Genomic DNA, 139,953 nt, shown 5'->3' with positions numbered 1-139,953 from the left:
TGGTTTGTCTTGTGTGCGCCAGGTGCCATTTTTCTGCTCAGTCACAGCCAGGTGCACGTACTGTCAGTTGTCCTCCGTTTTTGCCATCAGTGAGATAAATGTCAATGTAACAGTGTTTGGGTGAAAGCAGCGAGATAACAGGAACGTTAAAAAGCACGTCTATGTATGGTGGACCCGTGTTTGTTCGTCAGTGTACGCTGTGCTATAGGCCACCTGTGTTTGTGTTTGAGATGCTGGACAACCTTGGCTTCTAATTGAATTGAGTATTTACAAAAAGATGATTGAATTCCACACAGGACTTAACAGATAAAAGAATGTTGGCTGGTGCAGCAAACATGGTGGCAATAGAATAGAAAATGCACTTGTCCATGTGTGGACCGAGCGTGATGCTCAGAAGGTTTGTGTTCAATCACAAATGCCACTGAAATGCTTGTCTGAACGATGCTGTTGCTATGGTAGCATCAGTTTTCAGAATCTCGTGCCAAATCAGCGCTGATTTCCATCACATCATTCGGTGGCAGATATTCTGTAAGACGCTTTCTGTTAGTTCGAATTCTACGGTATTTCAGGCAGAGACCAGTGTTCGAAGCAGCATTTATGAGGCCACTCATTCAGTCTCTTTCCTTTGACACTGTTCGTTCAGTCAGAGCCGCTACGTTTGTCTCATCATTAACGCTTTTGTGTAGACTTGATGTTTGTCAACCTTTAGAACACACATCCGCCTCGGAGGGCATTAGCTGCTGGCTTTCCCATTTCAGCTGACAGGTCCTACCTATGACTAACAAAGGGTGGATATAAGTGCAGTTTTAAAATTGCTAGCCTTTTGTGTAATTCATTTCTGTTAATTGCTTTGAAACATGGGGCTTTTCCATGGAAAGTAGGCAGTGACATTAATTAAAAGTCTTGTTTGTCTGTCTTCAGCATAACCTGTAAATAGCTGTTTTAAAAAGAAAAAGAGAATATCTCTTGGACAAAATGCACTCTTGTTTCTCCAACTCAAAAGTTTTATTTATTTAAACAGAAATTATAAAGATTGGGGAAATGATAGTGTACAACGCTAGAGCCACTGTTGATCATTAATTTTGTCTGTGAGGAACGGCTGTTTGGAGGATTAGCTAACTACACAATGTAACAAGCTGTTTAAAATAGGGGCAGCGTCTAAAACATCAATTAATACCTGATGCAGAACTAGGCTACAAAATGGAGAGTTTTATATCTTAAAAAAAACAAAAACACATGAAGGTTCATTAACCAATAAAAGAAAAAGGAAAAAAGGTTTGAAAATGTGTAGAGTAATAAATTGTAACAATATTTTAAATAAAGTTATATATTGGGAACAAAAGCTGTCTGTCTGAAGTTATTTACTCTCTCCAGGACATAAAATGAACCGTGGACTCTTTCTTTATGTTGGCCGTAATCTGAATTAGCTTGCAGGAGGCTTTTTACCAGCTGTTAAATCATAAAGCAGTTGAGTTGTGGTTATCAATGTATGGATTCTCTTCCTTTTTAGTGGGACCTGGCCAATGTCTTCCTCTAAAGACAAAGTGATAAAGCAAACAGAAGTGCTCATCTGGGACCAATTAACTTCTTGAATGAAAAAAAAAAAAAAAAATGAGTGTACCTAATAAGTTTTTAATGTCTTTAAATTTGAATTGGTCAAAAATGTTACAGCCATGCTGAACAAATTGCTTTTAATTAGTGTTTCTTTTGTGAGCTGCCAAGCAAGTTGATGGCATAGTCTCATTTAATGCACTTCATTCAGTCTCAAGGTTTACTTTAACCGCATTTAGAGAGAAAAGTAATTTGTGCATGTGTGGGAGGCTTTTATGCAAATGTAGTTCATATTGAATTACTGATGATAAATGATAAGTTCAGAGCTAAATTGTTTGTCACAGAATAACTGAGTTAAGGGACTGAAGCTGATTAGACAGGGATTTCAGTTTTTCTCAATGTGTAACTGCAGTTTACAGCATGCTGGAAGAGAAGTGACAAGGAACAGATGTGACAGTTTGCTGGCAGGAAACATTTTCCTTATCCCCATTTCTGTAACTTAAAGGGGTTTGGATGAATTGAAAAGTACAATGTCACTACTTTTTTGGAGCTGAACAAATGACAGAACAGACTAAAGAGACTGCTTGATTAAAATATATCTCATTTACAGTATGAACAGCAGTGCTTTGCTGCACTGCTTGTCTTCATAGTATACTGTCCACTATTTTATTTAAAAATGCACATTCCCAGCCTGAAAACAGCCCCAGGTCTGCAGGAAAGGGAGAAGTGCTGTACAGTACATAACAGGTCCCATGGCAGGGAGCACAGCCGCTAATAAAAGGTCTACATGCACATTATTCTGGCAGAGCAACGGGAACAGTGACATTTTGATGGTCACATGCTGCACAGATCTTTATGCTGATCACTGTGCTCAACAGGAGCTGTTGCAGTCTGTGAGGAGTTAGGTAGGGAAGCTAAGGTGAGGCATTATTCAAACCAAAAATACATTGCCTCTTAATGCACCCAGTGGAACCAAGCCCATAAAATGTGTGCATTGGCACTGCTGGGGTGAAAATACTCATCTCATTAGAGCTGTCTCACGTGGGCACTATATGCTGACTGCAGGCTGCCTCCTTGACTTCACCACCTGTCCTCACTTTCCATTTTTCTTACATCCAACTCAGTGAGAAGGTAGAATTTAAACTCTTCAGTGTTCATACTCATTATCTATCAGGTGTGACTATTGACTTATTGTTACTAATTAGCACATATAATCTTTATACTTATGAAATTAGGTTCTGTAGCCAACATTTAGCAACCATAACCACAGTATTCCTACCTCTAACCCCAAAGACTAGCACTGTCTTTATTGTAAAACTCAACTGATAGATATTATTAAAGGGTTGGTGTCTTGACCAGGGAATGAAGTCACACTCATTCTGTGTGTTGTAATCTGAGCATCTCTATTCTTTGTTTTGATAGGCAGTCCAGCCATGTGTGCTTGTGGCCAGGAAAGAATTTGGTATTTTACGTATTGGGGATGGTCTGAGAGCCGTGTGGAGGCAATCCCAGCCCATTTTTTTAGTATTTCCAGTACAGCCCTTTTAAGTAAAGACTTCAGTAAGCAATGCTTTCATAATCTGCAGGTCAGATTTTGTCAAGACATGTTGTTTAAAACTGGAAATGAGTAAAGCAAAGTACAGTAAATAAGTACATTTACTCAAGTACTGTATTTGAGTACACGTTTGAAATACTTGACCTATACTTGAGTATTTCTACTTAATGCTTCTTTATACTGTCACAGAATAACATTGCACAATTAGTAATTTTCTTTTTGATAATAATAACACATGTTGATACTACTGTTGTACTTTTACTTATGGGCTGGGTTAAAACAGGGCTAAATTTGATTGAAGATGTCTAGGTTTCATATAACCACCATTTTTAACTTGTAATTATGACCTTCGCATTGAAATTTAGCCATTTAAATTAGCTTTTTTTTTTATCTAAATGTTGTTTATACGTCTTTTGACATGATAATTACCAAATTAATAATTGTTTGCATAACCTAAACACTATAAACAGTTTGTAGTGTACTGAGTTAATGAACAGTCCAAATAAAGTGAGAGCAGAGAATTTAGACCTAAGATGGATCAACAGCCAATGGTTGAATACTTTGACATGTAGTGGAGAGGAGGAGAAAGTCAACCCTCTGGTGGAACACCTTTTCTGAACAGTCGACTGATTTTAAATGTCCTCAGACCCGTAGAGTGGCTGCTTACCCAGTGGTCACACCTGAGGGAAAATGTTCACTTAATGTCCACTTGTGTTGAGGCTTTAGTTGAAACAGTGTGGGAGTCTCTCCAACATGCCATTCTTGGTTTTACACAGGAGCAGCTGTGGTGGTCTTAAGCTGTTGGATTTATTCTTTGTCTGTCTTGTCTTGTGTGTTTATCCACCGTGCCAAGCAAATTGCTTTTTTGTGTCTGTTCCTGGTCTGCTTCTCAGAATAGGAGGATGTATCTGAAATCTCAAATAATGTATAACAAAAAAACTTATATAATCATGTAATGTATAATTAAAAGGCATAACAGCTTCAAATTAAGACTCCTAACACCCTTCATGCATAGCCATCCTGGATTATCCTTGTTTGTTTATCATCATTTTAGTAAACCCAATTGAGTTGCACTGAATTGCAACATTCTCCAGAGAGGAGCAAGTAAGGACGAGTTAGTTGTGTAAAATATAAATGTTCCACAAACTTCAGTTGTGTGTCAGGAGATTGAAATGTTATGTTTATAATTACTTAAAAAAGAGAGTTATCATTTTTGTAGTTGCAGCAAATTACAGCACATCTGCAGGTATGCTTCATACACATTTCTGCAGTTTCTGGGGCATACTTCTTTTCTTAAATTTTTTAGTCAAAGGTTTTTTATATGATTTCTTGTAGCTCTATAATGGTGAGGAAAATAACCGGCATCTAAAATAATCAGTGTCTGTATAAGGCTGCATGATGATTTTAACATGATTACTTTTTTTCAGGCAGATTCAGCACATGACATTCAAATCATAAATAACTGCTCTGCCATGATGTTACTTTTTGCACTCATTCTGATTCCATCATTGGAATGAGTTGGAATTCACAGTGCAAGTGACGTTGATAAAACTTCATTGATTTCCCCGTGTTGGAGAGTAAGTAAAATTCCTCAGCAACTAAACTTATGCCTTTGTCAATGCTTGCAGGTTCCTGAGTCAAAATTTGTTTAAAGGAACCTCATGAATGAAGTTATGTAGTAATGTAACTTTCCTTGGTGTGTTGGATGCATTTTATCCTAATATCTTCTTAACAGTCAAGTAATAAATCATTGTAAAGTAGTACTGTAGCCAGTACTGTAGCCACTATAAAGAGCAACCAGTCACTGTTGACTTATTGTTTAAGAGGTCTGTGTTCCTCGGGTCGGACACCTTGTGTCCACTTAACCTTGTGACCGTGGCGGCCCAGGCTGGTTATACGGCGGTCTGTAAAGTGAGTGAATGTGGCTTGGCAGGATTAATCAAGCCTAACGACGCATCTGTAGGTAGGCTCACTGGAAGGAGTGAGCATCAATCACCGTCTGGAGCATCTCTCTCCCTCTTTTTCTCTCTCTCTCTGCTTCTCGTCAGCTGTATCGACCAGCGCTTTGGGACCTTGGTAATTAAAAGGCATTGATCGGCCTCAGCCGCAAGATGTCGGGGAGCTTTCATGCAGCAGAGCACACTGGGACCCTAAGAGAGAACAGGTGTGCATGCACATGGATGTTAGCATTTAAATGTGTGTTTCAACATGAATGAAATTAGTGTGTTGTGCAAATGTTGAATGTAGATTTTGAATTAACGTGTTTTCATCCAATAACCTCGTATAATATCTCTGTCTGTCTTCAGTCTTTTTGGTTACACTTTACTTGAAGGTACCTAAGAGTGACATGACACTGTCATGAACATTATAAACAAGTCATAAATGTTTATGACATAACGCTTTGGTTTTTGTCATGACAAGTTATGGTTAGGGTTAGAGTTAGGGTGTCATGTCACTCTTATGTAGATCCCTTCAAGTAAAGTGCTACTGTCTTTTTTAAGGTTAATTCATAGGCTTCTTTCTGGGTCATTTGTATGCTTTGCAGTGATTGCATATTTTTATCTTACATTTCACCACCCCATTTACACAGTTATAGAGCCATGTGAGGCCTAATGTGCCTCCAGTGAGGTTCAGTTAAATTACCCATCTGGTAAAATAGCTGAGGCCTGGGAGAAAGCTCTAGGTCAGCGTGCTCTTATTGAATCAGAATTGTGGGGAGAAAAAAACAACAACAGCTGATTGATTCTACACATACGCAAACCCTGAGGCTCATCTTTCCCATGGACACACACACACAATCTTCACACACGTTCTCTCTCTTCTTTCATTCCATCTGAGTGAACACAGTAAATCTAAGTGCTGCTAGATTGCTAGCGCTGCACATTTTTCGACCTCAGAGAGAAAGAGACTCAGCCTGTCAAACAGGGGGCCTTGGCTGCGCTGAATAAGGACCAGAACACTACTATAAATACACCCCTGACTCTTTACTCAGTCTGGCACACTGACTGAGTGACACAGTGAGGGCCACACTTATTCCCTATGCTTGATTGACACATAGTTGCATGAAAATATGTCTCTAATTTCTGTTTATTTCTGTAGTATATATTTTCCTTTGTGGTGTGATATACTGCAGTGGCCTTTCATTTGATGTCTGTGACTGAGTTATGCTTGTCTGAGCACCCATCTCCCTGGCCTCTGTCCCTCATAAATTTGATGAATTACCCCATATGCCCCCCTCTTTCCTCCATTAACCCTCCCCTCCTCTTCCTCCCATCTCACCCCCCGCCCCCCGTCTTCTCTCCTTTCTGAACGAGTGATCAATTAAGGCCCTGTCCAGCTCTCACTGTGCGTCAGCACTTTCTCTCCCCCTCTTATCCCCTCTCTCTGTCATTTTTTCTCTTCTTTTTGGGTGTCGGGCCAGCCACTCTCAACACAGAGAGATAGGGAGCAGACCAAAGGTGGTAGAAAAAAGAATCCTTTATTTTCAGGATGAGAAATGCTCTGTACAGATGTGAGTGTTTAGGTGTCACTATGTGCTGGAAGGAGAACATCCTTCTACAAACCTCCCGGCAGGAAGTTTACTTTCCGCCTGCTAGGAGACTTGACTTTAGAGAGAAAGAGAGAGGAGACAGAAGATGAAGAGAGGTATAGAGATAAATTATTTGTACAACTGTCTCTACACTCTATAGCAATTCACAGTGAGATAATACATGTGTATAGCCACTAGAGACAGTGGTCAAGAAGGGTATAGGTCAGGAATGTAGTAAACATATTTTGTCCTATTGGATTTAAAGCAAACATTGATAGATTTCCTATAAGGATCAGGCTGGCAAAATTATATATTTTTCTTATTATCATCAAATCCCAGTAAAATACCAAAACCAACAACACATTAAACAAGTGTTGTCTGTGTAGCCAAAGCCTGATATAGCTTGTTCTTCTGTGCCATAGACCTCCATTGTTTAAAAAAAACACATTTCTGTACTGGGTAAAATGTTCCTTCACCACAATAAAAATTGGCACTTGTGTTTATTTAAAATCAATCCTACAAACGCCGCCCTGCTGGCGTAAATACTCACTGGAGCACCAAATGTGTATTAATCCCGCAACTGAAAATAGTCCCCAACCAATGCACTATTTACTCTTGTTTGACTAATGTTTGATAAAAACTACAGTGCCCAGCTGTTTTAGAAAATGACTTATATGTTTGTCAACTGTTTTTAAGAAGTCTTCATTAGGAACAAATGGGCATGAGTCTGTGTGCCATATGTTTACATCCACACGTTTTTATGCAAATTAAGTGATATTGAATAAAAAATTCCTTATGGAAACAGTACAATTCGATTGAATTCCATGGATATCGACTCAAAGTTTATAGGCTACGTTCGGTCTCATCGGATTTTCTCTTGATTGATATACAGCTTATGCGATAAACGCTGATGGAAATGTTATTTGCCGAATAAATAATGAATTGCGATTACGTTTAAGGTTATTTTATGGTTAAACAGACGCACCTGACCGCGCGCCCAATGCGCACTGTCGGGAGTGCCGACGCAAATGTCCCTTATCATGCAACGATCGTCTACTACAGCCTGTAGGAATACGATTGATAGCCAGCCCTTTCTATTGACAAAATCCCTGCAGCCTTCAGCAGGGGGTCTAATCGGGACGTGAGTCCCGTCTATTACGCCTCTATAGTTACGCAGCGAGATCTCATGCGCCTTATCCAGTCCAGGTAGTTATACCTTTGCATCATCCTCGTTCGTATGGCATTGCACATGGCGTAAACACACAGTGGTCTTGCTGACCCAAACGTTTCGCCTACCCCTCTGTACTCTGCGCATGTAGCCAGTTTGTAGCGCGCAATGGCGATACGATTCTCGGTTGGAACTGGAGGGCCATGGCTTATCTGGGTCAAGGGATGGGCCAGTAAAATTACACAACAGGTCAAATCCGAAAATGCTTCAACCAAACGGTTTCCATGAAGTGTCTCTAAACCACTGTTGTATCTGATGATTTATAACTTTGACTTATGTTTAATTATGCCTACATATATTCAATTTAAATGTATTCCATATTGTACTATGTTATTGAGGTTATGGTGAGAGAGTTGGGGCCCTGTCTATAAGAGAGGATGCAGATGCTGGGTCTGGAACAATGACAGGAAAGGGGTCCTGATAAGTATACGTCCTGGTAAATGTGTATTCTGTCATTCTATGGCGAATAACCAGTTTAGGCACAGTCAACTAATGACCTTGGAGAGGCCTACAGGAAACCTATGTTCAACAGTGTATGGGAACATGTTTGTTACAAGATTATGCTATGAGGTTGATTACATTAGCAGAGGGGCCCCAGGAACACACATACACCCTCCCACTTTAGGTCATACAATGCATAGAATATATACCCTGTGTTAACAGCAGAACGGCAGAACGACTTTTTGGAAGAATTCGGGTTGGTCGTTCTCCAAGCTCTCTGCAGGAGTTTGTAAAATTGATGCTGAATCTTTGCTTGTAATAAACCTTTTTATAATCAAGAACAGTGTCGGCGGATTCCTCTTCATACAGCATCACAGCATTACTATTTAAGACACCACACCACAATCTTCCAGAACTGTTTGGAGCGCTCTCGCACCCACACCACAGGCCGCCTCCGTTGTCGTCGGGCATTGACGTGCATCTGCATCATCATAGCAATGTGTTGATAGTGTCGTTGTTTTCTTATTATAGCTTGATATGTCGCTATCAGCTGGAACATAAGCACTATTACAACTTCTGCAATTAATATACTAATATGTAGGTAGACGGCGCAATCTATTTTGTCTAGCAAAACTTTGTTAGCACGTTTGCTTGAATGTTGTGCGATTCAGTGCGAAAATGAATGGTAACACCATAAAATGTCTCATATTAATTTGATATACCAATTTGACCGCAAAACAGCATGTGACGTCATTACGCACAGGTTTTTATGCGCTTTAAAGCCGTTGGATGGAAACACTTTCACCGGCTTTATTCGCATGAGTTTTTTTTTTACCGAACTTCAGATCATTCGATTGACAAGTGAATGGAAACTTAGCTAGTGTGGGAAAGTATTAAGATACAGAAGAAACGTATTGTAGGATTTGGTTTTTTTCATGGGATTTATTGACATTATAAAAAAAATAGAGTAACTTCTTATCCTTTGAAGGGTTTTTGAGGAATTTCTCCAACTACACTCAAACTGAGGGATAACTTCTTTATGTCTCGGTTTATAGTTTGAATGTATGGTCGAATAGTGAGCTCAGCTTGCTTTGCTTAATTCACGGGTATCTGCCACTCAAATGCAAAGTGTTTAATGCTGAAACATTTGTTTTTACCAGTAGTGTTATGTGTGTGGGCTACAGTATGTAGGCTGGGCACCTATATGTGCATAATGCAGTAAACTGCTGTGTTTTCACAAATACAGATTTTTTTTATAGTTGGAACTATTTTTCCTTACATTCCTACATTTGGTATCAGTGGCTGTGCACAATAACTGTATCCACATGAAAACTAATATTGAAAAGAATGTGACAGTATCTCGGAATCAGTTAAGCAATGAGAGACTCAGCAATTACCTGTGCTGAATTGTACAGGAATTGTACACTTTTTGGTGGATTTCTGTTGATCTAGCCATTTTGAATGACTCATTTTTTTCTTATAACCTTGGGCTGTGTCCAAAATCACTCACTTATTAACTCTTTCACTATTCCCTTTCTAATAGTGCCACTAGTTACATGCCACAGACATTCTACTGTGGGTTAGTGTTAAGGAACTTTATATAGTAAAACGGAAATGATTTTGACCACAGCCAAAGTAAGTACAAAATTGTTAATTGCATATTACAACTTGACAGCCATCCTTGGAAAACATTTGAACCCATTTAAACATCCATGAATTGAGCTAAGCTAGGCTAACCTTGCATTCAACACACATTCACACAGCTAGCAGAAACACAATAAAGTCAAATTCCCTCAAACCCAAACTAATTAAAGACAATTTTTGTTTATTGGTTACCATTTTTGACAAATGCTCTGTAGCTGAAGGCTGTACTTTGAATTTAAACCTTTTAAATCATCACTTTTTTTCAACTGGATCCAAATTCATGAAAATACAGCTCCATTAAAATCTCATCTTTCATTTTAGAAAGATGTGAAAACCCTCATGAAGCTATAAATCCCTAAAGGGATCTGACATAAATTTGATGGGATGTTGCTTCTCCATATAAGTTTGGGGATTTTTAATGATATTTTCCCCCTTCTCCCTTTTTTGTGCCTCTCATGTTCTTTTGAAGACCTGACCTCCCATTTCAGTTATTAAACCTTTAATATGAAATCCGTTGGTCTATTAGGACCTGCCAGATACAGTTAGGTAACTGCTTCATGAGTTATTATTGGCTCAAGCCTCCACTGTGGTGCAGCTACTGGCCATTGTGTCGCTGATGACCAGTTAATTCAGTATCCCGGTCGTGATAAGCACTGCACACTGTGCCCGCTGCTGAGGAGCTTTTGATCTCTGCTGATTGTTGCAGATTGGCAATCGTCTCAAAGAGATAAGACCTTGGACATTTAAAGTGGTTTGCGAGCACAGAGGGTACTTCATCTTTTTAAAGCTTATTAGTCTTAACGATTATCCAAGGTCTTTTAATTTGACGCTCATTAGATGGATGTGATCAAATAATAAATGAGATCCTCTTCTGTTCCTCTCCACTTCCTGATCTGCGGTCCACTTTTGTATATCTGAGCATCAAGCTGCTTACTCCACCTAACTCTGCCAATGTCACAAGGGATAAAGTCTCATCCTTTCACTGCCGCTCTTTGTTGTCTTTAAAAAGTCTCTTTCTCCTTTCCCTGCCCTCTCCTCACATCACTTTAAATGATGTAGTCCGTTCTCAACATGTGGGAGTGAAGGACTGTCTTTTCTCCTCAAGAAAATAAAACAGCCAAATGTCTGTCTTATCTATCTGTGTCTATCTATCTTATATATGTCTCTTTTCCCATCTTACTATCTCAATCTCTTCCTTGCTTTAAGAGCTTTCTTACTTGAGGTTGCATTAGACTGAAAATCTCTTTCTTTTTCTCTTTCTGACTCCCCTAGTTTTGGGAGGAAAGTCTTTGAATTAACCACAAGAATCCATTTCACCTTGTTAAGAATCTGATAAAGCACCCTGCTCACCCTAATCTCATTTTAAATTCACTCTGCGCCCCCTTCCTCATCTGTTTTCTTATATTTCAGTTACAAAACAAAATGTATTGCAAAGAAAACCATTTGTGTTTTTGTTTCTATTTCCAATCACAAATCACAGAGCCTACAGTCCGCTGGAAATTGTGTTTCCTTGGACCCGGTCCTACTCCATCCTTCATCCTATATTTAATTCCCCTCATCCTTTCCTTCACTCTTCTCCTCCTCTTTTTGCCTCTTTGCTTTTAAACGAAGTCCTTTGAAACAGCCTCCACAAAGTTGGGGGCAGACATAAGGATAGAGATGGTGCATATGATGTTGAAAACGCTGAAAGCCACTAGACACAGACGATCGATTACAGCGCCTGCAAATTTCCACTGGTCGGCCATACTCTCGGCCTCGTCCTGCTCCCGGAAACGGTCTGCCATGTAACGCACCTCCTCCAAGATGGCCTGAAGCTGGGGGTCTCCTATCCCCGCAGTTGAGCACCCTCCAAGCCCTCCGGGTCCACCTCCAAAGCCCCCACCACTGGAGACAGTGCTGGGGCAGCCTACAGTATCCATATTGGGGGTAGGAGGTGGTGGGGAGCTGCAGAACTGAGATGGGAGGTGCGGAGGTGGGCTTCCTGCTACCCGTGGAGGCCCTGTGGAGATGTTATTCCTCTGGAGAGGCTCTGAGAGCATTGAAGGGTCCTCCATGCTCTGGTAGCCCATGTAAAGAAGGTTCCCGTTGTTGTTAGCGCTGGACTGGGCGTGGAGGTGAGGATGCCCCGCGTGGAGGGGCCCTGTTTGGAGAGGAGCCAGGTTCTGTGGGTGCAACGGATGGAGGGTGGGGTCCGGAGGGTTTGGGATGCTCCCGCTATGGGAGCCCGAGGAGCAGCGCCGCAAGTGGGGGGCACACGGGGGTCGCTCCGGGTCGTCATTCTCTCCTGGCCGCTTCATACGCAAGAACCATGCTACCCACTGCAGCAAGACGAGCTGCACCTGTAGAGAGAAAAAGAGAGACACTGAGATATGTAAAGATGAGAGTGGAGGATAGGAAGTAGCAGACCGAAAGAGCAATAAAGCATACAAGGAATCAAAAAAGAAAATAATAAGAAAGCTGTCAAGCATTGAAAACCACCTACACATCTTGACCTTCACATAACACCAGTTAAGATGGGTGAATAGCCTCATTTGTCATGGATTGATGTTGGTGCTGTTTCCAACCTTGCATCTTGTTTCAAAATGCAGCTGCACTTGTATAAGTAGAAGAGATCCTCGCCAGGGACACCTAGTTAAAAAGCCTGAGGCAAAGAAGTGTTTTAGCTTTAACTGTATTTTCCAACAGAGAGGATACTAACAAAGATAGCATTCCATTTAAAATTGTGGAGTTATTGAGATTGACTTGCAGATTACAGTGTAATGAGCCTCCAATAATGTCTCAGTAAACTGCAGCATTAAGACAGAGAGATTGACTGCTCGCAAGTTAGTACGACATTAAAGCTTGTTCTATTCTACTCTTGTTCCTCTACTCTTCACTCTTCCACAACATATAAAAACAAAACTCCCTTGGAAAGAGACTACATGTCCCCTGAAAGGGCATATTGGCCTAACAGCATCCAGATGGGTGTTTGGCATCTAATGAGAAGCTAATGTCCAGATGACGGCTCAATTAGTCTCCACCGAGTGTGTTTACTGGCCAGGTAACAGTCCCTGTTGCTGCTGCTGTTGATGTTGTTTTTGTCTGGGCTGCAATTATGAACTGTGCTGGTTCGATACACTCATCTGAACCGCATCCATTAGCTTGTTAATTGGCCGTCGTACTGTCTGAACAGGCCATTCATCAACAGAACGTCCTTCAATATGTCGATATATGCGGCTTCTGCATCTCATGCAACCAAGCTATTTGTACATATATATCGATAAATGTAGACCTGTCCATTTTTAAAATGCCAAACAATGCCATCCTATATTTCATTTGTTAATTAATATTACAGAAAATGTTCTTGTTTGGCAAGACCAGCCGTTCTCTTAAAATGTCTTTATTTTAACTTTTTCCCCATATTTCACATTTTTGATATGTTCACATTCGAACAAAACTTTTGTAAAAGAACTTCATGCATTTTTTAAGAATTAAACAGAAGGCAGAAAAAATAAGAAGGAATGAGTCAAATTGAATCCGCCTACATATCCAGAGCGCTTTGAAACACACTGCTGTTGAAGTCTGTGGCGAGGCATTTGATGAACACGCTCAGGCAAACTGACACTGCCGGATGAGTCATAGCCGAGGAAGTCGGAGAATAAAAAGAGAAAGGAAACTGGCAGAGGAGCACAGGTAGCACTGACAGATGGATGAAATGTTACTAAAAATGGCAGAGCATGATACAAATGATGATGTGAAATAGAGATTATGTAATAATAAGAATGTATAATCTGAAATAGGGAGACCAACCATTTACAGGATTTAACAAGTTGGAAAGCATGATGTATATAACTGATAATGCACTGCAGCTTATGCTGAAGAGTTTGAGCTCAGCCTTACCCATTTTGGCATGTTTCCTCCATTTGGATCATGGTGATGATACTGCAGAACCACCACTGTGGCAATGACTGACATCCCAACGATGATCATTATACTGGCAAAGTACTGACCTGGGCGGAGTAGAGAATGGAACAGTGTTATATTTCAATTTTGAGTAATTTTACACACTTTAATTTTCATACTGGCCTATCGACAGCCGCATTGGCCATAGCAGGTTCTGGTTTGGCACACAGATCAATAAAGTTCTCTTTATTGGGAAAAAAAAACAAAGACAAAAGCTACACGGTTATCATAAAAACACATGTTCGTGTTCAGTTTCTTTCCTGTTTTATTCAAAATGAACACACCTTTGTTAAATATCTTCATGCCAAACTGGGACCTTCTACCCACATTAATGCCTGCTAGTAGCATTGTTTTTGTAAAATCAACAAACAGATTATGACTGCATCAAGGTAGTTATTTTTAATTGAAAGAATTACGCTGAAAGCAGCACTCTGGTGATTATGACTCTACTTTTTTTTTCTAAAGTTTTTAATGACCAGGATTTGTGTCTTCAGGCAAAGATGGCCATTCATCTGTCTCTGGCTGCAATCTTAGCTCACGAAATATAATATTCAGCAGTGTGCCCGCAATCAATTTAGCCAATCAAATTTTAAGGTGAGCAGATGGCTAAAGTTATTTCTTATGGGGTTTTTTTTCTCCAGTACCACTATGTAGTAATATGTTGTAATTGTGTTTGTTTTTCTTTATTTTGTGTAGTTTTTACTCATTCAAAGATGAGAGTCTTGGGACAGAGGGTGTGATATCCTGGACAGATTGTAAAGACCTCTGTGATACCTGGAATTTTTAGCCATGCCAGCAGGCTATCATCAATGAATGACAATGTTGGCCAGTTCAGAATGAAATATCTCAACAGCTATTGGATGAATTGCCATGAAATGTTGTACAGACATTCATGATCCCTAACAGATGAATCCTACTGACTTTAATGATCCCCTGACTTTTTCTGTCAGCAACAATTGCCATTCAAGTCCCCCTCAGGATGAAATTGTAATAACTTTGGTACTTTTCATTTAGAACCATCATCAGGTCAAAGTCTCATCAATTCATCCAGTATTTTGGTTTATGATTTATATTTATGATTTATAAAAGCTACAAAACTAATTACATTACCGATGACATTCAATCCGCCTCAGCTGTACTTTGTGTTTAGGGGTAATTAGCACGTTATCATGCCAACACACAACAACTACCAGAGCTCAACCAGAAGCTAGTTCTTACTGTACACCACTGGAAATTACTACTGACACTCAAATATTAATTGTCACTTTCAGATTGAAGCTTGCAGTATTTCTAATAAGTAAATGTTGATTTCATATTGACAATCATTAATTGTTGTAGCAATGGGTTTTAATTGGATGTCATAAGTCCAGTTACTGTAAACAACTTGCTCATTAAGCACCATGTGAACCACTCGTGAAAACATAAAAACACACAAACACTCTCTGTCACATACCTATAAGAGGGACAGAGTCCGATGTGGCTGGCATGATCTCTGCGACCAGCAACATGAAAACAGTTAGAGACAGCAAGACGGTGATACCTGCAGATAGATAGATAGATAGATAGATAGATAGATAGATAGATAGATAGATAGATGAGTAGAGGTACTTTCTTGGGAGAAACTACATTAATGTGTTTTTGGTATTTTGATAAATGGTCACACTCTGGATGAGATCACATTCGATTTATGTAAATGACCGGCTAATGCTCAAACAGTGAATTACTTTTTGACATTCTGTACCTCTACATCAAAAAGGCATTTTTATTAAATTATCCAAAATCGCCTGTGTGCATGTGAACACACACCTCACGCGCTCCTGCACTGAAACTCATCTCCATCTCCATTTATCCACCTCCACACTATCTGTCTCACTTCTCCAACAGACAGAATTTAAGGAGTGCTTTGTTGGCATAACTGTCCCCATACAGAAGCATTCAATTAAACTCTGATGCCGGGAGATAAAATATGAATCCCCTTAAAGGATATTAAGAAAATTAAAATTCTTGTTTTATGTTACTTTCTTTCTCAGAAACAACACTTATTCTTTTTAAAAGCATGCACCTCTCAGGAGGCCCAGCCACTTGGTCCCTGTGTCTCCTCCATCAAGCGGAGTGACAGAGTATTTTCCTGGAAGGCAGTGTGTAAGCTCTCTCCCCCTAATCAATTCACTAGCCTTAATTACATCAATAGGTTAATTGGCCATGTGTGTAAGGCTTGGCATTATTTTCTGTCAAGAAATGCTGCGTAATGCATCCTGTATTGAGGTTAAAAGCATGCTTTGACAATGCTGCCGTGGCTTCCCTCTGAGTTTCCTCCCACTCAGTCAGGAGTCAAATAGTATTTACGAAAAAGCATAAGCATTTATCTATTTTTTATTGTTAATATTGTTTTGGTGTGTTTGGTGATTGATCTGACTGGTACAAAGCCAGTGCAGTAATGTGATGTCAGAAATACGGCTTATTTTTAGTCAATTAATCAGATTTTCTTTCTCGATTAATTAATTGATTCTTTTTTACTATAAGATGTCAGAAAAAAGTGAGAAATGCCATTTTAATTTCGAAGAGCATACAAAAAACGATTTAACCTTTCAGCCCTTGTCAGAAAGGTCAGATAGTCTAGAGTCTATTTTGGTGTCTGATGAGGTGAACATTATCCATCTTGTGCTCTCAACAGGTTGAAACAGAAATTTAAATGTTTTTGCAGCTGGTGCCACTGCTTCCTCTGTCTCTCTTTTCTAGTCTATTTTAGTGTGATTTGGTTGTCTCCCACCTTTCCCTCCTCATCAGTCCTCCCTCTCTCTTTTGTGCCATCCTGTCTCATTCTTTTCAAATTCTTCTCTGTCTGCGTTTCCTTTTCGCTACCTCCCCACAGCCATCCGTCTCCGTTCTTCCTTGCATTTCTCATCTTTCTATTTCATCCTGTAATCCCTCTCCTCTCTCAGCTCCACCCTCTCTGCCTTTGCCTCTTTCATCCCGCCCCATACTGTTGTCTTCAGCGCAACTGCGTCATTTTTTTGCCTTTATTCTAGCGTTTTCTTGTTGAAAACTTTTCTACTTGTTTCTTGTTTTTCTTTTCTTGTTGTGAATGCTCAGTTTTACACAGTCATGCTGTATATACCTTTACATTCGCACCTTGGAGCATGAGAGCACCCAAGTTGAGAAAGAGATTTGATTTGGTCATGGACACTTTATTGGTAGGTTGGATGTTGAGGGAACGTAGATTTTCTAGCTGGTCGTTGATGTAAATCTATCAACATTAAACACGCTGCACATCTCTTCTCCTGTACATCATATTTTATTCCCCTCACCAAACTTCTGTCTAAGGTTGTTTTCATGTTTACAGAATACCATATTTCTAATTGGATACAGAAAATTGTGTTGCGTGAATGCATATCCATCCTTACTCATAAAACATTTGCAAAGTAGATTTTTGGAAAAGTTTGATCTTGCATTGTTTATGTCCATGTTTACTAGCTTGCAGTCTTTTCTGCCTTTGTTGGCACTTTACCGCCACATGTAGATCAGTGTGGAATAGTGTGGTACCATTGGCAGGAATGTGTATCGCATCACTTACGTGTTGTACAAATTTGTTTGGTGCATCCTCGTGCTTATACATGAGAGCAAACAAAACAGGGACCAATTTTTTAAAATGCATAGTGCTGCTATTGGTCAAAAACTCCACAGGGTACCTTTAAGATTAAATATATGGAGCGTGGAAACAACCTCAGACACCACCATAATGACGGCAAGATAGATGAAAACAATGCGCAACATGTTTGTAATTGTGATGGACTCACATTGAAGTTCACACAGATCTGCACCTCGTCGTTTGCGCGTTCCCCAAATTTAAAACCGAGATGTAAAACTAACAAGCCCTCTATTCCCATATCTTGTGTCCTTTTGCCCCATTACAACTGACTTTTGTCTATGTATTTCCTCAATCATTGCTCTTTTTGATCCACTCACCCAGTGAGATCTTCTCCCCAGAGTCAGCTGGCAGCACAAAGATGAGCAGGGTCATCGAAGACAGCAACACGCAGGGGATGAGCAGGTTCAGTGCATAGTAGAGCGTCCGCCGCCGTATTGTCACAACAAATGTCACATCCGGGTAAGGCTCCTTACAACAGTCGTAGAAAGCCTCGTTTCTGCTGCCGGGAACTCCTGGAAGAACAGGGACAGAGAGAAAGTGACTCTATTGCTCTGCAACTGGATGTTTTTGAAGATACAATGCAAAGGTTTCACCTTACTCACCAACTAAGTCCCACTCTCCATTGGGCATGTAGGCTGAGATGTCAGCATCGTTCATCTGGAGGTCCAGCAGCCAGCCATCGTACGTCCAAGAGCCGAACTTCAGCTCACACTTCTGGATGTCAAAAGGGAACCAGCGAACATCCACGTTGCATGTGCTCATAAAGATTCCTGAGAAAAAGACAAAAGAACAGGAGGCAGAGGGTTAAAGCTCCGCAATCAATTGACTAAATAACAACATTGACCCCTGCAGTTTCCTGTACAGAGGTGACAAGGGAAAGATTACCAGGAGGACCGCTTGTGTTGTGCAGAAAACCTATCCTGAATATCAACTCGCTTGTCAAAAATAATCATTCATTTATTTCATATCTACCCAGCTCCAAGGACTGAGTTCTGAACTCAACCACCGCCTTACATTTTTATATAGCAATGGTGTGGAATTTGCTGCATCACAAGAGTGCACACTGCAATAGGTTTTTTTATTAACACTGTGCAAGTCTATAGAGAGTTTACTATTTTGAAATTGAGATTGAGGCTGGAGAAGTGAAAGCAAAGACTAGATGAGAAACAACCTCCCATCAAAGAAATGTGTATAAAAAAAACTTGGCAGCAGAATTGTCACCTGTAGGTTTTAGATATTCTGCTCTGCGAACAAACGTTATTTCTGCACTCTGTCTGCACACACAGCTGTTAGCTAAACCTCTGCCATAGAAGGAAACAACCACAGTGACACTGAAAAATGAGATTGTGTACCGTGCCCTAATCAGATTACCGCTTTTATTATGCAAAATAAATGCACTGCCATGCACTCGCATGCATATGCATAGGCACACACAAGCACAAAATCATAAAAATACACTTGCACACTGGTGTCCACCCCCAAACGAAGAATCACAAAGATCCTTGCAGTGGTCGCTGGAAAACTCCAACCCTTAAGTTATTACTGAAATAAACGAATCAAGCCTTGTTGAGACGTTCAAATGCACACAGAACCAAAATGCCAATGAAGCCTTACAGCTCTCAAAGACATTCATTATGAGGCTGCCGACATGCAAATCAGCCTTCAGAGTGGAATGCAAGCCGAGTTTGGAGAACGGAGGTTAGCAGGTTGAAGGCTAGTTTCAAAGCAGAGGATCACAAAAATGACATCAAATTAAGTAGTAGCTATAAATTCTTCTTTTTATACACACCTACTGGCTCTTTCAAATCCAGTTACTAACACCAAGTTATTGCCATTGCTTCATGGGGATGATGTCTTTATAATTACTCCCGTTATGAACTTCTGAGACACTAAACCTTAAATTATGCTGATCAGATAAAAGTTCTGTCTTCCTTTGCAGTTCACTGAACTACACACCTTCATGAACAGTATATTTTTGTACCCTGCCTCTCACAGATATCCAGTAACCTTGAAGCAACGCTCACAAACACGACACCTGGAATTTTTTGCAGCTTAGAATAATCTCTCCCTCTCTCACGCATCATTCTGAAAATCGCTTCCCACGAAGGCATTACAGGCCTGGAGACAAACTTTTTCCCATTTGCAAATGTCATCCAATCAAGATATGAGCTAGAAACCCGTTACGCCTTATTTCCTGTTATACCAATAAACCCAAACATAACACCTTTACCTCTGCAGCTATGAGAGGCTTTCTGCAAATGATGGTGTGCAGCAGACACGTAAGATCCTCTGCCTTTAAATTTGTTACCGTGTGTCAAGCTCCTGCTCCATGCCCGCCACCCACAGACCTGTTGTCTTTTATTTACCGACAATACCAGCCCAAAAAGACCTCAGGAATTGCAACCAGGCTTGTGTGAGGGAGTCAAACAAGCTGTTTTGCTGCTTATTCTTTTTCCATTTACTCCATCTCTCCCTACTCTTTTTCGCATGATGTTTTGGTGTGAAACCTCTCCTCCTTATTCTACCAAAGCAGAGCACTATCTTTTTATTCTTTCCCTAATTGGCTCTGATTCAAATCACTGCATTAGGGAGCTGTATTTACATTCAGCATCAGCCTATTAATAAACATGGGCACTAAATAGAATTGATAGGGTGGCTTTGTGAGCTCGCAGTCCTCGGCTTTTACTTCAGAAGGCCATTTCAACTCAACCTCCTCTAACACTTGGGATTCAATCTCAGCCCGCTGTAATCTGGTGTATAAAGAAGTGACTGAGAAAATACAAAGTAAAGACCCATGGAAACCCAGGGGAGCCGTTACTTTCACACTTGCACGGGTCTTGCGTTTGGGTTAAGACAGGAAACGGAGGAAGCGAGCGTCTCCTATTTATAGGTGTTACTCACAGCGCTGTGAATCTGTAACCAGTGAGTAACCAGGGATGCTTTTTTTATACTAATAAAATATTAATGTCAAATATACAAACAGGAGAGACATGCAGAGATTGCAGAATGAGATGCTGCTGTCGCACCTGAGGGAGATGAGGAAGTAATAGGAAAGGGATAAAGAATAGTGAGAGCCTGAATTAATGAAAAATAAAAGAGGAGAGGCTCACCTGGAGGCAGATACTCAGCATAGCCACTGGAGTTCACCAGAACATTGGTCTTAAAGGTAGAGTCAAAGTCGTCATCTGCACTGAGGAAGGACAGGGGAGAGCGTGACAGTACTTGTTGGAATAATAATGTGTGTGTATGAGGGGTGTGTTAAGGTGTTTATGCGTGTTTTACCTGTTGTAGAGCAGGATGTCTGGTGTCCAGACCTGATCTGTGGTGAAGCGGAGGTTTTTCACTCCAGGATGTTCGCTCTGGTTCCATTGGAGATAGTGGTCGAACCAACTCTTAAACACACAGACACGGATACAGTCTGTATCCCAGTGGACTACAGTACAGGCAAGCTGCTTTATCTCCAATCCCATCAGTTTAGATGTAATAGAATTCAAACAGTTCAAAGATATAGATTAAATAATTCAATGTCAGAAAGGTGAGCTATTTCCGAAAAACAACTTCACTTTCTTCTAAATTTTAGAATGAGAGTGTAAGTCATAACTGTAATTTACAAGATAAAGACCATGTAATCTAGTTCAGATAAAAATCACCTGAACATATAATACCAGCAAATTCATTATTATGTCCTTACCATCCGTAGCCAAATGTTAGAGGTGAGCACCTGGTTCTTCTCATCCTGCAAAACATTTAAAGCATTTTTAGCACATTTATCATTTGCTCTGTAAATCACATGGCAAAGAGATGATTATTTTGGATCCTTATTGAAGATTAGCAAGGTTAAAATGTTACCTACAAATTCACAGATATTGGAAAAAAGGCCTCCTGTTATGGCCATTATTATTAATAATAATGATAAGCTCACAGTTTCAGGCATACAAGGCCTAACTCGGCACCAAATGATGATTGAATTTCAGGCTCATTTCCATTAACAAAACAAAACTAGAGGCTGCAAATCCTTTGTATTCTCAAAGAAAAAAGCGTAATCACGCATATTGAAAAAAACATCATATATTTTCAAATTAGACAGCCCAATGAATAATGAGAATCGGGTTGAAACCAACTGCATCTGTAGACACCTACCACATCCATGATCTGTATCAAACTGAGGGAGAAGACAACGGTGAGAGGGTGGGAGTCGTTGCCCACCGGTCGCTCCATCCGGTTGTAGTCCTTCAGGAGGTTCTTCAGCAGGGTCCTCTGGTGAGGACCCTGCATCGACACTGGAGAGGCCGAAAAATATGACATTCAAATCTGTGAAAACAAGCCACACTCCATACTCTAATAATACCTCTGTATGTTAAAGTTTAGGTCACCTAATGATTATGTGTGTGTTTCCTGTGAAGTGAATAAAAATGAGGAAAACCAACAACGCAATTTTCACTAAGGAATCAAATGAGAGTTTTGGGGTGGAAATATAGTCAGGCATGGACAGATGCTGAAAAAAGAACAAATGTTGCTGATCAATTCAGAAGGTTTAGCCCTCAGGACCTTAAATTCCCTTATCTATAAATACCCAAAGAACAAGACTAAAAAGAAAAACGATGGAGGAAAGATAGAAAGGGGATTTAATGATGAAATTAGCAGATATTAAAAATGATCTTCTTATCACCATTAGTCACAGTTATCTTGACTTTTAGGTCCAGCTCCTCAGTCAGATTTAAATATTTAACATTAATATCAGAAGATACAGACCGAAATTGACAAACACCAGAAAGATTCAGAGAGAGCGTGCAGAACAGTCAGTAAACAAAAAGTAATCTAATTAGAAATAGCAGGAAACCTTATCAGGGCATAATTGACACTAATGTACTGTATAATTAGGTTTGTTTGAAATGCTCAGACGAAATACACGTAAAATGTTGAATATATTTGTGCACTCATTGAATGGACTTGGAGGGAGTGTAAGCAGACTGTACTGTTAACCACAAATGTGCAGACCAATTTAAAAAAGGATGTAAAGGACGTTGTGTTACAATAGCTGTAGTCTAACTAGCTTCTCCTATGTTTCCTGGTACATCAGTGGTCCATCAGAACACAGTCAAACTTTATCCTCTTACATTTTATTTAATATTCTTGTTGAGGTCCCGAGGTTTCTAAATTTACCATTTATACCATGCTGAAGTACAGGGAATTATTATAAAATGATGCTCAAATCATCTAGGATTTCTCCAGTCAGTGCAATAGTGAAGCAAGTAAAGAATTGGGTCAAAGATTCAAAGATTTCGCTCAGTCTCGTGTTATATGACCTCAATAAAGTGCTAGAAAAGCAGATACATATATACTGTGAGACATTGTCTTTTGTCTCTCACTTTGAAGCTTATATATGGGGATGTCAAGGTTTAGGGGGCTTTAGTGCTAAGAACATAACAGGTTTAAGCCCCAGCAGAGCTGGATGTTTTCTTAAATCTTACGTCTTTAAAAATTCAGTCAGCAGCAGTATAGTCTGAAACTTTTGCCTTTTCTGTCCTCTTCTCTTTGCTGGACTTTCTAGTACAAACCCTTCCTCTTGAAAACAAACAGAAAAGCGTTTCACTGCTGGTACTTCTGCCTGTAGGGAATATTCACCCACTCTCCTCAGCTCTGTCATCAACTGTCAGCCTTTAAATTCACTTCTACTGCTCAGAGCCCTGTCAGCTCAGCTGCAGTAACGCGTCCACATCACAACGGGGGAGGCAAGAAGAGCCGATCTATATGTGCAATTCAATTGATCTGTGACCTGTTTTCTGTTGGGGTAAGATTCCCTGTCATGCACACAAATTTGGAAAGAGTCTTGTGGAATGAGGGAAGAAAAGCTATGAAATCCTATGAATGCTCAGATTCTTCTACACACTGTTTCTGTCATCTGCCTCGCTACACAGAATCAATCTGCCTGTTTAAACATCTCATGTAGAGGCATTCAACCCCTAAGTCAACTCAGCATGTGTATCCAGAAAAAATAAGAACAGAATTATGAAAAATCAGCAAACAGGTGAGCCAGATTCTCACTTCTTTTCTCCTGGGGTCTTTTTTTTTACTTTGAATTGTATTTATTCCGGCATATACTTCACAGATCAAGCATCAACAAAACCGACTCCAATTAAACTCCCAATAAAATCACACTTTGAGACTAAAGTGCTGCTGCTGCAATTCTGATCCCCGAAAACAAAAAGAAAGACAGAGACAGAGGCGCTCAAGCTTACCGTGGATCAAAGCAGAGAATCCAGAGAGGAGCAGAGCCAACGAGTGCCACATCCTGGTGGTGAGGAGCAGGAGAAAAGAGGAGGCAGAAAAAAGGAGAAGCTCCGGATGTTGAAGGAGGAGGAGGAGGAGGGAGGAGAGGGAGGACAGACTCAGGAAGCTGCTGGAAATCCCCCGGTCTGCATCCAGTCGGCATCAGAGGGAAGGAGTGTGAGCGTGTGCTGGAAGAGATGGGAGCTGAGAGAGGGAGTGCAAGAAGAGGAGGAGGAGGAGGAGGAGAGGAGATGGTGACTGTGGGCTCTCTCTCTGTCTCCTTGTATCTCTGGGAGGTGGGACTAAAATGGAGAGCACAAGAGAGAAGAATAACAGTTGATGGGAGTGAAAGAGGTTGAAGATAGAACAGGAGGTGGATGAGGGAGAGGTTTTAATTGCCATGAGTTGACCTTTTTAAAGACAATTGAAACAGATGATGTGCACACTTTAAAACACTAATGGAGAACTGATAAGGTAAAGTGTGATAAGGAAAAGGAATCCAGACAGAAAAAGTGGAAGAGTAGCTCATAGAAAAAAAGAAGGGGAGCCTTTAAATGCAGAGAAGTGGGGAATATTCTAGATATGCTTTTGCCTCTTAGTGCCTGTTTTTGTGCACAAGTAAAATTGTAAAAGATGAATTACTGTTTCAAACCTTATTCATTTCATACATATCTGTGTCTTTCATTCCCTTTCCTACTGTGTGTGTGTGTGTGTGTGTGTGTGTGTGTGTGTTTTATGGCTGATTAACATGTGTAGCGCGACATGTATAAAAAATATACATATGTATATATATATATATATATATATACATATGAGAACACCCCACAGTGGTTACAATCAAGCACTGCTAGACTGGAACTGTGAGTGTCTGAGAGTGTGTGTGTGTGTGTGTGTGTGTGTGTGTGTGTGTGTGTGTGTGTGTGTGTGTGTGTGTGTGTGTGTGTGTGTGTGCTGCCCCATTCAGTGGGGGTTAGCTTTAATTCATAGGGGCAGATGGACCCCAGTTTAATTGCGAAAGTGCTGGGCTTTGCAGGAGGGCATTTGGAATGTGCATAGTTAAACTCTAATTCTCATTTGTCCTCACGAAATGCTGATGCAAGGGCAGAGGCAGCGAGAAACCGAAAGACTGGGAGAGAGTGAGGAGGGGGGGGGGCAAGAGAGGAGGAAGAAAGAGTTGGACTGTATAATAGATTACCCTATTACTTCTACTGCCCTTCGGAATTACCCCTCTCGTAGGCAGCCTGTCACACATCCAGAGTGCTCCAGAGCTGCAGATTCATGCTCGGCTGCACACAGAGGATGGAGAGTGGCCCTCTGAGGCGAAAAGAAGGATGGCTAAGTCACTGGTTAAAGCAGAGAAAACTGCATCAAGCATGGAGCGAGGACATAAAATGTGCATCAGCAATGTATCATCAGAGGAGACGCATCCTGTTGCTGCTGCTGCTGCTGCTGCTGCTGCATCCCAGCTATATTGCTGCTTAAACGTGTGCAAAATTGACTTGGAGTTCATCTCGTGAAAGAAGGAAAAAAAGCTCCTTGCTCCCTGCGCCAAGCACCAGTGTGACACAGTGCCTGAAAACAAAATTCATTAGGCTTCATAAAAATACAGATTGGAGGCACTGAGGCGTGGGTGACACCTGGTGGTTTGTTTTTCCAACTGCATGCTGGCTGGAGCTCAGCAACACTGGCAGGAGTGAGGTGATGGTGTTAATTAACGAGATAGAAACCGGGCGAAACTAAACGAGAATATAATGAAAGCCAATGCTGTAAAAAGACTAATTAGGAAACAATACAAGCAGATGAATGAAAACACTGAGCAGGGTGTGTGGATTAAAGCCATATCAGTGATGATGACAGTTGGAGGAAGAGAATGAGGATTGTGACCATCATGTGAACAGTAATATGGTGCCACAGACCACCCTCTGCACATTTGCTGATCCTGATTGTGATTCTAATTGCACAGTAGTGGTGATGGCCATGGCTCTGACCTGGCATGACTACAGCTCATCCTTCTCTGTGCTAAATGCCGTCCCTGACAATGCAGCCATCAGCCATCAGGGCTGCTGGGCTGTGTGTTTTTAATTACTTGGCTGATTGGATCAGGCCCTCTCCTACGCTGACACGTCTCCTCCACTTAATAGGGTGTTATCGACAAAACCGGCACATACATCCACTTGCCTGTGACTTCTGATTTGTCAGAGTGGCCTTTTTGTCTTGAATGAAGTTGAGTAGATTATGTTTTCTTCTAATAGACAATTAAATCCTGCCCCAGCCAGCTCTGTAGCAGTTAGACAGAAGTAGACTGTTGTCCAATAAACTTTTATGGTGTGAAACCTTAAAAGAGTAACTTTTCCCTTCCCCATTTAGCATTGCAATTTTATAACATTGTAGATGAGGCAAAACCAGATATATTGTCTTTTTTTCTGCACATTCTTCTTTCTTGTCAAAGCCTGCTGTTTACGTTATCCACAATGCAACTCACCATGAGAGTTTGGTCATACATTCGGGTGTGTTATGCTAATAGCGGCTAATGTAGCCTCGAGCCGCCAGCTCTCATGCCTCCTACAGCCAGGAGGACCGCCCAGATGAGTATAACCAAAAGGTCTGGGGTTCGATTCTAGCTTTGTGAACTTTGTTGCACACTGTACCCCTCTCTTTCACTCCCCCATTTCTACCCTGGTGAATAAAGGAAAAAATGCTTAGCTTAGCATAACTCCCTGGCTCTGTTCAGAGGTAATACATTCCACCTTAGTGTTACATGTTACATGTTATGTCTTCCATACAAAAAACTGAAGTGTAGAAATAGCCTAATCAGTTATGGTTCTACAGTGGATTATGCATCAGACTATTTCTTGGCCAAATGCAGTGACTTCCCAGAGTCTCTGCTGGTTGCCTGGCAACCTCACGATAACAATTTCCTAGTTGTAGGTTCAAATAAGGATTTGAAGCCATTTCTGTAGAGTCTACTGTATTACATGTGTTCTCCACTAACAGGATTTATTTGAGAACAATTGTTCTTGGATAGATTTGTTAAATTCAAACACAGATGTAGGCCTACTTTAAAAATAGGTTTGGGTTGTTTAATATAAATGCTAAGTGATGGAAATGATTGGAATACTGTGTTTGGAATTAGTAGTCTGAATTTGTTTACATATAGCGTAGTGAGAAATGGAAGAAATTCAAATTCAACCTTTTTACCCATTTTGGCTTAAGATGAAAATGTGCTTGTTAGAGATTATTGTGAAAGGTTCATTGTAATGTTATATTCTTTATTTCTGGTCATGGATATGTTTCCTTGCCATTATCTCTTGAGAGGCATAAAATAATTTTCTTTTCTAACGCTTGGCAAATAAGCACATTTCCCAAAATGTCAAACTATTCCTTAAACCATAATCGTGACTTTTGACCTTTAAACACAAACATTTCTTAGTGCTGTTTGCATCCTTAAGGTAATTCTTTATCTTTTGACCAATGTGTCTTAACAGATCAGACTGAAGTAATTAATACCAGAAGATGAAACTGACACTCACTAAAGATTCAGGGCATAAAGCAAATTTGCCATTTACCAGCAAAAGCAATTAGTGGACTCAAAATATTCCAGTTTAATTTCACTTTCTTAGCAGCCAGAGAATGATTTGCAATAGAAGAGACTAATTGAAAATGCACTGGCTACCAGCCACAGAGGCAAGAAGAATTGACATACTTAGCTACCAGCTACAGCCGCCAGGATTTATAAGCACTTGGCTGGAGGTTTGAATTAATTTGAAGCCTTGCAGATGTTCATATATCCTTTCAGCGTCATGTTATTAAAAGGACACCTTAATTTAAGAACATTCATAATCTTTATCACCAAAGCAGAGCAGAGTCTTGCTTCAGCAGACCAAATAGTCATATTTTAGGATCTAGTTCTCTGCAAGGATGTGAGATATGGTCTGTATTTTCCAGCTACCATCCGCAAGGGTTTGTAGTGTTGACAGTCACGCACTGAGGCACAGACAGTTGGGAGCTTCCTGCCTGCAGAATATAAAAAACAAAATATCTAGACAGCAGCATCTGGCTAAGTCTCAGAGTAGAACATAGTAGTTTTACCATAATTAATCTGTTTTACATCCGAAGGGACGTCAGACTGTCTGATCAGACCACCACAATTTGCTCTCCCACCTGTGCACAGCCACATCTCCTTTCTACCCTCCGTCTCCCTCTATACATGTTGTCTTCAGATTAGATAATGCCTTTCTTTATCCCGCTACCATCCGGATTTGCTCTGCCCACGCCTTTGCTCCTAAGGTCTTTCCATTTGGAGGGAGCTCTAATATGTGTAGACCCATCTGTCACAAGGATTTCGATAAATAAATGATTCTGAATGTCATTGTTATGACTTTAATGCTTAATACTCTACCCCACCCTGTGCATATTGTTAGCTTAAGTAGTGACATATTTGATTCATAAGCTCATAAGTATCAGATATCTGTCTCACTTGATTAATCTGCAGTACTAATCTGCTGAATTGATTTTGAGGACCGTTATTCTCTTTTGAAGATTAGATTTATTTAAAAGAAATAAAGTTTGTAATAACTCACTTGCAATTCTCCCATGATAATAATGACAGCAATTGATGATATGACAAATGAAGAGTGATTTAATAGCATTTCTTATCAGACTGGTTTTTTGACACCAGGGCACCCATGTATAAGCACATGCCCCCAACACACACACACACACACACACACACACACACACACATATAGGGAGGAGGAAATCTGCCAATCGCGGCTAAAAAAAATAGACAGATGACTCATTCTTTGCCTTTGCTCCATGCAACATCTGCAATTTAGAGACTTTGCAGTCATTAAGCCCCTCCAGCTTTAAGGAAGATGCCCTGATTGTGGACAGTTGTACAATGCTTGAAAATGTAATGGATATCTACCGGGTATTTACCTCGTATGTCGTCATATGCAGGAGAGGTTCATAACCTCTGCTTGAATCTATGGGAGGGGCTTTGTGATGCTGAGGCTGCTAATGGATTGCTGCAAAGTTTATGCATGCAGAGCAGGGACATTTGTTATGTTTTGATCTGATCACGCTGAAGCCCATTGGTGTTGCAGCTTAGTTTTTAGTTTTTATAGTTTAACTTAAAATTTTGAACTTCTTAATAAAAGTGGTGTGTTTGAGTCCAAGTTGCAACAGGATTTTATTTTGAGGATCTCTTTGTGACTCAGGCAGATGTGACCTTCAGGACCACACGAAGACTGAACACTATAATTTTCCAGATAAAACAGTTGTTGAAAGAGTTAAGGCCTTTTTTTCTTCTTCGCAGACTGGAAAACCTGACTTAAAGGTAAGAATAAAGAGAGCTGTGTGGAAAGGATTTTAACATTTTTGAGCAGCATACTTTGTGACTAAATCTTAATTAATGTGATATACAACAAACAGTTGTGATTGGCCAAATTATTTAGGAATATTTTGTTGCTCTTTAGATTTTCCATAATTTTAAAATCATATGATTGACTGATAAATACAAAATAATACAATTAAGAATAATTAATGAACATGGACTAATTATTTCACAGGTATAAAAAAGAATTGGAAATCTTCTCTGACGACAAAGCTTCTAATGAATTTTTCTTTTAGCTGTAGTTTTATTTCACAATGCTTTTCTCGTCTGTTAAACCTCTAATATTGTCCTCCTCTCTCTCTCTCTCTCTCTCTCTCTCTCTCTCTCTCTCTCTCTCTCTCTCTCTCTCTCTCTCTTTCTCTTCTCTCTTCAAACCTCTTAAAAAGATTCGGTGAATCATCACCTGTAAACCCTCTCACCATGGAGCACTCCCCCTCTATGAACTTGTCAGTGGTGGATGGAGACGATGTGGCGGACCAGCGCCCCCTCCTCCCGCCAAGGATGGCTCCTCCACCTCAGGCCTGCTCTCCGCAGTGTGGGATACACCATACAGTCCAAATATCAGCTGATCACACCGTGTGGCTGGACAGAACCCAGGCCATGGCCACCACACCTTTATACAACGGCCACCTCTATGTCACACCTTCACCTCGCTCCAACAGGAAGAAAGACAAAGGCAAAGAGAAGAAATGGGAGAAAAGGTCAGGGAGGATTAGACAACATCCAGCACACAACGAGTGTAATCACCAGTGCAAAGCCAAAACCACAGGAGCTAACAGACTCCAGGAGAAAGTCACCCCTCTCACTGACGTCCACATTTCTCCCTGCGGGTCAACCTTTAAGGCCCCTTGCAGGTCACACTTAGACGTCAAGGATGTTGAAGGCAAAGGGCAACGCAAGTCAGGCAACATTTCTTTGGAGATGCACGCCCGCCAGAGTCTCCCAGAGATCATCATCACCAGCAAAGATGACGACTTCCAGTCACACAATGAGATGTTCCAGCATTGCCAGGACCTGAGTGAGGCTAAAGGCCTTCTGCCAGGAGCTGAAAGTCCCAGTCCAAACCCCAATCCCAATTCCCAGACCAGCCCAAAACACGAGAACGCCAAGCAGGATGCCAAGGAGGATGCCAAGGATGACTCGTACTGGAAAACCCACAACATCGGCTGGCGGCTGGTCCACAGGAGGGCTCTGTTTTTGAGGAGGCAGCAGCTGAACGACTGCGCCCTGGCGGTGGGGATTTTCGGGATGGTGCTGATGGTGATGGAGACAGAACTCTCCTGGAGCGTCTACAGCAAGGTCAGAAAGACCAGACTGAGGCCCTGAGAAATCCTTTGAAAAATGGGAATGTTAAAGTTTTGCAAGATGAAAAAAAAGATTTTTTTAAGTAATAAAATCACACTGCACACTTTATTTGTCTCCCTTTTTCCCCACATGATCTTTATAATTTGGCCATTCTGGAAAATCTGTTGAGTCAGTATGAGAATTGATCTCCCACCAACTGCAGGAAAATGCACAGAAGGCCCATACGATTATGTTCATTCCATAATGTAAATTGATTGTCTAAATATATGTAAGATTATAAGGTTACAGAGGTTATAGAGGATCACTGATGCCTTCTCATAGATTATTATGGAGCTTGACAATGATGTTATGTTTGTGTGTGTTTATCTGTATGTGTGTTTCCCACAGAGCTCTGTCTACTCCCTCGCTCTTAAGTCTATCATCAGTTTTTCTACGTTCATCCTGCTGGGCCTCATCATAGCGTACCACTGCTGTGAGATTCAGGTAACGTATCTGTTTATAATTATGCAATCAGGTTTTGCTTTTGGTTTTGGTTTCCTCCAAGAACATTCTCTCAAATTTAAAAAAATTCTGTAAATCTGTGATAAAACGCAGTCCACATTTGCAATAAAGGAATCACCTATAGATTTTTTTTTCTGGAAAGTCATTTCATAGGGAAGTGAAAATCGTCCCATTGTTAGGAACTAAAGTTTCTACAAATTCAACAGTGGTTCCCAACCTTTTGGTCTGGTGGCCTTCTAAAATTGAGCAAAGTCTACTTAAGCCCACTCATCATAAGTTATGGCACTGTGAGCAAACCAAAAAGTGTTTTTTTTATTCTCAAGTGTTTTTAGAGGTGTGCAATATTTTACAAGGAGGAAGCAAAATTTAAAAGGAAAGTCAGAAAAAATTAAAATCATTGTGTGAAACAGAAATATATTTTTTCTTTTAACATTGTCTGACTCATGATGGGCGGTTTTGAAAGAGCAGAAGAACCAGAGCTCCCTCTGGAGCCACAGAGGTTGTAATACAACGTTTTCCAGATATGCAGTGGTACTTCCTAAACGATTAAACAAAATAAGATCCAATTTAAGGTCCCATTTAATCATCTTGTGACCCTCCAGATTTATCTTCAATCCCCAAGTAAGATGCTTATTTGCGCTCCACTTTCCACTCTCTGGTAGCTCTACGTTCACGACATTGGTGCAGAGGATTGGCGGATTGCCATGACATCAGATCGTTTGGCTCTGGTAGCCCTGGAGCTGGCAGCGGTGGCCATTCATCCCTATCCGGTGGGTCTGATGGCGTACTTCCAGCAGACCTTCCAGAACTCCACAACTCCCTTGATTCTTTCGGAGACGGAGCTGGAGATCATCCTGGCTCTTCCCATGTTCCTTAGGCTCTACCTGCTGGGCCGGTCCATGATGCTGCACAGCCGCCTCTTCACTGACACCGCATCTCGCAGCATTGGAGCGCTCAACAAGGTGGGAGGTCACCCGTGGGCTGCTGTTATGATGAGATCATTACACTTTTAATTGAAAGAGGCTTTTCACTGTCTATTTTGATATGATTTAGTTTTAAATGGGCATAAGTCTGCTAAGGGATATTATTCATTGAATATTAATGTCTACAGTCGTGGCCAAAAGTTTTGAGAATGACACAAATATTAGTTTTCACAAAGTTTGCTGCTAAACTACTTTTAGATCTTTTTTTCAGTTGTTTCTGTGATGTACTGAAATATAATTACAAGCACTTTATACGTTTCAAAGGCTTTTATTGACAATTACATGACATTTATGCAAAGAGTCAGTATTTGCAGTGTTGGCCCTTCTTTTTCAGGACCTCTGCAATTCGACTTGGCATGCTCTCAATCAACTTCTGGGCCAAATCCTGACTGATAGCAACCCATTCTTTCATAATCACTTCTTGGAGTTTGTCAGAATTAGTGGGTTTTTGTTTGTCCACCCGCCTCTTGAGGATTGACCACAAGTTCTCAATGGGATTAAGATCTGGGGAGTTTCCAGGCCATGGACCCAAAATTTCAACGTTTTGGTCCTCGAGCCACTTAGTTATCACTTTTGCCTTATGGCACGGTGCTCCATCGTGCTGGAAAATGCATTGTTCTTCACCAAACTGTTGTTGGATTGTTGGAAGAAGTTGCTGTTGGAGGGTGTTTGGTACCATTCTTTATTCATGGCTGTGTTTTTGGGCAAAATTGTAAGTGAGCCCACTCCCTTGGATGAGAAGCAACCCCACACATGAATGGTCTCAGGATGCTTTACTGTTGGCATGACACAGGACTGATGGTAGCGCTCACCTTTTCTTCTCCGGACAAGCCTTTTTCCAGATGCCCCAAACAATCGGAAACAGGCTTCATCGGAGAATATGACTTTGCCCCAGTCCTCAGCAGTCCATTCACCATACTTTCTGCAGAAGATCAATCTGTCCCTGATGGTTTTTTTGAAGAGAAGTGGCTTCTTTGCTGCCCTTCTTGACACCAGGCCATCTTCCAAAAGTCTTCGCCTCACTGTGCGTGCAGATGTGCTCACACCTGCCTGCTGCCATTCCTGAGCAAGCTCTGCACTGGTGGCACTCCGATCCCGCAGCTGAATCCTCTTTAGGAGACGATCCTGGCACTTGCTGGACTTTCTTGGACGCCCTGAAGCCTTCTTAACAAGAATTGAACCTCTTTCCTTGAAGTTCTTGATAATCCTATAAATTGTTGATTTAGGTGCAATCTTAGTAGCCACAATATCCTTGCCTGTGAAGCCATTTTTATGCAACGCAATGATGGCTGCATGCGTTTCTTTGCAGGTCACCATGGTTAACAATGGAAGAACAATGATTTCAAGCATCACCCTCCTTTTAACATGTCAAGTCTGCCATTCTAACCCAATCAGCCTGACATAATGATCTCCAGCCTTGTGCTCGTCAACATTCTCACCTGAGTCAACAAGACGATTACTGAAATGATCTCAGCAGGTCCTTTAATGACAGCAATGAAATGCAGTGGAATTTTCATGGCAAAGAAGGACTATGCAATTCATCTGATCACTGTTCATAACATTCTGGAGTATATGCAAATTGCTATTATAAAAACTTAAGCAGCAACTTTTCCAATTTCCAATATTTATGTAATTCTCAAAACTTTTGGCCACGACTGTATATTTTGGACAGTGATTTGGGTTGAGCTTCCCGTATAAAAATTTCATGCACATTTGTTTATGTCTTATGTCTAGGTGGGCCGAGGGGTCTGTAGAGGTGTGGCAATTGAGGTGTGACTATCACAGTTTCGCCCCCATGAATCCCAGTGGTTTCACATGCTGGTTATGTCCCTGACTAGCTTTCCTTTGCTTGTCTGGTTTTTTTTCCACAGTTGATAATATGCACCCGGCTACTCCCCTCGCTTATAAATGCTATTTAAGAGTGATGAAAATGACCTTTGTCTCCCCACCGCAATTCCAAACCTTCTATCCATGTATCAAGCCAGATTGAGAACAAGTTTTCTTATCCCTCATGTCCTCTGTATTATATAATCATAATCTGACAGGTGCTATCCTAAATAGTCGGGCAAAGTAGGCCCTTCCTACTGTAAAAATCGTGACGCAAATGCATCTCGTTTTTGATCTTTAGATACACTTCAACACCCGGTTTGTGGGGAAAACACTAATGACCACCTACCCCGGGACTGTGCTGATGATTTTCAGCGTCTCTCTGTGGATTGTGGCAGCGTGGGGCTTACATGTTTGTGAGAGGTATGTGATGGTATATCTGTCTACTGCTCCATCTGTAGTGGTGTCTTTAGTGCCCAAGGCCTACATAAATTATATTTAATCATCATCCAAATATTGTCAGATACACAGTATTACTTTAATGTTTCTACTGCAGCAACAAATCTAATGTTTGCTCTGTTTAGATATAGAGATCAAATATCACTTGATCTTAAGTTGATATTGATGATGTAAGTTTTTTATATTGAATGTTGGTGTTTTAATACAAAATGCAATGTAATCTAGAAGTGGGTAAGGAAAGAAATAATCAGTAACGTGAAAGTAGAGCAGATATTGATTATTCACCTACAGCAGTCAGATAAGTTCAGTAAAGCAGCATTTAAGACCAGGAAAAGACTAAATATAAGCTAGATGAAAATATAATATGCCTTTTATTCCTACAGACACCACAACTACAGGGACCTGAGTAGCAACTACATGGAGGCCTTGTGGATGGTCTCTGTCACTTTCTTGTCCATTGGTTATGGAGACGTGGTGCCTCACACCTACTGTGGTCGCAGCATCTGCCTCCTCACTGGGATAATGGTGAGACAGAAGGTTGATAGATTTCTCTATAACAAGCGGAAGTCAGATCTTGACTGTAAATCATAATAAAAGTGTCTAATTCTGACTCTCACAGGGAGCTGGCTGCACAGTCCTGGTCGTGGCGGTGGTTGCCAGGAAGCTGGAGTTGACCAGAGCAGAGAAACATGTTCACAACTTCATGATGGACTCCCACATCTCCAAGAGGGTGAATACCAATGTTTCCCTCAGTGTGGCTTTATTTCACAGATTAATGTTAATTAAATAGGCCCAAAAGTGAGATGGACTGACTATGAATACGTCTTTTTTTTGTATTGTAACAGCTGTGTGCCGTTTTATCCTAGCACACATCAGATAACACATGTCAACTCATTGTTTACAGAATACTCCAGCAGCATGTTCATTTTTAGAAAAGCTTAAAACCAGAGAACTTTTTATTGGAAAACAGCTGCATTATCTCACCCCACAAGCAGATTTCCTCTTGTATTAGGAAAAATCTGGTTTAAAGTTGAGTATGAGACTAAATTACTGTAGTACACTGGGTTAAACACATTATGTTGCTGTTGTTCATGCAGTAAATAACAGCACTTTCAGGTCATGTGCCTAAAAATAAAATAACTGCCGAGTGATTTTCTACATCCTTTCACTAGATAAAAATTGCTGCAGCAAATGTGCTGAGAGAGACTTGGCTTATCTACAAACACACTAAGCTGTCAAGAGAAAGAGACCAGACCAGAGTCCGCATGCACCAGCGAAAGTTGCTTCTGGCCATCCACCAGTAAGACACTTCACCCTCATAGAGCTGTTTCTGTACTGTCACAGTGCGAGATAGACCTGCCTTTTCACTTTATTTGCTACATGTGCTATATCTATAATAACCACCTGTTTATCAATCAATGCCTATAAAACCTTTATTTTCATATAAAATAAAATTAGTTTTGCATCCTGGTAAACATTGTATCAATCATGAAAATGAACATTTAAAATAAAAAACATGAACACACACCACTACCTTCCTAACGTTCTCTCGATCAACGATCAACCACCCTGATATCTATTTTTAACAAAATGACTAAATGTCTGTATTTTTAAATCAATGACTTTTTATGACATTTTATGACATACTATAATATGACTTTTCATGATTTTTTTAATGACATAATATACTATGAACTATTTATGACCATTTATGACGTACTATACCATGACTTTTTATGGCATTTTTATGGCAGTTTTATGACATACTATACTATGACTTTTTTATTATTTTTTTATGAAATACTATACTATGACTTTTTAAAACTTTTTCATGACTTTTTTTTGACATACCATACTATGGCTTTTTTATGACTTTTTTTAACATACTATGACTTTTTTATGACTTTTTTGATGTACTACACTATGGCTTTTTTATGACTTTTTTTAACATACTATGGCTTTTTTATGACTTTTTTTAACATACTATGACGTTTTTTTCGACATACTATATTAAGACTTTTTCATGACTTTTTTTTGACATACTATACTATGACTTTTTTTCGACATACTATATTATGACGTTTTTATGACTTTTTTTGACACACTAAACTAAAATAAAAGATAAATACAACTCAGAACCATTGCTTTATGCGCTTCATAAATAGCTCAGTGCGATAAGTTCCAAGTGATGAATTATAGATTATAGGTTGAGGGTTCAATTCTTCAACATACTATGACATACTATGATGTTTTTCGACATGATGTACTACAACTTTTTTATGACTTTTTTCGACATACTATACTATGACTTTTTTCCAACGTACTATACTATGACTTTTTTCCAACGTACTATACTATGACTTTTTTTCGACATACTATACTATGACTTTTTTATGACATACTATACTATGACGTTTTTATGACATACTATACTATGACTTTTTTATGACTTTTTTCGACATACTATACTATGACTTTTTTATGACATACTATACTATGACTTTTTTATTACTTTTAATGACATACTATACTCTGACTTTTTATGACATACTATACTATGACTTTTATATGACTTTATTGACATACTATACTATGACTTTTTTATGACTTTTTTTAACATACTATGAATTTTTTTTCAACATACTATATTAAGACTTTTTCATGACTTTTTTTTGACTTACTATACTATGACGTTTTTATGACATACTATACTATAACCTTTTTATGACTTTTTTTTTCAACATACTATACCATGACTTTTTTATGACTTTTTTCAACATACTTTACTGACTTTTTTATGACTTTTTTCGACATACTGTACTATGACTTTTTTTCGACATACTATATTAAGACTTTTTCATGACTTTTTTTTGACATACTATACTATGACTTTTTTTCGACATACTATATTATGACGTTTTTATGACTTTTTTTGACACACTAAACTAAAATAAAAGATAAATACAACTCAGAACCATTGCTTTATGCGCTTCATAAATAGCTCAGTGCGATAAGTTCCAAGTGATGAATTATAGATTATAGGTTGAGGGTTCAATTCTTCAACATACTATGACATACTATGATGTTTTTCGACATGATGTACTACAACTTTTTTATGACTTTTTTCGACATACTATACTATGACTTTTTTCCAACGTACTATACTATGACTTTTTTCCAACGTACTATACTATGACTTTGTGTCGACATACTATACTATGACTTTTTTTCGACATACTATACTATGACTTTTTTATGACATACTATACTATGACGTTTTTATGACATACTATACTATGACTTTTTTATGACTTTTTTCGACATACTATACTATGACTTTTTTATTACTTTTAATGACATACTATACTCTGACTTTTTATGACATACTATACTATGACCATTTTAAGACTTTTAATGACATACTGTGCTATGACTTTTTTATGACTTTTTTTTGACATACTATACAATGACTTTTTTATGACTTTTGTTATCATACTAAACTATGACTGTATGACTTTTTTTTTATACAACTCCGAACCAGTTCATCATGGGCTTAACAAATAGCTCAGTGAGATAAGCTCCTGAAGATAAAATAATAATTCGAGTTTGAGGGTTCAGCTCTTTCACATACTATGACTTTTTTCCAACAACTATACTATGACTTTTTATGACATACTAAATCATGTTTTTTTATTACTTTTTCCCACATACTAAACTATCATTTTGTACGACTTTTTTATCTTCAGTAATGTGAAGGATAGATACAACTCCGGACCAGAGTGAGTGAGTGTCACAGGTATCTCAGTGAGCTAAGCTGCTGCACATACATTACGATTAGAGGTTGAGGTTACAGTTCTTCATCATATTCTTACTTTTTTGACATACTATACTATGACTTCTTTATGACTTTTTCCGACATACTATACTATGACATTTTGTGACATGTTTTTGTTATGACTTTTTCCTACATTTAATTATCATTTTGTACAACTTTTTTGCCTTTAGTAATGTGAATGATAGATACAACTCTGGACCAATGCTTTATGAGTTTTCCAGGTAGCTCAGTGAGATAAACTGCTAGTGATCTATTGAAGATTGAAGGTTCAATTCTTCTACATATTATAATTTTTCTGATATACTTTACTATGACTTTTTATGACTTTTTTCGACATACTATACTATGACTTTTATTCCGACATACTATACTATGACTTTTTATGTCATACTTTACTATGTTTTTGTTATGACTTTTTCCTACATACTAAATTATCATTTTGATCAACTTTTTTGTTGTTGTTCACATTCTGACTAGAATCTGAGTATGACGATGTCAGGCTAACTTTGTACTATTACTACTATACTATACTATGACTTCTTTGTGACCTTTTTTCGACATACCATACTATGACTTTTTTTCCGACATACTATACTATGTTTTTGTTATGACGTTTTGATGACTTTTTTGGACATACTATACTACAATTTTTTAATGACTTTTTTTGGACATACTATACTATGACTTTTTTATGACATTTTCCGACATACTATACTATGACTTTTTTATGACTTTTTTCGACATACTATACTTAGACTTTCAAGCTCAGTGAGATAAGCTGCTAGAGATAAATTCAAGATTTGAGGGTGAGGCTTCAATTCTTCAACATACTATGACCTTTTTTCGACATATTATATTACGACTTTTTAACGACTTTTTTCAACATACTATACTATGACTTTTTTTCGACATACTATGACTTTCTTTTTAGCTCAGTGAGATAAGCTGCTGTAGATAAATTGAAGACTGGAGGTTGAGGGTTCAATTCTTCAACATACTATGACTTTTTTCCGACATACTATACTATGACTTTTTTCCAACATACTATACTATGACTCTTTTTCGACATAATATATATATATATATATATATATATATATATATATATATACTTATGACATACCATACTATGACTTTTTCGACATACTATACTATGACTAATTTTGGACATACTATACGATGACTTTTTATGACATTTCCATGTTCAGTTCAGTACTTTCACAGTTTCTTTCTGCTACAACCTTCTTGGTACTGTGTCCCAAATCCATACTATATACCAATTGTATACAGTATTCACAACATACTACTCGTCATACGCTATCTTAGCAGTTAGTAAACAAAAATGTTAACAGTTTTTACCATTTTACACTATGATACAATACATGTGAAACTTCACTAAGAGACAAAACATTTCCATTAAGATGTAGGAGATGATGGAGCTGTTTCACTACCACCAACAATTCCATTTTCAGGCTGTGACTCCGTTTACTTTGTGCATTCTCTTGTAAGAGAATAGTGTGTCCATCAACAGCACACTGAAAACTCAATTGTATTTAGTATGCATACTGAATGGTTTAACTATACTTCTTTTGTCACTTTTCCAATGTAATTACCAAATACTGCCTAGAATCTAAATAACCCACAGACTGTAAACTGTTTTTTAAAACTACTTTCTATCAAACAAAGTCTCTATGTCAAACTGTTGACAATGTGTTGCGTTTATGAGTTGTTTATTGGTAATGTGGATGAACTGGCCCTTTAAATTTCTCTCTTCACTTTTTCTATATCATAAAAGTAGTTATGTCATACTAATCTCCTGTAGCACCTAAAACTAAAAAATGTTGTCCCTAGGCTGCGGCAAGTGAAGATTGAGAAGAGGATACTTGCAGACCAGGGAAGCACACTTGTGGACCTGGGCAAGGTGAGAGAGGCAAGTGATAGCCTCATTTTCTATCACAACTTGGCAAAACCTCAACAAATTATTTCTTGATGCATTTTCTTTCTCTTCTTCTCTAAATGGACCTACGTGCACCACCATGGACATCAATGCAGATGCAAACCCTCATGTATGACGTGCTGTCGGAGGTGCAGGGCTGCAGGGAGGAGCTGGACACACACATCCACAGCCTGGAGAAGCACGTGGAGGAGCTGAGGGAGGGCTTCAGGAGCCTGATGCCACTCCTATCCAACACCCTATCCACGCAGAACTCCTCCATCCGCCACCTAATCAGGGAGAGGGAGGTGAGGACGGAGAGCGCTGGTGCGAGCGTAGACAGAGGCTGAAGGTGATGAAGAGGCTTCTCATGTGCTCCTGGATGAGTTATATGCCTATACTGCAGCTAAAATGATCATGTTGGGACATTTTTCTTACAGGAAGTGGACAGATGTGTTATGTAAAATTGTATTTAAAAAAAAAAACAGGTAGCACCATTTTCTGTAGCAGAAATACCATAAAACCAAAATGTCAAAATTCATAAATTACTGCTTATGAAGAATTTTGCATCTTTTATGAGGTGACAGAAAAATAACCTGCCAAACATGTTTCAATACTATAGCTGCAATGACTCATTTAAGGAACATTTGATTTGCAGTTTTTCTTGGTGTTACATGGTAGTAAATTAAATATTTTAGGGTTTGGGACTGTTATAAATGGCCATTTTTTAGTTTTCTGTTTTATAGACCAACTGATAATGGATTAATTGAGAATATACTGATGAACTGATAATGAAAACAGTTAGTCACAGCCCTAATTAATACATTAACTAAAAAAAAAAAAAAACGTTTTGGTGTCAGTGAGCAGATTTCCCTGTAAACACCACTTTTTTTCTGAGCATGTAATAAAAATTGGATTAATTTAAGTACAGTTTGGTTTTGTACTAGTAAGATGTAACCTTACAGAAGATAACCTGTAGTACTTTCTAATAAAAAATAATAAAACTACTGCTTTTGTTTCAATGTTTCACACAGTAAAGTTTTTTTTTCCTCAACGAACCACACAAACCATTCCTTTAGCCAAAACAATATTTTATTAAGAGAGACAGGGTTGGAGGGTGGAGTTACAGCAACAACCGATCTTTCGACATGAACTGTGGAAATCCATCTGCTGTCCAGTTCGTCTTCAGGTCTTGTTTCAGATCCGACCGCTGGGTCTGCCGCCATATCGGGAGGCAGAAGGCGCTGATATCAACCGGTCCATCCCCTCCTCTCCCCTTCAGCTCCGGGGAGAACAGCTAGTGCTGCTTCCTCCTGAATGAGCACCCTGCCAGAGGAGACAATGACAGTCAGATAAAAGAGAAGCCTTACAGTACAGAAATACTGCAGGCAGTGCAGGCTGCTATTGTCATACACAGTGCTGATACAGACAAGAGTCATCATTTCCTATCATGAATGATTAGGACAACATCACCTCCCACTAAGTAGTGACGCTAGCAAATGCAACACCAAGCTCAAAAGTGGAAGCAAAACTGACAAAGAACTAATTAAGATTAAACAAGCTACACAATGCTAACTATGCCACCAGCAGTACCTGAGTTACACTACTAAGTTGCTATAAAGTAGATTATGTTCTCAGCCTTCGAAAGGGGGGAGCCAGTGGTCTAGCTCAACCCTTCTGCAAACTGAGGTCAATCTGGCACTGGAATGAGATTGGAAGACCACGATAGAGGAAGTCCAGTCACTTGGCAGTGCGGCCAACAAACTTCCAAAATGTGTCACATATGAACACAATTATTGCTGACATAATCCCTTTTTTCAGGGTCTGAAGCATTAGGCAAATGCCAACAACTACGTAAGAAAACATTACTTGTCATATTTCCTGATCATATACCTCAACACCAATATTTTAGGGCTGACTGTTGGTGCTTTCACAAAATATTTACACAATGACATTTTTGATAATCATCAGTTGGATATAATAAGTGGGTTAAGGCAAAACAAGGACCAGCTATAACAGTCTTGTAAATTCAAAAAATAAATCTGTATTGCAGTCTTTAAAAAAAACCAACAAAAGACAACACTTGTGCCATATTTGATATCCAAAAGTCTAGTCTCATGTCACAATATATAAGATATATTTCCCAGTGCTACCTGTCACACTGTCTGAGATGATAATAAATCAACGGTTCAGTAAGTAAAATTCTGTTCTCAATCTCTGCCCCTGGTCTAAGTTCTGATCATGAGCACAAAGCAGTAAGATGCATGTGTGAGGCCACTGAACAAGAGGATTGTTTTACAGAGCAACCAATTCAATACACAAAATAAGTATAATCACACAGTAATTTCACTCCTATGCAGATAAGGCAAAAGAAAACATTTTGGGCTCAAAATAACAAACCACACTCAGTTTTAAACCAATTCTTGAAAGCCCTCTATGAAATATATTTATTGTCTATGTAATAATATTTATTGTATAGTGCAGAGATTAGGGTCTGTTACAGAAAAACAATCTGTGGTCTGATTTGTAAAAGCCAATTTAAGGGCATCAAAACAGTACAGACTTATTTTTCATTCTGTTGCTGTTGAAAAGGACCCTTTCCAAATGCTTGCTACAATGAATAAAATATGGCACAAATTGGTGAGTCTACATTTTAAGTTCCAACAGGACATACCATATTTCAGCAACTTAGAAATGGTAGGCATATGGCCTGAATCGAGGAAAAACAGTAAAGTATGTATGTGATATTGTGCTGCACGAATAAACTCGACTAAAAGCTCAACTCTGTATGTTAGTAAGACCTGTGCTGCGGAGCCAGCAGTTAAACTAGTAATGTGTATATTGCAGGTTAATACTGACCCTCTGTGAGACGTGCTTTGCCTCCAGTGGGCTGACACAGGACTGTTGAACAGCCAACACACAGCACGACTGTCTGAGCGTGGCTGAACACTGTCGTGATCTTGTAGCATCCTGGAAGAAGACAGACAAAGGCACCAGTTACAACTCTGACAAAACCCAATGTTACCACTCTCAAGCTGAGGTGATGTAATACCAACTATGCCAAATGAAATGTAGATATTTGTTCTCAGCCTTCGAAAGGGGGGAGCCAGTGGTCTAGCTCAACCCTTCTGCAAACTGAGGTCAATCTGGCACTGGAATGAGATTGGAAGACCACGATAGATGAAGTCCAGTCACTTGGCAGTGCGGCCAACACACTTCAAAATGTGTCACATATGAACTTAATTCATGCACAAATAAACCCCTTTTTTCAGGGTCTGAAGCAGCAGCCAAATGCCAACAATCAGGTAAACTTAAGTCTTTTTAGAAAACGTTTCTTGTCACACTGGCTGAGATAAGACAATCAATGGTTCAGTAAGTTATTTTATGTTCTGAATAATGAGCACATAGCAGTAAAATGGATCTTAACTGAGTTAACTGATTGGCTCTTATGCACAAAGTTGTGGCATTCGGATTTTAATGTGCTGCATTGTCACCCTGTTCTTTAGTTTGTAGTAAAACTGTACCTGGACATTTCACATCCATGAAGTAAGAGTTGGGACTCTGAACAAGACGCTTCTTCTTGTGCCTCCTCTTCTCCTCATCAGGGGATGGGTGCAACAAGTCTTTTGCGAGCTGCATTTAATAAAAATAAAAAAGGGGGGAATGAACAAATAGCAAGAGAACCAAAATAAAATATAAATATCAACTCTATCTCTGTGACTAATCATTTAAAACTAACGCTACTATGAACGATAACGCACGGTTAGTCAGTTAACGTTAAATATATTACTTGGCTTTATATATTAAATGCGTTAGCATTGTTTTGTCCTGCTAAACGACCGCTACGTTAGTACATAGGCTTCTCGACTGGCCTACATGACTTGGATTAGGTAACGCAGGCTACGCGTTTATATCAATCGCGGGTGACTCTCTTAATGTTTGGGGATCAGTGGTACGTTAACCTAATCATCAACCGAGATGAAATTCCGACTATTAATGTTAGTTTTTCTGGGACATAAACCCGTGCAGATCATCTGTTGAACTGGCTCCATGTTTGCGGTGTGTGCGCAGCCATCTTGTGTCACAATGCTCTCGCAATGCAATCGAATGTGCACAATTATTTGTGTAAAACTGGAACCAAAACTCAGCGAAAGCATCTCAAACTGGCACCAGTCGAATCGCTAATTTCTTACGTAGATATTGAGCCGTTTGGAGGCTCTCCAACACTCCATTAAATGGTAAAAATTTCATTTTACAATAGCCTGTGGATACTCACTGGCATGTTGGCGAGGAAATAGCCGCTGCCGAAAAGGAGGCATCACCGGAAGCGACGGGTTGATATCGGTGGTTCCTTTGAGCACGAGCCGGACGTGACGATTTTACAGGACATGGCGGCCATACTGGTGAGGTCAAACTCCACCCCGCTGCCGCTCTCTACGTCCTGAGCATTGACTGTAATGGTCCTGAGCAAACTTATAGCTCTTTTAAAATACAATGTTTTTTTCCTAAGAAAAGTGCAAATAAGTACGAATATAGAATATTATAGCCTAACTAAGGTAAGATAAACTGTATTGATCCCACAGAGTTTACAAAAGCAAAGGGAAAAAACTGACTAAGTGATACAAATAAAACAAGATAAAAATACAAATAAAATAGAATAAAGCTATATACACTAAAATAAACTAGAATATAAACTATATGCACTACAATAACACAGAATAAAAGCAATATACACTAAATACACCTTTCACTTAAACACATATACATACATGACGAATAGTACAGGAAAGATTATTGTACCTATAGCAATACACACACGTTGTGTACCATTGCACTTAAAAAATACAAATATAATACATAAATATAATTGCACAAGATACACTCCCCAATTTTGTTATGGCAAATCACAAAATGCAATATAACACTCCCAATTATTATATGATCTCCAAGAGTCTGTGTTTATAGTATACTCTTAAATGAAAACAAACAATGAACAGTGAAACATAAAAGGTTTTTTTTCCTTTCCTTTGAAAGTGGTTTGGCACCAAAGCAGCTGCAAACGTCCTCGGTATCAGATGTAACAGAATAACCATTTCAGGATACGTTCCAATTTTTTCAAGTTTAATACAATACCAACATGCCTATATATACACTGAAACAGTTCTGTTTCAATGTAATTCTTTCTCCGGTTCATGCTTGCCATGAAGTGATCCCTTCATAGCCAAACTCTAATGTAGGAGATAGGGGACAAAATCAATAGTTCTGTGGGAGAAAAAAAAATCATCTCTACAGTTCAGATGAAGCTAACATCGGCAGCCTGAAGTAGACAAATGATGTGGGTATCTTCCAAAGTTATGCTCTTATTAGTGTGAAATGTATAATTTGTGCTACAATTCCTTTACTGTAGCTCAGCAAGGAAAAGGAAACCCTGTGGAGGGAAATACAAAGAGAGAATTTCACACGGAAAAGGCAGTAACTTTGACACAAATGCCTAAAACACCATTCAAATTTCCAAAACTGGTGCAGTCTTTGGTAGATAAATCAGTGAGTGTTACCTGTCACACTGGCTGACAACTATGAGATATGATAGCAACGGTTTATTAGGCACTTTTGGTATATGGCTGTTCTCAGTCTTTGTCCTTCAAGGTGTTAGTTCTGACTGTGAGCAAAACAAAGCAGTAAAACAGATCTGTAGGCCGGGTTCTGATTAGCGGTCCATGTCAAAGCATCTGGATTTTAATGTGCCACATTGTCCTCCTGTTCAGGCCTTCTTGTGTACCACAAGACTGCTACTGTTAGTGCTTCTATTTGTTCATCTCATGTGTTACAAAACCACAATAGAGGACAAATTATTTTTATTGTTATATACCAAATTATAAGTATACAGTTAAGTCTGTAGAAGCAGATTACTTCTCTCAGCACTATGCCCCCTGTTCCTCCTCTTCTGTCTGTTCAGAGTTGTTTTTTTCTAGTGGATCTGTGAGTGCCATCAGTTGCTTTATCTTCACATAACACTCACACTCTGGCGGGAAGCGGTTTCTCTGAAAGACAGATCAGAAATCATCATACAAACCATCTTCATATTCCTCTGCAATTGTTAATCAACACTGTAGATTTCATCAAACATGGTGGTGTATTTATGGTAAGTCACTGATACACCTGATCTAATCTCTAAGGATTGAGTCCACTGTAAGTGATACACACCTGCAGACAGAGACGCAGCAGGCCTCCTCCCTCACCCTGCATCTCTAGTGATGTCAGGAACAGAGGCAGTGACTTCTCTGTAATTCTGTTTCCTGCACAAACACACATACAACATAATGCAAACTGTAAATAATAAACCTTTCCTTTTTATTTTTTTTATATTTATGTATCTTTTTTTCTTCTTTTAACAAATGACAGTAAAAAACAGTAAAGATATTATATGTAATATATAAAAAATAAATAGTATAGAGTGTCCTAAAATCAACATCATCTGTGCTAAAAGGTCTTAAAAAGTAAACATTTGCACAATGATTTTGAGACTCACAACAAAATTGACATTCAACATTAATGACAGTTGAAAATATTCCTGCTATCAAACTTAACTGTAGCTGTGCTGGAAATACCTTGATGTGAAAGGTTTCTGGATTTGATTTTTTTTATTTCAAGCTGCGATAAACACACCAACGTTACTGACCTGCCAGGTTGAGGGAGGTGAGAGTTCTGTTTCCAGGCAGAATAAGGTCACCGTCCCTGTGCTGAACCGACTGGTCCAGCAGGGGGTTCACTTTCTCCAGCGACTCTCCCTGATGGAGGAGAAGGAGAGAAGTAAACAAGAGCATGAAAGAACATTTTTGCTCAAGAGAAAATTGCATCAAACAAACCTCATTCAGGTCAGTACTTGATGTATCCTGCAGAAGAAAAAAACAAAGTAATACAGCTGAATTAATAAAAGTACTGTACTGTGCATGTTTATATCCATGACGATGCTTGTTGGTACACAGATTCAGAAAGCATGTTTCTGGTACCTCCTGTGCAGATAGTTGTTTCTCTTTGCCGCCCTGCTTGCCACCTTTACTTTGAGACACCTTATTATCAGAAGCTGGGGGAGATATAAAGAGACAGCAATGAATAGATAAACACCCTGGCTGTCAGAGGATAATAGAACAAGTGTTTATCTGTGAAGGAAGCAATTACATTTCTTGTTAGACTTTGGGTTCTCTTTGTAGGCAGCTGGTTTCTCGTCTTTTTTGGATGTTTCCTGTAAGTTAAAAGATCTCAACATTACTTGTCATGATTTACAAACCACAGATACCATATGAGTCACACCATATTTTCACTTTTGCTGTCCATTTTACACAGCGTTTTTAGCATGTTACCTTTTTTTTGCCTTTGCTGTCCCCTTTGCTGACGCTCAGTGAAGTGCTGCTGGCCACTGAGGGAAGTTGGTCAGCAGGCTGGTCAGAATCAACCCCTAAAGATGACTACAAAAATAGAGTTTACATTTGTGTATTAGAATGTCTCATACATGTCCATGCACTTCTATACTTAATACTTAGAACCTGCTTGAAACCTTTCAAACAAGTTTTGCAGATTAATGTTAGTGAGTCCTAGTCTATATCCTTAACGTTCCACTTCCGGGATTGCTTCTTTGCCACCGGAAAATCCGCCGGATTTCACTCATTTAGGCCGGATATCCGTTGCCTTGGCATTTTAAACTCTGGTTGATTTATGAGGACTATGGTTAACCTTTTCTCAGATCTCTGCAGGGTAAATCCAGACAGCTAGCTAGACTATCTGTCCAATCTGAGTTTTCTGTTGCACGACTGAAACAACTTTTAAACGTACACACGTTCCACCAAAACAAGTTCCTTCCGAGCCTATTTTGCAGCGGCACCGCGGCTTTTCTTTGGTGCTTAGCACCGCCCAAGACGATTGTGATTGGTTTAAAGAAATGCCAATAAACCAGAGCACGTTTTCCTCCCATCCAGGAATGCTATGTGGACCAACCAGACCCTCCTTCAGCACGCTTTGGAGGAGGGTCTGGCAAAGCGAGACTAGTCAATCCTTACTTTTTGAATAATACACTTTTATTTTTAGGATTAGGATTAATTATAAGGTAGAGTTGGTATTAATATTAGACACTGCCGCACTTACAGACTGCCTTCTTTCCAGAAGCATCTTCCTCCTCTCCACAACTTCTTCATGAGTGAGAGCAAACTCACCAAGTATCTGAAAATGTAAGTGGTTAAGGGGTGGATGCTTATTAAATTACATTATATAATGCAAAAAGCAGAATATAATTTAAAACAACTTAACCACTGATTTAAATGGGTTATGTTCCAGGTTAAATCGTTAATGTAAATGGATACCGCAGCCAGATGAGCAGCTCCTGGGTCTCCAATCTGATTGTTGGACAGTGAGAGAAAGAGCAAAGCACGATTCAACCGCAGGCCCTGGGAGACAAAACAGGATGAAGACAACACCTCAGTGGTCATGAGGGGGACATACAGGGGAAAATATGTAGTCAGTTCTGGGTTATACCTGTGCGATATGTGTAGCACCTACATCACCGATAGAATTGAATGCCAGGTTGAGTGACAAGAGGTTCTTGTTAGCAGATCTGGTTGTTGAGAGAGCCAAGCCAATTAGACGAGCGTCCTCGTCTCCTATCCGGTTATTTCGCAGGGACAAGTGAGTGAGGCTGGACCAGTGAAAAACACAACATGAATCAGGCATGTTGGTGCTTCTATTTGTGTTTGTGAATGCAAATGTTTATTTTGAACAGGTTCTGTACTACTATGTGAGATATGTAACTGCTTGGTGACTCACACGCTGTCTTCAGAGAGAAGAAGGTGGTAGCTCCGCTCTGGAAGAGGGTTCCCCTCCAATTTCACAGCTCTAACATAAAACAAAGAGGAGGGGAAGCATCAGTAACCTTCTCAGTGTTTGACTGATAATGTTCAACATACTGTGGTGTAATTATGTCTGCAGCTCTACAACATTTCCGTCTACAAAACAAAGTCTCACAGTGTGGCTGACAGCAGAATCCACTCACCTCAGGTTGGAGCACAGTGATATTGTGTTCATAAGGGAGATTACCATTCGATCTGTCAGTCCCGCCTGCCAAAACCTGCAACACAGAGGACAAGATCAAACAAACAAACAAACAAGAACAAAACAGTGACAGCTGTAACCCTGTAACAAGAGTGCATCAGCTCATTACTCACTGAAGGCTCTGTAGCTTGCTCAAGGAAAGAAGCATCTTCTGTAGCACTCTGGCAATCTGCTCATTTACCTTCCATCCTGTGTATATTTGAAACAGATTATGTTGTGTTTTCTCCAACATCCAGCAGAAATACTGAATGATACCAAATACAAGTGGGGAGGGGCATTGTTGGTTGCAGAATGCTCAGGAAGTCAATTGAGAATTTAAAAAGAGAAAAGAAAGTCAAACCAGAGACAAATATAGCTGTAAATGTTTCTCTATGGTGTTTTGTTCTTACCAGAAACCTTCAGGTTCTTGGCGCTGTGGGGGTCTTCATTCTCCAGCTCCACTTGGAGGCATGGCTTAGGTGCTTTAAGGTTTGACAGGATGCTCCCTGAAGGTACAATTGTGACGATTATAAGTGAGCTGAAGCTAAAAATGATAAATTAATAAATTAATTAAAATTAAAATAAATTATTGTACATTTAGACTTTCTATATAATGATCTATACATCATACATATCTATACAGCAAAGTATATTTCCAATGTGTCAATGTACAATTTTTTTTTAAATTACTCATTCAAGTGTCTGTTAAGAAAATCCAAAATTAGATCAGATTCAAGGTACAGTCAGCTAGAATGAATATGGAATAACATCAACGTTAATTCAACTAAAGTCTACTTCATCGGTCCGGCGATTGGCATGATACTTAAATAGCTAATTTGTATGACGTCATGTTGTGTTCTTTAACCCCCCAATGTAGCACAAGTAGACTTTATATTTTACAACTATTGTTTTTTTCTTCAGCTTGTTTATAGATCTTGACACTTCCGACCGCACTTGAAGGTTACACAAACACCTGGGCAGTTTAGTGCTTGTGTTGTATTTATTTTTTTAAACTTTCCTGTGGCAGTGGTAGAGGCAGTGAGGTTTACTGTTTACTGTACGGGACTCTTACACCAGCTCAAAACGGACTGACAAGCCTGATTGCCGGTTACATGATGTTTGGACCCAACTCTCTTCCTCTTTTTTGGTATTTCTGTGTGGCTGCTGGAGTCCTCTCTCTCAAGCCTATCCTCTCTGTGTATCCTCTATCTGTGTGTTCTCCTCATCTGTCTCCTCCATGTTTGATGAGGCTGGCCTATCTTGCATGTAAAGCACCAGGAAGGACATGATGCAGAAGTACTTCCACTTACTGTAACCAGCTGCTGCTCCACTTTTTGTGATTTTTTCTAGTCTCATCTGTTTGCGGAGCCTGTCCCTCAAATTACTCCACTTTCTTTTCACCTCAGCTTCTGTTAGGAAATAATATAAATTTAACATTAAGAACATCTCTCTCTCTCTCTCTCTCTCTTACCTGTCAAGAGCAAGACGTATTGTGGAGAATGCTTTTAGGGATCATGGCCTCCCAATGGCATTTTTCTACAGGCACGTGCTAGGGATCAAGCCAGAATATGCAGAGATAATTGTGAAGGCTACACTAGTACTTCACAATCTACTCTGCAAGGATCCATTCAAGAGGGAACTACTCCCAGATGGGCTTTCCAGGGTCTACACAACACAGGGACACATAACTCAATAAGGGTAGCCATGCAAGTGAAAGAGACCTTCACTAATATTCAAAATCTAATCAAAGGATCAAAACAGCTTCCACTCTGCTACCTTCCTCTCATTATAATGACTGGTGGCAGTGTGAAAGCCACTTGAGTATGTGAACTCAGCCAGACATCAGATGCAGTGAACAAACAATTCCTGCCATTTACAAATTACCACTGGAAAATATACAATATTTTATACAGGGTAAAACAAAATAGTAGTATGTATCAGACGTGATATATAACACAGGCGTGCTATATATCAGGAGCAGCTCTTGTTTACCTCTGCCCCCTCCTTCAGTTTCAGGGGTGGAGGAGGCTGGTTGCTTGGCACTGACAGTTGGGATATTCTTCATCTTTAGAAGAGAACAAAGCCCAGGGAAGTCAATCTTCACATTGCCTGAGCACTGATATTCATCTGTGGGACAGAGAGGGTTTAAAGCACTGAACATACAACTATCATCTGTTAAAAAAAATACAGTCTGATAAATTACTTACCAAAGGTCTGAGCAGGCAGTTTTTCATTTGGAGTCGGTCCTAAAAACAACAGAAAGACCAGAGTTTATACCCACTGAGCATTTCTCATTTTTATTAACCACTTGTGAGTTACCAAGTCATACTTGTTGTGAAATAGCTTGTGATTGATAGTAGTATACATGCTGGCCCTGGGTAACAGTAGGGTCCAGTCTGCTGTGGCAATGATGCAAGTAAAGCTATTGAATGTGTGAACGCTGCAGTTGTAAAGGCATTGAAACTGACTCAAAAGAAGAAGAAAAAAAATGTTTAATTGAAATTTAAAAAAACTATTCTTAAAACGTCTTTATAAAATGTACACATGATCTCATGACATCTCATGATGAATAGACACGTAATAACGTTATTAAGATGACTTTGTTTTCATTATTTAAAAACTAGTCTATTACTTATTGGAAAGTAACAAAGTATTGCACTGAAGTACCATTTTATGCCAATTTATCATTCTGCTTAGCCTAACTACTTTTCAAAGGGACATTTTGTACTTTTTACTCCATTTTAATACAACACAAAATAACAGGGATGCCCCTGTTTGACAGGGCCTGTTAAGTCTTTTGATGACTCCTGTTTTGTACATACTAGCTAAGTAGCTAAATTGTGATTGCTGGACTTTTACTTATTATGGAGTATTTTTATAGTGTGGTATTAACTACTCTTAATACATCTTTCACAAATGCTCATTGTAAAAGCTGTGTATTTAACTAAACCTGTCAAAAAATACATCTTATAATTTACAGATTAGATTTAAAAAGCTGTTTTACAAATGACAGCTAACGTTAGCTAGCATAACAGCCCCGTCAGTGAAGGGACTGTAACGTTAACGTTGACTCCCGACCTGCTGATGAAAGACTCATCTTACCTGCATTTTTCGAGGCCTCGTCCTCAGCAGGTGCCTTGTCTGCTTTCTCTTTTTGTCTCTTTCTAGACATTGTCGTGTCTTGATGTCGAAATATAGCTAGCTAGCTAGTTAAATCATCAGATAAATTAACGTCGCTGTGGGCGTTATTGGCGTTACTACGGTAACCAACTCTCAGTCCAACCTGTGGAATTCATCGCGAGACTTTTGACAAAGCACTTGCACATGGAAGTTACAAGCACTTGTTCCTTTCGCTCTTCTTGGCATTTTTGAAAATTATCGTTGGTAAAGATAGCTTGTTGTAAGTGGCCTTTATGTTAGTAGTATTATTTAAAAGATTAACAATAATGGTAGATAGATAGATATATACTTTATTCATCCCGAGGGAAATGGTAGCCTGTCATTTAACTCATCGATGTCTAACTCCCATAATATCGCGAGTTTCCAATTGACAGTTAGGTGCCAAAACAATGAAGAAGATTGCCTGTAAAACTGTTCCATTCAGTCCAGAAACTAACAGCTGAGGATGAGATGACTCACACTTTAAATTCATGTTGATTGTTGACTGTGGTCTGAATGATAATATGATCAATCAAGTTTGTCTATTGTTTGTATTATCTAAAAAGTTCCATTCCTGCATGTTTCACTCTGCAGAGCCCACTATCTTTGGTCAAACCGAAGTTTCGTGTCTTTAACATTTCAAAGAAGATACAGTATATACATGTCATAACTCTTATTTGACCTTACTTTTAGGATATGACTATAGTTTAGCATACTTTTCTCAGATTACTCTGAATTGCATCAGTAATAAACTGAACACAGACGTTGAAAATATAGCTCAAAGAAATGTGTGAACTACTTAAGGAATATTAAAAGCACAACAACATAAAGTGTATTCACAATAATGTAGTGCTTTTTATTAAAAAACAAAAACAAAGAAAAAAAACAAATATAAAACAAAAAGTAAAAACCAACAGCATTTTTCATGACTTAAGAATCATAATTACAAACTTTTAAGGAGTGGAAGAAGTTTTTTGACAAACTGTACACATCACAAAATGTCCGCCAGTCTGCCATTTACAATGCTTGCATCTTATTTTGTGATTGTCTAAAAATAACTAAACAAAACACACAAAACACACAAATACAAGTACAAGCATCATACAATGACTGTTATCACAAAACGGAACCATTTCCTATTTGAAAGACAAAACAAAAAACAATAACATGATATTGGGCTGACAGCTTTATTTTTGTTTCTGTCGCCATTTAAAAATATCATAACATTTTTATGTTGGTTTGTTTTTTTAGTGTTCAACACTTTGCAGCAAAAAACAAGGAGTACATTTCTCCTTTAAAAGTAATATTATTAACAATATTCAGTGACAAAGATGTCGTTGCTGAGTCACTGACTTGTCCCAATGCCTTCTGTGTCCATTTGACATTCTTCTCGCTCATGCAGTACATAGATGAATTTCATTTATAGGCAACGAAAACTCAGCTTAAGTTTTTATGTCGTCAGGACAGTTACAGTGAGATTTTCTGGACATTAAAAAAATTATTTTCCTCCGAGCTTAAGTGTCTTCATTATAGTAATACAAACGGAAGAAATTATAATATTATCATTACTATAATAATCATAATACATTTAGGGCTGAGTCCTGTACAGTACAATAATAAACAAAATCATTATTTTTTAAGATATTGCTTTTGGAGACACTCCTCAAGTGTGTATATTTACATAACTTGGCACTGTACAGCTTCCCGTTCCCCTTCTCTTCCTCCGTCAGTGTCTCATTCTCATCACTTCTCTGTCAGTTAACCACACTGGGACATTGCAGGCTGTCCCTTTTTAGCAGAGGCATTTAGGGGGGGAAAAAAGAAATCTCATCAAATATCACAATTTCTTTTTAAAACATTCTCCATGGCAACCAGGAACATAGTCTAAAGACAAAAAAAGATCTTAAGTCCCTTCCCCTCCCAATATACAGTATACACCGCCCCACCCGTCTCACAGAATATAAGAAAATATGACCATCACGATACATTTTATGTTTAAGTAAGTATTGTTCTCCATAGTTTTCTTAAAACTGTTAATTGCCATCGAGCCCTTAATTTTTTTTCAAATTTTTTTTTTTAAAAAGGTATATCTTCAAGAAATCTGGCAGAGTACAGACACACAACAAGTGTGTACGCACGCACACACTCGCACACAAGGCAGTCGGAGAGCACGGCTGTGTAAGGCGTTGAAGCCGGTGTCCCCCCGAAACGCCTGATTTAGTTAAGCTGGTGAATCATGTTACTTCAAAAAAGATGGCAAAGCTGACTGCCTCGCTAGAAAATTAAAGATTAAAATTAAAACCTCAACAAGACACTTTGACTGACGAAAGCGCACACTCAATCTTCCCTCCCCCTCCCCTTACTCTAAAAACACCCCCCCCCCTAAATGAGTTACTACAGTATAACAGGAAAAAGATAAAAGACTTTTTAACTCGCTTTTTTTCAGACTGCATCATCCAATACTGTGAGAGTGTTAGTGTGTTTTCGTTATAGATACATTACACAGAGGTTCACAATATCCATGGTACCAAAAGTGCAGTTCACCACCCTCATTCTCTCTTTCTCATGAGCAGCATCTGAGCACACTGCTCAACTTACATTTCTCCTATGCCATTCTCCCCCACGGTCCTCAGCGCTGATTTTCTCTCATCTGTTATATTATGTCATTGCATCTAGGTCCCACTAGGGGGAACAATTTTCCAGCATTCACATCCCCACTGACTGAAACCATCCCTCCATCCCTATTCAGTACCACTTGTTTCATTTCTGATGCTTGGTAGGGGAATTCATCTACCCATGCCTGTACTATTCAATGCATTTAAGTGCATGGGTTATTTCTCCTATGTTCATTTAAAAAAAAAAAAAAAAACAAGAAGCAAGAAGTCTGGGACAGCTCTCTCTTCATGCTCCTTGAGAATTTTTGAAAAGCTGAAATTGCCATGGAGTCAGCGCTTCCAAACCCCCTCCACCCTCTCAGAGTAGAGATGACAGTCTTGGAAGAGGTAAACCCGGAAGAGGCCCCCAGGGATACATTGTGGTCCTTAATGGTCGGACAACCAACAATGCTGCATTTCCCTTCTTGCTGTCTCTCCATGTTCTGCCCCTTGCTCACAAAAGTGAAAGGCCATGTGCTTGACAGGCAAGTAGCAACGTTATTTTCTGCCCACGAAATCACCAAATCCGAGTGTCCGTCGCCGTAGCCGCCGCCCTGCACCCTCCTCCAGGAGATAAGTGACATCTATGGCTGAAGAACACAAAGAGAGAGGGGAGGGTGTGAGCTCATAGACCATGACATACAGGGTATTATATCAAAGGAACAGCAAAGGTAAAGGCAATGTGTCTCTTCTGTTACTGATGCATCAAGCTTCCAAGTGCTCAAACAGTCTGACAGAGTTTGCGTCCAAAAGCGTTTGCAACTCTCTGAAACCACCTATTACACTATCAGAAAGGTGTGTTCAGGTGTCAGCAAATTCTATCTATCCTTTGCAAGAGTCATTCCAAGTTTTGGTATCCTCCTTAATTGTTGTTCTTTCTTGTATTCCATAAATAAAAAGTCAAACTGATTGGTTTCTTTTTCATGCTTTATCATAGCTCATGACTGTTGCACGTCCCCGACCGGGACTCCCGGTGTCTTCGAGTGAAATACAGCCAAACTTCAGACCGTTTAGCTTTAAGATTTTTAACCGTGTTTAAGCAAGCTATTAGCGGCAAGTTAACGTTACCTGCTGCCAAGTGTAGAGCGAACTAGCGTCACAAGCAGTGATGCATGAAGTGGTATTGGATGCGGTATCGGAATAGTTTAATGAGTACGAGTACATGAGCACAGTATCAGACCCAATACTGGTATTGTATCTGTGCATCCCTAATGACTTTAACAAAAATATGACTAAAAGCTAAATCTGAGCAGCAGATTTTGCTTCCTCTTTATCCCCCACTCCATCTAACGGAGAGTTTTTTGCCCCAACTTTGAACTTCACCATTCGGAAATAGTGTAAGAAATGTGTTATCCAAAATGTTTAAATGATGCAAGTAATCAGAAACTTTAACCCTAATTTATCTGTTGACCTACCCCCCTGCTTTGTTCCCGGTCCCTCACCATTCTTGTTGGGAGTTCTGTGCAGCAGATCCAGCAGAATTTTGTTGAGGCGTTCCCTCTGGGCCTCCCTCCTGCCCAGCACAGGGTGGTGCAGCGGTGAAGAGGCAGAGGACGACGGGAGTTCGAGCATCTCTCCTATCCTCTCTGCGGAACTGTCCTCCAGCTCCTTGCGCTCCTCAGACTCCTGCCCTTCCTCTTCCTCCTCGTCTTCATCCTCGTCTCCCTCCTCTTCTCGTTCCGCTCTTCTGACCTTGGCTGAAAGAAGTTCAGGATCGTCCGGATTCATGTCCATGTCGTCCTCCTCTCCTCTCCCGTCTTCAGCCTCAGGTGGGAAGTCATCGCCCCGGTCGCAGGAGGAGACGTCGTCCTCGCAGCCTCCAGCTCCTTTGGGTCGTTCGCTCTTCCAGGCAGAACGGCCCCCGTTCCTCTTGTAGTTGTCAGGAACATAGTGAGGCTGCAAAAATTTCACAATCAGACCCGGGTCAAACAGCGTTTGCAAATACTAATCACGGTTTGATCTAGCGGACTCAGGTGGTTAGGGTTTGCAAATGGACAATAAAATTTGTGCAACACAGTTTAGAAATAACTAAAGGAGTTCTGCAAACTATGTGGTAAGCAGGTGCGGTTTCTCTCATTTTATGCTGGTTAGGCCCATGATCACATGTGTGATTGTGCTGCACAAACACTGAGCACAACAAGGTGCCAAGGCAAAATGTGCCCTGGGCTGTTATATTACCTCCACTCTTAAAATATCTTTTGGTGTCTATAAATTAGTAATAGATCCCAGTACAACAGCCCCACCCTGTCACAACCTCCATCACTCTCACCGAGAAGTCTCTTTTGGGTGCGAGCCGCTTGGGGAAGTGGTTGAAGGCATATGGCTTGGTGCAGACTGGGTAGCGGTTACGATGGATCTTGTAGAACAGGTGAGCCGACTTGTCCAAGCGGTAATCACAGATGTACACATCCTGCTCTTTTACACTCTTCGGTCGTCCTGAGGGAATGAACACACTTTAGATGAGCCAGGAACTGCTGTAATTTATGTCATTATAAAATATTTGTTCAGGTATATTTTTGTTAAAGCCTGTCTGAGGTCAGAGCTAAGCCATAATGGGATTGTTAACCTCCATTTATGAGCACCGTGCTGCTTCATATTTACACACACACCTGAGACAAGCACATCGCATTTTTTACAGTTCACTGAATATCACTCAAGCAACGAGGTAACCTCAGAAGTAGTTGTTGAAAGAATTACTAATTCAATTTGAAAAAAAACTCCATTCAAACCAGCGTATGATTTTGCATGAGTGTGTTCCCCCTCACCCTTGCAGTAAGTGTAGAGATCAAGGACGCAGCAGGTTGCCACCACTGCTTCCAGGGGGATGATCTCGTAGAGCGGCATGCGGAACAACTCATTCTGGTAGAACCGCCGTGATGGAGAATGATGCGTCTCATGAGGACGGAAGTAGTGGTGGCCAAAGGCAAACCTCTCACCCCTTTAGAGTTTGAGTGGATACAGAAAAGGCCAGCACATTAGCACTATAATATTCAAGAAACATGTAACCATTCTCACTTGCAGGTATCTACAGTGTTCAAAATACTACATCTGATTAACTTACTTTTCATTCTTCCAGAGTTTCTCAATTCGGAAGATGTCGAGTTTGTCTCGGTTGACGTGAGACAAGAGACGGTAAGACTGTCTGACAGGCTGGCCCTCAGGCGTGCGTCTGCTGTCTCTCATCAGATACACACAGTCACCTGCACACAAGACAGACACTGACATTTGACATCTGACTGTCTGATATGCTGAAATTTAACAAGAAATTGACTCCTTGATACAAAAGTTAGCTGAAAGGTTGAGTATCACATCTCTGTTCAGTAACTTATTTTTTTTTTCGAATTTCTGAGAGGATCTAATTTTGGCAGGTCAATGGTGATGTTAGGTTGCCCCGATGTACACTTGTACATCACAGCAACAAAATGAGAAGTTAAACCACTGGAGATAAGCAAAAACTAAATTTTTAAGGGGCTCTAAAAGTACAAGAGACTGGACCTTTCCAAGCATTCGTGAGCTCATGACTGCTGAATTATATACCTTGATGTAGCAGCAGTTCATCTCGAAGGAGGCAGATGTAGTAAACAGAGCCAGCCTGGGCGTAGCTAGGCTGTGGTATCATGGGAACTTCCTGTAACAACAATAACATATATGGGTGAGATCAGATGGAAGAGGTTGGTGATACTTGAGGCCCAGACAGGAACTAAGATTCAGCATTCATGGCTGTTTCAAGGGGATAGACGTACGTTGTCTACAGGCCGAGGGTCACATTGCTCGCACAGGTAGTGCTCCACCTCGGTCTCCAGCCGCATGCAGTCAAAGTGCTGCCACACCTGGAGTGACAAAAACAATTGTTGAATCACATGAAAGCAAAAAATGGATAGTTGAATCAATTACTCTCCAGCTGGTTTCGACAGTGGCTCGCTCTTAAAAAAAACAGTGATGTTTTGAGTCTGTATTACGAAGAAAGACAAACACATTTGTAACAATCTCCTTGATTCCCAACTGTGGTAGTTTGTATTTGTAATTTATTTTCTAAAAATAACAGAAAATATACACAGGAGGACTGAATGCACACTCCTTAGAAGGAGTAGGACTAAAAGTAGTTAGGTGAAGTCTCAAGACAACGCACTCACTAGAACAGGTGTAACCGATCAGCCAGTGAGACTAAAAGAAATTATGGAAAATCCATCTTTCTTTCTATGCTAATATAAATATAGATTGTTTTACCCACTTCATTCAATTATACGTTTGACACTTTGCTTCTTACCATGCACTTTTCACACTGGATCATCAGGCCTTCGTCCTTGTACATTCCACAGATGCAACGGATGACGTCGTCGTCCTTGTCGTGGGACCCCGGTCCTCCTCCCTGATGGTGGCCATTGTCACGCTCCAGCGAATCCGAGCTGTCGGCCTCGCTGGCAGTCTCGCCCACGATCTCATCAATCTGGACAGCAGCTTCATGACGAGCGCTGTAGTAGGCTTTCCGCAGCCGACACACGTCTCTGCCGACCGATGACTTTCTCCCGTAATATTTCTGGTGGGAGAACAACACAGTTGTAAATTAAGCTTTATTTATTTATTTTTGGCAAAAACAATAAATTTACAGGAAGTCATCTTTGTGAATCTGTGTGTTCTGACGTTCGGCACAAGGACAACTCCTCCTTACAAACAGCATAAAGAGATGACATAAATCATTTATAAAGGCAGAAGAATCCACATTTGATCCCAGCATTATACCCTCATCACTCACGTCTCTCAGAGAGCTGACCTACGGGCAGGTCTACGGGCAATTTACTGCAGAACAACGGTCAATGACACAAAAAAACATTCAAAACTTTCAGCTGCCAAAATTTTACAGACAACACTACACTCAACAGCTCTCAATGTAATAATAGACCGCATTCCCCTCACACTTTTTTCAGTCTGGCAAACAGGGTCTTGGGACCAAAGGGTGAATCTAATTTAGACGTCTACTTCAGACTTCTCTGACTGGAAGAGTAAGCTCCTCTGAGAGGTTTCAAGTGGCACTTGTTTAAACTGCTAAGCTATACAGATGTTAATCAAATGGGCCTGCAATGTGTACGCAGAGGATCAGCAGTCATGCAGTTATATCCCATTTGGGAGGTGTTTGTGTGCGAGACAGAAAGAAAGAAATTAACTTAGTGAGTAGGAGGAAGAATGTGTTAGAGCTGCACAGTAACAGCTTGAATGATCATTTTGATGAGGCTTTTTGATATTGATCGGGCTCTAAGAGAGACTCACAAGTGTTGCTGTGATACGTTTTTTTACAGTAAATGATGAAGACCGGATGCTGCTGCAGTCTTTATGCAATTGCCATAATGTATTGTTGAAATACATCTGATAGGTAGAGAAGATCTAAACATCGATTAAGCATTTAGTTTTATGATAATTTCCAAATGATGACTCTCTTGGCAGTGGGTTTATCCTTCAGCCTTCAGCACCATCTAATAGGGCATTTCCACTGTAGGAACATTCTCAGGGGACCAAGATCCTTTTGAAGAACTCAGAATCTAAACCTGAACTTTGACCAGAGGAACCAAAGACTAAATGTAGTTTCTGTAAGATAGATCCAAGTGTAAACAAGTCCTTTTTTAGAGTACTCTTTGGTGGTTCCGGAACCATCAAAGCAGGAAGCACTGTGTGTATTTCAGTTTTGTTGACTATTGAAGTTCATCCTTTCAAATACTTAGTTCTTCTCCCAGCAATTGTGTTGCTTAACTGACAGAACTGTGACATTATTTATGCAAACAGACACAAATAGTAGGGGACCATAAATTTAAGGAACTGTTGGGACACCTGCTTACCTCAGCATTGCGGAACACTTTGAGCATGTCTGTGTCGAACGCTTCAACGGTCTTGTAGTGGCCGGTGAGGATTTGCTTCTCGATGGTGCTCAGGTCCAGAGGGTCAGACACCTTCTCATAGTACTGGCTGTTCCTGAAGGCACAACAAATCCAGCAGGATTAGTCTCTGCAAATCTGGTTTGAAAACATTCAAAACTTGTTAAGTCTGAGCATGAGCATCCCCAAAAACAACAATATTTAAAAACATTTGGTGCTTACAAATCCTTGAGTCTATAGAGATTTTAAGGACGGCCCAGTGGCGGCCGACTATGACAGTGTAAGTACCATGTAGACAAAGAAAAATTATGAGCTGCTATTGTTTTGACACAAAGTGATTACTATCAATACTGGAAAAAGAATCAAAGCCCAGGCTGTCACGGCTGAAATGTGTGGCACAAGATAAAACTGTTACACTATTTGGGTGCTGCACACTGATAGACCAGATAACACTGCTGTCTGGAAAACAGTCAAACATTATGAATAAACCAGACCAAATGCAGGTCGGCATCTTTACACTCTTCTTACCTCTTTCTGGATGGGAGGTTCACCAGCGGAGCAGCAAGTGTCTGGCCAGCTGAATCTGAGGGAAGACAGAAGAATAACATTCCTGTCATCATTTTTCAATCATAGCGCCTTTTCATTCAGTGAATATTAAATATTAGAGGCGCTGACTGATGTGTTTTAGAGGCCTGATCAGACCTCAGATCAGGCTAGAGGTCATACTAATGAGAATATTTAATAGAATAGTAAAATAGAAGGTTACAAATTCTACTGGTGCCTACACACACACCAGTGTGGGCACATACTGTGTATACATATATATATATATATATATATATATATATATATATATATATATATATATAGAGAGAGAGACACTAACCCTTATAGCTGGTGATCATGTCACAAATCTCCTTGAAGATGTGTGCAAGGCGAGCAGTGCGTGTGACTTCTGTGTTTTCCTCAGCGGCGGCGAGTCTCCGTGTACGTACCGACCGCGACGTCTGCAGGGCCGAAAACTGCGTCAGGAACACGTCTAGAAACAGGGCAGGAGTATTCAGATAATGTATGTTTCAGTTACATGCTCAGCAAGTTGTTGCTACATTAGAAAAAGTGCATATACCTCTTTCACACAACTGACCAGGGTTGGGCCAGGGTTGTCTGAGCAGTGTTCCAACCTTCTTTTGGAAATTCAAACCAAGACAGTAAACCAAAGACAGTTTCTGTTGCACGACTAAATAAACTTTGGAACATACACATTCCACCAAAACAAGTTCCTTCCCAAGGCTATTTTGCAGCGGCACCGGGGCTCCGTGCGGCACTTATGATTGGTTTAAAGCCACCATTGAATTAAAATAAAACTTTCCTCTTATTTGTGAAATAAGCATGTGACCCATTTCAACTCAACTACTCAAAGAATCGGAATCAAGAATCGATAAGAACCAGAATCTAAAGGAAGAATCGGAATTGGAATCAAAATTGTTGAAATTCAAACGATGCCCAACCCTAATAACGATTGTGAAGAAAGAAATGAAAAGCAAATAAACCAGAGCACGTTTTTCTCCCATCCCAGAATGCTGTGTGGACCAACCAGACCCTGCTCCGCAGCACTGTGGAGGAAGGTCTGGCAAAGCGAGACTAACCTGGGTTTAACCCTGATTGAGCCATTGGTGTGAAAGGGGTATTAGCTAGCACGTTTATCCTGACACAATTCAGCTAAAACAGAACTTATTCTTAAATTTATATCACGATCTCTTCACACCTTTAAGTCTGTACACTCACCTGACTTAATGTTGCCGTCGTCACGGATCACTCCCCCCCAGCGCGTATACAAGGACAGGCTGCTGGCGTCCCTCTCTCTCTCACCCTCTCTCTTCAGCAGCTCCTGTTTCTCCCTCATCTTCTCCCAGTTCCTCAGGAGAAACACTCGATGCTTCAGCACAAAGTTCCTGATAATTGAGGGAGAGAGGACAGGAGTGTGAAGATGGCGTGTGTCTGTGAGTGCTAACATCTATGCCTCACACTTGACAAAAAATGATGTGTTTGTTATAATAATATAATCGGTATTACAATCAGTGTAATTTGAGAGAGAGTTCTGTTTCCCTCATGTATTGCTCATGTGTCAGTTTGTGTGTGTTTACCTCTCTCTGTTGGACATGGGCTTCATGAGATGAGGGTAAAACTTGTTGCTGTCACTTGACTCTTCCTCCTGAAGATAAAGAAAGTTGTATTAAAGCACCAATCTTATTGGAAATCTACCCTTAGCTAATGAGGTTACGTATAACTCTTGTTCTCATTTCCAAGTTCAATCAGAATTTGAAACCACGATGTATCATGCTAAAATAAATATATTCAAAATATACTATGATATACTGTACATGTTAGGTCATACCATTCAGCCTTAAATCAAAAGTACAGTATACCCTTTAAGGTATTCTGAGTTACTTTTTTAGACACCTTGTGGCCCACTAAGAGTACCTCTGAGACACAGACACATTCATGCCCTACATAGACAATGCACCTGATATTTAACAAGACACTGCTACACTTATATCAACCAGGCAATAGCTTTAGCTATATATTAATAGGATACAGTTAAAGGTTATAGTAAAATGATTAGGGATGTCCCAATCAGGTTTTTTTGCCCTCGAGTCCGAGTCATTTGATTTTGAGTATCTACCGATACCGAGTCCTGACCTGATACTTCTATAATATATAAAAAAAAGAATAAAGAAGAGCGAAAAAACAGAACCAGGATGTTCCTTATTTTTTATTTAATTCACCTTATTTTAACATTCAAAAACTATGTTAACAAACAGAGCACTTCTGTTACATATCTCACAGTTTGCTATGGCAATGTTGTTGTCATCAACTTTATTATACCTCCAGACCGCAGACATACTCGCACTTTCCACTTCAAGCTGTTCTACTTTGCCGGCATTTAACCAATAGCGTCTCTGCAACAAAGTGATGTCATGCCGCATGCGTTGCTGTTTCTGTGTGGAGTCAAAAGGGTCTAACTCTGTGCCACCGCATAACTATAGATGTGTTAAAAAATAATGAGAATATATATACATATATATCCGAGTCCTGATCGGGAGGTAACGTCCGATTCCGATCGAGTCTGAAACCACGTGATCGGGCCCGATTTCCGATCACATGATCGGATCTGGACATCCCTAAAAATGATTGCTTTTCTCTAGCAAAAATAGTATCTGATCTTAAGTACTAGTGATCCGATACCATCGATCTATTTTTATGTACATTGATCACTTACTCGTTTCTTGAGCTGGTGTTTGGACTTCCTCTTCTCCTTGAGCCGACCCAGCCGCCGCGTCCCACCTGTCTTCCCAGGCAGGCCGTTTATACGCTGGCTCTTCCCTCCGATGATGCCCCGGCAGCTCTCCGAGCCACACTTACACACTTGCTGTAGAGTAGAGAAAAAAGTGAGTTGTAACAGGTGAGAAAAGGATTGTGCCAAGATAAAAGCAGCTGCGATGACGCTGCTCTGAACATGAAATGTGTGAAAGTATTATTCCATGAGGAGGTCAAACATGGTCGCTGGTGCTTCACCTGCTCTTCTGTATTGAAGGAATGGAAGTTGTAGTCATAGGTGAGCTCAGTGCCGCTGGTGATGTCCTTAAGAGCAAAGAGACCTATTCTGTACACCCCATTTACCGACCTAAGAGAGGAGTCACAGGGAGGTTGCGTGAGAGGATGCAGCATTCACATTATGAATTTTATCATTAATTATGAAGCATGAGAAAGTTTGTTAAATAAACAACATTAAAATGAACTACTGTAAATTTGCCATATTGAAGTTAAAGGACAGGAAAGTTAAAGAATATTAAGAAAGTTAGAAAAATAATTAAGTGCACATAGCCTCTGAAGTGTTTTGATCTGTCAGGAGGTTTCTAGAGGTCTATGTTAAAGCAACACTATAGAACTTTTCCCGCTTCGGTCTCCCTACAGGTTGGAAGCGGAATTGTCCATTACATTATATTGTCCAGTTTATTCGAACTACAGATCCGCTACCCGATCTGTCAAACTTGCATAATGTAATGTAATGGACAATTCTGCTTCCAACCTGTAGGGGGACCAAAGCGGGAAAAGTTCTCTAGTGTTGCTTTAAGAGTAGTATTTTACTGATGACATCATATCAGGGTAAATGTATTAATAGGGAAACAAAATTAACTTACTTCAAACACGTTATTATGCAACAGGCACAATAGATTAAAATGTTTTATAAATTCACCTCTGAACAAAAAATCATATCATTTTCATGTCAAACTTTACCGTCTAAGGAGAAAGAAGCAACATCCGAAACAAGATGGAGAGCATTATGTAAGAGGGGTGTGAGTAAAATATATATTCCCGCTGTTTGACGTGAAGTTTCTGTCATGACTTTAAGTAATGTTAAACTAGCCCTGTTAGAACTGGCCCGGTTTTCATTTGCTCAATTTGGCAAACGCTCAACACGTTGTCCTCCCTATTTCCCCTTCTCCAAACGAAAGCAGTGCTCCAGCTTTTCACCATTCTTCTAAGAATAAAGCACACTATTCTGTTTGCCAGGCACTTGATAATTTATTCCTTCTATAGGGGTAAAAAGCTGGTTCAGCGCATTGTCTTCAGGCACTACAGCTGTATCTAAGGCCTGGCTCCATGTAATCTCTCTTCTGTGACAAGATAGATGACTCGTCAGGCTTTGTGCTGAAAATCCTCCATCCTTGTGGAGTCTTTTATTTCAGCCCAGCCACTCTACATTACACACACAAGCAGCCACACACATACACCGACCAGCGTCCTAGATTATAAGCTTGTCTATGCTGGAGGGCAGAGCGTAGTTTGATAGTGGACTCTCTGGACGTCATTAGCTGTCCACAATCAAACCTTCTAAACTGTGCTGAACACATGTTGCAGATTTACCATATAAAGGCAAACCACGTCTTAAAGAAAAATCTAAGTAGGTCTCACTTATAAAAGTCTGGCACAGGGAGGCCTGCTCAGCCAGGTCTCCAATTGCAGTGGCTTCAGCCATGATGTGAGAACAATCCCTCAGGAAACCAGTGAATTGTTTTGGCCTGGTGCAAGGCCTTTAAGACATTTAGGTCTTTGAACACTGGCAAAGACTGACTGAGGTGATATCATCAGATTACCACCAGAAAACCACATTAATAAGGTTTGGGTTTCAAGGCAGAGCTTTCTCATTTACAATGAAGTGCACCTGCTACACGTGTCCCTTTTAGAGCTTGTGTAAGATATCCAAACAAGGGCAACCTAATATTAGCTAACATACACTGTGGCTACTTATCTGTATCTTAGGTTAAAGTGTTTTAACTGTATATCTGTAATAAATCAACATAACTTAAACAACCCCCCCTATTATCTTTTAACATAAGTGAGGAAATCAAGAATAAAATAACTGTGGCAGCATTTGTGTGGCTTGGCTGGCATTGTCTCTATTTGGATCATACCTAGGGCTGAACGATTAATTGCATTTTCGATAATATCGCGATATGTTAAAACGCGATTTCCTAATCGCAAAGGCTGCGATTTGGTCACGACTCGCGAGAGCAATCAGTCTGCACTCTGTAGAGAAAGCATCGACTAGCATGCTAACGCTACGTCATACGAGCTGATTTCTGTCATTCAAACAACTCTGAGTTGTAGTTTAAAACTTTTACAGCCATTTTAATAAAATGAAGGGTTTTATTCGGGCTTGAGTCTATACATGCAGTTAATGGATACAGGCACACAGAACTCAAGGCTCGGTTGGCAACGATTAGCTCTGATTAGCGGTTAGCTCTGATTAGCGGTTAGCTCCGTTATAAAGATATGAGTGGAGGAGCTGCCACTGAGAGGGGTAACAATCAGACTGATAAATGACATTCGGGGAGCTTTCACAGCAGCGTGGCCGCGGGGTTTCAACAGTTTTATTAGTACAGTTAATCCCACGGCAAGAACACCAGCAACTAGCTAACGCAACGATAGCCTCTCTGAGCAAGTGCACACGGCAGCACGCAACTTCACGAGGGGGGGGGGCTGGAGGCAGCTCTCCTCTATATTTTTACTTATTTAACTGTCTAGTGTGTAATTGTGTGTTCATCATTATTATATTATTCTTTGTTGAATAATACAGAAGACAAAGAGCTTAAAAAAATAATCGAATATCGAATCGTAATCGCAATATTTGGGAAAAAAATCGCAATTAGATTATTTTCAAAAATCATTCAGCCCTAATCATACCTTACCAAAATTATTATTTCTATGCTGAAGATCTTTTTCTTATTTCTGGTACTTTCACTATACTCTGTTTGCCTCATACAGAGTGAGTAAGAAATTACCCAGCTCACCCAAATCATTAGCACACAAACAGATAGCAATTAACTGAAACTATTAAGGTAATAGGCTGGTATTTTCCAGTTCGTTAACCATAATGGACGGAAGCATTTAGAAAACAAAATACTGAATTATCAAGCTGGGACATTTTCCAATCAGCTTCTCCCACTCTCATCTTACAACGACCCAGCAATATTCTCAGCTTCACTTGTTTAACACTGCTTCTTTAATAATACTGTTGATGTACCGGACAGTCCTTAAAGGTTCCCTGTGGAGTTTTAGACCTCTAGTAGAGCCACAGAGCTGTTTTTCGATGAGTAGGTTTGCATTTTGTTTGTGTCGTGCACTAACACAAGGACACACATGCATGTGCACAAATGCAAGTGACGCCATACAATCATACCAATGGTGTCACACTATTTCACTGATCTACAGGGGGCGTTAGCCCCACTATATGCTGAAATGTGCCAACAAAGATAGAGAAGAAGAAGCCAACTGCAAGCCAATAAATGGATGTAAACAATGCTGGATTTAAACAATGCTGGATTTAAGCTAGTTAAAGTCTCTCATTTGAGAAACAAATCAGAAACCAGAAGTGAAAAATTTATATTTTTTAGTTTCAAACTAATGCAGTTTATGTCAGGCTCAATTATCCGTCCTTAACAACTTGTGGCAATTGCTCATGCTTGTGCCTGAAAAGGCTTAGCCAAATCTGTGGTTTGGTGAGAACCCAAAAGCACCACAAGGACATCAGGAGGGAACTGGTTTAAAGCTGCCATGACACCCACCACTTCTGCATCTCACAGTTGGGTTCACAGCTGTGGTTTATGAAGCGTGCCTCATTGCCCATTCTGTAGCTGTCGATCACCATGCCGCTATCCAGGTTCAGACAGTAGTGGCCACTGTGGGAGAAGTACTGCTCCATCATACGGCTCCTGAAATATGGTAGGAGAGACGTAGTGGAACATAAAAAAAAAAAAAAAGGTTTTAATTAATTTCCATATCAAGATAAATTAAGTTGTGAACTGAGGAAGTGAAACAGGCATAGACAGATGCAGAATATTCTAAATCTTCTGACATCCAGATATTTTTGGGGCAAGTCTGCCACCCAACAAAGATATCTTGCATTATAGGTGAACTGACTGTCTCACCTAAACTCGTGTTCGCTAACCACCTCTCCCAGGTACTCGATGATAAACTGTCCAGAGCGAAGAGTCTCCTTGGTGCGGATGCCCCAGCCCTTGCCCTCAGCACGGAATCGCTCCAGACACTGGACCCAGTCATGTCTCTGGATGTGCTGGTTGTCACACTGATCACCAGATGGACAGGTGCTGGGAGAGCACTCAGCAAAACTCATCCTGCAGAAATATCCAATGATTTTTTTTAAAGGAGGTTGAAGCTGACTCTTGACACAATATTTACTCTCTTTTCACTTTTGTTTCATTACAAAACAAACTTTACAACAACCTGCCTAAACAAGCATGACTAAACCTGAGTACTGATTTTTGTAATGTAATCAAGGGGAAACCTGTTAAAAGCCGCCACTATATGCTGTGATTTCTCTTTACCTATTCAGACAATCATCCATGCAGCCTTTTTCAGTAGAGTCCTCACGCGGTCTACAGCTGCATGTAGTTGTTTCATAACCAGAAAGAGGCTTCACATCCACATAGACATCTGTGACACAAATAGGGGATTACCGTTTTACATTTACAGTTATTGACACTCTCATAAAGTGTGACCAGCAGTGGCAGCATCGAGCATTATTAAATCCTGTTTTGCAAACAACGCATATAATTGATAACAAGGATAACAACAGTTTGAGCAACCAATGTGGTAAAACAAAGAAATGCAAGCACATACATTGATCAGGCTACAAATTATATTCTGGCTAAATCGCTGGAACAAAGCCAGATACTCACTTGATCTGATCTTTTTATAAAGGGGGACATCCGGCCTCTTGTAAAGCTGAAACACAAAAACCGAATGGTAAAACCAAAGGGGTTTAAAGACAAATACTTATGTGGACCTTCACTGGGGCTGTACATTTTGAAATTACATGTCAGTAACTCACTGTGAGCATGGGAAAACCCTAAAAACATTTAGTGCTCAACATGATTGATCACCTGATCGTGTTTCCACAGCCATAAGATGTCGTAAGGCAACTGGAAATCAATGCGCTTCTGTCTCAGGTACTTTCCTGAAAAAACAACGTGGGGGAAATTTGGAAGGAGACAATAAAATTGAAACGTAAGTTAAAAAGTAAGCAATTTTTGACGATCTACATAAATCACATTGATATTCACAACCTGTATGGAAATGAGACGTCTGACGTCCTTGATGAAACTTTTTGTGTTTTTCATCATAGCTGAAAATGTTGGCATGTGGTTACTAAAAGGGTCCTGTTCCTAGAAACAGGTTTACTGAGTTGGTTTACTGGATAGCTTTGATGAGTAACCCCAGAAGCCCTGGGGGACTGAAGTAGAAAGAGCGGTTGGCTTTTAGTCAGCAAAACTGACTAATCCAACTTCATGAGACAGACAATAATGATGTCAATAACCCTTTAAGAGCACCAGAAAACATAAATAACTCAAATAAGATTTGTTGAGTGTTTTAAAAGACTGGTCGTTACTTTGGTTGTAATTACATGTTTAAATCCTGTGTTGTAAAAATAGGAAGTGCGGTGCAAAAAGTGATCCTATTTGAGACTCACCAACATGTATAGGAGCTGGAAACAATCCATACTCATGTTCCCCAGGTATGTATTCAAGCTTCTCTTTCTTTAGCTGCAGAAGCTGACTGCGCGGGCTGCAAGGTGTGGTAAAGAAATGGTAAAATGTAAAGTTTTTACTCCAGAAAAACTGTATATGGTGCATTGACATCTAAAATAAAAATCAATTTCAGAAGAAGATTTAGTTTAGGATTTCTCTAGAACTCACTCTTCGGTCTTGTACACATCAGAGTAAAGTCCCGCCTTCTGAAACTTCTTCTTTGGAGGTCTGGCTGCTCTCTTCTCCCGTTGGCTGGTTATGGGCATGGGCGGAGCTTGTTCCCTGGAGACGGTGCCTGGGCGTTCCGGGGAGCAGTGGCCATCTGGCTTGCTTTCCAATGAGCTAAAAATAGAACCATGACTTGGTTTCTAGTGACTACTGGATTTAATAATGTTCCTTTAAACACCAGCATTGAATCCTAACATTAATTCTCAGTGTAAATCTGTGTCAGTGTCCCACAGCTCAGACTTTTAAGTATAAAGGTTAATTTGCTTACCCACGAAAGTGCTGGAGCTCGTCCTGGGTAAGCCAGCTACTTCCTGTCCCAGCTCTGGACCTTGCTACCAGGTTGCCCAGGTTCTCCTCTCTATCCGGCAATCGCTCCTCAGTCTCTTCTACCTCCCCGTCCTCTTCTTCCTCCTCTTCTTCTTCCTCATCCTCATCTCCGTCCCAGTGCTTCTTCTTCTGACTTTTTCTACGCTGGCCCTGGACTACCGACTCAATAGCATCTGTTACAGTGTCCCCCTCCCACCCTCGGCCCCCTGCTGGCCGTTCTGCCCCTCTGTCCCTGTGCCGGGTCTGGTTCAACTCAACGACTGGTGGTGGGGATGGCGGCGGGGAGGGTAACGGGTGTTTCCTGGGACGTCCGGGGCCCCTCTTCTTCACCACGTTGTTTCCTGTGCGAGCCTGTCTCTGTAGCTTCTTGGCACGCAGGATTTTGTTGACATGGTGCAGGCTGTGTTTGGATGGCTGAGCCCGATGGGAGTGGTGGGGCAGGGAGGCATCCAGGCAACTGTCCTGAGAGGGGGAGAGGCAGGAGGAGGAAGCAGAGCCATGGGAGTGAAACAGTGAAGGTTGGTGATGGTGCTGCTGCCGGTGGTGCATGGATCCTTCATGCCCTTCAGGGGTCAAGAGGGCTACACCTCTTGCCTGGATACCTGATGAACCTAGTCAAAGAAGAGAAGAAAATGAATACTGCATATTTAGGTAAAAGTGTTCACCAGTACATGGAGTAGTTTATTCACCATCTCTCAGCAGCTCGTCATTTTCTCTGACTCTCCTCTTGACCCTTTACATCCCTTTCCATTGTCACATCTTTGTTCAAATTTCTTCTTTCCTCATTTGAATTAATCTTAAACTGATATTTCACCCTTTCCCACACTTTCCACTTCCTACTTCCCATCCTTTGACATCAAAAGAATTTGCTTCAGTTTTCACACATCTTCCTCTTTCCTCTTTTTTCCTCATTAACATTATTCTCCTGTCCTTCATCATCCTGACTTCCTTACCCTCTCCCTTCTTCCTCCCCTTGCCTGACCTTTGAAAACCCTTCCCTCTATACTTCTACATCTTTTAATTAATCTCACACTCACCCTAGTCTTCTAAGAACTATGAGCACCTATTCCTTCACAACTTAAAGCGTATGACTCCACTCTATTTATTCCCCCTAAAATCTTTATACTTCAATTGCCCCTCTTTCAGTGAACGAAGAAAGACGTTTTATCCCTGTCACTTTTTTTTTGGCACTAATTAAGAAAGCTTCCATTCAAATGTTTCAATTTGAATGGAATTAGATTTTGAACAGAAATGCCACAAAAGAATACTAAATATTGCGTATTTCTAAGGTGGAAAAGTTGCAAAAAAGCAACTGAAACAGATAATACATATTTAGATTAATACATCTATACTATACTTGTTATATAACTGGTATACATCTATCAACACCATCATTATGTGTCATACATGACTCCAGGTTCAGTGAAAGAGGGTTGTCCCATGTTCATCGACCCACAAAGACTAGCCTAGTCACAGTGAGATCAGAGAGCCCACACATGTGAACTAAGTCACCAGGTAAGACAGACCAATTAACAAGCTTATCAGAGAGAACAGTTTTAACTATTGCATTACCACTGCCCCATCCCCCAGTGTTATGTGAACAGCTTAGCATATGGTCATGATAGGCTATCATGCATGGTTTAAATATGGCTTACTAAACAGTAGTTGACAGAAACAAACATTTATTTGCATTTTCTTTTGTTGACATGAAATTTACTTAAAATCTGAACATTTGGATAGAAACCTAGTCTCACCCTTTTATTGCTACATACTGTATTAGCCTTGGCCTCACTCTCACTCTCAACCCATACTCTTCAGTCAGTATGCATTTACCTACTTCCATCATTCCCCACTTGTCCTTTGTGCCAGCCCGGTCCCCACCCTTGGCCTCTTCTACCTTCACAGTCTGTGACCGCTGGTTGACCCCAAGTCCTGAGCTCTAATCCAGGATTACCCCAGTGTGGTTTGAACTGCACCATGCTGCCTCAACAAGGACCTTACAGCTTCCCATCTCAGTTACTAACATGCACATAAACACAAACATCCACCCTACTGGTGCTCACACACAGACATACAAGCACATCAGTCTTTGTTAGGGGGCATTCGAAGTCACACTGATGAAGACCATTGCTGAAGCGCTGTGTCTTACATCAGAAACATTAGCTCAGCCCAGGTGCTGGGTGTACAGAAGGATAGGACTAGGCCTCACATTGTGGGCTTTTGAGGGAAATGTCCACTAAATATAGCATGTTAACAAAACACTCCACCCCTTTTGCTCTGGCAGGAATGCTATATCAACTGTGGCCAACTGCGGCTATCCACACTCACAGAGGGGCCAGTTTAAGCCATTACGCATGCTTTTTCTTGCCAAGCCCACTAGTAAGAGCTACCAAATGTCAGACAGTGTGTGCACAGGGGGTGTCACTGTCACTGATCAGTGGGAATTTTTTCGCTAAAATATGTGGCCCATTCCACTTAGTATTTTCTTTGTACAGATAGGAGACAGATGAGAGCGCAACAGACACCGAACAGATAATTTTCTAGTGTGGTTTGATGGTTCCAATTGTAACCACTACACAACTTCTCAGCACTATGAAGGATTTTCAGGAGATGCACAGGCTTCACTGAGCAGAGATCAAGCAATATTTAAGAGTCCTCTTGCTGTGCCATATAGCAATGTCTGGAAAAGATTATTGCCCGAATACATAGTCCTGGAACAAGTGCTGGATCTTATTGATTGCACACTGTGCTAGTTAAAACATAGCTGTGCCAAGCCATAAAGCTAATCGGACATAATCCAATCATATTCAGCCAAAGGATTCTTGCTACAACTTCATGCACAGACCTAATTTGGGATTTGGTGCACAATTGACTCCAATAACCTTTAACAATGTCAAATTTAATTTGGGTCAAAAGATTTTCTGTGCTGAATAGCTCGTTAAACTCAAAAGCATATAGGGCTACATGAACTATATGGGATTCAATGTCCAAGAACAAATGAATGCAAATAGCTCCCTGCTGCTACTGTTACTGGTTACTATACAGTCTTTTCTTTTTTCAAAATGAACTATGCAGATGCTGTTGTAGCCTATAGCCTATATCAGTTAATCAGTGGATGCTCTGCTGTAGGCAGCACATTCGAATACATACATTTACAATTAAACAAAAAAGAATTAGACTTACCTAACTCTCTCCTTTCTGCTGATGTTGAGTGTTCCTTCCTCATCGGCCGGTCCATGCGGGAGAAGCTGGGGCACTCTGTGACTACCTCAGTCTTTCTGCTCCTGCCCCCCTTCAGCGTAGTACGGGTGAGAGCAGAGGCAAACAGATTTGTAAGGTTTGGAGAATCATGGGCTCCAGGCTCTACATCCTCTGTGGGGCTGAGGGGCTCCTCATCCTCGCTGTCTGAGCAGCCTGCTTGGTCTTCAGCCCGTCCATCTGAGAAGGGACCCTGGCCAGGTGCCACACGACTCTGTGAAAGCTTAGAGTAGTCGGTCTTAGAGCTGCCCATCTTGAACCATGACTCTACTTGGTGGTGACCTTTTGAGCTGCTACCGAGTGCAAGCCTGGAGGGGCCTAGACAGGACATGGAGCTCTCTTTGCGCTTGTACCTTTCTGCAGATGAGGATGAGGAAGAAGAAGGAGAGTTGGCAGAAGTGGAAGCAGCTTGCTTGCTGGCACTGGTGCTGGAGGTGTCTCGTCCAAAGCGGCATCGTTGTAAAGACTCTGCCATTCCTAAACTGCCAACTCGCTCCCCTTTCCCTGGTGCTCCACTGTCAGAAATCCCTGCACTAGCCCGGCTCCCTGATCCTCCTCTTGCTGCTTCCTCTCTGTCCTCCTCAGCACAGCGCTCTCTGTGTTTGTGTCTGTGTTTGTGTTTGTGGTGCCAGTTGAAGGAAAGCTCAGAGGACATAGGTGGATACAGGACAGGGGACCTTCCTCCTCCCAGGTACTCCTGCCTAAGCAGCTTATGTTTTTTCTTGTGAAATTTAGAGGGGTTCAGCAGGAGATGTGAAGGGTGGTGATGATGCATGTAAGATGTTGGGGGAGGAGGGGGGAAAGACGGTGAGTGATGAGAGTGGTGGGATGGGGCTGTGTGGGGTGACTGGTGGTGTGGGTGGGGATACAGAGCGCTAGCTGGAGGATAGCCTCTGTAATAGCCCAAACCCAGAGGCCCAGAGGAGTAGGGAACACTGTAGGAGGGGTGGTAGAAGCCTCCACTGGAGAGGGGGAATCCAAGCCCAGGTACAAAAGGAACCTCAGATATGGACTCCCTCAGTTTGGGAGGCCGTCCCCGTTTCTTCTTCATGTCTGGTTTACGAACATAGTGCAATGGGTCACAGGAGTATGCAGGATGGGAGTAGAAGCTGCCAAAGTTAACCCTGAAGATTGTAGGCAGGAGGTCCCTGTGGACATAATGATGTGGAGGAGGGCCACCTGTGCCTCCTATGCCACCACTGGCCCTGCTCCCCACTCCTGGCACTCTACTTGTTCCCGCTGCTATGCCTATTCCACTGCTAAGCCGGTGCCCTGTTGTACGGTGTGCTATCCGTATTTCACTCAGTCTCACAACAATCTCATCTAGCTCAGCAATAAAGTCTGGGTCATGCCGCCGGGAGCGCAGCTGCAAGTACTTCTTCTTGCGTTTCCTTTTCTGTCTCTTTAGCTTGTCATAGCCAGGGCACCCATGGTTGCGGCGTTTGCACTTGTGCTTATGTTTCTCCTTGTGTCCTATTAAGGAGGAGGCGGGAGCTGCTGGGTGAGGTCTCCTGGGATCGGGTGATGACCTTGCCCCGTGGGGTGATGGAGAGGGTGAGGGATGTTCCATAAGCACAGCGGAGTGACGTCGCCTTCCTCTAGAATTAAGGCCCACCCCTGGACCCATAGCTGAACCGATGACCCCTGGCATTAATAACCCAGTGCCCATCCCGGGTGGCATCCCAATTCCACCCAAACCTCCAGCTTTTTCACCACGGTCAGAGGTGCTGTTATTGTCCGTTCCTATTCCACTGTCACTGGGCACCGTCTCCTCACTGTGTGACTCACTGACTGGTGATGGAGTGGCTTCTTTTAGCTCACTTAGGGGGGCAGGGGAGGTGGGATGCAGCGGCCTGGGAGGGGAAAGCTTACGATAATGGTAGTGTTGCCTGTAATGGTGGTGGTGGTGATGGTATCCACGGCAAGTCGACTTTTTCTGGAAAGCTGCTGTAGCCATAGATGACGTTGAGCCCAATCCTGGGTTGCGAGGATTAGGGGCTGAAAAGGTTGGGGGAGGGAAGGAGAACGTGTTGTGGCTATGATGGGGGTTAGAATAGTGACCTGCAAAGTGCACCGAGCCTGGCTCCACAAAGCTGGCATCACTGATGGGACTGTGGCCTCCACTAGACTGTGAGAGGGAGGGGGAGGGAAATACCTCTGAAGAGGAGAGCTGGTGCTGGTGCTGTTGCTGGGACTGTGATGGATGGTGATGAAGAGGGGAAGTGGTGTTTGGGGATAGGAAGGGTTCTGGAGTTAGTGTGGCATTAGTCGCTGATTTTGGTTTACGGCCTCTCCTCTTACCCATGTATATTGTGCCCTTTTTACTGACATTAATTTGTGGCCCTAGTTTTCCCCCAAAAGAAGCAGCCAGGGAGGACAACGATTGGGTTGCAGCTTCCACAGAGCCAACCACTCCACTGGTGGTGCATTTAGGGGTGTCCTCTGGTCTGGGGCCTAACAAGATTTGACTGAGAATACGCTTCCGTTTCATACTTTTCATCTTATTGATCTTGCCTATGATAGTTTTCATGATAAGCTGCCCATTTCCTTTGCTGCGGAACCGTTTGTCTCCCATGTCGCCTGCCTCTGGAGCCAGCGTGGGAGGCTGACCCTCCTGGGGTAAGGTAGGAGGAAGGCGCTTGGGGCGTCCACGTTTTCTAGGCATAGGTTTAGGGGGGTTCAGGTCCACCTCTGGGTGAAGAACAGGGGGATCTTGCTCTTCTTTGGACTTCAGTAAAGATGAAAAGACCTTGGAGGGGGCCAGCTTGTTAGTAAGGCACCCACGGGGCGGAGCGTCAAGCCTTGGCATTTTGGACTTCGGCCTTCCCCTTTTCTTAGGCTGCGGTGGGAAAAGCTGTGACGATGGACTTTGTGGCACAGGTATTGGTTTGACCTTATTTGGGTTTGGAGGCCTGCCCACAGGTCTCTTAACCGGTGGCGACAGCATTTCCAAGCTTGAAGATAAAGGCAAGGTGGTTTTGCTCTGGTCGAAGGGACTGTCCTGGCCTGCTCTTTGACCCTGCGGCTTGTTCATAACACGGGACCAGCGGGGTTTCCTTCCTCTGCGTTTTTTAAGGGGTTTGCTGTCCTGCTCTGCTGGAGAGTCTATGGATGAATCAGGAGAATCATCTCTAAGAGGCGTTGGTGGGCTTTCGTCACCATCTGGCTCTGGTGAAGAAGACGCCCGTTGTCTTACAGGCTCAGGGGGACTGCAAGTCCGACCAGGTCTGCTACTATCACGATTGGGACTTCGCTTACTTGGGCTAGAGCTCTTCCCCCTCTCAACTCGCAGTGACTGATTACTAGCCCCCTTGTCTTTCCCTTCTGGCTTTCCTGTTCCTGTTGGAGGAGGGCACCTGGTTAAGTCTCTTGGGCTGTCACTGTCCTGCTCCCTCTCACTTGCGCTGCTTTCCTCTGCCAAGGCAGGACTCTCTCGTGCATGGTGTCCTTGTGAGGGAGCAGGGGAGCCCAGGTGACTTACTGCACTCAATGTCCTCTGCTCAGTTGAAGTGCTAGAAGAGGATGAAATGGGATAAGATGGCAAAGATGTGGTGTGGACCAAGCAGTGAGCTGGACGGGACTGTGGCTTAGAAATGCTACTGTCATTGTTGCTTTCCATTGACATGGCTGACAGGCGTTTATTGCCATAGAGTGCTGGGCTGCTGCTGCGACTACTGCTGTTGCTGATGCTGTTGCCGCTGCTGCTGCTACTAGCTTTCTCAGCCCCTTCTGTGTCCTCCTGTCTCAGTGGTGTCAGGGGGGGGAGATTTTCCATAACACAGTCCTTGTTCCTAGAACCATAGGGCCGACCAGGAGGCCGTGATACAGGAGGTGGCGGAGAAAGGTGTACTACTCTTGAATATGTGTTCCTATTGGCCATAGCCCTGTCTCGTTGCTTGGCTGTGGGGGCCATAAAGCCTGAGCTTGGGAGAGGAGGAGCGGGGTCAATCTTTGCAGGTTTGGCTGGCTTAGGGGTCTTTGATGGTGGGCAAGTCGCTATGAGTTGAGCTAATTTTTCAGTGACTGTGGGTGCTCCCCAATTTTGAACACCCTTGTCCTTGTCTCTCTGACTTTCAGTGCTGTAGCTGTATTGAGGAGGTTTAACAGCTTCGAAACTGGGTTCTTTTGATGCAGGTAGTGATGGAGAAGGTGAAGATGTCCGGGGGTTAGGTTGTGGGGTTGGTGTTTTCTTCCCAGAGGGATGCGTTTTGCTGTCTGGTGGAGGGCGGTGAAGGTTAAGGGGTCTCTCAGATGTGGTGGTGGCTGCTTTCGTGTCTGGCTTTGTATCAGACTTGCAATCCATCTTTGGTGAACCCTACAAATAAAAATAAGAACAATATGGCAAGTTATTAATGACAATTAATAGGTGGTTACTGGGTAACTAATTTAAGAAATACCCTGTCTAATTTCTAAATTACATGGATAGTTGTACTGTATCCAGTTTTTTCTCTAAACACTTGAACACATGTTTAAAAGTCATACACTGTAGTGTACAAACTATTAATCAGAAATAGGTTTATATACCCATTTACAAACTGCAATACATTGATAAGATTTTCTGTCTGCTGCTCCCCAGGCATGCCCAGGGGGGAAGTTACACTCAACTCAATAACACTTATCAGGGTCAGATTGGGGACAGAGAGGGAGAGCTAGAGAGGGGGTGATGCAGGAGAGGGGGTGGAGGGGACATGGCCGGGCAGAGACAGAGGATAGACAACACAGACTGAGGGAGATTGGAGGGGGCGGTGCATGAGGAACAGGGACAACAGAGAACACAAAGAAAACTAAAGAACAATTTATGCTCTGCTCTTTATCTGTGCAATAACATGGTGATTACTACGGTAACCTTTTTGTGGACCACTGCCTTACTGACGACTGACTAATAACATTTTAAGGATGTAAGGTAAATGTACACAAAACAAATATACAGGAGGGAGGAGGGGAAAAGAACTCTCCGCTCTCCATTGACTTGTATTGCGTAAAGGTGCCTTCTCATCAATACCGTATGCTAGCAAACAACAGAAAAATGCCTAAAAGCTGCTATGTGGTGATATTCACTACCAACAATGTCAAGAACCCATAACTTCAGGTTTTATAAGCTGCCGACAGGAAAAACTGAGCTTTTATGAAAACAAACGTGGATACAGACGTGAGGAATCAGCAGAGAGAATGGGGAGACTGTGGGATCCTGACACTAACCTAACAATATGCCCAACGTTACATTTTCTTAGCTTAACTTACAGACATATAGTTTTTTCGAGTCAGCAGCATATAAAAACTTAAGTTAGGGGTTATACACATTGTTGGTAGTGCATCCCACCACACAGCAGCTTTTAGGCATTTTTCTGTTGTTTGCTAGGAGATGGAAGTGACGAGGAGGCACCTTGACGCAATACAAGTCAATGGAGAGCGGAGAGTTGTTTACCCCTCCGGTGAGCGTGGCTTTCAGAATATGATGCGATCTGTTTCTATTGGTGGACATGCTGGCTGTCAATACTGAATGTTCACTTTTGGCAAAATGTGAATCCATTGCTGAATCAAAATAAATTGACAATGTTCTCCATCTTTACCCTTTTTGCCAGAACGCTCCCATTCACTTGGGATGGTGACAGGGTGGTAATGCTGGCGGGAGGAGGAGCCGTAGGAGGTGGCGTAGGAGGTTTAGCAGAGGGGGTTGATGAAGATGATGAGGCTGGTCTGTTGACACTGGGACTCTTCTCCTTATCTTTTTCCCTGCCATTTGAAGTACTCTGGCTCTGAATGCTTGCCCCATCACCTGTAGCCCCTGCCCGGTTTCCACGAGCACCGCCTCCTCCACGCCCCGTATGCCTCACAGTGGCCCTGAAGGCTGGTCGGCACACGTAATTCTCCAAGATCTTAGGGGGCTTCTTCGTGCGTTTTGCTTGAAGGCCAATCTTAAGTTTGACATTGCCCTCAGACAGGCTGCTCTCTTTGATGGAGAAATGTGACTGGTCACCACCGGCACCTCCTGGCCCACTTGCTCCTGCCCCCCCTGCACCAGCAGAGACAGTGGCAGCTCCCTCCTTCTCTCTGTCTCTCTTCTTCTCCTCCTCTTCTTCTTTCTTTCCACCCCCTCCCTCCTTCTCCCGCTCCCCTGAGGGGACACCTGAGAGAACAGGGGGTGAAGTCGCGGTTCCCCCCTGATTTTTCAGATCCATCAGAACTTTACTATGTGTGCAGGTTTACTAGGGAGGGGATGTTGTGGATACCAGGTAGAGTTTTGTTGGGGGATGGGATAGGGGTTAAGGGGAAAAAGGGGGAGGGGGATAACGGTGAGGGTGAAGCTTTCGAGGTGGCTTCTGTCCCTTCCTCGGCTGTCCAGCCCTCTTTCTCCGTCCTTCAACTGTAGGGAGTAAAGACAGGTATAGCAGGGAGAGAGATGGAAAGGGGAGGGGGTGGGGTGGGAAAACAAACTCCACATTAGTCACCGCAACACAGAACATCAACCAAACATTGACAGTTTTAAGCAGCGCCCTGCAACTGAGAAGTATAAAACATCTTATAATGAATGATGGTGGAAAGCAGACGGAGGGCAACCATTTTTTATCATCTATTTGGGTAGAGGCTGTCCTTCATCCCGTCTGGGGGACTTTTTATGGTGTGTTTGTCCTCACGGCCTATATCAATGTGACCTATTTACACAGACAAGGCTTTTCTACCTGAGAAATGTAACCTTAGGCTCAAGGACTCTGAATTGTCCACCTGAGAATTACAAAGCCTATAAGGTCCAGAGTCAATAGTTAATCCCACAGTGCTGCTACATCCTTACAAGGTGTTACAGGGTAAGGTCTCAAATGAGCAATCCCTTAAATTCCCTCATTAGTTGCAGTGAAAACAGGTGCCTGTGATTGTTGCAAAGTGCTCATACCCTACGTTAGCACAGCAGCAACAGAGAGCAGCAGGTTTCTTAATTGTGCACCTTAGAGGACAGCCCAATTCAATGAAGTTGTCCACAGCTCCCTGTGGTCACTGAGTGATTTAATGCGGATTCGCCCCCAAGCAGGTGCTTTCACTGGGTGAAGTCATTTGGAGGCAATTCAGAACTGTGACCTCAGCATATTGGGCCCTCTGGGACTAGACAGAGGATCCGGCCGCCTTTCCCAGCCTTCGCCAGCAGCAACTGAGAGTGAGTGATAGAGCGTCAATGTGCCGGCGGTTTCTCTGCGCCCTACATTAGTGGAGAGCACTAAAGGAGCCACTTAATGGGGCCTGAGGAAAGTCATACAAGTCGACACATCACTAGTGTCACAGCAAGAGAGGAAAAAAAAGAAATCTACCCTATACAAAGTCTTACACTACGTTTGTTTTGGATTATGACTGTGGAAAACAGTAGTAGAGATTTTTTTGTTGAACCACACAGTAAACGCAGCCCGATTTTTAGAGTCTGGCCTGTGGTTCCCCCACGCCCTCTTTTCTGTGTTTACTTCAATTACTCACTCCATTTCGCCTCAAAACTGCAGACTCCCCCTCGCTACACATACCACACTCAAATCACACCTCCCTCTTTTCTTTAACACTCCATCAATCTCTGTGTTCTTTCACCGTTTTCTTTAAGCTTTTCCGTCCTTATCCTCCTCTATTTTGCAAACTTGGAAAGCAGTAGTAACAGCACACAAACTAAAGTCGCTGTGTTCCCACTTTAATCAAAAACACATTTCACCCCAAACCGCCCCAACTCTGTTCCGTGTGTCCTTCTCTTACAGAGTGACAAATGTTCTCCCTATTCTTTTATACTAAGCGCTTGCAGTGATACTAGCTGCTTCCGCTGCCTGACAGCAGCTATGCCAAAAATAAGCCACTGTAGCACCTAACTCTGTGAGAGGCTACTGACACAAGTCTAAAAAAAAGCTGCCCGGAGAGTCAAAACATTCCTCTCACCTCTAACAAGCTAAGCCAGGTCATTTACTGGCACTTGTTCTCCTGTAAATGATCTGACAATGGTCCAAATCGCTTTCTAATTTGTGATTGATATGCTGTAACACTAAACCATATCATTTTCAAGTTTAGCATCATGGTACTTTTGTATTTACAAAGCAGTTAACACTACACTGCAGTCATTTCGTTTTTTACAGTCATACTGCAAAACATGAGAACGACAGCACTACTGGTTTTAAAGACAGATATCAATCATGCCTGCCTGTTGTTTGCTTTTACTTTAAGTGCAATAACCAGGAATTAAAGTAGAAAGACGGACATATAAAACACAAACAAATGTCAGAAATGAAAATTAAAAACAGGAGAATCAATAATCAATATCAGGCCAACAACCTAAGAAATTGCAGAGCAGACTGGAACGTAGTAAACAACTTCCCGCGCCCCCTCCCATTTCTTTCCTCCCCTTGCTCCCTCCCTTCTCACTTTTGCACACGTTGTTCATAACTGCTGATTTCCCTTTGGTCATAGCAATAGTATCCAACCCACCCACCCCCCACATAATTCATATCAGGGCTGGCGTCTGCCCTTAGAACTCCGTGTCATTCCCAGGGCTTTTACTCTATCGGTATTAGTACAGAGCCGTGCTCAGGGGGGAAAGCAGCCAAATTCCTTTACTGCTACCATTAGTTTCTTTCATTTAACAGCGAGTGTTCAAACATTATTCTAACACGCCATGACCTTAAACTAAAGAGGCGGCTATAATGTTTAAACCTCAAAGATAAACGAATTGCTGTAGAGGTTGCAATAAATCGGACCGGAATGACAGATGTCAGTCAGAGCAGCACCCTGCAAACATCCTCAGTCTGTAGCAGCCCGGAGGAGTTCCTTCTGTGTTATTAACTGCTTTAAAATACACTGACTGCATAACATTTGTGTATAACATTTTAAATAATTGCACTGTCCCTCGTGTTATGCAAAAACGTAGCTTGCCAGTGAAGGGCTGAACAAACCAAATAACGTTATCTGCTTTCGGTTTCATACATTCAACACTGCCCCTCTGCCAACGCATCACCCCTAATTTACTCAGCCAATTCCTCCCTGTTTTGTCATACTCATAATTACTGTCTCAATCGAAAGGAAATCCGGACTGAGACATGCTCTTGCAGTTTCTGAAAGTCGTTAAGGTGACACTGCAATGCATGCAGTCGAGAAATAATTTAGCAAACATCTACTTGACAGGGCTGAAGGGACTGATAACACTAAGAGTGAGCAATCTGCTCCCTACACTGTTATGTCAACAGCAACAATAAATCAGCAAATTATTACAAAGCATCATATTAATATGATATTCACCCACCTCTTTAATTGTCCAGAAACGGTGTTCACATTATTTGGCTGTGTCCTCCCTTCGTGTGTATCAACGTGGTGGACACATACTGTATCTTCCAAGTGCTGAATTGCCCAAAACCAAAACATGAAAAATGTCAGATCTGGGCTATATCAATGTTGTTTTTAAGATATAAAACAAAGACATGTACAATGAGCTAAAGCGACAATCTGAGGTATTCAAGCTACAATGGCATAAGAAATGTTTATGCTGTTTTCAGATGTGCCAACTAGGTTATAACAAGGTAATAATCTTGAACGCAGCCGCAAATCCCAATCAGAAATCAATGCACACAGCTCTTGACCACGTACAAAACATTATAGTTAACCTTGCCACCTCCAAAACACAAAGTTGCGATAGTGTAAGCTGAGTGTCACCATGTTAAGCATCCCCCCAAAAATATGTAATATTATTTCCATAATATTTAGGATAATAGGCAAGGCGGTAAAGTAATCGGGATTAGGTGGTCACTAGGCACTTTATAACCCGTGCATTATGAAAGGTTTGTTTATTTTGTAACACGCGAGTAGCTATCATCCGTACAATAATATACAGCCTGTGCTACATTTGGTATCAATGGCACTGGCAGCAGCTAACTAGCCATCTATCAGCAGCCTGTTTGAGGGCGATTTAGGCAAATTTCGCCCAGCACAGCTTTAACTTAATGTTACATTGTATGTAGGCTGCGAATGAGTGGCTAACGCCTACAGCTTTCAAACTATTTCTGCAAACCAAGTGAATCTGACACAACCCTGCACAAGTGATGCACATAATCTTACATCTCCGTCACATTCTCGTAGGCACTCGTGTTACTACATCTCAGCTACGACGGCTAACGATGCACTAGCATGTCAGCTAAACCATAAAAATCTTCTGACGTTGATTCAAAGACAAACGAACAGTAAAATCGAAAGAAATACACTCGCGAAAAACGAGGCGAGTTAAATTCCAGTGGTTATAAAATAACAGATGCAGCGCCGTGTAGGTTATTAAAAAAACACTAACTGTCAACAAAATGGCGGCTGCGTTGAATCAACAGAGACCCGAAATGGATCTCTTTCTATTTCTTCTTCCTTGGTGTGAAAAATCCTTTTTCCTGACAGCAACTGGTATCCGTAATATCTCCCGAGATGCTCCGAAATCCACTCCGACGCGCCGTTAGCTAGGCCTGGATGTGTCAGCACGGGCCTCTCTCGTTAATCGGGCCTCCATGTCTACTCAGCCCGTATCGCTCTGTGTCAGTACAACACGGGCATTCTCAGTCCCAGAGAGGAGGGAGGGAGGGAGGGAGGGGGAGGACCGGGGAGGGCGGAGAGGGGAGGAAAGGAGAGGAGAGCAAATGTCGGTCGTACGCGGTTCATGCGGTCCTTGGTCATTGACAAAAATGTATGTTTCATTATTTCACTATTTTCGGTTGCTGTGTTTTCGGCCGGTTGAGGGTGTGTTTGCTGGTATGCAACTGTCAACTGTCCAACTGGCGGTGCCAGCTGCACAGTGTCAACATAACGTTACAGTAAACAGTAGGCTACAGACGGGAGGAGGCAACGGGAGCACTTTTGTCTATACATAAATCATTCTGCTCCATAAGGATGTTAGTTCTTTTCTGTTATAGCTGAATTATTAGTCTACTAATCGATCAGTTTATTGATGTTAAATTAATCTGCAACCATTTGAAATAATCGATTAATCGGTAATTTATTCAGTAAAAAAAATGCCAGAATGGTTCCAGCTTTTTAAACGGGAGGATCTGCTGCTTTTCTCTATTTTTTTTATTTTTTATCTTTGGACTGTGGGTCACACAAAACAATAATCTCAAGGTTTCAATTTGGGGATTATATATAGGCCTAGTGATGGGCATTTTTCACCTTTTTTTGTGCCAATTTTTAAACTAAATGATTAATTGCTGAATCGAAAAATAAACTAGTCGATCATGAAAATAAGAAATAGTTGCAGTGCTATAAAGTTGTTTGTTTTACAGTAGCCACCTACTATATTCTATTAGGGCTGCAACTGCTTATTGTCATTATTGATGAATCTGTTCATGATTTGTTCAGACTAATTGATAAGTTTATAAAATGTCAGAAAAAAAAGAGTGCCTATCACAAGTTGCTTGTTTTGTCCCAAAAATGTTCATTTTAGAATTATATAAATTTATGAAGAGCAGGAAACCATTACATTTGAGAAGCTGTAACCAACAAATGTCCAATTACATGACTTGTTTCAGCATATTCTATACTGCTGTATTTGGCTCCATAGCCAACAATCGTATTCTACTGTATTGAAACAGAGATTTTATATTTCTGTCAAATCTATGATAAACTGCACTATTCTATTTCATTGGATAAGACTATATTCTAATGTATTCTTCTACATATACTGCCATATTGAAAGTAACTTTTTCTATTGTATTCTATTCTATTAAGGTTCAAGATCCAACAAAAAATGACTGTCATCTATTAAGCTGTTACAACAGTGCTGACCACAAAATGCAAAAAGGAACACGGAAAAGCCTTAAATGTGCTGATTATTAAAGAGATTGGTTGTTAGACCAATAAAAAATGTCTGCAGTATGAATATACAGTATCTGACACTGAATCTCTCATAATTAGGGGGATGGAAGAAGCATTGTGGGGATCACAGGGTTAGCTTTAATATAGAGAGCACATCAAAGCTGGATCAGATTGGGTGGAAAAACTAAATATTCTGCATTAGGAAATCGTCTTACAAAGAGCCTTAATGTGAAAGTGTTACTTCATAATTCTGTGAATTCACATCATTTTGACAACCACTGGCAGCCCAGTGGTGAAAGTCAGTCGTTCAGAAAACCACTTAAGAGGGCAGTGTAGCGAGAAGGACACATCACCTCCACATCTCGTCTGCAAACTGCACGTCCTTTTGTTTGTAGTGTAGCCTAAAAATGGTGAAGATGTTGGAGTAGAAGACATAAAGGTCCTTAGCAGAGATGAGTGTACAATAGTGAGAGTTGAAGCTGTAAGTTATGACTGTGATGGATGTAATGCATTTTATTTAAACAGACTGCAGACAGTGCTGAGGGAAAGGTCTGAGGTGAGAAGCGTGTCTCTTGAAAAAAGTAAAGGGAGGTAGATTTGCTTGGCCCGTTTCTCAGATTGCCTGCCTCTCCTGTTGCTCTGTCCTGATGGAGCGAGGTTCTGGGGGTTCTGATGTGGACAGGAGGCTGTTGTCGACACCGTCAAGGCTTTTTCTGCACACTGGACAGGTATCATGCTGCGAGAGGGAGAGAAAAACGTATTAAGCTGCAGGCAATAAGTCAGTGATATAAAAGAATCTACAGTACAACCTGAGATCAAAATTGGTAACAAAAATGTTTCTGTGTTGTCATCACAGCCCTGAATTAAGGATGTGTGACACTCTGAAAAGCTTGACGATCTAACAGACATTCAAACCCCTCAGCCCACTGATCACATCCACTCCTCGTTCTTACCAGCTCCAGCCAAGGCACGATACATTCACTGTGGAAGTAATGGAGGCAGGGTAGTTTCCTGACAGACTCCCCTGATGAATACTCCTCCCTACAAACTGGACACTCCAGTCTGCAGTCTGGGAGAGACAAACAAGAAAAACTGAAACAGAAAGTATGAGTGGTGCAAGAGAAATAGACACAGAGAGACCCAGTCATAACATTTTTTTTAATGAACACCTCAAATGAGCAAGACAGTTCTATAGATCGTTACAGTGTAACAAAGTGATACTTTTGTAATGTAGTACTCTGTTATTTCATTTAGCGAACCCAGTTAAATGATGTGTGAATAAAGATTTATTCATACCACTTTACAACAATTCACATTTATTTTACCTGTTTTATAAATGGTCAATAAGTAACAGTAATGAGTCATTGTAATACATAAATAGAATTCTTTTGGGGTTTCCAGGCTGTAGTAATACCTTTCACTACCTTTGAAGTAGTGCATCCTGGCAAAAAACTATGAATTATTTACCAATATGATACTCATAGTTAGAAAAGAGAGAGAGGGGGGGAGATAATAGGCAGAAAGGGAGGATGAGAGGAGGAAAAGAAAGTAATAATAGAAACGTAAGCAGAGATAAAAAGAGGAAAGGAAACAGAACGATTTAAGAGATTATTTAAGACAGGAAAGAAAGGAGGGCAGGAAAAATAGGAGGAATGGGAAGATGAGATGAGGGAAGGAGAGACAGAAGGAGGAAAACAGGGATAAAAGAGGGGAAGGGGAGATAAGACAAGGAAAGGACAGATAAGGAGAAAAGAGTAAAGGAAATATATCAGGAATGATAGGAGGAAAGGAAAAATCAGAGGAGGGAAGGCAAGACAGAAAGAGGAAATGAGAAGGAAAAGAGATAAGAGGAGGAAAGAAAATATGGGAGGAAGGAGGGAAGGATAGGAGATGGGAAGGAAAACTAAGAGGAGGGAAAGGGATGTGTACAGTGTGCCATGCTGGGATTGCTACCTGTCTGTTCTTGAGAGATGCAAACTGTTGGCAGGGATGAGATCATCTCCTTTTCTGCAGGGGGTGGACCTGTGCCCTCCAGCTGTCCTAACAACTAGGTAAGTGTGAAGAAACAAAGAGTATGGATATATAGGAGGAGACATGAGGGGCAGAGAGGGGAAACAGAGGAAAAACGAGAGAGTCCTAATGGGTGGATAAAAGCATAAGAAATGAACAGTTTGTAACTTGACTGTACCAGAATTGTAGGGGGTTGTTTCATTATAAAATGAGGGAAGAAGAAGAAGGAAACCATACTAAACACAAAGCTTAGAAATATAGATATAGATATCTCTGACCTCTGTGATGACAGCATCGAGACCTCCCTGACCCCACGCATAATCTCCAGGGTTTGAGTGCAACTGTAACATGCTGGATCTGAGTGAGAGAGAGAGAGAGAGAGAGAGAGAGAGAGAGAGAGAGAGAGAGGTTACCACACAACATTAGATGGAATCAAAAGTAAATGATGTGAATCGAAAATTAAAAAGCGTTTACAGTGCAGCTGGTGCAGCACCGGAGTTTCTGCTGTTGGCGAACAGGCCGGCCAAGAACTGCTGCACGATCCTTGAAAGGGCAAAAACAGACCGCAAAGATGTCTGCTTTAGTGTGCTTTCAAAACACATACTGTACCTTTACTTTATATTCAGCTATATAAATTCATGCTATGCCTTTATGATTGTATTGGGTTTAGTAAATCAATTAATGCATGCAGTCAAAATGCACACCACAAATTAGGAGTGTTATACAGCATATATACGGTAAGTCTGATTCTCATACTGCATGATTGCTTAAGATGTAGAATAATAATTTTACAAAGGGATCCTTAAGTATGGAAGATTACAAAAGTGTTACCAACTTTAATCACCTTTTAAAGCGAACCAATCCCATGTAATGAAGTGCATGTATACATTATTAAAAAGAGTTTCAAACTTGTAGAAACTTATAAAACTGAGGGTACTATTAATGTCGTTTTTGTTTATAACAAAACTAGAAATAAGAACAAGAAACAAGAAAAAGCTGTTTATGTGTTTAAACCGTATGTTGGTGGTTATTGGTTATAGGCTACATGTCTACCTTTTAGTTCTTTGTAATGTAAATCACAAGACATAAATAGAAAGAAATCAATAATTAAGTAGCACACTAATGGCATACTAAAGGATGTTTACACCGTCAGAGTTCAGCACACACTGGTTATGTTTCTGTGTACTATGTCCACACACACCCTTCCACTGCAGGCCTTTGTTCAGGCCTGGATGACCTCTCTTGTTCAGGCTGGGAAGGTGACTCTGGTTCTCCGGCCTCAGTAGCGCCTGGCGACACTAGAGAAAGACAGCTCTGACCTGCAGATACCTGCTCGCTGTCATCTGGGTCGCACTCTGATGAGGGCGGATGCGACAGCAGAGCAGAGCGCTCCATAAACAGCAGCTGCCATAACTTGGAGAGAGACCAGAGAACCAATGTGTCAAACAAAGCCTCAGAAAAAGAGGCGTGTACTTATTAAAATGCCATAAGGACATACCTCTGAGAAAAGCAAGTTTGAATCTTCACTGGCCACTGATCTGCTATTCTGCAGGAGACTAAACAGGGAAATACAAATTGTTATTTGATATCAGTGGTTTAAAATGAAACACACAACTCTTAAGAGCCTCACACTGTTACTGCAGTGACCATCATGCATTCTAATACTGTCATACTTTAATATGTTTGTTTTATAAACGAGTATATAGAGAATAGCACATTTAAACACCAAAACTGAGCTGTACCTGGAGTCTTCTGTCACCTCTTCAATAAAGTCAGAGTCACATCTCGGGCATACAAAATCCTTGAAGAGAAAATAAATAAATACACTACATGGCCAAAAGAATGTGTACACTCACATTTCTTGTCGTCATGCCAAAATGATGGGGATTAATCTGCTGCTATAACAGCCTCCATTATTCTAGGAAGGCTTTTGACAAGATCTTGGGAACTGGCTGCCGAGTGATGTCGGGTGATAAGGTCTGGCCCACAGTCGGGCTCCAGTTCATCCCATCGGTTGTTTGATGGGGCTCAGCCCTGTCTTTATAGATATGGCTTTGTGGTCATTGTCATGTTAAGATTTTTTTGCACTTTTTTAATTAGATGGTGACAGGACAGACAGGAAAGGGATGGGGTTAGAGAGGGGTATGACATGCAACAACAGTTCCTGCTAAGAATCAAACCACATACATTGCAGTAATATGGTATGCTTATTTACCACAAGGCCACCAGGACGTGGCAACTGTCACGTTGAAAGAGAAAATGGTCTTTTCCAAACTGTTGCCACAAAGCAGGAAACACATTATAGTCCATGTTTCCTGTCTGTCTTTAGGTCAACCTTTAAAAAATAGCGAGAAATAATCTTTTTTTAATATTTATCTGCATAGGGGTTTCCGCATATTTTTGTCAATATAGCGCAGATGAATCCAATCTACTGTATCTCTCGCTCATAAACTCTCTCTCTCCCTCTTTCTCACACACAGTCATACGCGCATTTGCTCCATCGTAACTATATCTGTGCGTAATCGTGCCATGAAAAGTGGCAGCTGCGCAACAAATGCGCTCCAACAGTGGCTTTCACAGCGCGCTCCTCTGCAGAAATTAATCTCCAGCTAAATCAGTAAAAGTTAATCAGTTTTGTCTTTCGTGGGCTTCACTAAGACGGAAGGGTACACAACTAATCGCGCCCCAGGGGTTAAAGGCACCTATTTGCGGATCTGTGGCATGTAACAGTTTAAGAAGCGCTTCTGGTGCATGTGGCGACACCCAGCCAGCCCCTCCTACGTCTCTCACACGCAGTTGACAGAAGACAACAGTCGCCAACAGTGGTGCTTCTAAATATGGCAACGTGAATCACCAGCTTTTACTCCCTCTATCTCTCTAATGTAAGATATTGGCGCATATGCTGTAGCCTACAAACATAAACAACCACCAACAGGCTGCAATATGTGTGTTTTGGTGATCCCACGAATTACATCTAAAAAATCAATCACGCAGTTAACTACTTTCAAAAATAAATAAAGAGCTCTAAAAATCGCAATCACTCCATCCATTCGCGTGGGTTATTCTCAGGCCAGCACGTGTGGAATAAAAACACTCTCCAAAGTGACTCACCGGGATTTTGGGGTTTGTTTCACATTTACAGCAGTGACAGAAAAACCTGTGTTGTGGTGTGTCCGCAGCCTCCGCCATCTTCACGGTGACGCACAGTGCCTGACCTGACGTCCGTGTAGCAGCCCATAAAAGTCTCACTCGGTTGTCCAACGGGTCCGAGCAGTCCCGGAGAGTTTGGTGCCCGTGAGATATGTCAGAAAAACGGCTGTAGACAGAGATAGCACAATCATATCGTTAACGAGCAGGCAACCCCCTCCTCAGTTTCCCCTTTATAATAAAGTTTATTAAGGAGAGATTAGTAAATATATAAATAACCTTCGGCGTCAAGACTTGCTTCGGTCACTGCTGCAAAGATCAAGTTGCTAAAAGAAGCCAAGAGCTCCAAAAGCAACAAGTTGGATCACGGATGTAGTTTCCTTCAAGTGTGTTGGGTGTCGCTAGAGAATAAAAAATGTTTAAGTGAGATCCTCTCTTTTTTTAAACACAAATTTGATTCAAATGTATTGAATCCTCTGCCTAGATTGTAACCAACTTGTTTCGGTGCAGAACTCGATCCAAACGGTTTCCTAGCAACGCAATTCCAGCTATAAAATGTCAGTTTATGACAAATAATCAGTGTATATGTTATGATAATGAACTTGCTTAAAGCGGGAGGTTTGAGTCTATTAACACATTAAAACAATATCAAAATACAGTAGGCCTATCTTGATAATTATCTTGTCAATGACACAATGCATTAATAACTGTAGTAGACTGTGTAAGCATGACATTACATTTTTATTAAAACCAAGACAGTGACCTGTAATAATAACAATAACCAAAAGCAGCACCAACAAAACAGTGACAGGTATATTGTAACTGAAACAACACGTTTATAATCTTTACAGTAAAAGAGGTTTTGGCAAATAAGTGAATACGCATTCTCATTTGGAATAATAACAAAGCTTTGTTAGTTTACATTTAAGACACAAAAAATTAGCGTTGGCCAAAGTTGAGCAGCTCAGTTATGGATCAAATGTTAGAATGGCAACATTTCAGTGTTCAGCTCCAACTCAAACATGGCCCTGCATAAACACAATGTACATCTAGACCAGGGGTCACCAACGCAGTGCCCGCGGGCACCAGGTAGCCCCCAAGGACCACATGAGTAGCCCTCAGGCCTGTTCTAAAAATGAAAATTGAATATTGATATTATCTGTTTCCCACCTTGTTAAGTCATTGTTGATAATTATTGATAATGAGAAATCATTAACGTGATCAGTGTCTTCACATAGATGACATCATTAATCATCATTAATCATTAATAATCATATATAACTAAAGGCAAACTGAGCAAATTTGTTATTTCAGAAATTTTTATTCAAACTGGTAGCCCTTCATATGACTCAGTACCCATGAAGTAGCTCTCAGTTTCAGAAAGGTTGGTGACCCCTGATCTAGACTAAGTCATTAAAAAATGGGAACTATCCAGGCTAGAACTGTCCGACTTGGCACACAGCTTATACAACAAGTGTTTTCCCTGCATTCACTGACACTTCACTGCGCTACATTTCATACAGTTTAGGCATCTTATTCTTTTCACATTTCAAACTATCTTTTTTTAATTTGTTGACTCCAATGTAGCTAACTTGTCCTGTACACCTTTAGAAATAAGACAACCCCACTTCTGTCTCATGCACGTGCCCTGTAGTTCAGTTGCTTTACTTAGGTAAATATACAGACTCAGTCACCCCCCTAAAACAAATTCTAATTACCTGTGGGGAAATAAATACAAAACAGATCCTCCATTAAGCTGAAAGGGCCCTCCTCCTCCTCCATTTCTCTACCCTCCCTACCCCTCTTGTCCCTCTCTATCGAGGTGCGGTGAAGGCCCCCTGGGCAGCGCTGGTGGCAGCACTGGTGGCAGCTTGGCGTACGACCTGATTGGACATGACTCCGGTGGCGAACTTCGCCAAACGACCTGATTGGACATCGAACTCGGCCTGGACCTTCTGAAAGCCACCAACAATCAAAGATAAAATCCCATCGTCATGGTTACTGAGGTTTCTGGCCGGCACGAGCCACTTGGCATCATAGCACACCATAGTAAGCTAGATTTATATTGGAATATTTATATTTTAAATACATATATAATACCCTTTGTATTACCTTTTTTATTAATATCAATAAATTAGGTCTCTACTGGACTGTGTTTGTGTATGAGAAATTCTGTGAGATTTTATGATTAACACCTACCCTAGAGGCATGTGTAACTATGTAGTTGTTGCTCTTAGTTACGTTGTATCTTATCTTATTTAAGACAGGAAAGAAAGGAGGGCAGGAAAAATAGGAGGAATGGGAAGATGAGATGAGGGAAAGAGAGACAGAAGGAGGAAAACAGGGATAAAAGAGGGGAAGGGGAGATAAGATGGGAGGAAGGAGGGAAGGATGATAGGAGATGGGAAGGAAAACTAAGAGGAGGGAAAGGGATGTGTACAGTGTGCCATGCTGGGATTGCTACCTGTCTGTTCTTGAGAGATGCAAACTGTTGGCAGGGATGAGATCATCTCCTTTTCTGCAGGGGGTGGACCTGTGCCCTCCAGCTGTCCTAACAACTAGGTAAGTGTGAAGAAACAAAGAGTATGGATATATAGGAGGAGACATGAGGGGCAGAGAGGGGAAACAGAGGAAAAACGAGAGAGTCCTAATGGGTGGATAAAAGCATAAGAAATGAACAGTTTGTAACTTGACTGTACCAGAATTGTAGGGGGTTGTTTCATTATAAAATGAGGGAAGAAGAAGAAGGAAACCATACTAAACACAAAGCTTAGAAATATAGATATAGATATCTCTGACCTCTGTGATGACAGCATCGAGACCTCCCTGACCCCACGCATAATCTCCAGGGTTTGAGTGCAACTGTAACATGCTGGATCTGAGTGAGAGAGAGAGAGAGAGAGAGAGAGAGAGAGAGAGAGAGAGAGAGAGAGAGAGAGAGAGAGAGAGAGAGGTTACCACACAACATTAGATGGAATCAAAAGTAAATGATGTGAATCGAAAATTAAAAAGCGTTTACAGTGCAGCTGGTGCAGCACCGGAGTTTCTGCTGTTGGCGAACAGGCCGGCCAAGAACTGCTGCACGATCCTTGAAAGGGCAAAAACAGACCGCAAAGATGTCTGCTTTAGTGTGCTTTCAAAACACATACTGTACCTTTACTTTATATTCAGCTATATAAATTCATGCTATGCCTTTATTGTATTGGAGTTAGTAAATCAGTTAATGCATGCAGCTGTTCTCTCTCAGTCGAAATGACAAAGCACATTTTTCAATATATAGCTAAGTAATATTAGTAAATATATAAATAACCTTCGGCGTCAAGATCAAGACTTGCTTCGGTCACTGCTGCAAAGATCAAGTTGCTAAAAGAAGCCAAGAGCTCCAAAAGCAACAAGTTGGATCACGGATGTAGTTTCCTTCAAGTGTGTTGGGTGTCGCTAGAGAATAAAAAATGTTTAAGTGAGATCCTCTCTTTTTTTAAACACAAATTTGCTTCAAATGTATTGAATCCTCTGCCTAGATTGTAACCAACTTGTTTCGGTGCAGAACTCGATCCAAGTCGTTTCCTAGCAACGCAATTCCAGCTATAAAATGTCAGTTTATGACAAATAATCAGCGTAAATATGTTATGAGACTGAACTTGCTTAAAGCGGGAGGTTTGATTGAGTCTATTAACACATTAAACCTTGTGTTGTCTTCCATTCGACCATGCATCGTCCTCCCGGGTCAAAACTGAAAATCAATTTTTCTAACGTTTTTGTCTCTTTTGGCGCTTTTTTCAATGTTTTTGGCACTTTGACGTTTAACGCTTCTTTTCATTATCATTTATAAACACCACTAACACCAACTCATTACTAGATTTACACTTATATTTGGAATTCTTGGCCAATAAACCTCATTTATAGGAAATTATACCTTATTCTTCAGTTAAAAAGCCTAGTTTTTAGACTAATATTAAAGGAAGGATAATCACAGAATGTGATTCCTGCTTTTGGATCAAATTCTTGGCTTCCTATTTTCTGAAAATTCAAATGATTGTATTTGATGTTTTTAACATTTTGTCAGAACAGTGCCATACTTAGCTATGAGGAATGCATGTTGGCCAAGCTCAGGGGGCTGAAAATATTATAATTATGGGATGTTTTTTGTACATTTTCCTCCAGCTGTTTTCCACCCTGTTAGGGACATAGGTAATCACAAAGTTTTAAAAATGTACAAGTGAAACAATACTGAACTTTTCTTGGATAGAATGTGTCCCTTCTGATAAAAGTGTCATTCTTGTTGCTGCTGCTAACAGTTTTATTATTTATGAAGAGTATATATCTTGAATATTAAGAATCTGTACCTTTTTGGTCCCCATTGTGTTGTCTAGTATGGGGAATTTAATCAATTAGAAATAAATGTATATGTATATGCATTACATGTACCTCACTTAACAAAACAACATACAAATACACCAAACACTTAATTTTGTGGTTAAAATATTTAAAAAAAAAATCCTTGCCTAACAGGGTGGAATGGAACATAACAGGGTGGAACCAAGTAGCTAGGTCTCTCTAACAAGTCAGATTCACCATATCCAATGATTTCTCCCTTAATGTCCTGCATGGTTAACCTACCATATTATCTGGAATAACATCAAAATAATAATAAAAATCCTGTGGGGTTCCACCCTGTTAGGCATGCATAACGTAACATGGTGGAACCCGACATGGTGGAATTTTTTTGCTAAGTTAGCTGTAGCTCTTTGAGTTAGCAACATTTAGCTAGCACACACTCTACAGATGAACAGGTCTTAAATAACTATTTCTAACATGTTTTTTTTAAATATTTTATCCAATAAACATTTTCCATAATATACACTAAAAGGGTGCAACTTCAAGGGTACCTCAAGCAGGTGTGTCACATGAAATTGAGAAAAATAAAGGAGAGAGTGACTGTTGGAGCTTACCTCAGTATTCCAGTTGAATTCCCTCCAAAAACAAATGTTGTCACTTCCTACAAATGGCTATATGGATTTGTAGTCTTTTTTGGGAGGCAAGAAAATACAGACTAACAGGGTGGAAAAAGACTGTGGGGACATAACTACAGAAAACAAATGTAGTGTCACCAGATTTACTTCCTTGACTAAAGGAAGTGTGCCCCAGTCTATCAAAGTAATAAAGAATAAGTTGAGGTTTTTATCATTTTATGGATTATATTTATTGAGGAAGTTGATTACATTGCATTGGGGACATGCTGAATTGAATGCATATACCACAGAAAAAGGTGCTTTAAAGAGACGTAAAAAAATAAAAGTAATTTATCTATGTTAAAGCAATAGAAAACACCTTAACACATAACAAAATTAATTTGTTATAAATATGTCTAATTTTAGACAATAATAAGAGTAAGGAAATCATTGGGACATGGAAATTTGATCCAAAACAGGAATCACTACGTTCAGTCGAGATACTGTTTTGAAAAATTAAAAAGAAACCCATATTTCTGATATAAACATTTAGACAACGGGTCAAATTTGACCTGAAGACAACACAAGGGTTAAAACAATATCAAAATACAATATCCTGATAATTATCTTGTCAATGACACAATGCATTAATAACTGTAGCAGACTGTGTAAGCATGACATTACATTTTTATTAAAACCAAGACAGTGACCTGTAATAATAACAATAACCAAAAGCAGCACCAACAAAACAGTGACAGGTATATTGTAACTGAAACAACACGTTTATAATCTTTACAGTAAAAGAGGTTTTGGCAAATGAAGTGAATACGCATTCTCATTTGGAATAATAACAAAGCTTTGTTAGTTTACATTTAAGACACAAAAAATTAGCGTTGGCCAAAGTTGAGCAGCTCAGTTATGGATCAAATGTTAGAATGGCAACATTTCAGTGTTCAGCTCCAACTCAAACATGGCCCTGCATAAACACAATGTACATCTAGACTAAGTCATTAAAAAATGGGAACTATCCAGGCTAGAACTGTCCGACTTGGCACACAGCTTGTCTTTTCATACAACAAAAGTGTTTTCCCTGCATTCACTGACACTTGGTCCGAATGCGCTACATTTCATACAGCTTAGGCATCTTATTCTTTTCACATTTCAAACTATCTTTTTTTGAATTTGTTGACTCCAATGTAGCTAACTTGTCCTGTAAACCCCACCTCTGTCTCATGCAAGTGCCCTGTAGTTCAGTTGCTTAGATAAATATACAGACTCAGTCACCCCCCTAAAACAAATTCTAATTACCTGTGGGGAAATAAATACAAAACAGATCCTCCATTAAGCTGAAAGGGCCCTCCTCCTCCTCCTCCATTTCTCTACCCTCCCTACCCCACTTGTCCCTCTCTATCGAGGTGCGGTGAAGGCCCCCTGGGCAGCGCTGGTGGCAGCGCTGGTGGCAGCACTGGTGGCAGCTTGGCGTACGACCTGATTGGACATGACTCCGGTGGCGAACTCAGCCTGGGCCTTCTGAAAGCTGGCATCAGTCTGCCTGTATAGACTGTGGACCTAAAGAGGGGGAAGAGCAGAACGCACTGACACCTGATACATGGAGCAATTCATCCTCATATCATGCACATTGTGAGGGTGAAAATGATACACAGAACCCGATATCGTGGCTATTCTTCAGACTGCTTGTGATCTACTGACCGCTTCATGGCAAGCGTACCACCTGGGCACAGCAGGTGCGAGTATTTCCACAGACCAGGTAGAAAGTATACAGCATGACAATTTGGATTTCATTTTCTCCCTTTTGCTTTATTTTAGGAGCCACTAGATCATGTCACAATATCTTTTAATTGTCTACCATTCATTTTTAGTCTTATGAAAAGCATTTACAACCTAGGTGCACATTTATATTGAAGTATTATTATTATTTGACTTAGACCTACTTATTCATTCATTGGATTCATATGAATACTTTACATGGACAAACAATTTTGATTACTTGTCTGCCTTTTTGCATGATTGCCTGCATTTTAAATACTACCTTTATTAATGTTATCTTATGTTAACATTGAGTGTCTAGTTTCTCAGTTATAATCAGATATTTCAAGTATTATGGTTATTTTTCAGGATATTCTATTTTATAACGAAGGTTTAAATAAGTCTGACATAAGTTACTATAGAAAAACATCCCTTCAGACTAGCCTGGTCCAGGTCAGGTTAGCTTTTAGGATTAACCAGTGTTACAATCAATCCTGACTAAAACAGTGCCCTCTAGAGGCATGTGTAACTATGTAGTTATTACCAAAGCCCGTCTACGGAAAGCCTTTTCACTCCCTATTTAGGCCTATTGTACCGAATTTGGTTGCAGTTCCACCAGAGTTCCACTGGGGGTGATCGCAGGTGAGTGCAAAATGAATGGGAGTCTATGGAGCTAGACGGCTAAATGTGTCTCTTTTGCCTAATTGTCGTTGAGAAATCTCAGATTTGATTGTAGTTTTTGCAAGTTCAACATGGAGTATAGGTCAAAAGTCCTTTCGATTTCTTACAGGTTGAGTCGTTGTTGCCCATAACACGCTAGCATTCTGCTAATGAATGCTGATTGGTCAGTGAAGGACTGATTACGACCAGAGATCCCGCTTGACGGCATCCGAAGCGGAACCAGAATGTCAGAGTGAATATTTTGGCGTGGTCTTTAAAACATTAGCAAACCTCTTTCTAGCACGTGTATTGACAGGGAGAGCCTAAACTGTCAGCTGTGTTGTCGATGCCTCGAGAGAAAAAAAGAAGTGACTCAGAGCTTGCCGTAAAGCAGAATCTCTGGCCGTATATGTGTATGACGTCATTGACATTTTAAAAGGCTTTTTAGAACAAAAAAGCCACTTTAAATAAATCTAACACCCAGCAGTGTGTATTTTCTTAGCCTCCCCTTTCAAATGCAACATTCAAATTACTAGACAAAAAAATATATTCTGAGAAAAGTAATTTTGAGGGGTATAGCTCCATAGACCACCATTCATTCTGCACTCGCCTGCGAGCGCCCCCTATATGGAACCAGAGTGGAACTGCAACTAGTTCAGAAGCCGTAAGTATCGAGAGTGGAACTTCTTCCCTTATTAGAAATTCTTTGTTATTACTTAGTTACGTTGTATCTTATCTTTGCGGTGCAACGGCTTTTATTTTAGTCAACCATGAATTAGAACTAACTTATAATTTACGCTATAACTAGGTTTGAACTTACACGCTGCTGGTGCAACAGGCTGCAGGATACTTTGGCATGTAAACACCTTATCCAGGTTTCTGATCATTGTGTGCCTCGTGCTAAGGTGTGTTATCAACTCAAGTTAAATAGTAGTTTGTCGATAAAATAAAAAAAGAGTTATCAAAGTAGTACAGTTCCAACAACCAAAGACCAAATGTAATGTTCAGGATTTAAGACAGGCAGACAGATGATCAGAAACCTGGATACTGTTAAGATCATGTTTGTAGGGACATGAATAACCAGGTTTAAAAAAAAAAAAAGCCACATCCTGAAATAGATAGAGGATAGTGTGACTGACACCTTGTCAAAAACACAACCTTAATTTAAGTCACTACCTGTGGATTTTCCCTGTATGTAAACAAATGTATTCAGCTTTCACCTTCTTCAGCATGACAACTCCCATGGCTGCTTGGGCAGTAAAGAGGACGGCATTCATCATCATGATCGCACCAACAGGGACACTGGTCTTCAGAGCAGCCAGGCTCACGATCCAACCGCTGAGGGGAAGAGACAGTGAAAAATAAACCAAGGAAAGAAACTGGAAAGAGTCGTGCATCTGTCTAACACAGAGATGGTTTGTTTATTAGTCATACCTGAAACCCCACCCAGGGATACCAATAGTCATGATGACGGAGACAACCACTTGGGCAAAGAAAACGAAGAAGAAGACAAAGAAATTGAAGGAGCTGTCACTCCTAGAGAGAAGAGATAATAGTGTTACAGTAACAGCTCAATGTCATTTATTCTTTATGTAGCTAACTTGTCCTGTACACCTAAGAAAAGAGCAAAAACTTTACACTGCAAGTGAAGGATAAAAGTTACAAATTCTGGCCAACACGTTTTTGGTGCGTTGGCTTTTTCACCAAGATGGTGGAACACACCTGAAGGCTTTGTACATGGGTCGGTACCAACAGATGAAGGAGCAGGGGGTGAAGAGGAGGCCCCAGAGGATGGCGAGGCCCAGGCCAACACCACCCGACGGGTCCACGCAGAACATGGCCATGGAGGAGATCAGGTTGAAGAACAGCGTGCAAGTGCATACTGGACATTGATAAAATAGCATGAAAGGGAAACAGAAGGAAGAATGGGAGTGGTTGAACAAGAATGAACAGCACAGCAGTCGGAGTTTATAGATAAACTCTTTGTTGCTTTATTACAGATCTGTGTACTAAAACCCAAATCCAACACACCCCTCCCAACTCTAAAGAAAGAGCCAACTTGCCAGGACTTTGGCTGATGCAATATGATGCTATTTATTACCCTCCTTTGCCTGCTGCTTGGTTTAGAGTTGGCTCATTCAGTTGTCCCTCTGTCCAGGCTCAAACAGGTTTTGTTTTAGGACATGCCTGAGCTACAAGAATGATCATCCTTTGAATTTTGTTAAAGGCCATTTTTATAAACAGTTTTTTGTCTGTTTTAAATAGTACTACTGTACTGTAGTCTCGCATTGCCAGACCTATCTCCACAGCGCTGGGGAGGAGGGTCTGGCTAGTCCACATAGTAGTCCGGGATGGGAGAATGTGCTCTGGTTTATTGGCATTACTTTAAACCAATCACAACCGTCTTGGGCGGTGCTAAGCGCCGAGAGGAGCCATGGTGGCACTGCAAAATAGCTTCGGGAAGGAACTTGTTTTGGTGAAAGATGTGTACGTTCAAAGGTTGTTTGAGTCGTGCAACAGAAAACTCAGATTGGACAGATAGTCTAGCTAGCGGTCTGGATTTACCCCGCAGAGATCTAAGGGGCAGTTAAACATACTCCTCATAAATCGACTGGAGTTTAAAATTACAACACAAAGAAAGCGGAAGGTAACGGACATCCGGCCGAAAAGTGACATCTGGCAGAATTTCCGGCAGAACGAGAGCAATCCTGGAAGTGGAACATCGTGGGTATAGACTAACTGTACTGTAACTGGGGTTTTGTTTTGATTTTGTTAATAAAATCAATGTGTTTACATTTACTTAAGTTCTTAACAAGGACAGCAGTTTCAAACCATTTTAAAAACTTGTCTTTACAAATAGATCTTTGTTTCCAGTAACACCGCTACCACGATAAAAAGTGTTTGATGTTCAAACCTGTAATCATATGACTTATAGTGAAATTTACTTTGGGTACATGGAGTGTGATTGACCTCTCTACCACTTTGATTTATGACAGATTTAGCATTTTGTGTAGCTTATATATTACAATATTTAATTATAACTATATTAGGTGTCAAGACAGAAGTTTAAAAAAAACCTGAGTTATCCAAAAACAGTAATAAGGAACTTAAACATACAATTCATATTGTTGTTTACATTTTATAGCTTTATAGGCCAGAGGTTCCCAATCCTGGTACCAGGCCTTGGAATATTAGCTATAATTCAACAATAAAGCAGAACTGCTTTTGCAGTAATTAGATCAAAATTATAAAAGGTTACCATTCCACCATCAGCATTCAGCAGTAAAAAATAAATATAAAGCTAAACAAATTCTTTTTTGCTTTCTGTTTATTTATTTTTTATGCTCTCTCTCTCTCTCTGGTTAGCTCACTTTCTGCCTCACTTTATTTTCCTCTTTCTTTCTGTCTCTCTGTCTGCATCAAAGTTCATTTATTAAAACATTCCAGAACCCAAACTTACATTTATGAACATGCATATGAACTCGAAAAAAAAGAAGTAATTTAAGGCCCCCTTTAACTTTTTCCCACTGTGCATGCTGACGGGATGTGGAGAACAATTACGATCTGAAGCTTTGGGTCGGTTATTTTCAACAATTTGAATTGATTATTGCGTACGGTAGATTCCCCCGGTGAAGATAGCTAAACCATCTTCAACTTTTGGTGGACACTGATTTCAGCCGGGTCCTGCCAAAGTCCTCGATCTGGCAGTAGAGTGTCAGAGTCTTTGTGCAAACATTCCAGCTCTTACTCCGGACAGTACAGTCACACACAGACATGAGTCAGCTCTAGGTTCACTTTCTTACGTGATTGTCTCAGTTACAAAACCTCCCCCATCTGCTAAAGTGTCAACAGATGGAGATTTTAAATTTTCACTACGATCACATACACAGTACGAATTCCCCATGCAAGCACAACAACGCAAACCCCTGGAGAGTTTAAACACTTTGATAATTATGTTACGTTATGACACTGCAACAATGTTGCTGGGAATTCACACAACAGGGCATAGTAAGAGTTACAGGAACTCACATATCCAGAAGTAATACATGATGGTGACGGTGCGCTGGAAGCGCTGAGTGATCTCGACATTGATGTCCTGGTAGAAGCAGGGGCCCACAGGGCAAAATGAAGGCAGTGGGGGCCAGTTATTCTGACGGGCTGATAAACAGAACAGTGGGAAAACGTCACTAACAGTGATTTCTTTTGAAATCATTAAATCAATAATCCATTAAGGTATCTTAGGTATTTATTTCCCCTCTTATCCTCCCTCTCTTACAGGCTCCAGGTCCCAGGCTGTGTGACTCAAGCTCTCTCTCTCTCCTCTCCAGCTCCTGGGCTTTCTTCTCCAGCTCCTCCTGCTTCTTCAGGAGCTCTGCTGTGGTAGCATTCACTGCAGTCTAGCACAGTAAGACACAAAGTAAATGATGCATCCGAACTGCATGCCAAGTTTCAAAGAGAGATGCTATGTCTGGTATCATAAATAATAAAAAGGATTATTTAAAACGTGGTAGCATAGAAGCTTCACAGAGGACAGGCTTTCAAGGTACGCATGGGAACTTTTGTATCAGCATTGACATCTAGTGCACATTTCTATTTTTCAAAATCCAGTAATAGCTTAAGTACAATCCCATTTTTGTGCAACCAACTGCCATGTGCGGACCTTAAGATCAGATGCTGAACCCTAGTCGAAAGTGACAAGCAACAAGTGTTTACAATGCAGCATGTATACCTGGGAGAAATTGGAGCCATAGTTGCGAGGCTCAGTGGGTGTAGTCCTGCTGGGTGGGGTCTGTGCAGGCACAGATGGAGCAGAGGGAGAGGTGGCTTCATACGGAGGTGGAGGCTGGTAAAAAACAGACATCATACATCATTTGACCTTATCCTGTAAGCACGCCCAGAAAGAATATAATTTCACGACTTTCCGCATTGAAAATTGCTTAATTTGTTTTCTTCTTCCCATCAGTAACTTCACATATAAAGCATTATACTGCATGTACAGTAATGTGGCAATAGAATTTTACTGACACTTAGAGTTTAAAATGTATGAATGAATGAACTCTGAACTACGCACAAGCTTACAAACAGTCAGATCCTAAATACTGCATATTAATTTTCAAACAATACAACAAAAAGAAAAAAAACTAAGAAAAATGATTTGAATAATATTTACAATCAGTTTTTAGACCTTCATGTCTGCAACAAAATGTATAAATCACTGATTCACTTCATCGATACATAATGCATGTATGAATGTATGTATCAATGTATGAATGTTTGTATGTATGAATGTGTGTACAGTATGTATGTATGAATAACTACTGGAGAAATCAGAACATATGAAAAACTTAATAATCCATCTTGCTTTCTTTTCCAGCCTTTTGAGACAAAGTTCGCAAACTTAAACAACCATTCAACTTTTTTTAAATCCGTGCACCAGAATATTTCAGGGTTAGACATTTTTCAATCTTAACAAAGTCCCTATGTAATAATATTTATATATATGGTTTGATTTGTTCACTCAAGAACCTACATTTTATTCTAACACAAGTAAATAGCTTTCATATTTTCTCCCAAATCATAGACCGCCATCAGTTGTAATTTCGTAAATATATGAGTTGTATTTTGTGTAGTGTTTGTGTAATGTGAAGTAATGTCTAATGTTTGTGTATTGCCTAAATTGTATTGTCACAAAATAGACTGCAGGACCCAAGGAAGAATAGCTTCTAGCTTATGCTGAAACTAGGCCTGGGCAAATATTCAATAACTTATCATATCGTGATAGTTGATCAATATCAAACATGTTCAATATATACTAATAAGAGACGGGACCACCAAATCTAGCAACTGGGTTTGTAAGACAGACTTATTTACAGTATTTGTGTGTTTTTCATTGTTGTGTCGACATTGGGGTTGATAATTGAAGAACAGTTGAATGTTATATTAAGTGTTAAACAGAAATGTTTAAATTTAGCATGTTTGTTCTTAGTCTAGGTAATTCAAATTATGAATAGTTATCAATATCGATCAATATGATCAAGCAATATCGTGATATACCTCTCAGCCATATCGCCCAGGCCTAGCTGAAACTAATGGGGATCCAAATAAACAAACAAACAAACCATAATCTGGCTGGAAAAAGCGAATAAAGCACATCAGATCAAAATTTTTCCCAACTCATATGTCATTGTGGGCAAGCAGGATGCTTGTGCTCATGCACTCCGTTTGAGATGACAGAGATATACAAAGACTAGTTCAGTTTCAAAAGAATTCCATGTATAGTTCCTATTGCTGTAGTATTTGCCAATATCAACAGCTGACAGGAAGTACACATGGACCCAAGCTGTTTCCTAGCAACAAAATGTCAATGACACGGCACATAACGTAGACCCAAGCTGTTTCCTAGCAATAAAAATACTCAAATCTATAACATGCATATCGCAAAGCAATGAGTATATTTCAGCTCTTTCATCGCAATTAGTCTTAATGAAGTACATTTGTACAATCCAGTCCTCCTAACCAACGGAGCAAAGCAGGCAACTGCCCCCCAGGGACCCCAAAACTCTAGGGACACTTTTACTGTTTGATACTTACTGTGTGTCAACTGGCATTTTAATTAAGATTATATCTCAGTTATATCTTGCACCAATAAAGCAGAAGATCATCAGCTGACATTATAATGGCATTATGATAGCTGCAGTTTTATTACACAATCTTGAGGTACTGTATTGTAGGGAGGTTTTTTAGCCTGGCTCCAGACAACTGAACTGCCACCGCCATCTGTGATTTCTTCATCGAGTCAAATAGATTGAATGAAGGAAGTGAAACGAAATGGCAATTTGGTGTGATTATCAGGCTACCGATGCTCTGCAGTGACCTACAAAGTTAAATGCAGTCAGTTACTTTATCTGAAATTTGATTAAACACACCAATCTTTAGTTAATGTTTTGTTTATAACGTTCAAATTCATTTTACGTGAGTTTATGCATTAGTTCTTCCTACAGGTAACCTCCATGGGCTTGCACCCATCTCTGGAAGCAGGCTGATAGACACTGTAAACACAATAGACTTCTGAAGAGTAGAAAAACTACAAACTATTGGATTAAATATTAAACTAAATAGCAATTCAGTCTGATTATCTAGCTACATTTCTGCAGCCTCATGCTTACACGTTGCATAATTCTAAATTAACTTGTATTCATTCAAATTACCACACAGCAAACCGGGAGCCAGGCGTTTGTGTCTTTAAAAAAAACCCAGTACATCGCTAATCGTACATAGTTTTCACTGTTTTTGTTTTAATTTTTCTCTGTGTTTGTCACAAACTTTAAAATAGGGCATTTCAGACAAACAAAAATAATAATAATAATACAAATTTTTTTTTAAAAATGGATGATGTATGATTAAAATATCCATCCATCCATCTTCGTCCGCTAATTTTATGGAAATGTTTTTGATTGCTGAATGTCAATAAAAAAAGGAACAATATTTAAAAAAAGAAAAGAAAACCTGTACAAAATAGATGGTTAATAGAGGTAACGCAGTACATTTTTCCCCCAACTCTGTCCTAGGAGTGGGAGAAAAAAAATTGATTCTTAGATGCTTTGTGATTCTCTCTTGAAAGATTATGTCTCAATGAAGAGAAGTAATTAATCGACATTATGGCCGCCTCTAACAATTTTGTAAGACCGGGCTATAAAACATGTGCATGCTGTTTACCTTCAAAGCTAGGCTTCTCTCTTCTTACATTTTGGTGAGTATGGCTGAGCGTGAGCAACCGCAGATGGATACAATCCGACCAGCACCCCCTGGTTTAAAAGCTAGTGTATGAAAGCATTTTGGCAGACAAGGGCCACACTGTATGCAAGTTGTCACACTTTTGTTTCTTTTCTTGTTGGTTCTTTGCAATGCTGGGAAATATGTTGGCAAATGTAACCTTCCAGTTGACACATCTCTTCCATTTGTTTCTACTATTGTATTAATAAACGATAATGGAAGTAAATGTATTTGTTGTCTATGGACCATTACAAATATGCCGTGCTTTAAAAATAGCAAGTATTCTCACAGTGAGAATAAATCGTGTATAGAAATCTAAAGTGTGAATCCATCGATAATCGTTTTATAATCGCATCGTAGCCTTCTGAATCAGAATCAAATCGTAAGGTGCCTAAAGATTCCCACCCATACTCTGTCCCTGCAAAAGTAAACATTGCAAGCCCAGGCATGACACTTTTACATGTACAGTACATTATCAACAATTACCCCTTATTATTACCTTATTATCTCACAGAAAACAAAGAAATCTTACTTACCCCAGTAGTATTATCAAATGGGTTGTAAAGGTCCAGTGTGGCATATCCTGTGTTGCTGCTGTGTTGAGTCACTGCAGGGTCCTAGCAGACCAAAAACAAATGATTATTCATTTCACACAGTAATACATTTGACTTGGTCTGCTGGAACATGAATCCTTGTCAAACAAACCTGAGTGGCTTCTATTGATGTATTCATTGTTAATAAGAGCTTCAAGTGGGCAAAGATTAAGAAGGGCAGAAAGGCCCAGAAAAAAAGCCACACACGTCACATGAGCAACAACACGCCTGCTATTACACAGAGCCAACACCAATGACTTCCGCCAATCAAACACACACCATGAAAAACTACGCTGACACAGGCTAATTTTAGATTAATATTTCATTTCACCCACTTGGAAAGGGTTGTGGTCGTCCATCGGCTCTGGAAAGCTTGTGTATTTTGACATATCGATGGCGGGTTGTTTGGGAAAAGAGAGCTAACGTCAATTAGCCACCACTTGCTGCTAATGTTAACGTTAATAAACACAAGTCACGGCGAGGAAGAAAAGCAGCGGTTGGGTGTCTTCTAGCAGACAAAAAGCTGCATTAGTTTCTTTTCTAAATCGAAAGGGCGGGCGATGTAGTCGGTTTATCCAGTCAACTAGCTACCCGCCCCTCCGGTGGTCATCTCCCCGCAGTCTAGATAACAGTGAACACGATTTACGGACAGGTTGACGGTTGTATGTATTCCCCGCTGTTTTTTGTTCAAACCAGTCCTCACTGTCAAGATGAAAAGGATCGCTGGAAAGCAAAGCAGATCCTTTATTTTCTCTGTTTCTCCTGTATACTAATAACGGTAAACAGCCGAGGAACAGGAAGTAACCATCCGTCATGTGACTGCTGCTGCGGCACAGAAGCACGTGGGAACATGAGGGGGCGTGGCCAAGCATGTGTGCTGCCAAAAATGGTTAAAGGTTAAAAAAAACAACACAATGAAATGTATAAACTGTAGTGCAATGGTACACAGTAAAAAGGTGCTGAAAATAAATATGATATTTATATATATATATATTTAGATATATATAATGATATTTTATAGGCTAATTTACTGTAAGGGGATTCTTGGTGTTATAGGGTTATTGCACAGGGATTTTTCTGGCACTATGGACTGATGTTAACTGTTTATACAATTATATTATACCATATAAATCATCTTAATTAAAATTATAAGCTGATAATAGATATACATCTTGCATTTGATTGATTTACTGCCAAAAGGTGTGCAGATTTGTCATTGACCCTTATGGAAATTCATTGTTTGCTTTTAAGCATACAATGGCAACTAAACTTTTGATCTGTGAATTATAAACCTAATACTTTTGAAAGAATATTCTGATTATATATGATTTGGGCATCTAACTCCACTCTTAACATTTGCTGCCTGTAGGCTATTGAATGTTTGATCTTTGCAACTGTTATGTTTTCATGTTTTTAAAAGATACGTTCCTTCTCTTCCAGTAGATGTCAGCCTTGTGTCTTAAATAGTTTGCTCCCACTTCCCAGGTCTTGCTGACTGTGATTCTTAGGAGGAATGTGTGATGCAGCAAAAGTAACATTGATCCTTCTTTAGCATATTTTATTATTACCTTGGACACATGTCTTCAACATTCATCTTGAATCATTGTTGCTTCAAGAATGTTATTTTCATGGAACTTATTAGATGTGAGTTTCCTAGAGTTGTTGTTCTCTTAGTGGTCCCAGCTTGTATGAAGGGTGCATTCTTAAAGGACCTTTTCATAGGCTTTTCTCATATATGACCCTTGCAGTCACATGTTGAGCAGCAGCTGAAAGGATTCCTCCTTTAGTTTATACACACTTCATGGCTTAATGCCCTTGTATAATCCAGCCTGGTCTCTTTCTTCTCTTCTCCTACCAATCACATGGGTGAGGGCAGTCATATGATTTCAGAACATACACATGTCAGACTGTCACGCACACATGCAGTACTCACATAGCCCTTTTCATAGACAATCTGTACATTCTGTACTGTTTCTTGACCGGGACGCTATTGTAATTAATGAACCGATCTTAACACATATAGACTGTCATATGCACAGGTAGGCAACCATTAATACAAATTACATATAAGGGTTTTGCGTTATGGGAATATAATATTTATGTATATCAGTGGTAGTCAGGACCACTTCTGGAGTCAGAAGATGATGGCTGAGCATCCAGTTTGATTTCCCCTTTAATTAACTTTCAGGTCATCTTACATCATAATGTCTGACAGTATCACATAAAAGCTATATGATGTTTACACTGAGTGAAATATTCAAACCCAAGGCTCTATGTTTTTTACGGCTGTACCATTGCATCAAATGGGAACATTCTAGATGTCTTCTGCATCATTTTAAAAGCATTTCTCAAAAATTTAGCCTGACACAATTGGTATCTCTGGAAACGTTGGGCTCTCTTGAAATAGAGCTCTGTGGGTTTGAAAAATGTTTTGACTGCACAGCTTGAGAAAAACATGTTTATGTTTATTTATTTTTTTACCTTTTCAGGCCTCTGACGCAATCTAAAAACAAAGAAGAAAAGATAATAAAATCTAAAAAGAGCTCATGTGCAACCTGTGACAATGGGGCCCAAAGATGACAGACGTTTGTTTTTAAGGTTTAGGAAAACAATGTCTAACGGAGGTGGAACAAGTATCTACTGATTAATTACAACATTACAACATTAATGACCATAATACAGGGAGGTGAGAGTGGAACTAAGGCTGTTTAATATTACTGCCACTGAAAGTCTGATTCATAGATCAATGCATTTATACTTTACACTTAGCTGACACTTTCATCCAAAGCGACTTACAATTGCTATATATGTCAGAGGTCACACTCCTCTGGAACAACAAGGGGTTAAGTGTCTTGCTCAGGGACACATTGGTTGATGTATCGCAGTGGGATTTGAACCTGGGTCTCCCACACCAAAGGCATGTATCATATCCACTGCGCCATCACCACCATGCAGCCATTGAGATTAAATTAATTTTCGATGGAGAACCATATAGAAACATAGCTGACATGTAGATGCTGGGTGGAAATGGATGTGGCATGGTTAGGATAGCAAAGAATTTTTACAGGCACATTAGTAATGAAAACTTATTTGCTTAACTGTTGCAACTAAATGAGCAGGAATCACCACTTGTGTTGTAGGCTTTACTTTGTTTGTCTTCATGCCCTGGTCTAGCAACGTCTGTGTTTGTCAGCTGACTCCTGTGAACCATCGTTTCCTCTAATTGCCCTGTCATGATTGGTCCAGATGGCCCCGATTTAAATGCTGGGCTCGGTTCCTCCCTGTCCTAAAACCACAGCATTCTTCAGCCAATCGAGCAATGCAGGCTCCATGACATCACTGCCTGAGGAATGAACTGGCATAACAGTTGTGTGTGGAAAAGGACCCAGCTAACAAGGAGGGACTGGGTGGTTTAGACTGCTCCTATGAGGATAACAACCATTAGTCAACCAGTCAAAGGGGTCATTTAGACAGAATCAGGCGTCTCGTGTGTGTGTGTGTGTGTGTGTGTGTGTGTGTGTGTGTGTGTGTGTGTGTGTGTGTGTGTGTGTGTACGCGCGCACAACACCAATTTTCTTATTGCGCAAATAACAGGAACTTTCCAAGCACTGCGGTTTTGATGAGTGCTTACACAAAAACATTGGTTTTCATCAAGGCCATTGAAAACATACTTTCTGCTTGGGAGACATAATAGCAAGTACATGACGAGTGAAGTTAGTGTAAACCATGCATACTTTAGAAAGTAAGTACATTTACTCAAATCCAGTTTTGATGTACTTGGACTTCACTTGTACATTTCCATTTTCTGCTACTTTTTACTGCACGACATGTATTTGACAGCTGTTGTTACAAGTTACTAAAAAACGTATGGTTATTGTTAACAATTAAACTAGCGGCTCCCAACCTTTTTGACTTGTGACCCCTCACAAAAAGCAGGTGTGTTTGTTCCACCAAAGATACATTTCCCATCTAAACTTCTCACATGGTTTAATTTAAATAACTGTACACATTGTTAAACATTTCACAAAAAAGCAAAGATTAGAGAAAAGTCCAAAATATTCAAGTAATTTTCTGTAGCAGAACATTTTTTCTGGACCACTGGACTTATTTACCTAAATGTACAGTATGTTAAGTAGCTAAAACTAGCTACACCTAAACCTGCTACAATAATGCATCATCCATCAATGTTAACAATTGAATAATGAAATTTACAGTATAATAATATATCAGAACAAGCACTTTTAAGTCCATTTTGCTGATATTAATAATTCTTCTGTAAGAAAAATGATATATGCAGGACTGTAATTGAGTATTTTTACATTGTGGTATTGGTAGTTTTACTTGAGTAAAGGATATGAGTACATCCTCCAGACACACACACATTTACCCACAGAGGTTATTGAGAACATTCATCCCGAAGGAGACCTCAATCCTCCTGCTGCATGCTCAGCACAGTGTATAAACTGGGAGGCACTTCAGAGGGGCGCTTGTCGTCACATTGTTTGAAAACCTGGAAAAACCATCACAGCCTGTGAACCATAGCAGTACTCTCCTCAGGAAGTGCCTGAGAGACCCTGAAGGTACATTTTTCACAGCAAGGTGAAGTCGGCCTCAGACTTAACCACGCAGTTGCGTTTTAGTTGAGTCAAAGAAAGATTTTAGGGACTCTGAACATCATTTTCAGCTAATGGTACTCTCTCTTCACATTTCAAGTTTGAATATTAGTTTGCATCCATTATGTTAAGGTTTTTAAGGGAGCAGCTGGAAATCTCTTTGCACATAGTAAGAGGAAGCCACTTAACACTTTGTACCTGGGTGCAAAGCCAAAGCAAAAGGGGCGGGGGAATTTTATATTGAGCTCATTCTGTAAGCTGGAGAAGGCAACATACAAAGTACAACCTCTCCTGATGATATGAAATAACTTTCTCATGACCACTCTCTCTCTTTCCCTCACTCATTTTCCTTTCCACTCCCCGTTTCCCTCTCATCTTTGCCAAATGTCCCTCAAAGCGGAGTTTATAAAATATGAATTGTCTTTGGGCGTTTTTAAAATAATTGAGTGAGCTACGATGACACAAGAGCATACAGAGGACAAGGTACTCGATTGCAAACAGAAAGATGGAGGGGTGAGAGGGTGTGGAATAATCAGGAGAATATGAAAGACAGACAGTGATGTAAAGTGATAAGCAGACGGACGACGAGGGAATGGGAGGTATGGTGAGGAGGCAACATAAGAATGAGTGTTTGAAAAGGAATGGTCAAACAGTAAATTCATATAAAACTGTTTATTAACATGTTGAAAAAGGATTTAGACACAGCTTTTAGAAAAGGAATGTGTGACATTTCTATATGATACATAAAGAGCAAGTTCAGCTCTGGTGTTATAAAAGCAACTACTGTGCCAACATACATTCATGTAAACTGAAGCCTTTTCTACACAGTGCACTGTTTGAGCTGTGACCAACATCTGACTGGCAGGGAGGAGGACGACGAAGAAGGAGAAAACAAGGCGAGTAAATGTAAACCATGCATGAGGCACAAAACAGGAGTATTGTATGACATGTCTTGAACACATTTCCTCATTCCCTCTCATATACTCTGGTGCAGACAACATCCCCTGCAGTCATTGTCTGAAAGAAAACAGCGACAAATAGGCAGAGTTTAAACTTTTGATACCACTTACTAATAGAGCACACGTATTAAAGGGTTTATAAGTTGTAACTAAGGAAAAAAAGGAGGGAAAACTTCCATTAGTTTGACCTGGGAGTGTTCCTGCATTATTCCAAGATGGCTATCCCAACTGCTAGCCTTGTAGTATCATTTAAATCAGCATCACATAGCTGCTAGCATGACTGTAGATGTATTTTACCTGGCAACCTAAAAGTTGATCTTATTTATGGCTTAAAAATGATCTATATAAAACATAAGTAAATTATGTCATAGCCGAACCTTTTATGAAAGGTGGTAACTTCTTTTCTGTAAAGCTCTCAGATTCACCAATTTTAGTTTCAGTGTTTTATTTTTAAATCTGACACACTATCTGTCTATAAAGATGTGTATTGGTGCTGTACACAAAATGATTACCAGTATCAGTTCTCCATCGTTGGTCAGCTCTCGGGTCCACGCTGTCTTGGGCCCATCACCTTTCTGTAAAGTCTGTTCACAGCTGATCTTGCTGTCTGTTTCCCACTTAGGAAAACTCTGCAGGGATTCATAAGAACAAGAATATGAATCACTTAAGTGCTTTGGACTCTATAAAATTATAGCAAAGCTTGGGTTTCGTCCTAACTGGGGACCAGTGTGCCGATCACGGAATTTCAGAACCTTTTTATGGCCTGTTAGAAACAATGTCCTTCACGCAGCGTGAACAGATGAAGAACAGATCCATGTATTATAACCAGGATTCTGGAGTTGCACTGAAATTATTTCCATATGTTTCTTCTGTGCTAGTTATGCTGTTCTTGGCTAAAATCTGGAATGCATGCAATGACATTATAAAGGAATGTTATATGGGATACCGTGCAGGGACGTCCATCCACTGTGGTCTCATTGAAGGACTGACCCACGGTGAAGGAGACATGGGTGGTGCGGACGCTGGTGGATGTTTTGATGGACAGACTCTCATCCTGCTGGGTGATTTCCACTGCAGGGCTGGAGGCTGCTGTCGCTGCAATCTTCCTCAGGAACACATTCACACCTGTTCACACACAAACAGGACTAATATCTAACTGGTAACTGTGGTGAAAGCATCACCTGTATTGTTTTTGAATATAAGGAGCATACAAGTGGTTTAAAATGTTTATGGCCTAAACAACCACACTTTATCCATAGCATATTATACGTTTTTACTCTGATTTCTTACCTTCTAAGCAGCAAAGTTCATTCAGTACAGCACGTAAATCAATCTTTAGGTAATCCATCAAAGTGACTCTTTCAGCACCTTTTTTTTGGACAATGTTACATTATTGCTGTGTGGTAATGCAGCTGTGAGCAGGGAATGTTTTGAATTTTTTTCCTTGCTTGGTGGTCCTTGAAACTAAATTATGTCATCTGATATTTGAGAGTCAAAAGCCGCAAAGCAGCCTTTATAACACAACAACCAAATTCATGTAATCCTTTTCACAATGTCTGTGTTTGCTTATCATTTGTCTTCTCAGTTTGATACAATAAATGAAATGCTTTTTGGCAACCTAAACATTTTCAAAAGTCTGTGTGTGCTGTTGCATTGCCACACAATAATAACATAACTTTGATGAAAAGAAAAATAAGGCGGTGAAAGTTTCATTGTGATTAATTTCTCAGTTTTAAGTCTCTGCATGCTGACTTTTTTGCTGTACTGAATGAACTAAAACCAAGAAAATGAATGTAATAATTTATAGTATGCTTCAGAAAAAGGTTGCCAGTAATGTAAAGCATACCTGACAGGCAAAACCACTGATATGGTCCTTTAAAACACTAATTACTGTGAAATTGTTCAAGACATTATTCAGCTCGGAATTAAAATTCGGTCATTGTCCACTCAACTCAAAACTCCATTGAAGCTGGTATAACGCTTGTTAACCACCATAGTTCGAGCCTTATCCCGACCAAGGGATAGTAGGCTAATGAAAGCCATCATTTCACAGCTGCAAAAGATGTTTCTTTGTGGTCGTATTACATCTCTTTGTGGCTACTTTGTGTCATTTTGTGTCTCATTTGAATGACTTTCCAACAAGAAATGTGAAGTCACTTCAATCAGAGGCCCTGATCCCTTGGGCCCATGGGCCTGTGCCTGATAGTCCCATGGTTGACGAACATGCTAAAAAACAAGAAGTTTAATGTCAAACCACATAGCTAGCAGGTGAAATGTTTGCTATTGCTGTTGAGATTACACAAGGTAATCACAGTAAATAGTGGACGTAGTTTCTATTGGAACACAGAGTGCGAACGCGACACACACACACACACACACACCCTAGATTGGGTCAGTGAGGCCCAGGGCAGTGAAGGAAAGTCAGTCTCAGATCCGGCTGGCTGCTGGGGCCCATGTCAAGGCTTAGTTCCGTTTACACTGGATCTAATTACAACCGCATGAGGAGGACCCTGCTTTAGATGAGTCTAATTTAACATTCCTCCACAGGCTATTTGTCTTCAGATTTTTAATGGATGCCACTGGCTGGCCCTCACCTGACCTCTCTCTCTACTGCTCTCTTATAACTGGAGTCCATACAGTCTCGTTTAGCTTAAAAATACCAGTATTTCCATGAACAGAGGTTAGCAGGGCAAAAGCAAAATGTTACCACAGAGAGCCACTTCAAACCACTTTGGTTCTCAGTTGACCTCTAAGCCAACTGGATTTCCAGTAGATAACGCCACTGACAACATGATTGACAGGTCATTGCGCAGTAGACGCTTCCCTTTCCTTTTTCTTTTTTGCATTTTAACAATAGAGCTGAATGATTGATGATAAACCAGATAACAATGCTGCTTGACTCTAAACTGGCATCAACGTTTTAAATGTGCATGTAAAGCATTTTCATTTAAAGAGTTAGAAGAAGAAGGTTGGGGAAAAAAATGCATGCATATGCAACCCTGTCTTGTGTTGGAAAACATTAGATAATCAACTTTACTGGGCATTTTAAGCAAATTAAATAAATAATCTATCTATGCGTGTAACCTATAAAATGCCTCAAATGCATTACTCACCCAGTTCTTTCAAAAGTCCCTCGAAATTTTCGGAACTTTTCATTTTCCATTTTCCTGAGAAATCTGGGGTTTTCTTCTCCATTTCCATTCTTTTGCAGGTAGAATAGATCGTAGTAAGCCGGTTCTGACTGCAGACTCCCCGGTTTGTGGTCTGTCTGTCCCCCTCCGTTAACCGGTTTGTAAAGCCGTCTCCGCTGCCTGCATCTGCGCTTCCATTGATTGGCTGACAGCTCGCCTGGATCTGATGTGGGTCCAGCCAATACAGAGGCCGGTGGCAGGGAGGGACTTTCCCCCTGATTCTGACTGTACCCTCCACCTCTGTCAGTATGGTGAAAGATTTGGATACGAGCTGGAAAATGCACTTCCAGTAAGTCCTTTGATGTTGATGGGCAATTTTTGTAAAGTTGGTGACACGTTAGCCCCAATTAGCCTATTTGATAAGAAGTCCAGAAAATAAGTGGTAGGGCGTAGCCTACAATGAATAGAGAAAATTGATGAAACTTTGTATTCTAAAAAAAAAACACCCACAACCTGAAGTCATGTGTTAAGTTTTCTAAGCTCTGGAATGTGAAATCAGATATAAGGGTTAATGTGTTCAGCTCCAGAGTTGGGGGTGGTAAAGCTGGTAATGAAAGAGCAAAAAGATAAGACTTACAGCTGGAGGCACCCATCCAGGAAAGTGCCATCAGCATTTTCACTCTAAAAAGTACAATTAAAATATATAGAGAGAGGGGACACATCAGTCTAATTCATTATGACCAAAGAGCACATACTAGGCTATAGGCTATCAGTTTTATTTACCCAACAACACATCTCATCCTGTCTTCACCTGAACTGGACAGGGGTGGGTTACATATCTTCAGGGCTATATGTTACTGTTGTAAACAAACAGAGACTTAAGACAACATATGTCAACACATACAAGAATACATCCAGCTCATGCTTAAATCCTTCAGTTCTGTTATCAACTGTTGTATATCTAGGTAGTTTTGTTTATTTCTATGATACAATAATTATACTATAGCAGCACTAACGCATGCAAATTTAGGATAGTAAGTAGGTAGTAGTAGTAACATTATGTTTTTGATGTGTTACTGTAAAAAAAGTCAGGCTGAATTGGGTTGAATTTAAATTGGATCAAAGTTACTGACATTGTTAATTAATTGGCTGATTCAAAAATAACCCTCCCTCTGTTTCTCTTACATTTAAATGTGCATTCAAGTCCAAATTGACCTAATTGGTATTTCCTGTTAGGCCATGATGGTGACAAAGCAGAGTGTACATTCAGGGCATGTGATATATGATTAAAATGTGGGAAAATAATAATAAAAAGAAACAAGGAAACAGAAGAATGTGTGTAAAAGTAGGTGTCAAATAAAAAAAATATATTCTTCTGCCCTGCAGCGAGCTAGACACAGCTGCGTTGAAGACCTCAAACAATTGTTAGAACAGTATTTGAAAACACAACACACTCAACGATAGAGGTTACAAAGAAATAGCCTAAGTAAGATAAATAAGTTAGAAAAAAATATTTGTAACAAGTAGGCCGATAGAATAGCTGTCAAAGTATCACAGGAAGTACAACACTATAATTCATCTAGTAAACATATAGTGGTGCTCATAAGTTTATGAACCCATGCTAAAGTTGACTAAAAAGAGGAATAAAAAAATCATCTTTTGGAAATTGATCTTAATGCCTTAATTTAAAAAAATGAGGAAAAATCCAACCTTTAAGGACACCAATGTTCTTTGTGAATGAATAATGTATTGTAAATAAATAAATGTTCTTCCTTAAACTACAGGGGGCATAAGTCAGTACACCCCTATGTTAAATTCCCATAGAGGCAGGCAGATTTTGATTTTTAAAGGCCAGTTATTTCATGGATCCAGGATACTATGCATCCTGATAAAGTTCCCTTGGCCTTTGGAATTAAAACTGAAACAAACCATACCTAGAGATTGGCATGGTTTTATTTCAGTTAGCCTAATAGCTGGTTTGATTTGCATTGAGAGATGATCTTATGGAAAGTACCCCATGCCAATATCTAGGTATGGTGAAGGGTATGTGATGATGTGGGGCTATTTTAATTCCAAAGGCCAAGGGAACAACCAAAGGTCAGATTTTTCCTCAGTTTTTTAAATTAAGGCATTAAGATCTTAAAATCTGTCAGATTTTAATTCCTCTTTTTAGTCAACTTTAGCATGGGTTCATAAACTTATGAGTACATCCACAAAAGTAAAAAGAGTTACATAACAGTTAATAATCAAACGGTAAATTAGCAGTTATAGGCAACCATGTTATGTTAGCAACACATTAGCTTCGGGCAGCTAGAAAGGATAGCTAGGTTTGCAATAAACTGATATATCTCCAATTACAAACAACAGTCTATACAACAAGGGCACTCTGAGGATAAAGATTGTCAGTACTTGCTTGGTCACATCTGACAAAATGGTGAATGTAACAATATCAGTTCAACTTCAACAAAAAAAACCTTCAAGTAGGCCTACTGTCAGAGAGATGTAGGCCTATTTGACAATAGCACCCCATGTCATGTGCAATAAAACTTATTGGCAGAGCCTCTCAGTGCAAACTTAATTTTCTTTAGGTTATAGACTTTCTGTTCTTTCTTTCTCTCAAGCATGCGCTTACACACTGCCAAGAATATTTCATCAGGTCTGGATCAGAAGGGATGCCTTTGGAAACATGATGCAGTGCATTCACCCAACAAAAGGAGTCATGATGTTATCAGTCTCAAGCATTCCACCCTGTGGCACCATGCAGCTACTGTAGCCTACTCTGTATAGAGTTACAGTAACATGGGATATAACCTCATCAGGAATTTTATACAAAGAAAGGAAATATAAAAGCACTTTTGAATGCACATACCAGCCAGGCCAGCATTCACCGCTGGGTGACCTCAGACTGAGAACACACAGAGGACAACAGCAGCTCAGGGATGAGAAGAAGTAGAGGAGAATCATTATGGCTCTGATGAAAGGATAACACTGGACGCTGCTGTCCCTGTTGCTATGACAACACATGTAGTTTCATTAGTCTATGATTCCCCTGAAAGCAATCTCCCTTTATATAATCTATGATAACTGCTGTTGGGCGCCCTGTGCTGTAAAGACCTAGATGTTTGTTTGTCTTTCTGGGTATTCACTTATTTATTTATTCATTTGTTTAGGAGAATACATTTTTGAATAATGTAAAGGTATGTTTTCTGTCATAAAATGTACAGGCCTATATTTTTATTAATTTATTGTATGTGATTTGCAGACATCATAAAAACCAAACACCACATCTATAAGTAGTATTGAAAAATGAACATGTTACAACAAATATATTTGGAAAAATATTTCCATTCACGAGAATAGAGTATAAAGCGTCACCTAGCGGTGATTTATGTGGTTTCTTGTATCCGGAACCTCTTGTAGTAGTTACGTGTTTCCAGCCGGCTGACGATTAAGCAAGCACCGGTATCATCATGTCGAGGCACCTTCGCTTCATTGCACGGACAGTGATGGTCCAAGACAGCAACGTTGATGCGGCGTACAAGACTTTAAACAGGTCAAACTTATGTTTTTAAGATAGATTATATTACAAAGGTTGCTGTTATCTAGGGGACGACAAGCTAACGTTATCCTTCCGCTCAATGTCACAATGCTGCGGCTGCGCAGTGGTGTGCTGCTTAGCCTACATATAGCTAGTAGCTAAACGCTAATTATGATGCCTAGATGGTTTTAGGGATTTCGTTAGATACAGATGTAGACCAAATAACGTTAACAATACATTAAAAGGGTTTAAAGTCTGAAACAACATAATCATTATTACTTTTTTTAAGTGCAAGAACCTAATTGCGTGTTTGGTTGTCTTTAAAGGTTACTATTAATAAGAAATGAAATGTATTATATGAAGACCTTAGCTAAATGGTTTCTGCTGCACTACTGTTACTTTCTATTTTCTATTGTAAGTGATTAGCCAATGTCACTTGTATTGCTATTTTCATTTACCTGTTGAAAAGAGTGTCTTGAATGCAACCCCAAGTGTCAGCTATTCACACGTTTTCTCTACATACTCCAGGCTCCTGACTCAGGATGGGGTTATTGAAACAGTGAAGCGCAAGCGCTACTTTGAGAAGCCCTGCCGAGAGCGACAGCGGAAGAACTTTGAGAACTGCAGGCGGATCTACCACACGGAAATGGCCAGAAAAATTGCCTTCATCTCCAGGACAAACAAAGAGGATCCCTGGCTCGGCTGCTAATGAAATGTGTGATGAAACAAGACGTTATCTATGGATTTGTTGAGACGGGGACCTGTAAAGTGTAAGGAGCAATCAAGACCAACACAGTGTCACTATCACATCTAAATGGACTATGGAAATAAAGTTGCTTTTATTGTTTAACAGTAAAAGGAAGTAGGCCTAGACATTTGTCCATTTTCTCTTCAAAATTTGGCATGGTTGGGGAGTGCTTGTACTCCCTCTTAGTTGTAATGAGCAGGTTAATGAACTCTTGTTTGATGACATTTTGTGTTTTGAATCTTCCCACACAATCTTGCTAATGAAAAAGTTAATAAATGTGTGAAATGTTCTGAAAATCTTAAGTTGGTGAACAAGTATTTCTCAAAGTTAAATTTAAACAACAAAATCGGTATCTACTACTAGTATACACCATAAAGTGATATTTCGCCCACATAAAAGCTTTGGAAGTAGTTGGATGTGACCTAATTTGCTGGAGGACACTCAAACAATGCAGGGGGTGTTTTTGTGGGAATGGGTTCTTCTTAATTCAAGGTCACTACTGCACAGTGTGACGTTTGTCCACTGATGATGCCGGCCAACTTCCGCAAACTCCCATAAGCGAGACACATCGGCCACATGCATCCGTCAGGCTCTGAGCTTTCACCACAGGGACCTTTAATGTTTGCACTTGCACTCACTCCACTTACACAGGGAAAGTTAAACAGTTGCACCAGGCGTACTTGTCTTTAGGTTACCAGGTCATGTTGATTTCCTGTACTGTGGCTTCAGTCAATGGCATTAAGGACTGAAGAGAGCAGTATGATAGATTACCTATATTTATTACACAGAGAAAGTGACTGTTGTCTCTGATACCGCTTAAAGAGTCAGTTCATCTACTTTTAAAAATATTTTTTTCTCTTCTATCTCTAGTGGTTAAAAACGTCAACAGTAATGTCTTTCCAGAAAAAGTGTTCTGGTTACCATGGATAATCCACAGACCTCACTGTGAGCAGTTTTCATTGAAAAATACTTTTTGACAAAGTCCCTGCAAAAAACTGACTGTTCTGTGAATTAGTTAGTCAGTGATTTTTTTTTAAATGTAATTTTTCCATGCTGTGAGCTCCACAGCAAAACTTTCTTTCAAAGCTTTCCAGCCTATTGTCATGGCAGAGACAAATATCTCAAAAGATGGAAACATTGAATGAATACATGTATGAAAATGTTTTTTTACCCTTTTAAAAACTAAAAGCTTTTCATATATGAAATCAATCAGGTAATTGTTCATGCTGTCTGTTAATATTAGTGCCATTTGTAATCCAACAGTTGTTTTTTATAAGCAAAGGAGGCATGCAAGGTGTTAAGTCTGCTTTACTTACAGGGTGTAACATGCATAGGTTGTGCAGCTATTGTCAGTCAGTGTGCAATAATGTGACTATGAAATGTGCAAATGTTTTTGTTGGCCCCTACCCAACATGCACACCCAAAACACACTGCCACTTGCAAATGACAACAGGTTGGAAAAAATTGCAAACATGTCACTTCTTTAAATATCCATTTATTACAGCAGTTCACTGTCCTCCCTATACATATCCAAAAGCTTTAACTCATGCAACAATATAACATATTGGCAGCTGCTCATGCTTAATTGTAATACTGTAATTTCTTATTTATATGATACCAATAGCTATTGACCTCGACAGAAGTGTTCCTAACTTGTTCTCTGAATGTGTGAAGAGCCTGTTTAGACTAACTAAAATGTGAAAAAAAGGTAAAAGGGATATATGTGCCATATGCTGCAATGCTTTATAACAATCAGCTTAGAATCCATTTTATTTCCTTACAGATATTATTTGCAGCAATATCTTCAACCAAACTTGCTTGTACTTTTTTGTAACCATTTTCCCACTGCAAAAGCTGTCTGACAGCAGAAGACACGTCGATGGTAGAACCGGCCCTCAGCTGTTTCTGTGTTTACATAGAGTGCTGTTGGTATTTGCCACTACTGTAAGCATGGTTTCTATGCCACCTGGTAGTATTGGCCAATGCTGTTTGCATGGTGATTATCAATTTTGCAAACAGAAATTCTGAAACTAAATGTCCCTATGCATTCTTCAGGATCATGCATCAAGCCTGTTTTTATACCAAGAGCTCTGCCATACCTCCAGTGCCTGTTATTTGTTCCCTAAACTAATAATACTAATTATCATCATCTTCATCATTATTATGACGATTATCATAAACAGGTGGTTGTAAACAGCCTTGTCAGCTAATCAAGTAGTTGCCACAGCCTCCTGCAGGTAACAGCATCCTATTTTTGCATGCAGTGAAGTAAGTGATTCACACTTTAGCATAAAGCAATCGTATTATGTAACTATGTAAGACTGCATCACAAGCTTTCTGTCTCTGGCTCCAATAGGCCTTTGATGCCACATTCCATAAACAATTAAGAACCTGGAGTTCCTCCAGTACAAACAAAAAAGTCACATTTGGCTCAGCTGAAGGTACACACTATTCCTTAAAAGTGCAGCCATGAATTCATTTTAAAAACTATTTTATGCCTTTCTTTTCTGCTGGTCCCATCACATTTAAGCCTAACAGGTGCATTTTATCAACATGATGACTTTGTGGTAATTTGTATTAGTTAATGGGACATCTTTAAGTTTTGTTAAATCGTACAGATTACAAGTTTTAAAGTTATACCGACTTCAATCTTTTATACACAGCATATGTATCTGTATGCGCACATATCTATAGCCTGTCTCTTCCTACAGGAGAAATATAGGACAACTTTACATAAAACAAAAAACATAACCACACTGAAAAAGCAGTGGGTTCTGCGCTGTCATTTCCCAAAACAAGTATTGTATCTATTAATGCAGGACAAATGTGACCTTATTTGCATACCAAAATGTTAAGCACATGCCAGTTGCCGCGTGCTGTTCCTCTCATTCACCAGCCACACCACCCACACGTGCTGCCGTTAGAAGTGTGGCGCGATCTACGCATTTACCAGCCAACCGACGCTGTGATTGCTGCTGATTGGCCAAGCGTCTGAGCCAATGACGACGATCGAACCTCTCCTCAGCCAATGGCGGCCCTGTACCTACCCAGCACGTGTAGCGCCAGTTGTGCTTCGTGTGTACATTTCAAACAGGTTAGAAATCTGACCAATATAAACGGAACACGGCACGGGCAGGAGAGATAGAACAAACAGGGTGGTACCGAGCGTAAACGGGATGACAGGCGCAACTGCTGTGTGCTCCCAAAAATAGTCGTTAGCTTTGTTGAGGTTAGTTCAAGATTTTAATTTGTTCAACTTGTTTAAGTAGCGTTCCGTGCCTTCTCTTGCTGTTTTGTTTTTACCTTTTTTTGTGAATCCAATCCTGCTCCGGCTAGAAGGTAAGAATTGTCCCCTCCGACCTTTTTCTGTTTTTAGAGAAAGTTGGCTGTTTCTCAGACTCGACTTATAAATTGCCGTACGTTAAATAGGATAAAACACTTTGGGTCATAACGTCTAATACACATTTTCTGACTAGTTAAGGATCAAACCGTGATACATTCTGCTTGTATGCATGTTTGCTGTTTTTCGCAAATATATGGTAAACCACCATAAATGGTGGACCTAAACATCACTGAGCGCGAACGCGACACACACACACACACACACACACACACACACACACACACACACACACACACACACACACACACACACACAAGGCATTTTATTTATATAGCACATTTCAGCAGCAGTGCAATTCAAAGTGCTTTACATAAAACATTAAAACACAGTTAGAAATTAATACAGAATTAAAAACAATACAGAATTAAAAACAATTAATATACAATTAAAAACAGATACAATACAGGAATAAAATTCACAATGCAGTACAATGAGAGCTGAGAGTAGGTGCCGACCTACAGTTTTCCGGAAGTTTGTTCCAGATATGTGGAGCATAGAAACTGAACGCTGCTTCCCCTTTTTGGTTCTGATTCTGGGGATGGCAAGCAAACCTGTCCCAGATGATCTGAGAGGTCTGAGTGGTTCATAGTTCACAAGCATATCCGAAAGGTATTTTGGCCCTATACCATTTAGTGATTTATAAACCAGCAGAAGTATTTTGAAATCTATTCTTTGAGGCACAGGAAGCCAGTGTAAAGACTTCAGAACTGGAGTGATGTGATTCACCTTCTTGGTTTAGTGAGGACTCGAGCAACAGCGTTTTGAATCAACTGCAGCTGTCTGATTGATTTTTTTAGGGAGACCTGTAAAGACTCTGTTACAGTAGTCAAGTCTACTGAAGATAAAAGCATGGACAAGTTTTTCCAAATCCTGTTGAAACATAAGTAGGGTTGGGCAAAATTCAGGTCAGAGTCCATAATTACACCAAGATTTCTGGCTTTGTCTGTTGTTTTTAACATTATCGTTTGAAGCTGCTCCGGCAGAGAGAGAGAGACACACACACACACACACACACACACACACACACACATACATACACACACACACACACACACATACATACACACATACACACACACACACACACACACACACACACTCACTCACTCACTCACTCACTCACTCACGAGTTGATTTGCATAGTTGTCCTCATCTCAATTATAATATTCTTGCTGAGACTTGGTGTAGAGTCTGTAGACATTACTCACAGCTTCTGGCAACAAGTACCATTTCTAATTTGTACTGCATGAAAAAGGATTGTGTTTGGGTTATATTTCTGGATATCGAGCTGCGATATGAATAACTTCTCGTTTATACACCCTTTACTCTGTAATAGGGGTTGATGTAATGTCAATATGAGAATAGATATTTTTGCAGTGATATAGCCTGTGTTTTCCTGGTCTTTAAAGCCTCCTCTACACAATTTTTAAACTTGCACACTTGTAAGTAATGAGTACTATTATGATGAAGAATATGTGTCAATTTCTTCTAAAAAGCAATAATACAAAAAATATAGTGACCTTTCATTTAGCCAGTATCACATTGCTCTAAATGTTTAACAGAATAGTCACCACACGGAGGGAAATTTCTTATAAATGCTTTGATTGTTGCAGCTGGAAGACATCAACAGATTTCCTTTAGTATGTAGTATACTGATAATGTAATACTGCAAACCTAACTGATTTTGCCCAGTGCCAAAAGCTGTACTCATCGAGGTTCTGTTTGGACATTATTATCTCCCTGTCTCCACAGATGAATTCATTGGGCAGTTCTTCCAAATGGCCATCTTATGACTCGCTAACCTCCACCTCAAGCTTTCTCTTCAGTGAGAGTGAGCAGACTGAGGATGAAGCAGACGTCTTCTCTGAGGGAGAAGGAGACAGTGGAATAAGAAAGTCCCTCTCAGGCGATGAAGGAATCACACACCCTGGAAATTACCTTAAATTCCCACCACATTCAGATCAGCTGCACTTAATGTCTAAGAGCGACCAGCCTGAACACTGCCCTGATGAAACTAAGCGTCTCGACCCAGCTTCTTTTTCTGGAGCTGCCATGTTAGGCTCATCTTCAGCGACACCAGGAGACCTGGCCTTCGCTCAGAAAGTGAGCAACTTTAAACTGATTCCTAGGTCTTTGTTTCAGTATTTTTGTCACCCAAATAGCAAAGCAGCCGTAGTAGTAAAACTTAATCTTTCTCCTTATTATCTCAGTGTGCAGATTTGTGGAGGTTTATCGGCCCTTTGCTTGAGCTTCTCCGTGGACTAAAGACTGGGCGGTTTAACAGAGGTATGGTTGACCAATATCAAACATGATTGATGATCTTATGTTTAACTCTTGTGTTGACTTCGGGTCACATTGACCCGTTTTCAATTTTTGTTTTATATCAGAAAATATGGGACGTAGAAATAAGCGCTGAAAATGTTTAATTTAAAATATTGGAAAAAGCAAAAACAAACTCTGAAAAAAAGGCATCAAAAACATTTTTCAAGGTTGACGGGAAGACTACACAAGGTTAAGTGTATCCTGTAATTAAAGTGCCTTTTTGCCTTGACATTTGGATTGTATATTTTGATTGTGGCAGGTCTATCCAGTTTCCAGCAGAGTGTTGCAATAGACAGATTACAGAGGATTCTTGGAATTCTACAGAAGCCTGAAATGGGGTAAGACCAACAAAAGTATTATTATTATTATTATTATTATTATTATTATTATTATTATGACAGGAGTGAAAATGGGGATGTTGTCATCCATACCCAACTGTCAACATTGTGATTAATGCTTGTTTCTTAACATTTGTATTTCTACAGTGAGAAATACCTCCAAAACCTGCTGCAGATAGAGATGATGCTCAAAATATGGTTCCCTCGGGTGGCATTTCAGTCCACGGATTTACAGAGCAAGACCTTCACTCCCAGAGTTCGACCACACTGGCGCCAAAACCAGCTCCACATGCCAGTTAAGGTGCGCTTCATATTGGATGTTACCTATGTTACCATATTACAGTGCCTTTACAGGTGTGCATTAATTAAACAATGTGCCTCATGACACTGAGATGTTACAATAACAATACTAAACTTTATCTTTTTAATAAAACAGCATATTTGTTTTAACGAACCAAGCATCCATTTGAAATACATTATAATATACAGCCAGGCAAAATAAGGTACAACAAGATAAAAAAGAGAGAATGCAAAAACAATATTACTGTAAAAGATTTGAATGAACTATTTAAAGCATGATTATAAGAGGCTTAAAGATATTCAGCAGATGAGTCTGCAAGCTTACACTCTCCAGGCTTGTGTCTTTGATAGCTGTCAAGATTCTGTTTAAAAGAATGGTTCATTACATCTTGGCTTTTATTTAGAACCTCAAAGAACTAAGCTCAACTCAGGTTGTAATGAATTGCAGTTTTCCTTTTAAGACCTTGGTTTGTTATGGTCCTTATTTTATTTTTTTTTACTTTTCCGTTCCAGAAGAGAAAAATGAGCTTGTCAGAGAACGACGACTCCAGAGAAGTCCCGACCAAGAATAAGCACTATCAACATGGAAAACATTGGAGCTGCCAGGCTGCAACTCCACTTGACACTGTTTCCACATGTCTACCTGGATCATCTAAAAAACCGACAGCTCCAGAGGATGAAACAGTTGAGGGCAGCTGTACAGCTGAACATGAGTTTACATACAGCTCTGGCACTTTAAGCAGGCCGTTATTTTTAAAGAGAGAAAATAAGAATCAGAAGCAGTCTGCGATTTCTCTGCCCTCCTCTTGTGAAATCCCAGCTACACAGGACAGCTCAGTGTCCTCAAGTGACATCATAACAACTACGACTGACTCACCTTAGCTGGCCTTAGCTCACCTTGCCACCACGTGGAGGTGCCTCTGCATGCCAGTCTAAGTAAAGGCAAAGGGCGGACCTGATTACATAAGTATAAAGTTAGGCACAGAGCCAGTCTGTGATGGCTGCAAGGCATGTAAAACCAGAAGAGGAGGAGGAGCAGAAATGCAGAGACACTCATTAACCCTTAACTATCCAGTGTGATTTTTGATTACACCAGAGTTATTGCAATTATATCCAGGACCCTGTCTGTAAAAGTATCACCTTTTGTATACTTTATCTTTTACTAAGTTAAAAAGATGTGGAAATACTTTATATGTGTAATGCGTTCAAGCAATCATGTGCTCTGTTTTGCATTTTTTCATATGATGAAACAGCCCAAACAGTAACAATATACAATTTCATAACACTGGTGAAAAACAGAAATAACAGATATCAATTTTATGAAAGTGAGGAAACCCAGATGATCATTGCTGGTATAGTTTAAAGCTAAAACCATTAGTCAGTTGTCTATAATAATAAAAAATCTTTTCATGCAAAGCTGATGATATTTTTCCAGCTGATTGATTGTAAAATATGGTGGAGCAAAGGAATGTAGCCGCTGCCAAAATGTGCCAAACCAAACAGTTTTGCATAATCATATCATATTCACCTTACTTCACAGACACTACTTCTTTATTTATTAGCACTTAACACACACACACACACACACACACACACACACACACACACACACACACGTAACATTGTTTCTATGTGAATAAGAATAGATATAGTTGAACTTATAGATAAAGAGCAAAATGCTGCCCAGGAAATACCACAGCCTGATTAATAATTATTGAGATAGTTGAGGAAATATGAGATGCTTGGCTGGATGTTAATATATCATCTACTTCAGTAGCTAGCCAGTGAAAGAACTTGCTTTGTGTAGAAAGAGTTAAAAACGTAACAATTTATTACACAAATGAGTGACTATTTTTTATATTATAGAACGGGCATATTAGATTTGATCCTGTGTTACACATTTGTTAACATCAAAGAATTATTATTTATTAAAGATCTGTTTAAGAGGATTGGTACTTAAAAAAAAAGTTGATTCCATCGATGGATGCTTGAATCAGATACTATTTAGACTAAATTTATCTTATTGTCAGGCTTATTATTCACACAAAATACTTTATTGTTCACTCAAAGAGCTTAACTATTGATTATGTATTACACAATATCATGGAACTGTGATAAACAAATTATTTTTTGATAGCTTTTGGCCATTTGCACCACCATATTTTAAATATAGATATTCATGTTGAATGGGGTTTCATCTTTGGTGGTTTCTCACCAGTTCGCCTTACTTATATGACATAAAGGTAACCATAAATCATTGCAAACCAAATGTGCTGCTGTGGAGATGTAGATGTAATTAGTCATTTTTATTGGCCCTCAGTTATGTTATTTAAAATAGAAACTGTAAACATGTGGTGGAGAACAATATTGTATTGTAGTGTTGTTTTGGGATATAAAATGTTGCACCCTAGTACAGGTTTTGCTGTGCTATGTTACACATCTTTCATTTGTGAAATTGGAGAAAAACAAAGTAAAGTAAAATTCTTATTTCCCAGTTTTCTTGTTTTTAGTTTCATTTGTTTTAGGCTATTTTTTTGTTTATTATAATGAAATTGTGAATATTGGTGACTTGATTGATAAATGCACATATTTTTTTTATATATTAAATGAATGATGTTTCATCAAAATGCAGTATGTTTGTTGATTTCTGGAATGAAAAACACTGATAGTCCAAGCTTGTCTGAAATCATTACATTTGTCCTGCTTCAACATTTAAAGTTTGTTATGTGTTAGCTGCATACTACCTAGAAATTAAATGAAATAAGACACACAGAGCAGCAGCCAGAACTCTTATTTGCCAGCTGTTATGTGTTGGCAGGAGTTTTATTTTATATAAGAATTCTTTTTTTGAATATAATAGCCGTTTCTAATTGATCAGTTAATTGATTTATTATGATTAACAATTGAAAGTGTATAATTGTTTTGGTGGAACACCGACACCATGAGACAGATAACTTTCCATTTGATGTTACTTTCTACTTGTACTCCACTTTATTTCAGAGGGAAATATTGTACTCTTTACTCCACTACATTTATTTGACAGCTCTACTTAATTTTCAAATAAAGATTTTACAAAGTAAAAGATCAGAGTACCTATTCCAGCACTGTTCCACGTGATAGGCTGCTTTTTTTTCTCTTCCTAGGATGGCGAAGGCAGTACCCGCCCTACTCTCCCTCTGATTGGCTAGTACCATAGACTGTTAATATTACAGTCTATGGCTAGTACTCGTTGCCTGCACAGAGTGAGATTGGTATCTTTTAATGTGCTGGTTAGGGTTAGGGTATTCTCGCTTTGCCAGACCCTCCTCCAAAGCGTGAGGGTTAGGGTAAGAATGTCAGGTTAAGCCAATCAGACGCAGGGAGGGCTTCGCCATCCTAGTTTTTTATTTCCTGTGCTTGCAGATAGATCCTAAATCGGATCTGCTAGAATGGTCGACGTAGTTATGTTTAGGCATGGAGAGTGGGGATTGGTTAGGGTTAGGGTAAGAATACCAGGGTAAGCCAATCAGAGGCAGAATAAGGTAGAATAAGGCGGGCCACGAGGCACGTCCTTTGACGTCGACACGTCTAGCGGATCCGATCTAGCATACACAATGCTGGTAGCAGGCAGCAGGTGGCTTATATATTAGCTTCCGTGGCACTAGGTGGCGCCATACTCATGTCTAGTTTGCGGAAGTGTCCTTCATCAATCACTCCACCAGCAACGAGTAAACAGACCTGCAGGATGTCGCGAGGCGCTAAGTTTAAGCCTTAAATGTTAGGTTATGTAAACTACTAGCTGTGATACAGTAGCTCATGGTGGATAATTCCTAGACGTAAAAAGTGATTGGAAACAGCATACCGAACATTAAAGCTTTTGTAACATTTCAGTGGCAGCTGAGAGGCTGCTGAATGCGATCATGGATGTGCTACGTTCAGCTAGCATGCTAAGCTAAGTGCTAGCCACGGCTATCTTCAGCTGGTTTTTGGAGCTCCACCGGACATGGCAGCCGGAGCAGGAGCCGCTTCTGGCGGCTCTCTAGAGTCTACTTTAGAGAAGAAGTTTCGAGGTGTTTCCAACACGATGGATTCAATTCAAGCACTGTCAACATGGTGCATCGACAACAAGAAGTACCACAGCCTGATTGTGCGACACTGGATGAAGTGTTTGAGGAAATGTGAGTAGCTTTACCTGTTCAACTCACAGTTGTGTTTCAGCTGTAACGTTAGAGGTGATCTCCGTCAGTGTCAAAGTAACTATATGAGATCACATTTGTTGCTGCTTACTATCCAACATATTTCTCCTAGTTTGGAGCAAATCATGTGTTTAAACTATGGAGTTTAAACACACATTGAGTGGTGCTGATAAAGTGACGGTGGTTTAATAGCAGCAGTCTTAATAGAATATATTGCAGGAGTCAATGAAACATATAAGCATATAGTACAATATAGTACATTATGAAATAATGAGGGAAATGAGACATAGTATAAGGTGCAGTAATGTTATAGAATATAGTAGGCCTATAGTACAACAATATAACGGTATATAGAGTGTTATATAGTGCAGCAATATAACATAGCTTATAATAGAATATCAATATATATGATATATAATATAATAATATATGATAGTAATATAATATGGTATCATATGTAATAGCACAATGTGTGTGTGTGTGTGTGTGTGTGTGTGTGTGTGTGTGTGTTATAGTCAGTGGTTTGCACTGCTGTTGTACAGTCTGATAGCAGCAGGTAGTCTCACCTGGGTGGGATGATTCGGTCGCTGACAATACTGTCAGTTGCTTTCAAGTGGGCTTATTGCTCGCTTGAAAATATATTTTTTCTATTGAAACTAGTGCTACTTCATTTGTTGACAATATAAGCGTACCTTAGCTAACGTTACTAAAGTCCTTGTTAATATAAGGGGGTGTTGGATTTTGCCATTGTCAAGTGCTTTTCAAAACTGGAGTCCCCAGAAAAGCATCCCGGGGGTCCCACCTCCAGTGGCCCAAAAAAATCACAGGTTCCCAGGAGTCAGGTTATTTGCAGTTATAAATATTGGCATTTTTCTATTACAGATCCATACAAATAATGGTATATCTGGGATGTGAAGTAGAACATTGCTTTTTAATGTTTTCAGAATGTATAGGAAGTAATTTGCCATATCACGGTATCTGTAAAGGTTCTCAGTCACACAGGTTATAGTATCCAAGGAAGGTTGAATTTAAGGGCAACCGGACTTCTAATCTTACATACGTTTCGTCTCTCATCCGATGAGAGATGTTGTTTGGTAGCAGAGTACAAATCTACAGCTTTTCCCAGCTTTGTACCTTATTCACATGCTTCTGTTTGTTGGTTTGGCTTTGTGTAACTTAAGCTTTGTGCAAGAGATGATCCTAAAGACTGATCCTGAAGTTTGTCACTGGTGTTTTGCAGTAACAGGATGGGCTTTTTTTTTAAGTCGGCGCGCTTGCAGTATGGTGTCGTCTTCTGAGACACTGTCTTCTTGTTGGCCTTGGTTACATAGCTGTTTATTCGATTGAGTATATTTCTTTACTCAACAAAAAAGTATTGCATGATCCTTTGCTACAAGATCTGATATGTGACTTGTAAACCTGAGTTTTTCTGTATGTGTGATATAAAGTCCATCACCAATGGTATTTAAGTAATTATTTTCAAACTATTCTGTGAAATCTTTTTTTTTTTTTTTTTTTTTTTCAAAACACAAGTGGACAAAGTCAAAACTGATATGCTTAAAATTCTTTAAAAATATATAATGTAAGATATATTTGTTAAAATTACTTAAACATGAGGACCGACTGCTTTGAGCTGAAAATGCTGAACATTTATTGTTTCATGTGGCCCAAAATATGAGACAATACTGCTTTGTTTGTGTGTTTTATATCATTGTACATTAAATATCTTTGGTCGGTCAGAAAAAAACATTTTTATATTTTTACACTAAACAATTGAAAAACAATTGACAGATGAATCAATAATGATATGTTATTTGCACCTTTATAGAATACAATATAGGGCCTAACCACAAGAATCATTTGATAGAGTTCAATCATCTTTTGGTGATGGCCTTCAGCTTTAACAATATTCCATGCTGCTTCTTGATTTCCTGTGAGCAATTTGATAGAAGGTTAATTTAGATGGATCACGAGGAAAAGAAGACTCATGGTTCCAGTAGTTATCTGTTTTTAAATTTAATGTTTGCAATAGCAGTCAAAATACACTTAACGGACAATTACATTCAGTTTGATTTAGAAAGGTTTATTGCAGATGCCATTATTCTAACCTGAAGAGCTCCTTGTTTTTGAATAATGGAGATTTGTCTGGTTTCTGTCTGAGAAACAGCTATTGGTTTTAAACAAAATGAAATAAATGGGTGATTGACCCACTGGCATTTATTGTGATTTATGCAGGTAACTCTCTTTATATGTTGACTGAATTTAGTGTTTTTTAATGTGTTGCTGATTTGATGTTCCAAAACTATTTCTGTTTTTCACATCCACTGTGGCTGGAGAAGGAGATAAGGAACTTTATTATGGACTTCAATGCCAGGGTTGGCTGGTTTTACTCCAATCATTTTGTAAAAAGGGAGGTGGCCTTGCCTCATTATTTTCTGTCTTTCTCTCAGCTTGCTGTTTAAAGTAGTACGTTGTTGTAAATTGTGTTTCAGTTAGCTCAAATGTAGTTTGACTGAAAACAGTCTAAAATAAGTCTTTGCATTTGTTCTGCTGGATAGATGTATGGATAGACACATGTAAGCTGTAAAATAGCAATGTAAATGGCTGCGAGTTGAATGTTTCACCCTTTAGTCACAGTTAATCTTTAAAAAGTCTTTGCACTGCGATAAAAAATGTTTTCTTTTAAACATAATCTGTTTCTTATACATCTTTTGTTTTTCAAATGTCTAGATTGCAGTGCACAAATTGCCTAAATTAGATCTATTAATTGAGTTATTTATCAATGAATTATGTTCAGCACAGTTGGTCAAATGGTCAAGTAACCTAAGTTGGCACAGAATGCTTGGTCCGATTCTTAGTTTTGTTTATACATTGTTTGATGAGATAACTGCATTATGCAGAGAAGTTTGATTATTTCGGTGAATTAAATAAAAGGTTTTGTGGGAAAAGGTGTAGTCAGTCAGTAAAGTATAAATAAAAGTATGGATTTGGTGTCTGTAGCCGAACTTGGGTAACATGTTGTCACTGGTTTCAAAAAATGTCAAATTACACTCATACACACATATATGGCAACAACAAGGATTATGATGATGGTGTAATGTTGTGCTGCATTGTCTGACATTGGTCTAAAGTCATATAGCCATCACATGAAAATTGTACACAAGGTTCCATAGAAAAGGATTCTTGAACATACATACAACACTTAACCCAAACTATGTACATATCGCCATGTCCTTATAAAATAATAAATATATATAATAAATAAATAAAACATGATGGTATGTGGGTGTGTGCGTGTGGGTCTTCTTACATTCTACCAAAGGGACACATTAGACATGTTATGATAGATAGATAGATAGATAGATAGATAGATAGATAGATTAAATATGGGTTTAAAAGAGAACCAATTAGGATATCCCAAGCCTCTACAGTGGATGCCTGTGCATTAGTCACATTTTTAATAATTCATGAATGGTTGTTTTCATTTATGTATCTGTCAGAGTGAATAATTAAATGATATTGTCATTTATTAAGTAAAAACACCAAACATTTTAGATTTTCAGTTTAACAAACACTAAGATGTGTTTGCTTTTCTCATTTAATGTCATTACAAAATGAATATGTTTTCTTGTTTGGCTGCTGGTAATTCTGGTCATTTCTGGTCATAAGTGATGGATGCTTCTAATTTAGACACTTAGTAGAGTAGATAATAAGTTGGATAATACAACTTATACAAATAGTCAATGCATTGCAGCACTACTGATGTCGACAAATATTTAAAAACTGTTAAAGACATGAGCCTCTTTTTAGGTTATTTGGACTTTAGCTCCTCCCTCAGCAGACCTTCAGCCCATCAGTCAAACTAACATTGTTGTCTCTCTTTTCTTCTAACAGCTGATACTTCACACAGGCTCAACCTTTTTTACGTCGCCAACGATGTCATTCAGAACTGTAAAAGAAAAAATGCCATTGTTTACCGCACGGCGTTCGCCGAGATGCTCCCTGACGCCTTCTTGCTGGTCAAGTAAGTAGTTTGTAGAGATGTGGCTATCATGGAGGGCTCAGCTCTATCAAAGTCTGTTAATGTCAGACAGTCCTGATATAATGTACAGTATATTAGATGCAGTAATAATGGTTGTGTATGTTGCCCTATTCTTCCTCTCATTTCTTTCAACCTCATCCTTTGTCTTCTGCTTTTTTTTTTTTTAAGATTATTTTTTGGGCTTTTCCGCCTTTAATTTTGACAGGACAGCTAGGTGAGAAAGGGGGGGGAGAGAGGGGGACAACATGCAGGAAATCATCACAGGTCGGATTCGAACCCTGGACCTCTGCGTTGAGGCATAAACCTCTCAGTATATGTGCGCCTGCCCTACCCACTGAACCAACCCGGCCACCTGCTTTTGTTTCTTATTTTTCCTTTCTCCTCTGTCCTTGTTTTTTTGTTTCATTTATTGAAAGAAATCCTTCACACATAAAACACAAATGTCATTACAACAACGAAACATAAATCCCTGCCCTCCCTTGTTCTTATTCTGTCATTCCTTCTCCTTTCTCCAGCAATGATGGCGACCCTAAGGTAATTAAATCGGTGGAGAGGATACTGTCCATCTGGGAGGACAGGGGTGTGTATTCAGGGGCGCTCATTACTGAGCTTAAGAGTACCTTAGTTAAAGAGGAGTCCCCTCCTGAGACACCCGTGGAGCAAAAAAGTAAGCGTCTTTGCTTTTTATTTTTCACTTTCTGTTGACATTTTTATTAATACCTCATCTCAACACCCATCTTGAGACTTTGCATCCATTAGGGTTTTATTAGTCACAGTATGTTGTTCTATTGGCTACTATATATTTATTATTCATATGTAACCCTGTTTTTAATCATTTCTGACATTTTGATTTAATTTGTTTGTATTTGTTATCCAAATACTGAGTGTTGCACAGCTTTGTGAAGGTGATCATTATTTTTGCTGTTTCATGTGATCTCTAATTTCTATTCGTTTCTTTTCTCTTTTTTAAAAATAAAAAGCTCCAGTCGAGTCTAAAGCAGACCTACAGTCCAAGGTTGTGGCTGAGTTTGTGGTAAGTAATACATTAACGTTTTAAGCTTAACTAAACCCTAACTAAACTGCAACATTATTTTACAAATTAAGCTAATAAAAGTAGTTGTGCTTGTAGGGTTCCTCTTTCCCCCCCCCTTTATCCTAATATTATGTTGTTCTGACATTGTGGCTGACTGCACCCCCTGCTTATTTAGCCCCAGGCACTATTCGACGAACTGTCCAAGTACAAGAAATCTCTGGAGGAGTTGGACCTGAGAGAAAAGCAGCTGGCAGCTATGAGGGTTGACATATGCAGTTCTGATGCCCTCAAGAGACTCAAAGGTGCCTGCTTTAGTCATCTTCTACTGTTGTACCACCTGTCCTACTGCAACACACAGATGGTTCTTGGTTTCAAGATCAGCAGTGCTTTTTCTCACATTGCATCAAAAATCATCCTTACATGCTTGATTCTTACAGATAAGGCAGGAGGAAAGAAATTCTCCAAGGACTTTGAGGAAGGAAGTGCGCAACTACAGGAGTTTGTCAAGTTCTTTGACAAACAAATCAAAACAGGGCCTCCTCTCATGGAGGCCCTCAGCAACGCAGATATCTTCTACGAGATGCAGTACAAGGAGGTCAAGATTGTTGCTAATGTGAGTGACAGTGTATTTGTAGTCCGATATTTGTTGTATTGGTTACAGCATCACATCCTCACAAACCTCGGGTCACACTTTTGCAACTATAAGTTTGCTTACAGTGCTACATCCTTGTTATTTGTGAACATGTATTCAAGTGAAATTATGCCAGCATTGTTTGTTAGCCCGACCTGGGGTTATTTTGTTCCTGCTCTTATTTTTTTAGTCGCTTTACTCGCCCATATCATGCAGAGAACCACCTTTGACCAGTGTAGTGAAAATGATGTGTGTTGACCTGTGTATTCAAAATAATTCCTTCAGTTTTAATGGCAGTATGAGCATACATTTAATTTAAGATGAGATAGAAGACATGTTCATTCATAAAAGCTCAGTGTACAAGGAAGACGCAAAAACAGTACTATATGAAATCTGTACAGTATATTAAACGTATTAACTGTGAAATGACAGGAAAGTCCACAGTGCATGAACCAGATTTGCTACCTCAACATGAAAACAAAAATGAAGTGATACTTTTGACTGATCATTTTTACATGTGTGAGTTGAATTGTTAGCTGGCTATAAAAGCTGTTAGTAGATTGTGTTCTGTTTTTATTTTATTTTACTTTTCATTTACTGACACTCCATGACCTCTCTTTCCCAGGCCTACCAGACATTTGCCAACCGGGTGTCCCACCTAAAGCGTAAACTGGACACCCTGAAGGCCACCTTGCCAGACCTGGACGAGTCACCCATCCCCTCACCCTCTGCAGATGCACCGTCTCCAACGGGCTCAGAGTCCCCTTTCCGGGGTCTGGAATTGGCCCGCCCCGATCCAGATCTTGATGGCTGTGCTATGGATGAGGAGGCAGAGCCACCGGCCCCGAGCCCTCTGTCCTCACCGGGAGGATCCCCCAAACACACAGAGACTCTCGGGGAGAATGATAACCGTGAAGTGGAAGACATGGAGCTCTCTGAGGAAGAAATGGACAGCAGTGGCATTATAGGTAAGGAGTGGGCTGATGATTAGGGACTTAATGACTGACTTCACAGTGAGGGCTTATAAATAATGCTGAATATATAATATATATAAATGCTGAATGTCTTTGGCAGCGTTATGCAGAAAATGTGATGAAATAATGAAATTGAGAAGAGTATTTCTTCCAATTTGTGTTTCAGACAATTTTTCTGGAACACTTTTCCCCATCTTATTAAAATTAGATACATTTTTACAACTACAGACAGCCATATATCTGCCATTTTACCACACTCAACTCTGATGTGTTGAATATTACCTTTTACCAGTATGTACATGTACTTAAATTTGTTTATTAGCCATTTGCAAAGATTATTTTTATGGTTATAATGTTTCTTGTGTATGATTTTCAGTGCACTACTCATACTGTTAACATGATAGAGCTGAAACTGGATTTTACTATGTTCTGGCCCTGTGTGTTTCTGTGGCCTACATTATTTTAACATCACAAATAATATCTTATAGCCAGTACAAGATTATTTGTCATTATAGTGTTAGCATGTTAAGAAGTTTTTGTATTTTTGTTTGGGTTTTTTTTAACTTTGGGTTACAATTTTGCTTTTCACAGAAAGCTAGACTATGTTTCAGTATTTTTGGCAGCATATTCCCCTCCATTAATTTATTTGCAGTGACTTCTCTGGCCCATAAATTATCTGCGCTTGTAGAAAAATGATGATGAAATTAATTGTGTTGCCTAAAAACAAATAACTACTGTATAGTTGTCTTGTCTCAAAATTTTAGGCCTTAAAAAGTCTTACATTTGCAAAAGTATTGTGTTCTAGGTCTCAAATAATTTCAAACAGGTCTTACATTTTCCTACGTCCATGAAACGCTAACTCTAATGCTCATTGTGAAATGAACAAATGTTTTTTTTTATTTTTTATTCTGTGGTGTTGTAGTTCTTTCTTTCGCTAGTCCAAATAAAATTTGCTGTATATGTACAGATCATTATTACTCCGTGTCGCTTTTATTCAATTTCAATAATTTAATTTACTTTGCAACTACTTTTGTGACTCAACATTTCGTTGTACTTTTATGTCGTGATATAGGTCTTAAATTTCATTCATAAAGGTCTTAAAAAGGTCTTAAATTTGATGTGTTGAAACCTGCAAAAACCCTGTTCATTACATAGAGGGCATATCTGTTAACATCCATACTCTCTCTCACTGTTGTATATTTCACTTCAGTTGAGGAGCAGATTGAAAGCACCAGCCACCCAAAGGTGTCCACTGCAAAAACGGAGCCATCAGTGGCGACAGAGCAGCCTGTCACACAGGTCACACCCCTAGTAGCGACTCCTGTAGCGGCTCCTTCAGCAGCAGCAGTGGAAAGTGTTGACCTGGGTAAAATTAGCTCCATCCTCAACAGTTTGAATTCAGTCATGAAAAACACAGGTGAGTGCAAGTGGCTATTCAAAACGTCATAATAATCCAAAAGTTGAACAACATTACAAAGTGACAAGGGAAATATAACAATGTGAGGAAGTCCTGTGATAATGTTTAAGTCCCATTCACCCCATTTCCCTGCTCACCATACAATCACACTTTCAACTGGCTTAGAGAAGGCAGATGAACTCAAAAACATCATATAAAAGTAAATTGGCAGGTTGGTGATGTACTATAATACATTTTGTCCCCTAGAACTTGAAATTAAAGTTAAGAGTGCAGACAAATATGAGTGTATACCTATGCATACATACAAACACATATACACACACATCAAACGTCATAATAAAAATGTATTAAAACAGCAAAACAATAAAATTCAGAGTATTTATTATGTCATATACCAAGAAAAGAAAACTCTTAGCACTGCTGATTGAGTGGTAACTCTTGACATCTGCTATGAAAGAACTAACTTTGCAAATGTAATGTGGTTTCCATCGCACATTACATTTGCAACATAGAACTGAATAAGCCTGAATTCAAATTGACCTTACAAATGTCACATTTTTAAGTGTTATTTGTATGTTGATGTGGTTTAAGTCCCAAAATCCTCCTGTAATAGTTCTAATTTCTCTGAAATCTTCACGATTGTTTGTTTTAAAACATTTAACATCTCAATGATCAGTTATTTAATTTACAATTAAAGTGAGTGTCCCTCTCTGTCTCACAGGACCATTAGTGGAGAGTCCTCCTGCTTCTGCCCCTGCTGGCGCCTCATTGAAGACTACACCTGCTGCCTCTGTGGCCTCGCAGGATGCTAGTTCACTGGTGAACCTCCTCTCCAAGGTGGACATGAGTCCTGCAGACCTCCTCGGCGCTCTCTCCAAAGTCCAGGGCCAAGGCAGCCTTGAGGGTGAGAATAAGGAGTCCTTTTGTTTCTATCATGTACCAATTTTCTGTCCTACATTAAAAGTGGCAAGGTTGCTTAAAATACATTTCTGGTTCCTCCATTTCTTCACTTAGGCATAACTTCTCTTCTGAGTAGCCCAGCTGCAAATGTCTCCTCAGACTCCTCCAGTACAGGCAAGATTCCTCCCTCATCCACATCTGTACCAGCAGTGCCCTCTCAGAGCTCGTCTCTCTCCTCTGATGCACCTGTGCCTTCTTCACACATCTCCACTGTAAGGCAGAGCACAAGCTCCCACGCCCCCCCCCAAACTTCTATCCCAGCCTCTGCCCTGGTCCAGGCTCTCCACAGAGACATGGATTTGACCACAGAGCCAGAACCGTCCATGTCTTCTAACAGTTTAGAGTCTAAAATCCACAACTTCCTGCAGGGGAACCCTGCCTTCAATGCATTTGGCTTAGGCCTTTCTACCAACCTAGTTCCGGGAGGGGATAACCTCAGCCCAGTAACTGGGACAGACACCCAGGGTGGGACCCCAGTGTGGGATGAGGGCGGAGGCACTCCAACTCAAGATGAGATCATGGACAAGCCTGTGGTGGTCCCATTGCTTTCTACCACAAATCAGCCATCGATTGCAGAAACGGTTAACACTGCTCCTATTGCATACCAGAACAGCAGTCAGCAGAACCGCAACAATCCCCAACAGCAAGCTTACATGCAGCCAGGTGTGGCTCAGAACGGGCAGGTCTACCAAATGTCAGAGCATGGGGTTACTGCACCTGCTGCACAATACCAGCAGATTTCTGCACAAACAGGAGGGCCAGTGCCTGGAAAAAGAGCCACAGGGAGTGCATGTAGCACACACATTGAAAGCTTTCAGGGGGTGAGTGAAAGGGGTTGGTATGGTGACATTTACCCAGAGGGGAACGCTCAGCAACCACGAGGCTACAATGTGACAGCGCCTGGAGGTGCTGGAGAAAACAAGGCACCGGGACTTTATCCATACCA

General features: G+C 40.2%; 11 protein-coding genes and 2 non-coding genes across 30 annotated transcripts in view; 4 read left to right on the top strand and 9 right to left on the bottom strand.

Annotated features, from left to right (window-relative positions):
• Positions 1-9,765: 9,765 nt before the first annotated feature.
• chrna11 (cholinergic receptor, nicotinic, alpha 11) lies at positions 9,766-24,086 on the bottom strand. Its single transcript, XM_031296036.2, has 10 exons — positions 23,779-24,086; positions 21,680-21,819; positions 21,231-21,275; positions 20,822-20,931; positions 20,650-20,729; positions 18,142-18,309; positions 17,857-18,051; positions 15,344-15,430; positions 13,828-13,937; positions 9,766-12,287 (listed from the first exon to the last, which is right to left on the bottom strand). Exons 1-10 carry the CDS (start codon positions 23,828-23,830, stop codon positions 11,550-11,552), a joined length of 1,725 nt encoding a protein of 574 aa, XP_031151896.1. The 5' UTR covers positions 23,831-24,086; the 3' UTR covers positions 9,766-11,549.
• A 4,548-nt stretch (positions 24,087-28,634) lies between these two features.
• LOC116047315 (small conductance calcium-activated potassium channel protein 1-like) lies at positions 28,635-40,977 on the top strand. Of its 2 annotated transcripts, XM_031296025.2 has the most exons (11): positions 28,635-29,147; positions 29,591-30,503; positions 30,897-30,992; positions 31,673-31,972; positions 33,728-33,763; positions 34,122-34,243; positions 34,663-34,804; positions 34,899-35,009; positions 35,452-35,579; positions 39,966-40,035; positions 40,167-40,977. In XM_031296025.2, the coding sequence occupies exons 2-11, from the start codon at positions 29,625-29,627 to the stop codon at positions 40,395-40,397; spliced, it is 2,115 nt and encodes a 704-aa protein (XP_031151885.1). In that variant the 5' UTR covers positions 28,635-29,147; positions 29,591-29,624; the 3' UTR covers positions 40,398-40,977. The 2 variants fall into 2 exon arrangements, with proteins under 2 accessions (XP_031151885.1, XP_031151886.1); XM_031296026.2 differs by lacking the exon at positions 33,728-33,763 and having other exon boundaries at positions 28,636-29,147.
• A 144-nt stretch (positions 40,978-41,121) lies between these two features.
• Positions 41,122-44,458, bottom strand: rps27.1 (ribosomal protein S27). 2 transcript variants are annotated; one of them, XM_031296035.1, is made up of 4 exons: positions 44,324-44,458; positions 43,572-43,680; positions 42,907-43,017; positions 41,122-41,373 (listed from the first exon to the last, which is right to left on the bottom strand). In XM_031296035.1, the coding sequence occupies exons 1-4, from the start codon at positions 44,327-44,329 to the stop codon at positions 41,345-41,347; spliced, it is 255 nt and encodes an 84-aa protein (XP_031151895.1). In that variant the 5' UTR covers positions 44,330-44,458; the 3' UTR covers positions 41,122-41,344. The 2 variants fall into 2 exon arrangements, with proteins under 2 accessions (XP_031151895.1, XP_031151894.1); XM_031296034.1 differs by lacking the exon at positions 44,324-44,458 and adding an exon at positions 44,241-44,294.
• On the bottom strand, positions 41,674-41,803 carry LOC116047523. The gene has a single exon (XR_004104404.1). It is a non-coding gene; the product is annotated as a small nucleolar RNA SNORA35 (small nucleolar RNA).
• On the bottom strand, positions 43,125-43,254 carry LOC116047524. Its single transcript, XR_004104405.1, has one exon. It is a non-coding gene; the product is annotated as a small nucleolar RNA SNORA35 (small nucleolar RNA).
• A 586-nt stretch (positions 44,459-45,044) lies between the features above and the next one.
• lrrc71 (leucine rich repeat containing 71) lies at positions 45,045-52,555 on the bottom strand. Of its 8 annotated transcripts, XR_004104369.2 has the most exons (20): positions 52,228-52,552; positions 51,333-51,371; positions 51,118-51,252; positions 50,436-50,534; positions 49,536-49,631; positions 49,260-49,335; positions 49,088-49,162; positions 48,862-48,930; positions 48,574-48,733; positions 48,402-48,485; positions 48,187-48,261; positions 47,409-47,513; positions 47,227-47,290; positions 47,058-47,131; positions 46,914-46,940; positions 46,727-46,835; positions 46,252-46,343; positions 45,958-46,088; positions 45,603-45,706; positions 45,045-45,475 (listed from the first exon to the last, which is right to left on the bottom strand). XR_004104369.2 is itself a non-coding variant. In XM_031296028.2 (19 exons), exons 1-18 carry the CDS (start codon positions 52,295-52,297, stop codon positions 45,969-45,971), a joined length of 1,569 nt encoding a protein of 522 aa, XP_031151888.1. In that variant the 5' UTR covers positions 52,298-52,552; the 3' UTR covers positions 45,045-45,706; positions 45,958-45,968. The 8 variants fall into 8 exon arrangements, 6 of the variants coding, with proteins under 6 accessions (XP_031151888.1, XP_031151889.1, XP_031151890.1 ...); XR_004895280.1 differs by having other exon boundaries at positions 45,603-46,088; XM_031296028.2 differs by having other exon boundaries at positions 45,045-45,706.
• A 560-nt stretch (positions 52,556-53,115) lies between these two features.
• Positions 53,116-84,285, bottom strand: ash1l (ash1 (absent, small, or homeotic)-like (Drosophila)). Of its 3 annotated transcripts, none has more exons than XM_035992781.1 (27): positions 84,017-84,285; positions 82,982-83,076; positions 79,299-80,092; positions 73,654-78,043; positions 70,412-71,081; positions 70,084-70,257; positions 69,858-69,952; positions 69,271-69,344; positions 69,067-69,112; positions 68,713-68,821; positions 68,296-68,502; positions 67,933-68,079; positions 64,379-64,487; positions 64,083-64,232; positions 62,947-63,014; positions 62,588-62,754; positions 61,689-61,841; positions 61,331-61,385; positions 60,767-60,899; positions 59,206-59,475; positions 58,682-58,768; positions 58,476-58,566; positions 58,000-58,138; positions 57,704-57,876; positions 57,208-57,374; positions 56,354-56,834; positions 53,116-55,528 (listed from the first exon to the last, which is right to left on the bottom strand). In XM_035992781.1, the coding sequence occupies exons 3-27, from the start codon at positions 79,905-79,907 to the stop codon at positions 55,437-55,439; spliced, it is 8,856 nt and encodes a 2,951-aa protein (XP_035848674.1). In that variant the 5' UTR covers positions 79,908-80,092; positions 82,982-83,076; positions 84,017-84,285; the 3' UTR covers positions 53,116-55,436. The 3 variants fall into 3 exon arrangements, with proteins under 3 accessions (XP_035848674.1, XP_031151884.2, XP_035848675.1); XM_031296024.2 differs by having other exon boundaries at positions 56,381-56,834; XM_035992782.1 differs by lacking the exon at positions 84,017-84,285 and adding an exon at positions 83,791-83,992 and having other exon boundaries at positions 55,437-55,528.
• A 1,351-nt stretch (positions 84,286-85,636) lies between these two features.
• On the bottom strand, positions 85,637-94,208 carry si:ch211-81a5.1 (E3 ubiquitin-protein ligase RNF115). Of its 2 annotated transcripts, none has more exons than XM_031296019.2 (10): positions 93,989-94,208; positions 90,643-90,847; positions 89,274-89,332; positions 89,030-89,087; positions 88,733-88,944; positions 88,006-88,074; positions 87,810-87,888; positions 87,475-87,568; positions 86,475-86,590; positions 85,637-86,257 (listed from the first exon to the last, which is right to left on the bottom strand). In XM_031296019.2, exons 2-10 carry the CDS (start codon positions 90,718-90,720, stop codon positions 86,135-86,137), a joined length of 888 nt encoding a protein of 295 aa, XP_031151879.1. In that variant the 5' UTR covers positions 90,721-90,847; positions 93,989-94,208; the 3' UTR covers positions 85,637-86,134. The 2 variants fall into 2 exon arrangements, with proteins under 2 accessions (XP_031151879.1, XP_031151880.1); XM_031296020.1 differs by lacking the exon at positions 93,989-94,208 and adding an exon at positions 90,958-91,173.
• On the bottom strand, positions 92,246-107,252 carry scamp3 (secretory carrier membrane protein 3). 3 transcript variants are annotated; one of them, XM_031296015.2, is made up of 10 exons: positions 106,759-107,252; positions 106,367-106,447; positions 102,787-102,900; positions 102,334-102,454; positions 102,087-102,215; positions 99,780-99,939; positions 99,492-99,593; positions 99,278-99,395; positions 97,146-97,199; positions 92,246-92,588 (listed from the first exon to the last, which is right to left on the bottom strand). In XM_031296015.2, the coding sequence occupies exons 1-10, from the start codon at positions 106,810-106,812 to the stop codon at positions 92,493-92,495; spliced, it is 1,029 nt and encodes a 342-aa protein (XP_031151875.1). In that variant the 5' UTR covers positions 106,813-107,252; the 3' UTR covers positions 92,246-92,492. The 3 variants fall into 3 exon arrangements, with proteins under 3 accessions (XP_031151875.1, XP_031151874.1, XP_031151876.1); XM_031296014.2 differs by lacking the exon at positions 92,246-92,588 and having other exon boundaries at positions 96,300-97,199; XM_031296016.2 differs by lacking the exons at positions 92,246-92,588; positions 106,759-107,252 and adding an exon at positions 106,536-106,707 and having other exon boundaries at positions 96,300-97,199.
• A 4,437-nt stretch (positions 107,253-111,689) lies between these two features.
• On the bottom strand, positions 111,690-115,458 carry crabp2b (cellular retinoic acid binding protein 2, b). Its single transcript, XM_031296022.2, has 4 exons — positions 115,109-115,458; positions 112,942-113,120; positions 112,508-112,624; positions 111,690-112,053 (listed from the first exon to the last, which is right to left on the bottom strand). The coding sequence occupies exons 1-4, from the start codon at positions 115,194-115,196 to the stop codon at positions 112,003-112,005; spliced, it is 435 nt and encodes a 144-aa protein (XP_031151882.1). The 5' UTR covers positions 115,197-115,458; the 3' UTR covers positions 111,690-112,002.
• A 3,039-nt stretch (positions 115,459-118,497) lies between these two features.
• On the top strand, positions 118,498-119,714 carry mrps21 (mitochondrial ribosomal protein S21). 2 transcript variants are annotated; one of them, XM_035992796.1, is made up of 3 exons: positions 118,498-118,679; positions 119,193-119,398; positions 119,444-119,714. In XM_035992796.1, the coding sequence occupies exons 1-2, from the start codon at positions 118,597-118,599 to the stop codon at positions 119,371-119,373; spliced, it is 264 nt and encodes an 87-aa protein (XP_035848689.1). In that variant the 5' UTR covers positions 118,498-118,596; the 3' UTR covers positions 119,374-119,398; positions 119,444-119,714. The 2 variants fall into 2 exon arrangements, with proteins under 2 accessions (XP_035848689.1, XP_031151883.1); XM_031296023.2 differs by having other exon boundaries at positions 119,193-119,714.
• A 2,772-nt stretch (positions 119,715-122,486) lies between these two features.
• ciarta (circadian associated repressor of transcription a) lies at positions 122,487-127,191 on the top strand. 2 transcript variants are annotated; one of them, XM_031296018.2, is made up of 6 exons: positions 122,487-122,641; positions 124,568-124,918; positions 125,026-125,101; positions 125,397-125,475; positions 125,623-125,776; positions 126,289-127,191. In XM_031296018.2, the coding sequence occupies exons 2-6, from the start codon at positions 124,568-124,570 to the stop codon at positions 126,655-126,657; spliced, it is 1,029 nt and encodes a 342-aa protein (XP_031151878.1). In that variant the 5' UTR covers positions 122,487-122,641; the 3' UTR covers positions 126,658-127,191. The 2 variants fall into 2 exon arrangements, with proteins under 2 accessions (XP_031151878.1, XP_031151877.1); XM_031296017.2 differs by having other exon boundaries at positions 122,489-122,751.
• Positions 127,192-129,431: 2,240 nt separating this feature from the next.
• The window catches only part of rprd2a (regulation of nuclear pre-mRNA domain containing 2a), a 14,903-nt gene continuing 4,381 nt past the window's right edge, over positions 129,432-139,953 (top strand). For both annotated transcript variants that reach the window (XR_004895386.1, XM_035993186.1), the window contains exons 1-10: positions 129,432-129,932; positions 133,845-133,974; positions 134,508-134,659; positions 134,973-135,025; positions 135,201-135,327; positions 135,463-135,638; positions 136,282-136,624; positions 137,841-138,047; positions 138,769-138,951; positions 139,062-139,953. The exon at positions 139,062-139,953 is cut by the window's right edge. Coding sequence is in view for 1 of the 2 variants with exons in the window: in XM_035993186.1 (XP_035849079.1) it covers positions 129,758-129,932; positions 133,845-133,974; positions 134,508-134,659; positions 134,973-135,025; positions 135,201-135,327; positions 135,463-135,638; positions 136,282-136,624; positions 137,841-138,047; positions 138,769-138,951; positions 139,062-139,953 (2,438 nt within the window). In the remaining variant the exon portion in view is untranslated. The remainder of the gene's footprint in view (positions 129,933-133,844; positions 133,975-134,507; positions 134,660-134,972; positions 135,026-135,200; positions 135,328-135,462; positions 135,639-136,281; positions 136,625-137,840; positions 138,048-138,768; positions 138,952-139,061) is intronic.

This window comes from Sander lucioperca, chromosome 16 (genome assembly GCF_008315115.2).
Source record: "Sander lucioperca isolate FBNREF2018 chromosome 16, SLUC_FBN_1.2, whole genome shotgun sequence".
NCBI lineage: Eukaryota > Metazoa > Chordata > Actinopteri > Perciformes > Percidae > Sander > Sander lucioperca.
This window is presented reverse-complemented; position numbering and strand designations above follow the sequence as displayed.

Coding starts and splice junctions, on each gene's coding strand:
- chrna11 (XM_031296036.2), bottom strand. CDS start 23,830: ATGTGGCACTCGTTGGCTCTGCTCCTCTCTGGATTCTCTGCTTTGATC. Junction 18,052..18,141: donor TGGAGAGTGGGACTTAGTTG/GTGAGTAAGGTG, acceptor CTGTTCTTCCAG/GAGTTCCCGGCAGCAGAAAC. Junction 13,938..15,343: donor GGACTCTGTCCCTCTTATAG/GTATGTGACAGA, acceptor TACTCCGCCCAG/GTCAGTACTTTGCCAGTATA.
- LOC116047315 (XM_031296025.2), top strand. CDS start 29,625: ATGGAGCACTCCCCCTCTATGAACTTGTCAGTGGTGGATGGAGACGAT. Junction 30,993..31,672: donor ACCACTGCTGTGAGATTCAG/GTAACGTATCTG, acceptor ACTCTCTGGTAG/CTCTACGTTCACGACATTGG. Junction 34,805..34,898: donor GCCTCCTCACTGGGATAATG/GTGAGACAGAAG, acceptor TGACTCTCACAG/GGAGCTGGCTGCACAGTCCT.
- rps27.1 (XM_031296034.1), bottom strand. CDS start 44,279: ATGGAGTGTTGGAGAGCCTCCAAACGGCTCAATATCTAC. Junction 43,681..44,240: donor CCAAACGGCTCAATATCTAC/GTAAGAAATTAG, acceptor TATTAAATGCAG/CTCGCAAAAGACTTGTTGCA. Junction 41,374..42,906: donor CAAAGCACGTCTCACAGAGG/GTCAGTATTAAC, acceptor CTCCTCTGGCAG/GGTGCTCATTCAGGAGGAAG.
- lrrc71 (XM_031296027.2), bottom strand. CDS start 52,297: ATGTCTAGAAAGAGACAAAAAGAGAAAGCAGACAAGGCACCTGCTGAG. Junction 48,734..48,861: donor CTTCTCTCTGAAGACAGCGT/GTGAGTCACCAA, acceptor TCACTGGTCCAG/CCTCACTCACTTGTCCCTGC. Junction 47,291..47,408: donor ACAGCAAAGGCAAAAAAAAG/GTAACATGCTAA, acceptor TTTAACTTACAG/GAAACATCCAAAAAAGACGA.
- ash1l (XM_035992781.1), bottom strand. CDS start 79,907: ATGGATCTGAAAAATCAGGGGGGAACCGCGACTTCACCCCCTGTTCTC. Junction 59,476..60,766: donor AAGTGTTCCGCAATGCTGAG/GTAAGCAGGTGT, acceptor TTCTCCCACCAG/AAATATTACGGGAGAAAGTC. Junction 57,375..57,703: donor TCTCTACACTTACTGCAAGG/GTGAGGGGGAAC, acceptor TCATTCCCTCAG/GACGACCGAAGAGTGTAAAA.
- si:ch211-81a5.1 (XM_031296019.2), bottom strand. CDS start 90,720: ATGGCGGAGGCTGCGGACACACCACAACACAGGTTTTTCTGTCACTGC. Junction 89,333..90,642: donor AAACAAACCCCAAAATCCCG/GTGAGTCACTTT, acceptor TTTCTCTTCAAG/GATTTTGTATGCCCGAGATG. Junction 88,075..88,732: donor CAAAGGCCTGCAGTGGAAGG/GTGTGTGTGGAC, acceptor TGCCCTTTCAAG/GATCGTGCAGCAGTTCTTGG.
- scamp3 (XM_031296014.2), bottom strand. CDS start 106,812: ATGTCAAAATACACAAGCTTTCCAGAGCCGATGGACGACCACAACCCT. Junction 102,216..102,333: donor CAGCCTGGGACCTGGAGCCT/GTAAGAGAGGGA, acceptor TCTGTTTATCAG/CCCGTCAGAATAACTGGCCC. Junction 99,594..99,779: donor CCCATGTACAAAGCCTTCAG/GTGTGTTCCACC, acceptor TCTTCTCTCTAG/GAGTGACAGCTCCTTCAATT.
- crabp2b (XM_031296022.2), bottom strand. CDS start 115,196: ATGGAAATGGAGAAGAAAACCCCAGATTTCTCAGGAAAATGGAAAATG. Junction 112,625..112,941: donor TGGATGGACGTCCCTGCACG/GTATCCCATATA, acceptor GAATCCCTGCAG/AGTTTTCCTAAGTGGGAAAC. Junction 112,054..112,507: donor ACGATGGAGAACTGATACTG/GTAATCATTTTG, acceptor GTTTTCTTTCAG/ACAATGACTGCAGGGGATGT.
- mrps21 (XM_035992796.1), top strand. CDS start 118,597: ATGTCGAGGCACCTTCGCTTCATTGCACGGACAGTGATGGTCCAAGAC. Junction 118,680..119,192: donor GCGTACAAGACTTTAAACAG/GTCAAACTTATG, acceptor TACATACTCCAG/GCTCCTGACTCAGGATGGGG.
- ciarta (XM_031296018.2), top strand. CDS start 124,568: ATGAATTCATTGGGCAGTTCTTCCAAATGGCCATCTTATGACTCGCTA. Junction 125,476..125,622: donor CTACAGAAGCCTGAAATGGG/GTAAGACCAACA, acceptor GTATTTCTACAG/TGAGAAATACCTCCAAAACC. Junction 125,777..126,288: donor AGCTCCACATGCCAGTTAAG/GTGCGCTTCATA, acceptor TTTCCGTTCCAG/AAGAGAAAAATGAGCTTGTC.